Source organism: Erinaceus europaeus, chromosome 7 (assembly GCF_950295315.1).
Source record: "Erinaceus europaeus chromosome 7, mEriEur2.1, whole genome shotgun sequence".
NCBI classification, from domain to species: Eukaryota; Metazoa; Chordata; class Mammalia; order Eulipotyphla; family Erinaceidae; genus Erinaceus; species Erinaceus europaeus.
In genome coordinates, this window is record NC_080168.1 from 14676743 (window position 1) to 14810796 (window position 134054).

The 134054-nt window shown below is 45.5% G+C and overlaps 3 long non-coding RNA genes across 3 annotated transcripts; 1 reads left to right on the plus strand and 2 right to left on the minus strand.

Moving 5' to 3' along the window:
• Positions 1-46900: 46900 nt before the first annotated feature.
• Positions 46901-51013, minus strand: LOC132539257 (uncharacterized). Its single transcript, XR_009550520.1, has 4 exons — positions 50877-51013; positions 49490-49616; positions 49284-49400; positions 46901-47277 (listed from the first exon to the last, which is right to left on the minus strand). It is a non-coding gene; the product is annotated as an uncharacterized LOC132539257 (long non-coding RNA).
• Positions 51014-64402: 13389 nt separating this feature from the next.
• LOC132539382 (uncharacterized) lies at positions 64403-66632 on the minus strand. Its single transcript, XR_009550631.1, has 2 exons — positions 66217-66632; positions 64403-64646 (listed from the first exon to the last, which is right to left on the minus strand). It is a non-coding gene; the product is annotated as an uncharacterized LOC132539382 (long non-coding RNA).
• Positions 64448-113569, plus strand: LOC132539383 (uncharacterized). Its single transcript, XR_009550632.1, has 4 exons — positions 64448-64579; positions 67798-67895; positions 81481-81662; positions 112215-113569. It is a non-coding gene; the product is annotated as an uncharacterized LOC132539383 (long non-coding RNA).
• The last annotated feature ends 20485 nt before the right edge of the window (positions 113570-134054 follow it).

A 134054-nucleotide genomic window follows, 5' to 3' on the forward strand; every position in this document is an offset into this window, starting at 1 on the left:
CCCTCAATAAAGGGGAGGGGGGGAGAATAAGTTCCTCAGTTCAATCAATCCCTGGCGTCAAATGTACTGGTACTCTGCTTCTCCGCTCTCTCTTTCCCCCTCTCACCATTATCCCATTAATAATTTTTAAAAGAACATCTTGTGATGTGATTCTTGATGAAACGCCACTCCCCAGAGGGTGCTGGGTGGTATAGTTTGAAGAGTCATCTAATCTCCTTACTTTCAAGAAAATACTGGCTTGTAGGAAAAGTCATGACATACTTTTCTGTTTTTCAACCTAATATGTAGGAAGGTGGGTAAAAGGAAAACAATAGACAGCGACACAGCACTGCTAGAGTCTGAGTGGTCAAAGTAGATGAAGCACTTCCAAGCATTGGAGGAATTGGCCATTACACGAAGACTGTTTATAATCGTGAAGTGTAACATACACACACTCAGGAAACAGCATAGAAGGCAAACAGGTGATTTAGCAAATACTTCTAAGACCAAAACTCCTGTCTGAGGTTGAAAATGAGAATGTTCTAGACATTCCCAGCCCAGACTTCCAGACATGTCTTTCCTCACAGCTCCTACCTCCCCTCAGACACACCCACTGCCATCATCTCCTGGCACATCCCTTTCCTTGTTCTGATTTTTCTCTTGTTAGTCAGGTCGTCCTCTGCTGGAGCATTTGCTGCTATAGTTCTTCACTAACTGGGCAACCAGTGCTCCGCTGCTGATGCCGCCTTTATGTCCCAGGAGGGTGGCCATTGGCTGAGCTGCCCTCAGATCTCTTGCATGGTTCCAGAGAGTTCTCTAGCTAATGATCAGGGGCTCATCTGTTGGGCCATGTTGACAGTCTCCTCAAACGTTCTCTCTCTTTTTTAAAATTTATTTACTATTGGATAGAGACAGGGAGAAGTTGAGAGGGGAGGGGAGATTGGGCAAGAAAGAGACAGAGAGACACCTGCAACACTGCTTCACCACTCATGAAGCTTTTCCCCTGTAGGTGGGGACCAGGGGCTTGAACCTAGGTCCTTGCACACTGCAATGTGTGCATTTAACCAGATGTGCCACCACCTGACTTCTTAGAAGTTCTCTTTTCACAGTGCTGAGTATATTCCTGTTTCTTTTTTTCTTTCTTCTTTTTCTTTTCTTCTTTTACCTCAAGGGTGATCGATGGTGCTTAGTGTCTGTACCACGAATCCACTGCTCTTGGAGGATTTAAAAAAAATATATTTATTTATTCATTTTCCCTTTTGTTGCCCTTGTTGTTTTGTTGTTGTTGTTGTTGATGATGCCATTGCTGTTGGATAGGACAGAGAGAAATGGATAGAAGAGGGGAAGACAAAGAGGGGGAAAGAAAGATAGACACCTGCAGACCTGCTTCTACACTTATGAAGTGACCCCCCCCCCCCCCACAGGTGAGGAGCCGGGGCTCGAACAGGGATCCTTACTCCCATCCTTGTGCTTTATGCCATGTGCACTTAATCCTATTTCTTTCTGTCTCCTGGTGCTTCATAATGGGCTTCCATGTTGAGAACAGAGAAAGGACACTGCCCTCTCTGGCCCTGTCCTGAAAGGTCTGATTCCCTGCATCTCTTGGCACTTTCCCATCACTGATTCCCCTGGCACTGTATCACCAGCCTGTCCTGCAGACACATCAAGGGGGCCAGGGCAGAGATGGCAAAGACTTCCCAATCAGCGCACCTCAGATGGAGAGCATGGAGACTTTCGACTCCCTGAGGTTAAACTTCCGCAGGTGGCTGGAAACAGGTAGCGAATCCGGGATTCCACATGGCGGGCAACAGCCGCTCTGTGACTTTGTCTGCTGGCAGCCAACAGTGTGTGTTTTGATTTTCAAAGCCCTGAAATGACAGCTTCGCATCTTCTGGAAGAATGTACACATGATACCATGCTCAGATGAGTCTGACACAAGCATCACCGACAGCTCAGTCAAGGCCTAGAATACCACAGTGCTTTTAGAAGGTCCCCTCCTTTCTCTGTCTTCAGCTGGAGGTGAGCACAGCTCTGCTGTAGCATGTGGAGTACTGATGAATTCTCTAATTACACGTAAATATCTTTTCTATTTGGATTCAATCAGGTTTTGAATTTATTCTTTTTGTCTTATATATTCATATATATTTATATATTCATGTTTTTTCCTTATTTATAGTTAACTCATTGTATAAACACATCACATTTTCCCCCAGATTTTCCTCTTAATGGATATTTGAGTTCTATTTTTGTTTCAGCAGTTACAAGTTGAAGTGCCCTAATCATGATTGTACAAATCTTTTGTGAATCCGTGCTTTCACTTACTTTAGATAGATACCTAGGAAAACAAAAGGCCTCCTTAGAAAACTTGAAGAAGTTCTGTATTGAAGGAGGTTATTGATATTATACAACATGTGAACTGGAATTGATTTATTCGCTGCTAGGGCCTCTGCTCCTGGTGGAACTTTTCTTTTTAATTTCAGAGAGAGAGAAACTGTGGGTTTAAGCCCTGGTACCACAAGGATCGCCATGAATGACACCAGGAAAGCTCCATGAATGGTGTGGTTGGATGGATTATTTTCTTTGCATTGAAATCAATGAATGAATGAATGAACAATTAAATGAATTTTATTTAGGTGAAGTTGGTCCCCAAGGCTACAACACATTTCAGGACATAGCTGCCTCTCTGTCATCAGGCCTTATGTTCCTACACCACACAGTCACTCTCTCACTGCCCGTGGGTCCTTCCCTCCCACTAGTCTCCTTTTCTGCTGACCTCAGTTCTGTCCCAGAATCCCAGGATTGTTTCTTGTATGAGGTTACTTCTTCTGCCTGTGGTGAATTCATCTGGCATTCCTCCTTTAGCTTCTGGCTTCTTTCTCTCTCATATTAATAATACATAGATCTTATTTTAAATTTCTTTAATTAATGGTTTACAGTTGACAGTAAAGTACAATAATTTGTTCATGCCTAATATTTCGCAGTTTTCCACATAACAATTCAACCACCACTAGGTCCTCCTCTGCCATCATGTCCCAGGACCTGAACCCTCCCCCCACCCCAGAGTCTTTTACTTTGATGCAATACATCAACTCCAGTTCAAGTTCTGTTTAGTGTTTTCCCTTCTGATTTTGTTTTTCAACTTCTATGAGTGAGATCATCAAATATTCATCTTACATCGATCTTTAATAATAATGAGAATAAAGCTGTAATCCAGAGTTCTACTGATCTCAGTTTACTTAAATCTAAGATAAAACCAGTGCTGCTGTCTTTAGTATAGTTTTCCAGGGAGAATGCGACCAGGGGAAGAAATAACTCTGATCCAAGTGTATTCTAAGTGTATCCATCAGGACCCTTATTATTTAGCATATAAATCTGATATGGTAGCAAGTGGGATGGTTTCCAAGGCACAGCTCTTGGAATATCTCATTTTATTAATGAGATATTATAAAGTCCTTCGTTCACCAGATAGGCACTTAGTGCAGTTAATGACAAATAAAAATAAGTTATTTGCTGGCTCCCTGGGTATTTCTCCTGGAATTCCAGCTGGGTCTTCATTGCTGGTGTAAATTAATAATGGGAACAGAAAAGTCTGTGGTGATGTGTCTTTTCAAAGAAGGAAGGTTTGGGGCTGGCAAAATAGTTCACTTGGGTAGCGTGCTGCTTTGCCATGTGGGAGACCCAGCTCCACTGCACTGGATGTAGCTTTGGCGCTGCCTCTTTCTCTCTCTCTCTGTGTGTGTTTGTGTCTGTCTGTCTGTCTGTCTGTCTATCTGAAAAAGTCATCCCCAAGAGGTGAAGCCCCAGTGATGACAAAAAAAAGAAAAGAAAAAGAAAAAAGAAAAGGAAAGAAGAGAAGAGAAGAGAAGAGAAGAGAAGAGAAGAGAAGAGAAGAGAAGAGAAGAGAAGAAGGAAAAAAAGGGATGGGAAGGAGATGGGAAGAGAGGGGAGGGAAGAGGAGGGGAGGAGAAGGGAGGTAGTGGGTTTCAGATGGAGAGCCTTGTGGGTAACTCAGGAAATGCTGAGGTTTCAGGCTCTGTGCTGGTCTGGAAGTGGTTTATCTGTGAGTGTCCTGAGACACTTGTGCAGCCAGCACACCTGCACTCTGCCTCTTCAGTGACCCTCCCTCCTGGATGTCCCTATGGTCCTTGGCAGTGCTTTTCTTGCTTCTTTTTGTGCAAATTCTGGAATCTGGAGATCCTTTCAGATATGAGCAATATTCACGGCAGTGCTGTCTTTGCAGTTCTGAAGGATTTCACATCTCCTCTTTCTCTCTCCACATGTGAACAAAGACACAGTCATGTCACTCCCTATATAAGACTCATAGTACACACACACACACACACACACACACACACACACACACACAGGCAGATGTCACAAATGAGAGGTGTGATTCCATCCCTATCTTTTAAACAAGGACAGTGAATGTTGGACTTGCAAAGAGTGCTTTTTAAATTAAAAAAAAATGTTATTAATAGTTTATTACAAGAGTCTAAGACTACAATGTGTAGCTCCACACCACACCACCACTAAAGTTCTGTGTCCCCACCTTACAGCCTCCCAAAGAAACCACCACAGTTTGCTTGCTTCCGTTTTGTTTGGATTTTTTTTTCCCAGCAAGTTCATGTCAATCAGATCTCTAGATTCCACATATGAGTATAACCATATACTCATATACTGATAGTTGTCTGTCATCTCTTTACTTGTTTTTTAAAGCATTGTCACCTCCAGTTCTATCCATTTTGTCCCAAAGGACACAGTATCATCTTTGTTTTTTTAATTGCAGAGTAATATTCCATGGAATATATATCCCATAATTTATTTATCCAGTCATTTGTTGATGAGCATTTAGGCTGCTTCCACTCTTTGGCTGTTGTGAGTAATGCAGCTATGAACATAGGGGTGCATATGTCCCTTCAAATTAGTGCTTGAGTGTCAAGAATGTTTATTATTTTTTATTAAAATATTTACTGAGACTTAATTAAAGACAAGCTAAAAGATTCAGCTCTGTACAAATTGTCTCCACTTGAAGTTTCAAAAGTCACTAGTATGATAGGGAATTTCCAAAATTTTAGCCTCAGAATATGTGTTTATGATAGTGGTGTGTTTGTAAGAAGGCCTCAACACAGAATAGAATAACTGAGAATAAAAGGTTAAGAATGGGTAGAAGGACTGAATATGTGTCCGAAATTTCGAGACCGAGCAGGTGGTAGCGTAGAAGGTCAAGAGAGTGCAAAGTGGGGACGATGAAGGTCAGACTGGACCTTTACTGAGAAGGTAATAGCAGAGGGCCAAGAAAGTCAGATGTTTGCTAGAGAAGAAGCAAATGTGCCAACCTTTATCTATAGTCACCAAGGTTACTGTTATATTTTGCATGTCACGTCAGCTGCTGTAACCCTGATTAGCTTCTGCCCTCCTAAAAGCAACTGCCTCCTCTTCTCCCCGCCCCCCCCCCAACCCCCCAGTGGTGCATCTGATGCTGAGGCTAAACTTTCCCAGACACAGCTTTGCAGGAAAGAGAACAGTGACTGAGGCAACCAGACCCTGAGCAATGGGTCCAAGTCCCACCCCTTAACCTTGCAGCCTCTGCTTTGTTCTCAAGTCTGCACCCCCTATAGAAGCTTGTACCGTCCCTTTGTTCCAGGCTGGAGTTCTCAGAGATATCTGAACTCCTGGCTCATGCAAATAAAAAGTTACTTTCTTCTTTCACCCACCTCAGCTCTGGTCTTCTTGATTTACAGTGGAGTTCCTTAACAAGTAAAACTCAGCCTTTCAGTTTTAATAGATGATCTTGAATCTTAGTGGAGAAGCAGAATTTTCAAAATGCATGGACATCATTTTAGATTTTTCTTTCTTTAAAAGATTTTATTTATTATTTATTTATTTATTTATTTATTTATTTATTTATTTATGAGAAAGGAGGAGAGAGAAAGAACCAGACATCACTCTAGTACATGTGCTGCTGGGGATCAAACTCAGGACCTCATGCTTGAGAGTCCAATGCTGTATCCACTGCGCCACCTCCCGGACCCCTGGATTTTTCTTTTCTTCATTCAACTTACATGTTTTGAGGAAAACAATTCAAATCTTTTACTCTTGAGAATGGGATTCAATTCTAACTCCTAATCCTTAATTGGCTCCTTATGTGGAATGTTTAAAAAAAAAGTAGATTTTTTTTTTTTCTGCAGTGAAGGCAACAACATTTCTTCTATAGGTGCCCCATCTTTTATTAATTTTTTGTCTATCTGTGCTCAGCTGCAGAATACCCAGACGGGACAGGATCGTGACTAAATAGTTAAATTCCGGCTTTGAGATTTTTGCCAATTTCCCGTCTAGTAAAAACCATAGCTTTATGCAAATGTTTTGTTTTTGTTTGTGCTGTTATGGCAGTGTATTTGTCAAGTGAGGAGGATAGAACATATTTAATTTAGCAATCTGTGAGCCTGATGTATAGCTTCCAGCCTCATGCTAGGTGTGTGGTGCTTTGGGCATCATCATTCACTGGCAGCTCGGCTGTAAACCAGGCCCTGGGCACCTCTGGGGGTGGGGGGTGCCAGGCTGCTGAGCCTCCTCCATTTTGACCCTGATACTCTATAAGGCTTTTACTAGCATTCCTTCATGCAATTTTTATGACTTTGCTTTGTGCCGTGAGATCCTTGGTCCATCTGGGATTCATTTTGGCAGAAGATGAGATGCAGTGACTTATCAATAATTCTAGCTCCCAGATTCACAGTCAATTGTCCACATGTGGTTTTGTCGAAAGCTTCTCCCCCCTCCTCTCTCATTTGTGATCTTATTTTTACAATTAGCTTCATTTATTGATAACAAGAGGTGTGTCTTTTCAAGTGTATTTGATGGCTTCAATTTCTTTTTTTAAATTACTTTTTAATGAGAGAGATACAGAAAGATACAGGAAAATGAGAGCACCGCTCAGCTCTGGTTTATGGTGGTGCTGGGGATTGAACCTGGGACCTCAGAGCCTCAAGCATGAAAGCTGTTTACATAATCATTATGCTGTCTCCCCAGCCTGATAACTTCAATTTCTTGCATCCTTGCTGTTGTTCCATCTTCTTTTTGCCTTAGAAGATGCTTTAGGCTATGTCTTGTCTTGTTTATCAAAAATGTATTATATAATCTCAAGAATTTGTTTCCCAGATGAGCTTCTCAGTGTTTGACAAGGTAAAGAACGTTTTATACTCTGTTAAAACAAAAAGAAAACAGGTGTGAAATCTTGAAGACAAAAGAGAAAGGAGAGCCATTTCAGTAAGCTTGTGCTGTCACGACAACACTTGAAAAGTCTCCTTCAGACCCCGCAGACTACGGCGACACACTCTTGTGTGTTGATAAGTTCTGTCCGCTGTGTGAGGGGCCCTGCCCGTGGGCAGCCCAGGGACCTATGTCAAAACCAGGAGCAACGTTTTGACTCGGGGGCAGCTGCCGCCACCCCAGCAGAAAGGGTGAAGCGTGTGTCCTAGGGGTCTGCCTTGCGGGAATTCTTCTAGAACTTCTGCTCCCTTCTGTACACCCTGACTGCTGTCAATGTGAGCCTATGCTGTGTGAGAGTGTGTGAGCACATGTGTGGATGTGTTCATTCACTGCTTCCTTGAATGCTATCCCAGGCTCCAATGAGCACTTCCTGTATCCTGACTACAGTGAGGGGGAAAAATAGATAGATAGATAGATAGATAGATAGATAAGATAGATAGATAGATAAAATAGATAGATGATAGGAGAAACACCACAGCACCACATCACTCCATCATCCACAGAGTTCCCTTGGTGCTGTCCACAGTGCTCTAATGTGATGCTGGGGCTTGAACCCAGGACCTTATGTGTGGTTGATTTGCTGAGTAATTTCTGAACAAAGCACAGCTCAGCTCTGGCAGAAGGTGGTACTGGGACAGACTCTACAGCCTTTGGAGCTTCAGGCATGCAGATTGGTGCTCTAACAGGTTGAGCTATCTCCCTGGCCCTTATCTTGGGTCCATACTCCCAGAGGGATAAAGAATAGGAAAGCTATCAAGGGAGGGGAGGGGATACAGAGTTCTGATGGTGGGAATTGTGTGGAGTTGTGCCCCTCTTATCCTATGGTCTTGTCAATATTTCCATTTTACAAATAAAACTTAAAAAAAAAATAGTTGCTTATCTATTTTTTACAAGACAAATGGAGACCAAAGCATCACTCAGTTCTGGAACCTGGCAGTGTTGTGGATTGAACCTGGGACCTCAGGACCGCAGGCCCTTTCAGATCAGTGGGGTGTTTGTTTTGTTGATTTATCACTACCGCCAAGGTTATCGCTGGAGCTCAGTGCCAATACTTTGGAGCCACTGCTCCCACTAGCCATTTTTTTCCTTTTGCTTCCCTTCCTTCCTCCCTCCCTCCCTCCCTTCCTTCCTTCCTTCTTATTGGATAGGACAAAGTGAAATTCAGAGTCGGGGGGGGGGGGGGGGAGATAGATAGAGAGAGACCTTCAGCCCTGCTTCACCACTTGTGAAGGAGCAAGAAGTGAGGGCTCAGGAGTCAGGCAGTAGCGCAGCAGGTTAAGCGCACATGGTGCAAAGCCCAAGGACCAGCATAAGGATCCAGGTTCGAGCCCCTGGCTCCCCACCTGACGGTAGTCGCTTCACAGGTGGTGAAGCAGGTCTATAGGTGTCTATCTTTCTCTCCTCCTCTCTTTCTTTCCTCTCTCCATTTCTCTCTGTCCTATCTAACAACGACGACATCAATAACAACAACAACAATGAAAAACAACCAGGGCAACAAAGGGGAAAATAAAAACATTTTTTAAAAAAGTGAGGGCTCACACCCCATGCTGTCCTTGTGCGGGGCAATGTGTGCATTCCACGGGGTGCACCCCCCCATCCCCACAGCCCAGTGCTCTTTAAGGAGCCCATCCTGAGCTTAGAGGTGGGGACAGTAAGGAGGAAACCCTGGCCTCCCTGGGAAGCCATTGCTGGGTGAGCCAGCTCAGAGCCTGGGTTCACGGTGGCAGAAAGCAGTCTCCCCGCAGCCTCTGTGCTCAAGGCTGCTCGGAACCTTCTCATCCTGTCGGCTCTCTTCTCACTGGGCACAGTGGGTCGTGCTCTGCTGGGGCCATAATATGGCTCATTACGTAATGAACAAGCACTAGCTCGCTAGCAGGCGTCTCCTCAGCCACTGCACTGCCGGTGTGTTTTCCAGCTAAAAGATGATGTGACACGCACAGAAACTTGTAGTCCCTTTACACTGGGGTGTCTAGACCCCCCCCATTCAAGTTTGCCTAGTGGGATGTTAGTGTTTTTTTTTTTGGTGGGGGCAGGGTCTTCTCTTGGTAATCCTATTTATGTGTTCCAGTTGAGCTGTTTGAACTAAGGCAACATTTCATCTTGGTTATTTTTTTTTCAGTATCATATTATTCATTTTAATTTTTACTTATTTCTCTGTTAAGACAGGAAGAAATTGAGAGGAAAGGGAATAAAGAGAGAAAAAGAGACACCTGCAGCTCTGTTTCATCCCTCATGAACTTCCCCTCTGCAAGTAGGGACAGAGAGCTTGAACCTGGGTCCCTGAGCATGATAACATGTGCACCTAGTGAGAGAGGTACAAAGCAGGGGAGCTCTGCTCAGCTTTGGTTTATGGTGGTGCTGGGGACTGAGCCGGAGACCTCAGAGCCTCAAGTGTGGAAGTCTTTTGCAGAACCATTACACTATCTCCCTGGTCCACCATCTTGACTAATTGTTCTCATGATCTCAAAAATTTGTTTTTCAGGATTGATTAATTTACTTGTAAAGCATTTTACTTATTTATTTTTAATGAAGAAGAGATACAGAGGGCCAGGTGGTGGCATACCAGGTTAAGCGCACATAGTACGAAACTCAAGGACCCGAGTAAGGATCCTGGTTCCAGCACTCCCCCCCCCCCCCGCTCCCCACCTGCAGGGGGCTTGCTTCACAAGTGGAAGCCCCCCTCCACTCTCAATTTTTCTCTGCCTCATTAAAAATAAATAAATAAATAAATAAATAAATGCCACAGGAGCAGTGGATTTATAGTGCAGGCAACGAGCCACAGCAGTAACCCTAGAGGCAAAATAAAAAAGAGATAAAAAAAAAAAAAAAAACACAGAAAGAGAGAGTATGAGAGAGAGGGAGAGGGAGAGAGGGGGGAGGGAGAGGGAGAGGGAGAGGGAGAGGGAGAGGGAGAGGGAGAGGGAGAGGGAGAGAGAGAGAGAGAGAGAGTGACCAGAGCACTGCTCAGGACTGGCTAATAATAGTGGTTCTGAAGACTGAACCTGGGACCTTTGGTGCCTCAAGGCAAGAAAGTTTTTTGCAGGGTCATTATGCTGTCTCCCCAGCCCAGTCAATTTATTTTTCTGAGACAGAGAGAATGAGACAAAGGGAGGAGAAAGAGAAACCAGAACACCACTCAGTTCCATCGTGTGGTGGTGTCATGGGTTAAACATTAAAATGTGGTCAGAGATTGAACTTGGGGCTCCTAGGGCCTCAGGCTGGTAAGTCCTGGTGAGTTATTTCTCCAGCCTGAGATTTATTGATTTTAAAAATGAGAATGATACCACATATTTAAGAACGAAACTCTAGTGCTTTTTCTATCTTGTTAATAATATAAATAAAGAAACAAATAAACCTATCTTCAGCATGAGGCGGTGTACCTGATTGCGCATATACGCTACCATGCACAAGGTTCCCACCTAAAGAGAGCGAAGCGTCACAAGTAGAGAAGCAGTGCTTCAGGTGTCTCTCTTTCTCCCTTTCTATCTCCCTTTTCCTCTCAGTTTCTTTCTGTCTCTAGCCAATAAATAAAGAAATGAAATATTTAATAAATTTAAAAAATGAGAATGAGAGGATCACTCTGGCACATGCTGTGCTGGGGACTGAACTCTGGTCCTGCATGTAAGTCATGTCCTCTACCCACAGAGCAGCCACCCTGCCCACTCATGATCTCAAACCCTCACATTAGGTTCATGGTGATGTGGGAATCAGGGTGCAATCTGCCTGAGCATGGCCCCTCCCTCGAGGGAGTCGGGGGGTGCAGATTTCACAGTGAAATGTCACTTGTAAAAGAAAGATTTTTGTTGTTTTTGTTGTTTGTTTGTTTTGTTTTATTTATTACCTTTATTTATTGGATAGAGACAGACAGAAATCGAGAGGGAAGGAAGTGATAGGGAGAGAGACAGAGAGACATCTGCAACACTGCTTCACCAATTGCAAAGTTTTCCCACTGCAGGTGGGGACTGGGGCTTGAACCTGGGTCCTTATGTATTGTACCATGTGCACTAGACCAGGTGCATCACCACCCAGCCCTAGAAAAGATTGTTTGCACTTGCTTTATACCACTACCACCGCCACCACCACCACCACCCCCGCCCTCTCTGACCAGCCTTGCCAATCCCCAACTCTCACTGGACCCTTTCCAAAGGAGAAAACCACTCCAGGAGGTGGAATGAGTCAGTACATGAAATAAATGATCTACCCCAAGGACTGGAATATGTTTGAATGAAGAGCAGGGAAAGGCATTCATTTTGTCCAATTACAGCATCTGGAATCCGGGATAACTGATGCTTAGGCAGCTCTCTGGAGAGCTATGTGTCCTCCAGCTGGAGGAAGCTTCTGGTACTTTAGGATGGAGAAGACTTTTCCCCCTTCCCACACCCCTACCCCACTTGGGGAGAGGTTGCACCTGTGTCTAAGCTCCCCAGCTATACACATCTGCTACTGGCAGCCTCACCTGTGCCTGGGCACACCTGTGAGAGCCTAGTCTTGGAGCGAGGGCTTCCAGCTGGCTATGAACACCTTGCAAAGTTGACAGAAACACCCACAACTGTGTCACCTGGGGCTGAACTATGTGCCTAAATAGAAAGCACAAATATCAAGGATTATCCTTCCTAATTAATACGTTTATCCTAAAAAAAAAAAAAACAACAACAAACAAAAAATGTATTTCTATTCTGCCTGTGCCAGCATATTTTTATTTATGACTCCCTGAGAGGAATTTTTTTTGTATTTTAGTGTACTTGTCCTGGTTGTACAATATATGAAAATTTAGGCAATTCACCGCCCCCCCCCCCCCCCCGTGAATTCATTCAATTTTCTACAACACCCGAAACGTCCCAGTTCAGAGATGGTTTCCACAGATCCCTGGTGGTTTCCATCTCACTGAACACTGAGGATGAGAAGAGGATGCTCAGAAGCTCATTATGTTTAATGAAACCTTTCCCCAGCCGATGCCTGTGTAGGCTGAGTGCAGGCCCACCTCCGAGAAGCACGGCTGTGTGTGCTGGAGTGCTCTTCCCTTCCCGGATTATCAAACTGCCCAGATTCTGACAGCAAAGCCCAGCATTGTGGTACCGAGCTCTGTATAATCTCAGGGTTTTATTTTATTTATTTATTTTTATTTGATAAGACAGAGAGAAATTGAAAGAGGAGTTCGAGTCCAGGGCTCCCCACCTGTGGCGGGGGTGGGATGGGGATGCTACGTAAAAGTTGTGAAGCATGTCTGCAGATGTCTATCTTGCTCTCTTTCCCCTTCTCTATCTCCCCTCCTTTCTCAGTTTCTGTCCTTTCCAATTAAAAAAAAAAGGAAAATGTGGCCACCAGGAGCAGTGGATTCATAGTGCTGGCACAGTCCAGTGATAAGCCTGGAAGGAAGAAAGAAATTGAGAAGGGAAGAAGGAGATAGAGAGGGAGAAAGACTTGAGACTCCAGCCAACAGTGTTCTATAACTCAGGAAGCTTCCCCCCAACACAGGTGAGGAGTGGAGGCTCGAACTTGAGTCCTTGAGCATGGTAACGTGTGAGCTTAATCAGGTGCACCGCCTCCCAGCCCCTGATCTTGGTGTTTTTAAAGAACAGCTTCCCTATGCGATGCATCTCCGGCACATTATGGCCAGGTGTCTCTCTTCTGGGGGGTATGGGGAATCTCGCCATAGACTGTTGCTGCTGGTCAAACACGTGGAGGAAATGGACTTGGCCACACCTTCCTGCCTACCACTTCATTCCATACTCACTGCCATCACACTGTCCTGTTAACACATTTCAACTGCAGGGAGGGGTCCTTCAAGTCCCCCGCTTGTTCAGGGCTAGACTTGGCCTGCCACTGGGTGTCTCCTGTAGGGGTCAGCTCAATCTGATGTCAGCCTGAACTCTTCTCAGTTTCCTGCTCCTGCCTCCTTTAGGTCCTTCCTTATCTTGATGTGTATATACAGACACACTAAACACACACACACACACACACACACACACACACACACGTATACACACACACACACACACACACACGACAAACACATGCGGATGTGAGTCAATATAGAGTCAGCATTTATGTCTGCAGAACACAAATGGGAAACAGGTAGAAACATTGCTTTGCTCACCTAGGTTTAGTCTTTCTAGAATTTTCTACATAGGATATATAAGCAAATTGTCACTTTTCAAACAAAATGCATATAAAAGAAATACTTAAAAGAAACACATGGGCAAGATGATGACACGCCCAGCAGAGTGTATGTCTGTGTAACAGGCCTTAGTTTGAGCCCCAGCATCACATAGGGGCACCATGAACATCCCTTGGGGCCCCAGGGATGGTGGAGCAGTGCTGTAGTGTCTCTCCTCTCTCTGTTTCACACTCCCCTCCATGTATTCCCCTGTCCTCCTCTCTCTAAGAGATAATTTGAAAAAACATGAACTCAAGAGGGTGCTCAGTGGTGGTGTCAAATCTGAGTGAAGCCCTGTTGCACTCCCCAGCGCTACATACAAAATAAACTCAATGCTGTATAACTATAAGCATAGAAATGAGGTGGTCATACATGTCTGTGCAGAAATAGACTGAAATATATATAAGTTCTCATGAGTACATTTTTTTCCAAATAAAAAGTTGAATTTATCCCAAGTTGGGAGGGGAAGAATTTGAAATGCTTTCTCTCTATTAAGCCAGATTTTCATATGCACATGTATCTATTTCTGAATTCTTTTGTTTGTTCTATTAATACATGTCCTTTCTTACGCCAGCATCACACTCTTTTAATTATAGCTTTGTCATGTATTTTGATACTGGGTGGGAAAAGTTCCTTCTTATTCTTTATGTTATTAAAATTTTGCTGCTATTTTTTTTCTTATTTTTCATGTGAACTGAAAAATCAAGTTCCAATAAATAATTAGAATGGGGGTACAGGCTGTGGCACTTGGTAGAGCCATTACTGTATTCAAAGACCTAGGTTCAAGTCCCCAGTCCCCACCTGCATGAGGGAAACTTCACAAGCAGTGAAGCAGTGCTGCTGCTGTAGCTCTCTCTCTCTCTCTCTCTCTCTCTCTCTCACTGTGTCTTCCCCGTCTATCAAAAAAAGTAATTGGAGTGAAAAATTTCAATACTCTATTTATAGTCTATTTTTTAGTCAGTTCTTCAGTATTTATTCCTATAGGACCAGCACACTTCTGGTGTGACTTAATCTAATATGTTTTGTTATTATAAATAAGATACTTAAAAATATCTTTGGGAAAATTCAAAAGCACATACAAATTGAAAGACTTAAGAACCATTATGGACCCAAATCCAACTCCCAGAATTACTTTTTAATATACATAGAGAGCCACCTTTTAAATATATTTTGTTTTATTTTAGTGGTAGAGAAAAATATACAGAGAGAAAGATCAAGAGAGAGTGTCAAAGAGAGAAAGAAAGAAGTGTACTGCTCAGCTCTGGCTTATGATGGTGCTGAGGACTGAACCTGGAACCTCAGAGCCTCAGGCATGAAAATATATATTTTTTTTTGTTGGTTGCTAAGAGGCATGTTCTTTTTTTATTTTTTATTTTTTTTATTTATTTAAGAAAGGATTAATTAACAAAACCATAGGGTAGAAGGGGTACAACTCCACACAATTCCCACCACCCAATCTCCATATCCCACCCCTCCCCCGATAGCTTTCCCATTCTCTAGAGATAGAGAATGGGATAGAGAATGAAAATATTTTTTTTAATTTCTTTATTGGGGGATTAATGATTTACAGTTGACAGTATAATACAATATTCTGTACATACATAACATTTCCACATATTGGTACACCCCCACTAGGTCCTCCTCTGCCATCATGTTCCAGGACCTGAAGTCCCCCCCCCAAGAGTCTTTTACTTTGGTGCAATCCACCAACTCCAGTCCAAGTTCAGACATGAAAGTCTTAGCACAACCATTATGCTGTCTCCCCAGCCCAACCTCCTCAGAATTATTAACTCCACATTAAGCCCACTTCTTCTCGGCTCCACCAAACTCCAAACTCCCCTTCCCTGTCTGCCCAGGGTTCGGGAGGGAAACCCTGGAATTCATATCACTGCCACCACTGATTCACTTCGAGCTTGGCAGTGGATTTGACTGTTGCAGTAGTTTGCATAGTGTGGAGCTACTTAGCTTCCTTTGCTGGTGTGGTGTGTGTGTGTGTGTGTGTGTGTGTGTGTGTGTGTGTGTGTGTGTGTGTGTATGTGTACCCTTGTCACTCTCTCTGTCTTGAGGCCTCAGTCTGACATAAAAGACCCAGCTGGCTCTTAGGACTTGGTGAATGCAACAATAAATTCTGTGTCTCCTGTGGGTCATAATAGCATCTCCCTGCCAGCAGATCCCAGAGCCACATAACAGGGACAGCAGCTCTTTCCAAGCTCCGTGCTCTGGCCCAATATCCAGCAATTAGCCTCCACTGCATCCACACTCCTCAGACAAGCACTGCTTGACCTTGGGGTCAGACAGCCCATACTTGAGACCTACCTCTCCCTAACACCCCATGCCTGAACCCCAGCACCCCAGTTCTCCAAGCTCCAGTTGTATGCCCGGGCTTTATTCCTACAGAGCAGCAGCTGCACAAGTGGACCAAGCTTCACCTGAGTCTCAAAAATGCTCACTTAGGGAGCCTGTCTGCTGTTCAGACTGGAAGCCATTATTCAGCCTTAAAACGAGAATGGAATATGCAAATGCAGCAGGCAGAAGTGCAGAGACAGCAGGCTCCGGCCACAGCTCCAGCAAGCACAGGAGCCTGGGGGTTGGGGGGTGGGGGGTGGGAGGCTTCATTTCCTCTGTCTGCAGGTCTAGGGAGAGATGCCAAACTTAGCCCTGGGCTGCAGGCGCTTCCTGAAGAGTGCTCTCGGGGCTGTCCTGTGTCTTTAGCTTTGACCTTGGCAAACGCTAGAAGAAGAAGCTTTGACCTTGGGAGATTTCCCCAGAGTCATGGGCAGCACAGAAGAGAAATGGAGATGGCGGTGGACGGGTTGGGGGTTGGAGTGGGAGGGGGGTTCAGCCCTAGCTCATGGGGAGCCCCTGCCCAGGTGAACAGTGTTCTTGTGTGTTAATTTCAAATGCCACTCTCAATCTTATCTCCCTGCAGAATAACCTCTTAAGGCTGCCACCTATATATTGGTACAAATACCCTTGGAAATATATACATTCTGTTTGCTGTTTTGAGCTACCCGACTGAATAGAGCAGGTGTGTTCTGTTTCCTCAGAGGATAAGCTGTAGCAGGTGCTCCCTGAGGTGTGGCTTATGCTTCTCATCCTGACCCCCCCCCCATGATCTTAGGGCTCCAGTCACAATGCAGTCCCTGCACTCCTGAAAAGCTGCTCCTACATGACGTCCCTGTGACCTCCATCTCCATCTCCATTGCTAGACAGTCAGATGGGACCAGAGTCACCAGATTTCCTCAGTCAACACTCAGAGCCCAGTCCCTTGAAGCTGACATCACTGAGTTTGATGACGATGAAGCAAGAGGCTGTGGGTTTTATGATCCAGGGTGATAGCTCAACCCAGTAGAGCACAGGGCTTGCATACTTGAAGCCCTAGAGGTCACAGGTTCAATCCACCACCACCGTATGCTAGAGATGAACAATAATTTGGTATCTCTCTCTCGCACAATTAAAAAAAAAACAGTTTTAAATTTTCTTTTTTCTTTTTTATTGTCATCATTGGAATTTCACTGCTCCAGGTCAACTTTTTTTTTCTAATTTTTTTAGTGACTTAATATTGATTTACAAAGTTATAAGATAACATAATTCTGCATTGTTCCCACCACCAGAGTTCTGTGTCCCTATACCTTCCATTGGAAGCTACAATAGTTCTCCCAAGGTCACAGATATAAGTTGAATAATATTTCTATAACTGTCTGTCTATATTTACCTTTTTTTCCTATGGTCCTGCCTTCTCTTCCTTTCTAAGTCACACCCACACCTGTTACTACTTCTGAGTGTGCGTCCTTTTTTCTCTTCTCTCTCTAGGTCCTGACGGAGTTAAAGTTCAGAGCCCTTTGGTCATCTTCCTCTAATAATTAACCTCTGGGAGTATGGACCAAAATTTGTTTTGGGGTGCAGAAGACAGGAGTTCCTCCAAGTCAACTTTTAAAAAAATAGTTTTTGTTTATTTTTGGATAAAGACAGAGAGAAATTGAAATAAAGGAGGATCATAGAGAAGGAGAGAGATAGAGACACCTGCATCCCTGCTTCACCACTCCTGAAGCTTCCCCTCTGCAGATGGTGATCAGGGACTTGAATCTGGGCCCGTTGTGCACCGTAATGTGTGTGCTCAACCAACTGCACCACCACCATACAGTTCCAGTGTTGAAGGCAGGGTAGGGAGTGAAGAGGGGTGGGGTATGAGGCTAACTGGGACCTTTCCCAGGTCCTTGCCCTGTAGGTTTATCCCTGAATCCCAGAACCTCTTGAAGAATTACAAGAGAGCACTTGTGATCAATCGGTATGCACTTCCCAATCTCCCTTTATTAAGTTGTGAGCCAGAAATAGTGCAGAAGTGAAATTAAAGAGAAGAGATAGCTCAGGGATAGGGACTCGAGAGCCTAGAAAGATTCCATGAGAATGTATATGCCCTCTTAAACCTTAACATGTCACACCTGGGCCAGCCTCCTATTGGCCTGCTGAAATCACCAGGTGTGGCCACCTTACCAAAACTCTAGCGCAGTGCCCATCCTTAGTGCTCAAGTCCCTGCTTCCCATGTGAACAATATCCTTGGGCCCCAATTCCCTTGTGCAAGGGCAGTGCAGCCAAGTGTCTGTGCGCCCCAGCTTCTTCCTATTCATTCCCTGACCTCAACACTAGGTTGACTTTTTAATTTTTTCCACTGGTTATTGCTGGGGCTGAAGTGCTTGTACTGCAAATCCAATGCTCCAGGCAGCTATTCCCCTCCCCCCCTTTTCTTGTTTTATTTGACAGGACAGAGAGAAATTGAGAGGAGAAGGTGAGATAGAGGAGAGAGAAAGACACCTGCAGACCTGCCTCACTGCTCATGAAGTGTCCCCTGCAGGTGGGGAGTGGGGGCTCAAACCCTAGTCCTTCTGCATGGTAGTATGTGTGCTTAACCACTGCCTGGTCTCTACCAGGCTCACTTTTCCAATACATACAAAAAGGGAGAGAGAGAACGAGAACACAGCATCAGAATTTTCTCCAATACACTGGGGCCAGACCTGAACCTGGGTCACATGAGTGGTGAAGAGTATCCAGGCAAGTTGTTCTCTGGCCTAACCAACACCTTTCAAAAGGTGATGTGGGTTTCCTTTTTCCCTGAAGCTCCTCCTCCCCACACCTCACTCAGGCACCACCTGCCACTGACCTAGGATAAACAGATTAGAGAGACTTTGCCCTCTTCTTTTGTCCAGTTCTCTCTCCCCCACCCCCAAGCCCTCCCCCACCTCCACTCCCAGCACCTTGGCTCCTGAGTTTGGCTGCACTGAGCTTTGAGGGCATGAGCCTCAGTTGGGGGCCCCTAAGCTCCTCCATTTCCCACCAGTGCTCTAAGCATCTACTTATTCTCAACATTATTGACAGCTTAGCTTGGGAGCTAAAAATCCAGGAAGACAGGGATGAAAACAATATTGTCAACAATATTTTTGGCTGTATATGTAAACTCTTTTTTTCAGCCACCAGGTTCCAGATGCTAACATGATGCCAACTGGACTTCCTGGGCAGAAGACCCCACCAATGTTTCCTGGAGCCCCGCTTCCCCAGAACCTCGTCCCATGAGGGAAAGAGAGAGACAGGCTGAGAGTATGGATTGACCTGCCAATGCCCATGTTCAGCGGGGAAGCAATTACAGAGGCCAGACCTTCCACCTTCTGCATTCCACAATGACCCTGGGTCCATGCTCCCAGAGGGTTGAAGAATAGGAAAGCTAACAGGGGAGGGGAGGAGATAGGGAGTTCTGGTGGTGGGAATTGTGTGGAGTTGTACCCCTCTTATCCTATGGTGTTTAAAAAAAGAAAAGAAAAGAAAAGAAAATGGACTAGCTTTGTTGTGAATTCTCTCCCTCCTCTCGTCCCCCCTCCCGAAAGTATGAATTACTGCTTCTCCCTCTCGGGTTAAGATGGACGGCGCTAGAAACCCTGATCTGTTTATTCTGATAGAATACTTCATACAGCAGAAGACGGCTAAATTATGTGTTTTGGAAATTCCCTGAAGCTGCAATTCAAGCAATGTATAATTAAGCCCCGACATTCTCAAAGAGCAGAAAATATTTCTTCTTCCCACTTTCTGAGGACTTAACAACTGTTCAGGGTTTTGGGTTTTGGTAAGAGAAATGTAGACAACACATTAAGACCTGAAGACCAGTTCAGCTATGGAGGGAGGGAGGGAAGTCCATGAGTGTGGCTGTGCCCTGGACAAGTGAGGACTCTGGTCACTATCTGGGGGTGGGGACTGATGACCTGTGAGTGAAAAGATTTGGGTTCAGCTTTTTTTTTTTAATTTTTTTTTAAATTTATTTTAAAAAGGAGACATTAACAAAACCATAGGATAAGAGGGGTACAACTTCACACAATGGGTTCAGCTTTTTGTTGTTGTTGTTGTTAAAGATTTTATTTATTTATGAAAAAGATAGGAGGAGAGAGAAAGAACCAGACATCACTCTGGCACATGTGCTGCTGGGGATCGAACTCGTGACCTCATGCTTGAGAGTCCAAAGCTTTACCACTGCGCCACCTCCTACGGACCACACGGGTTTAGCTTTTTAATTTACTTTTTATTTTTATCAGAGTACTGTTCAGTTCTGGCTTATGGTGGTGCCGGAGATTGAACCTGAGACTTCAGAGCCTCAGGCATGAGAGTCTGTTTGCATAACCACTATGCTATCTTTTCTTGGGCTCAGCCTTTAGACCCCTTCCCAGGGGAGCTGAGACCTAAAGACCAGGACAGTCCCAAAGCTGGCTCTTGTGACATCCTATGACCTCATGAGGGTTATGTTTGCATCATTTTTCATAGGCCTTTCTCCCAAGACCACCAGGGAAGTTTAAAGCTCATAGCCAAGGAGGAGGGGCATCTCATGGAAGACAGCTAGAGCCTCTCACGCTGTAGGTGACATATCAGAAAAAGGAAGTGGTGCCTCGCGAAAAACCCACATCATACAGTTTGGAAAGAAGCAGATGGTGATGTCTCCCTCAAGGTCAAATTGTTGACCTAGCAATTGCTGCCAAGGGCGACCTGACTTCAGAGGCAGCCTCATGACCTTGTGTTTCACCGCTCAAGACGGCATCATTCACCATTACATAGTTATTAATTGGGTGTGGGGGTTAACTGGGAGGGTTTGGGAGGGCATCTGCGGCTCCAGACAGACTATGACCCACATAGTCAACGACTGCCACCTCTCCAGATTCAAAGGAGGTCTCGAAACTTGACATCAGGCTCAACCTGACGCTGTTGACTGGCTGCGGAAGAAGGGCAAATGCTAGAAGAAGGAGGAGGAGGGCATCTCTGGAGACTTGTACTGATTGTTTCTATCAAGTTTTAAAATGCACCTCAGGGAAGATAGCATAATGGTTATGCAAAAAAGTCTTTCATGCCCAAGGCACCAAGGTCCAGGACGCACTCTCCAGAACCACTCCAAGCCGGAGCAGAACAGTGCTCTGGTAACAAATAAAAGGAGCATCACAAAACAACACTAAAAGTTTAAATGCAAGAAGAGGAGACTAAGAAAGATTCTTACTCTTGTGCTGCTTAGAAATGCCATCTTCAATCCACTTACACAGATATATAAGTAAATAAAAATGTATGTTTGGGAGACAGCATAATGGTTATGTTAAATGATTTTTATGTCTGAGTAACCAAAGGTCCCAGGTTCTATCTCCAGCACCACCATAAGCCAGAGCTGTATAGTGCTCTGGGAGAAAAAAAGAAAAGGAAAGGAAAGGAAAGAAAAGAAAAGAAAAGAAAAGAAAAGAAAAGAAAAGAAAAGAAAAGAAAAGAAAAGAAAAACATCAGGGGATGGGTGGTGACACACCTGGTTAAGTGCACATGTTACCGTGTAAATGGACGTGAGTTCAAGGTCCCAGTTTCATGAATAGTAAAGTAGTGCTGCAGTTTTCTCTCCCTCTCTCCCTCTCTCTCTCCCTCTCTCTTCCTTTATCTCCCTGACTTTGCAGTTTATCTCTAAAATAAAATGAAATGAAATGAAAGCGAAACAACAAAAATAAATCTAAAAAAATTAATAAAATATGTGTTTGGAACTTCATTGGCAAGGTTAAGACAAGGTTAAAACAGATTTAGTCTGCTTAGCCTACTTCTTTCCCATCCCAATATTATAGTCATCTTGACGTGCACACTGCAAAGATTCTTTTCAAATCATACTGTTTGCTGCCTAAGAAATAACATCCACACAATAGAATCTTATTCTGCCTGTGCTATATCGTCAAACATTTAGGCTATTTGCATTTTTGTTATAAGTAACTCAGAAAGACCACCCTGATCAATGAGTCTAGCTATCGTCAATCTGTCATCCAGCCCTGCTCTCATCTAGTCTACCTTCATCTAGCCCGTTATTGATCTATCTATCCATTCATCTCTATGTTGGATAATTTAAGAGTTGCTGTTATACTTCTTTTTTTTAACTTTTTGTATTTTGTTTTTACTATTTACTTTTTAATGGCTTACAGATGATTTTTTTTAATGATTTACAAAATTATGAGATGACAGGGGCATAATTTCACACCATTCCCACCACCAGAGTCCTGTGTCCCCATTCCCTCCACTGGAAAATTGCAGTAGTTCTCTCAAAGTGACAGCTATGGGTTGACTATTATTTCTGTAACTATCTGTTTATACTTATATGTATGTGTCTATTTTTTTTTTCCTGTGGTCTTGCCTTCTTCTCCTTTCTAAGTCACACCTACACTGACTGCTACTTCCAAATGTCCTTCCTTTTTTCCCCTCTTCTCTCTCTGGGTCCTGAGAGCCCCCTGGTCATCTTCCCCCTAACATTTCTCTCCCTCTGGGAGTATAAACCAAAATTCTTTTTTTAAAAATATTTATTTTCCCGTTTGTTGCCCTTGTTTTTTTAATTGTTGTTGTAGCTATTATTGTTATTGATGTCATCATTGTTAGACAGGACAGAGAGAAATGGAGAGAGGAGGGGAAGATAGAGAGGGGGAAAGAAAGATAAGACACCTGCAGACCTGCTTTACTGCTTGTGAAGCGACTCCCCTGCAGGTGGGGAGCCAGGGGCTCAAACCAGGATCCTTATGCTGGTCCTTGTGCTTTGCATCATGTGCACTTAACCCACTACACTACCACCCGACTCCCGGGCCAAAATTCTTTATGGGGTGCAGAAGGTGGAAGGTCTGGCAATTCCATCCATACCCCCAGCCTGTTTCTATCTTTCCCTAGTGGGGAAAGGCTCTGGGGAGGTAGGGTTCCAGGACACAGTGGTGAGGTCATATGCTGGGGGAGGTCAGGTTAGGGAGTTGCTAATATTTTTCCATCCCCGTTTGCCAAAGAAGGAAGTTTGCTATTTAAGCAGGTGCCACCTTCCCTAACAGTTCTGGGGACATGGCCATTTCCGTTCTCAGGGTTCATTTATCCAAACTATGGCTGTCTCCCCTCATCATGTTTAAACAATTAAGGCTCCAAGAGCAACAATTTGCCTAATTGTTTATCAGGCCCTTGGCTCCTGGGAGTATAGAATTATTTAAATGAGCTGACTAATGAGAGATGCACTACAAGGACAAATGTGGTAATAAGTAAACTTTCCACCACAACTGCAGAGCTCATTTGAAATGCAGAGGCAGTGGTAGAATGCAGACCACACAGACAGAAATGAGAGAGGTCACCCAAAGCTCAGGAAAAGTCTAGAAGCCTCAGGACCTGAAGTTTATGCGTAACCTTCATGGGTGTTTTGTTGGTGGTTCAGACAGAATCTTCCTCTCTGTTGTTCCCGGCACCTTGTAATGAATGTTCCCCCTCAGTGTTAGATCGCTGTTGAAAGTCCCAACAGAGAGAATCAGGTTGGTGAAGCTAGTTCCTCTGATCCTTGGCACTGAGAGGAAGCACCCGCTTCGTGAGCAAGGTCACCTGTGCAGCCATCTTGAGCTTTGCACTCAGAGTGTGCTTTGCTACTCAGTTATTGTCAATGTTGTGTCTGAACTTGATCTTTGCTAGTGAGATATCGTGAGACAGTGGTGCACATGTGAGCAGAGGAGATGTGTCCAATTTATGTGTGATGTGTCCCTGTCCCACTCCACATGGAAAGTCCTTGTGATGTCTCATGTCACAGAACCCTAGTGGACCTATGTCACATGGGAGTTCAGAAAGACTTAAAGAGAAGAGTAAGGAAGTGGGTTTCTCACCACACCTGTGACTATGTAAGGACAAGGTGTGAACCTCCAAAGCTTTGCTTCTCATTAGATCCAGAACAATCAAGTGTGATGGCATTGTGAGTCATACCAATGACCAGAGGAATCCCACCTGCTCTTTTTCATTCACACTACTTCCCAGTGCTGGCCAACTGGTATAGGAAATGATAGTCCAGGGGGCCAGGAGGTGGCGCACCTGGTTGAGTGCATATGTTACCATGCACAAGGAGCCATTTCAAGCCCCCAGACCCCACCTGCAGGGGAAAGCTTTGCGAGTGGTGAAGCAGTATTGCAGGTGTCTCTCTGTCTCCCCCTTGCCTCTAAATTTCTGGCTGTCTCTATCCAATAAATATAGTAAAAAAAAAAATTTTTTTTAAATGATAGTCCAGAAGTGGAAGATATAAAAGGGAAGTTTAGTTATTTTTTTTTAAACCTTTCTAAGGCCTCTTCTTCTTGTTGTTGTTATTGTTGTTGTTGTTCTTCTCCTCCTCCTCCTCCTTCTTCTTCTTTAACAGACCATTACTCAGTTCTAGCTTATGGTGGTGTGGAGGATTGAACCTGGGACTTTGGAGCCTCAGGCACAAGAGTCAGTTTGCCTAATCATTATGCTGTCTACCCCTGCCCATAATCCATCTTTTTTTAACATTTAATTTTATAGAGTAATTGAGAAGGAAGGGGTAGATAGAGAGGAAGAGACAGAGAGACACCTGCAGCTCTGTTTCGCCACTTGTGAAGCCTTTCCCCTCTTCAGGTGGGGATTGGGGGCCTGAGCCTGGGTATTTTTGCACTGTAATGTGTGCACTCAACTGGGTGCATCACTGCCTGGTGTCTTCTAGCTCTTCTGCAATATTGAGGATCTGAGAGCAATCTGGCTGCGACATCTGTCACCCCATTGATCACCAGCATTGACTCCACTGATGGACTGGCTAGGCGGATGTCCCCTTCCTCCCTCACTGCTCCGTGTGTCCCTCCTGAAGCTGCGTGCTCGGTCGAAGAGGATGACCTTCCCTGAACAGAGACAAGCCCCGTCTAGCTCTTCTGCAATATTTGTGACTGATAAGAAATATATAGGTGGTCACTCAGATACCCAAAGCACATTTCTCTCATGTACCTGGTCCTTGTCTACTGTCCTGCCTTGTCCCTTCTCAAACCAGTGGCATTTCCTAACTTTTGAGAGTGGTAAATGTATATATTTTTTATATGACTGGGATGAGTATTTGCAAAACACACATGGGGGAGTCTGGTGGTCAGTGGATCCAGCCATGTAATCAGAAGGTTGGAAATTCCAGTCTCACCTCCTGACACCTGAGGAATGGGAAGGGGTGCGGAGATTGAACTCAATAGACAATAGACAATGATTTAATTGATCACGTTTATGTAGTGAAGTCTTTATCAAACCCCAGAGGATGAGGGCTTAGGTGAGTTGGTGATCAGAAGCAGATTTGGGGATAATAGTGTACCTGCAGAGGGCACAAAAATTATGAAACCCCTTCCCATACCTTCTCACCTTATGCATTCCTTCCACTGGGCATCCCTGGTAATCCACTGGTGATTAGTGAGCATACAGGTTCCCTGAGTTCTCTTCAAAAAATCAACCAAGAGTAAGGAGGGTCCTGGGATTCTTTGCTTTATAGCCACTTGGACAGACACAGAGATAATGGTATGAACTTGAGACTGATAGCAGAAGAGGACTTGGAGACCGAGGCCTCAATCTGTGGAATGTGATGCTCTCTAGGCAGACGCAGGCAAGGCAGAGGTGATTGTAGGACATCCAGTGGGTGTCAGAGATCTGTATGTTGTTGTGGAGAAACCTCTGTAAACTCATGCTGGAATTGGATCAGGCAACTTCTACTCATTGTTAACCATCAACAAGTCAAAGTCAAGAGTGTGTGCAGGAGCAGAGGGTTGATAGTGTAATGGTTATGCAAAGAGACTCTCCTGTCTGAGGCTCGAAAGTCCAAGGTTCAATCCCCTCACACCACTATATTCCAGAGCTGAGTAGTGCTCTTGTGAAAAAGGAGAAGGAAAAGAAGAAGGAGGAGGAGGAGGAGGAGGAGGAGGAGGAGGAGGAGGAGGAGGAGGAGAAGAAGTGTGTGCGCTAAAATGTGCAAACCAAGAAGTGAAATGAAAAACAGCCGAGGGGCTGTTTTGCAGCGTTTCCAATGTTCTGGCAAGGAGGAAATAGATACGTATCTGTAAGCTGCAATACAAAGTCACCTAATTTTGGCTATTGAGCAGAACATTTAAATGCTCTTGTTTTGCATTTAGACATTAAGAAAGTATTAAAATATGTGCATTTAAATATATGTGTTGAATGAATGCATAAATTGCATTTAATCAGGAATTGAATGGTGTGAGGAGGAATGATACAGCTCATGGCAGTCACTGAAATTTTTGATTTTTTCATTATTAAAAATGATGTTAAATAGCAAAGGGAAAACATCGTGATAAGTCGAGAGACTGTAGGAGGAAAGCAAAACCTTTATGTTTTACTACATTTAGTGGCTTTCTCCTCCACTTTTTCTTTCTCTTTCCTTCTCTCTCTTTCTTTCTTTCATTCACAAAATAACCTGCATCAGTTCAATCCCCACACCACTCACTATACGCCAGAGCTAAGCAGTACTCTGGTGAAAAAAATAAATTAAATAAAATAAAACAAAATAACCTGCATTTCCCGATGAAATGGCCTGGAGGTTACATCAGTGGCTTCTCATCAGCCCTGGGGGCGTGCTCTACTCTGGTCAGGGATCATGTGACAGAAAATATGTCTGCTTCTAAAAGATCCATGACAATGTCCCTGGGTAGTTTTTTGTTTGTTTTTGCTTCTTCTTTAAAAAAAAAAAAAATCAGTTAAATTCTGGAAACCTCCCTGACCTCACTTCCCTGAGAGGTACTTGTTTTAAAGCTCTTTTATATGGCACCATGAATTTTCCTCAATATATACATATATAGACAAACGGTCTTTAAAACTATTAAAATGGTGTTCCAGGAGGTGGCACAATGGATAAGATGGTGGGCTCTCCAGCATGCGGTCCTGTTTGATCCCTGGCAGCATACGTAACAGTGATGTCTGGTTCTTTCTCTCTCTTTCTCTCCCTCTCATTATTAAGTAAATAAAATATTTTCTAAAGTGAACTGTTAAAATGGGTGCTACTCCTTTCCCTTTATTGACCTCATCACACCTTTCACATACCAAGCTTCACATTCATAAAAAAAAAAAAATCGATCATTTGTTTTGAAGAGGCACAAGATAAAATGGTTTGCACTATTTAAACAGTTCAGAGCAAGCCCAGAACAAATGATTCCAACAACAGACTTTCTACTAAGTCTCTTTGTAGAAGAATGAAGCTTAATGAAAGTTTAAATCTACCACTTCTTTTGGGGCTCGCTTTTGCCTCTGTTTCCTTGGTATTGAAGTGTGCGGATCTGGGAAGTCACTCCTCTCTCATAAGCCGCATCTTCTAACGTTAGAACTTCCTGTGCCCAAAGAGTGAAGGATACAAAAATTTCCCCTTCCTGATTTCTTGGGAATGACCCGGAATGGGGCAGTCGGGATCATCCACAGCAAGGCGTTCATGTCTGTGCAGGGCCCAGGCACCCACCTCCATGCTCCTGCTGTCTACATATGCACTTCCCCTCCCCCACTGTCAGCCAGAATTGCAGTCTGGAAACTTTTGGTCCAATAGCAGATGCTAGTTTTAAACAAAATTGAAGGAGGACATGAAGATTTCCTTTCCACAAAATTCTTCTGAGACAGATATTCTGGAAGGTCCTTCTTCTTCTTCTTCTTCTTCTTCTTCTTCTTCTTCTTCTTCTTCTTCTTCTTCTTCTTCTTCTTTTTTGCTTGTTTGTTTTATTTTTTCTTATTTATTCCATTTTGTTGCCCTTGTTGTTTTATTGTGGTTATTATTGTTGTCATTGATGTCGTCATTGTAGGATAGGACAGAGAGAAATGGAGAGAGGAGGGGAAGCGAAAGGCAGATACCTGCAGACCTGCTTCACCATCTGTGAAGCGACTCCCCTGTAGTTGGGTAGCTGGGGCCTCGAACCCGGATCCTTTCTCCAGTCCTTGCGCTTTGTGCCACGTGCGCTTATCCCGCTGCGCTACCACTCGACTCCCCTCTGGAAGGTTCTTATCCTCAATGGCTATGCAGATTTTTATGACCCCTGTTTTTTTGGGGGTGAGTATAGGCCCATGTGGACCTGTAGGTCTCTCCCTCAACCTGCACAGAGGTGGGGTTGGTAGCCTGGCAAGGCTGAGGGAGTTGGAAAATTAGTTTCATCTGGTTCTTTATAACTTCTTCTCAGATCTTTGAACCGAATCCAAATACCTCACTCATGATGTCATAATTGCTTTCCCAGGACAAGGGCAGATTTCTGATTTCCTATTGTAGCGTGCAATACACCTGGGCACCACATAATAGCCCTCCAAAGATGTTACATCAGCTGGGACTCGTTGCTGATCTGATCCCAGGCCAGAATCTGATAACACAAACCGACTGCTTCAACTGCCAGAAGAGATTTAACTGCAAACCCAGCAAGCCTCTGCTTCTCCTCCTGCCTTTGGCCACAACCTTCTATGTCTGGCCTCCAAATGCTCCCTATGGCCCTCCCACAAAAGGCAAGACCTCAAGGGGGAAAGGGTCTAATGTGGACTTCTGATGCAGCACTTGGGTAAACTTCAGGGTCATTAAACATCTGTATCCAGGAGCAGATGAAATGGGCAAGATAAACTTAGAAGTATATTAACCAGGCGATCGTGAGTAAATGACCTCAGTTCTGTGTGTTGGGTTGTTTCTCGCTGAAATATAGTGGCAATGCCTCTCTCAAAGGATTGTCATGAGGCATAAATTAAATAATAAAAGCCTGTTCCCCCGTGTCTCATACACAATGTTGACCCACCAGATGCTTGTCGTTTGCTTCCTTCCAACCACAGATGATTCTGATATACACATGAGGTCACAGGTTCAATCCCGGATCCCACTGAGACCAGATCCGAGTGGTACTCTGGTCTCTTGTGTTTCCCATAAAAAAGTCATTTCTGGTGAGGTCCACAGTGTAATTTCAACTGTCTGGCTTCCTCTCACGTTGTGGCAACCACACTCCCTTGGGACTGGTTCTTCCACGTCTTTGGGGGCGTTGTCTTGATTGACATCAGCCAATGTCAGTGGCCTGTTTCTCTAAGGTCACAGCCAGACTCCCTTGGGATTGGTTCTTCCCTGTCTCTGGAGGGCGTGTCTTGATTGACCTCATAATCAGCCAGTGATGTTTCTCTTCCCTCCAGTGTGATAGGTTCTGGCAACTGTGGTCCTAAAGTCGATCTGCATAGGTCAGTCACCTGTCCATGAGATTGGTTCAGGGATAGACCAATCGGTGCAAAGCTCACCACTGATTTTTCTGGACTTGGATTGGGTACCCTGGTTCCTATGGAAGCCAACTTGTGATCCAAAAAAAGCAGCAGGTGGATCAAGTCACTGGCAGCAAAGAGGAGAGCACAGAGCATCCCTAAGAAAAGGTGAGAGTCTTGCTCCATCCCTGCCTCTTTCCCTCCAATACCATTCCCTCTTCTGAGAGCTCAAAGGAAGACCTGGTCATTGCTCACTTCTGGGTTTGGGCACAACCACAGCCAGGCAAGAATGCAGCGGTGTCAGATAGGGTGTTATCCAACACTGTCACCCATTGACTGTTTCCCCATGGACCTAAAAACCAAGCCCCAGCACTAGACCACCCCACTTTGGATGAAACTCAGCTTTCCACAGCTGCCTCTACTTCTCCCCGATGGTAGGAACCGTTTACAGAATGCTTCCCCTCTCAGACTTCCTTCCAGATTACAAAAACTGGCACCTCCAAGAGCGTTTCCTTAGTTCAGTAGTGCAACTCCTAGCGCCTCCCCTCGACCCCACCCCCACCCGAGACACCACCCGGAAGAAGAGACACTGTTTGTGAGGGCGCCATTGCAGCATTATTTATTTATGCACTCAATTAGAATGAGAAGCATTATACTTAAGAATAGAAAAGAGTATCAGGTGAGACACACTCGCACATTCCTGTCACGTGAGCCCTCTCGTTTCAAAGCAACCGCTAACAGCGTTATTTTAAGCATATTATGTACCCCAGTGGGCATGTTGGATGCATTTGTAAAAGCCCTAACTTGTGCTTTGAAGAGAAGGAAGGGGATATTGAAATAATCGGAATCATCCTGCAAGCAAAAAAAAAAAAAAAAAAAAAAAAGCCAAGCACCCTCTCAACGACTAATGATTCCTGGAGCAAGTTCAGCCCCCCCCCCCCCGCCCCCACAACACTGGACATATTGATTTGACATTATGAAACGGACGGCATGACCCCTGCATAAACTGAAAGCGAAACAGGTCTAAGAAAAGGCCTTCAGAGAAAAAAGCATGGGTCAAAATAGCAAGTGCAGGGTCCTCCCCTTCCTGGGACAGCGCTGCTCTGTCCTGCTTGTACTCGTTAACCTTGCATTCTGCAGCCTTGCTCAAACTGCTATTTAGTTCCAGGAGTGTTTTGATTGACTCAGATGTTCTATGTAGATAGTCTGTAACAAAGCCAGCTTTAAGTCTCCTTTCCCAACCTGCATACTTTTGTTTTCCTTTTCCTGTATCAGCAAGGACGTCTGTCTAGCTTGGTCTTGAAAGGACTGGCTAGGTAGGGTTCACTGGCTTTTCTTCATCATCCTTCTGGGAACACTTCAGATTTCCTCTGATTCAGTGAAAGGTTAGCTGTGGGATTTTATTTATTTGGTAGGACAGAGGGAAATTGAGAAGAGAAGGGGAGGCAGAGAGTGGGAGAGAGAGAGGGAGAGAGAGAGAGAGAGAGAGAGAGAGAGAGAGACCTGTAGCACTGCTTCACCAATGGTGGAGCTTCTGCTCTGCCAGTGGAGACTGGAGGCTTGAGCCCAGGCCATTCAACCAGGTGTGCCACTGCCCTGACCCTAGTTGTAGGATTTTACAGGCAGTCTTTACCAAGTTGAGAAAGCATTGTTCTTTCTCTTTTTCCTCCTTTCTCTCTTTCTTTCTCCTTTGGTGGAACTGGAACTTCACACATGCATGTTTCACAGATGCTGGGCTGCTTTTTAATTCAGAGAAAGAGAGAGAGTGCCTCCAAGACCAAGTCTTCCTCGTGTTCCATATCCCCCTGTACTTGAACCTAGGCTGCATGCATAGTAAGGCATGTGCCCTACCCACTGAGCTATCTCTGTAGCCCAAGGAAGTAGCTTTCTGTTCCCCAATGACTGCAAGTTCATTTGATTTTTTAAAAATATTTTTTATTATCTTTATTTATTGGATAGAAACAGCCATAAATTAAGAGGGAGGAAGTGACAGAGAGGGAGAGAGACAGAGAGACACCTGCAGCCCTGCTTCACCACTCGTAAAGCTTTCCCCCTGCAGATGGGGACTAGGGACTCGAACCCGGGTCCTTGCACATTGTAATACATGCGCTCAACCAGGTGCACCACCACCCGACCCATTCATTTGATTTTTATCAGTTTTTTTTCCTATGCTGGTGTGGTGGATTGTAGTATCATACTCACAGATTTATTTTCTTATGGCAGGTTATTTGAGCAAGAGCAGGTATGGTCTTGTATTAACTATGAGTGTCAGAAGGTGTGTGGGAAGAGTGTCTGTGGTACTGAAGTGATTAGTGTTCTGTGCAGTGACAGGCTCCTCCTGATTCTCCACTCAGTATTATATCTCTGACCTGCTACGCAGTCTCTGTTGAGGTTTCCAATTTTGTTGAATCCGGTGAGCCCAGAAGGTGTTCAAGTGGTGTGTGTCAGAACCCACACTGAGTCTTGATCATAAACAATCTGGGACCACCCTTCACACATATTTTTATAGAACTACAGCAACAGTCAGTGCCTTTATAAAGCAATGATGCAGGAAAAAAATCACTGCCCAATGCAGTAGAGCGCTTCCCAAGAAACCAGAGCAGAGGCTTCCCCATGAGGTAGAGTTCTGTCAGGAAAAGGAGAAACTGCCAGAAACTGTTTTCTGCTGTGAGTTCCTTAAATGTTCAGGAAGACTTGGCACCTGTGATGGGTAAGCAGGCAGAGAAAGAGTGGGGGAATCAAGCAAGAGTGGAGATGGGAAGCAGAGCGGAGGCCTTTGCAGTCCCAAGCAGAAGCAGCATGTCATAACTCAATGTCAAAGAAAAGCAAGCGGGCTAGTAGTCTGTATGAAGCAGAGTTCTCCTCATACCCAGCAGTGAAAGTCAAAGAGATGAGCAAGTCAAGGAAATGAAAACATGAAAAAGATCAAAGGGTCTCAGATGACAGTCCAAGAAGACCCCCACCTGACCCAATACATGTCAGAATGTGTGGACCAGGGAGAGGAGCATTCAGCAAACAGAAGCTCTGTGGGGCTGAAGAAAACTGAACCTTCAGGCTGAAATGGCTCCTTAAGGGGCAGAGCAGTGGCACACCTGGATGAGTGCATGTTAGCATGCGCAAGGATTCAGATTCCAGCCCCCAGTCCCTACCTGCAGGGGGAGAGCTCTATAAGTGGTGAAACAGTGCTGCAGATGTCTCTGTCTCTCTCCCTCTCTCCTTCCCCCTTCCTCCTTTCTCTCTGTCTCTATCTAATAAATAAAATATTAAAAAAGAAAGAAATGGCTCGTTAAGAACAGGACAAAACAAATTTAAGGGGTCTAGTGTGCAGACTAAGCATGGTGAGATTTTTCATATTTCAGGCATTGAGAAGGGACTTGTAACCAGGAGAAAAATACAGAAGTAGGAGGAGTAACCACACAGCAAAAGCCAAAACAAATCAGGCAACCCCCCAAAGAACCCTAAACTAGTGTAGCTTCAGACTTCTCCACAAATTAAAAATAATAATAATCAGAAGGCAATGAAAAATTTGAGGGAAAACGATTGTCCAACCAACCCAAACTCCATGCAGGAAATCGGGGTGGTTGTGTTTGCACAGCGACAGCAAGAATGCAGCCCAGCTTGGGAACTCGGAAGAGGAAAAACATTTCCATTCTATGCTTCTGGGGTGCCCATTTAGTTCAAGATAAATTACAAAGAGATGCATTTTTTTTTTTGTCACTACTGGGGCTTCATCACGCAGAGATAACTTTTTCAGAGAGATACAGAGGAAGAAAGTAAAAGAGACCACAGCCTCAAAGCTCGTTCGAGCAGTAGGGGCCAGGCTCAAACCTGCGTCTTGCACATGGCAAGACTGGTGCACCATCCAGGTGGGCGCTAGCTTGCCGCCCTCCCCCTCCAAGTAAATTCTCTTACATGGCAAGAGTAAAAAAAATAAAAGAGAAATCTGTAGCAGAAGGGAAGAGACAGTACTTCTGTGTTGGCCTGCAGAGAGAGAAGGGTTCTTTTTCATGCACTCAACCCAGGGAGGCCTCTTTCCAGCACCCTGAGAGCAACAGCAGTGGCTGACTTGCTGAAGGTTTGCCTCCTGGTCAGAAACAGTCTCAGGAAACCCCCCACGCACCCCTGCTCCCACTAACTCCTGACTTCCCAGGTGCCGAAGTGCTGCTGGGCTGAGTCTGCTCTTTGCACAGGGCTGATGAGTCAGCAAAAGCAATGGCTAATTGGGAGAAGTCTCCTTGGCAGAGAGCAGAGAGAGAATCCCACTCCACTCACTCATGTTTCACTCTCCCAAGGGTGCAGCTTCAACCACACCGGCAGCCCCTGCCCGCACCTACAGGCTGGAAAGGGTGTTTTCAGAACTGCCTCCAGTCCCACTGTACCCCGGCTCTCCCATCCTCCCCCAAGGACAGGCTGAGTAGGAGAGCCATCTGATCCACTGTCCCCCAACACTGTCACCTCCATTCCTGCTCTTTGCTTTCCAAACAGGGGACCCCCTCCACCCCTTGGTCTCATGTATCACTAATCTCCCCAGGCTGCAGGTCCCTGCTGTGTGGGTGGCTGGTGGCTGGGCGAAGCCACCCTGTGCCCTGTGTCCCTTCCCTCCTGTGCTGCTTCTTAGGAGACCATCTCAGGGAAGATAGGTCAGCATTCCAGGCACGTGTCTGCCACAGGCTCATCAACCCATGGCCTAATTACTCTGCAGGGCCGGCAGAGATCTGTAACTTTTCAGACACAGAGAGGTGTCAGTGTAGCCATAGTTCCAGGCCACAGCCAGCTTGACATTTGATGTGAGTGTGGGGGTACTTGACCTGCTGCCACAGCAGCCACACATCTTCTCAGATTCCCTTGGGGTGTTAGTTAAAACAAAAGAATGGGGACTGCGTGGTGGCACATCTGATTGAACTCAAATGTTACAATGTGCAAGTACCTAGCTTTAAATCCCCTGACTCCACCTGCAGGGCGGAAGTTTCATGAGTGGTAAAGCATTGCTGCAAGTTGCTCTCTTTCCCTCTCTATCTCCCCCTTCCCTCTCAATTTCTCTCTGTCTTTATCCTAAATCAATAAATGCAATAACATATATTAAAAACAAAGAATGTTAGTTAGAGAAGACTTAATGAGTATTGTCTTAAGCAGATTTTTCTATTTTATTTCTTCCTCTTAAACATCATTTATTCTCTTAAACCATTCTGCTTGTTGCTGATTAAAGCTGTTTTAAATTCCTTTGATGTAGCTTGTAACTAAGAGACCCTAGTGGTCAGCTGCACCACACACAGTGCTTTAGGCTGTAGGCTGGTGTCAGACATTCCAGGCCTCTTAAGATTATCCTGAGTAATTATCCTGTCCTGAGTAATCATTCATTACCCCTGTCTTGGACACCCTGAATCATTTACACACCCCTCATCATGTAACAGAGCTAGTGCTGGATCATCTTTGCCCAAAGAAAAAACATTCCACCTTCCTTCTCAGACCCCCAAGTCTTTGGTTTTAGCAGATAACAATTTCTTTTCAGCTTCCCCATCCCAGTAGAGGAAGGGTGCCCTTTGGGCCAGCTTTCAGTGCCTTCCCTTGTCCAGCTGGCACATCTTGCAAACCGAGTTGGTTCTTTTCTTGATGGTGGGACACTGTCAAGGCTTGAGAGGAGGCTGAGTCTACCAGTATGGCCCCTGGACAGTTCCTGCTTTGACACCTTAGATGAAACAGGTAACATATGCATGGGAGAGATGAGCAGTTAAAGCTACTCTCCTACAAAACCTTCTTGGCACAGTAACTTTTGTTTCTTCCTCGGTTATGACTGTGGCTTGGTGCCTGCATCATTCCACTCTTCCCAGTGGCTTTTCTTTTTTATTGTGGGTGAGAAACAAAGGGAAATAGAGAGATAGGGGGAGAGAGAGAGAGAGAGAGAGAGAGAGATACATCTGAAGCACTGCCCCACTTCTCATAAGCCTCCTCCCTGCAGGTGAGTGCTGGGGTCTTGAACCTGGGGCTTCACATGGTAACATGTACTGGGTGTACCACACAGCTCCTGCTTATAATTGAGAGAAAGAAAAAAAGAAAGACACCCAAATTCTAGATTAGGAAAAGGGTCAGATGCAATTCATTCAGATGAACTCTGGTCCAGGCAAATTTGGAAGTGCTTACCTTGAAATATCTTGAAATTTAATAAATTAACTTGATAAAACAGAGATAAATTGAGAGGGAAGGGGGAGACAGAATGGGAGAAAGAAAGACACCTGCAGACCTGCTTCAGGCCTCGTAAATCTGTTCCTGTAAGTGGGGACCAGAGGCTTGAACTCTGATCCCTGTGCTTGGCAACACGTGTGCTCTACCAAGTGTACCACCACTGGGCTCAATACCTCCTCACATCCATCAAGGCATCCCTGAATGACAGAGGACATAGCATTTGTTGTGACAAGATGGAGCTGCTGTAGCTGGAGGGATGCCTCAGCTAATGGAGCCCAGAACTTGCACACCTGGGGTTCCTGGTTCAAATCCTGATGCTGCATGTCCTGGCTTCTCTCCTATGCAACTCTCTCCCTCTCTCATATACAATGGTTAAAAATAAATCTTTGACAAAGAAAGTGCTTGGGCCAATAGATGTCTTAAGAGCATTTGCAATAGCCTGTGGACCGATTTAGACAGTTTGATGTGTCTTTATAGGAAAGGCTTCAGCTCATGGTCTCTGAAAAGTAATTTGTGATATAACTGGAAAGACTGAATTCCTTTCCAGCACGCCAGGCTCATAATCCTCGCAGCTCCTCAGGGGTTCACCTTGCTGCAGGTTGCACACCGGGCTAAGTGTCTTTGCCTTCACAGCTTGGCTTGAGTCTTTGTCCCACGTGACTATAAGTGTCCTTCACCTCTGAAGAATGTTCCAGCCAGGTCATAAATAGCTGAACCCTCTTATGAACTGAGGAAGAAAGACTTTTTAATGGGCAGAACATCTTTTCTAGAATTAAAAGGTAATGTCTCGTTTTGGGGTGATATTCTAAATACATCACACCTGATCCTTCTTTCCTTCCACCCTAGGGCCTTGTACACACATGATTCCACTTCTCCTAAGCTGATTTTAATTCATTAATAAGTTATAGAGGAAACAGATACAGAGACAGAGAGACACCAGAGCACTGTTTCATCATCCAGAGAGTTTCCCTGGGTGTTCTTGTGGGGCTAGGGCTCAAACTCAATGCTTTGTACAGGATAAGATGTTAGCCCCAGTGGGTGAGCTTTCTCCTGATCACAAAACTGATAATTTCTTAAGGGATCACCCAGAATGGTAGTAGCTAACATTGCCACCTTGCATGCATCTGGACTTGTTAGCATGATTGTGTTTTCAGTAGCAAATTCCTTATGCTCAAAACATGGCAGGATAAAAGGCACTGGAGAGGGAGTCAGGTGGTAGCACAGTGGGTTAAGCACACGTGTGCAAAGCAAAAGGACCGGCATAAGCATCCCGGTTCAAGCCCCCGGCTCCCACCTACAGGCGAGTTGCTTCACAGGTGGTGAAGCAGGCCTGCTAGTGTCTATCTTTCTCTCCCCCTCTCTGTCTTCCCCTCCTCTCCCCATTTCTCTCTGTCCTATCTAACAAAGACATCAATAACAACAACAATAACTACAACAACAATGAAAAAACAAAGGCAACAAAAGGGAAAATAAGTAAATAAATGTTTAAAAAATTAAAAGGCACTGGAGAAAAGATCTATTTCACACAGAGCTCTCTCACTCTCCTTCTTCTTCTTTTTGTAGTCAAGTTTTTTTCTGAACTTTTTTCCTGCCCTTCACATATTTGAACAGCACATGTGTAGTATATAGAATATAGTCCAATTATTCAGAGATTAATACACAGTTTTAAAGGAAGAAAATCAGGAAATGCAAACAGAAAATCGGCAATGAACTTAATTTTATCTCAAAACACACCTTGAAATGTATTTTATTTCAAGCAGAAGTGAAAGCTGATATATTTATTTATTATTTTTAGGATGTTGTTATTTTTTTAAATTATTTATAAAAAACTGACAAAAGCATAGGATAAGAGGGGTACAACTCCACACAATTCCCACCACCAGAACTCCATATCCCCTCCCCTCCCCCAATTATTATTATTTTTTACCAGAGCACTGCTCAGCCTTGGCTTATGGTGGAGTGGGGGATTGAATCTGGGACTCAGGCATGAGAGTCTCTTTGCATAACCATTATGCTATCTATCCCAAAGTTAATATTTTTTAAACCCTGTCTTCATAATATAATAATCACTGCATCTGATTTAAAAATGATTTATTTATTAACATGAAAGAAGAGAAGAGACAGATGACAAATACCTGTAGCACTGCTCCATCACTTGTGAAGCTTCTCCTTGCAGGTAGGGATTGGGGACTTGAACTTGGGTCCTTGTGCATGATAGCATGTATGTTTTACTTTTTTAATATAATTTTTAAAGATTATTTATTTATTTTCCTTTTTACTGCCCTGTTGTTATCATTGTTGTGGTTATTATTATAGTTGTCATTACTGTCATTGTTGGATAGGACAGAGAGAAATGGAGAGAGGAGGGAAAGACAGAGAGGAGGAGAGAAAGACAGACACCTGCAGACCTGCTTCACCACTTGTGAAGCGACCCCACTGCAGGTGGGGAGCCGGGGGCTCGAACCGGGATCCTTACACCAGTCCTAGAGTATCGCACCATGTGCACTTAACCCACTGCATTACAGCCTGACCCCCATATGTTGTACTTTTTAAAAACGTTTTTATTTTTTAATTTGTGATTAATAGGAGGCTACAGATTATAACAGTGTATAGTTACACATTATACCCACCACCAGAGTTCTGAATCTCTATCCTCCTACCTTCCAAAGATGACCAACATATTTCTCACAAGACTTGAAGTTTGCTGCTTCTGTTTCATCTGGATTTTTTCTGTCTGGTTCATGTGAATCAGGTCTCTAAGTTCTACATGTGAGTGAGACCGTCTGGTGGCCGTCTTTCATCTCTTTACTTATTTCGCTGAGCATCATCACCTCCAGTTCCGACCATTTTGTCCCAAAGGACACACTATCATCTTTTGATTGCAGAGCAGTATTCCATGGAATATATATCCCACAACGTCTTTATTTTTATTTTTTATTTTTCCTTTCAGGGTTATCATTGGGGTTTGCGACTGGCACTATGGATTCACTGCCCCTGGTGGCCACTTTTTCCTTTTCTTTCTTTCTTTTTTTAGGATAGGACAGAGAGAAATTGAGAGGGGAGGGGAAGATAGAGAGAGGGAGAGAAAGATAGACACCTGCCTGTGAAGCGACCTCCCTGCAGGTGGGGAGCCAGGGCTTAAACCGGGATCCTTGTGTGGGTCCTTGCATTTCGTACTACGTGTGACTAACCCAGTGTGCTACAGCCCAGCCCCCTCCCAAAACTTCCTTAGCCAGTCATCTGTTGACGGGCATTCAGGCTGCTTCCACTCCTTGGCTATTGTGAATAATGCAGCTATGAACACAGGGCTGCATATGTCCCTTCTAATTAGTGTTTGAGTGTCTTATATAAATAAATGTCTAAGAGTGGTATTGCTGGGTCATAAGGTTATTCCATTTTTATCTGTTTAAGAACTCTCCATACAGTCTTCCAAATGGGCTGCCCCAGTGTGCATTCCCACCAGCAGTGGAGCTCAGGTCCCTTTTCTCCACAGCCTCCCCAACATCTGTCATTTCCTGGTTTGTTGATGGAAGACATTGTCTCATGTGTAAGGTGGTTTCTCAGCTTAGTTTTAACTTGCATTATCTAATGGTAAGTGTGTTTTACAAGGTGCAGTACTGCCTGGCCCCCAGCACCTGGTGTTTCTATTCCTGCCTTTCACTTTGGGTTTCCCAGGCTAAGCTTTCACACACTCAGGGAACTCTGTCCTGATCATTCCATTATGTTGCTCCTCCAGTGAGGAGGCATCTACTGTTTGCAACTAAAGCTTTAGTTATAGAGCAACACTTTGATCTGATTAAAAACTTATTGAGGGGTGTACTTACAAACGTTAACTTTCAGAAACCGGAATGCCTCGTGGGATACATACCGCCCATCCTTGTCATCCACTGAGCCCATTTCCTACCTTGTCTTCAAACTGTGAGCACCTTTAGGCTCTCCACGCACACACCCCAGGAATACAGACAGAGTGAATTTTATTATTTACTGGATGGGTGGGAAAAAGAGAGCGGAAGAGAGATTGAGAGACATCTGCAGCTCTGCTCCACTGCTCATGAACCTTTCCTCCTGCAGGTGAGGGCTGAGGGTTTGAACCTAGGTCCTGGCACAAGGTAATATGTGCACTCTACCAAGTGTGCCACAGCCCAGCCCCTTAGAGCATGTTATTTGACTCCTTCTCTCTCCTTTACTTAGAAGATAGTATCCTATGCACGCTGATTTTTTTCACTCAGTAGATCTTGGCACTATTCCCGTGTCATACCTAGAGACTTTTATCATTCTTTCTTCCCTGCCTTCATTTATTTTCACTCCTATGTTTTTTTTTTTTTATAGTTAGCGGTGTCTCATAATAGGGACAGTCAATCTCCTATTGGCAGATGTCCCACTATTTCCAGCAGTTTGCTCTTCCAAACAGAGCTGTGATGCATCTGTGATTCCTTTCCTGGCAGGATTGTCAGCTAAACCCCCCAGCTAGGATGCATAGACCAAGGAGACAGATGGATTTCTCTCCTTCTTCTCTTTATTTTTTATTTGATAGTACAGAGAGAATTTGAGAGGGAGGAGGAGATAGAGAGGAAGAGAGAGAGACCTGCAGTACTGCTTCTCCACTCATGAAGCTTCCCCTACTGTGGAGGGCCTGGGGCTTGAACCCAGGTCCTTGTGCATGGTAACGTGTGTGCTCTCCCAGCTGCAGTGAATCCCTGGAGGGGTGGTGCACGTGTCTGCTCCCAGCAGCTGTGAGGGGGAGGGCAGCTCCCCAGGCCCTGGCAGCTTCAATGTGGCGGGAACCCCTTGCACTTCTGTGCCGTTTCCCCGTGTTTTTCTCCTGATGAGAGTGAAGTTCAGTGTTAATCTCAGTGCCTCCACAGCCATTTGAGTTTGCTTTCCCATGAAATATCTGTTCACCCCTTCATGCTTTCTGTCCTTGTTTCTGTTTCTTAAAAATGGTAATCTTGGGAGCCAGAAGATGCATACCCATTACCCAGGTTCACACCCCTGGCCTCCACTTTTTTATTCAGGGGAGGGGACATATCACTGGAGCTTCCTTCATTGCCACAGCACCTCCTTGTGGTGCCAGGACTTGAACCTGGTAGACATAATTCTACCTGCTGAACTATTTCTCCAGCCTTAGATCTGTAATGAATCCTTTCTTCCTTTTATCTTTCTTTCTTTTTCTTTTTTCTTTTGTTCTTCCTTCCCTCCTTCCATCCATTTTTTTAAATATGAAATCTTTCTCTGATTTTTCATTTTTTATGTGATCTGTTTTTAATGAGAGAGAGAGATTAGAGCACTGTTCAGCTCTGACTTATAGTGGACCTGGAGATTGAACCTGAGATCTCAGAGCCTCAGGCATGGAAGTCTTTTGAAGAACCATTATGCTGTCTCCCTACCCACACTAATAATAATAATGATGCACAGTGGGTTAAGCGCAGGTGGCACAAAGTGCAAGGACCGGTATAAGGATCCTGGTTTGAGTCCCCGGCTCCCCACCTGCAGGGGAGTCACTTCACAGGTGGTGAAGCAGGTCTGCAGGTGTCTTTCTTTCCCCCTTTCTGTTTCCCCCTCCTCTCTCCATGTCTCTCTGTCCTATCCAACAACAATGACATCAATAACAACAACAATAAAACAAGGGCAACAAAAGGGAATAAATAAATATTTTAAAATAATAATAATGATAATGATAATTTAGTACTAATAGTGATTAATGATCTTCCCCAGAGTCCTGCTCAATCTCTGGCCTATGGTGATGCTGAGGACTGAACCTGGGACCTCAGAGCCTCAGACATGAGAGTCTTTTGCAGAACCATCATGCTGTCTTCCCAGTCTTGTGATTTGCTTTAGGATGTCTTCAGTTTCCAGCTGGGACTCTACCCCATACCATCACCGCCAGTGGGTATGATGGGGCGAAACACTTGGTGAGACCCGCCCCAGAGGTGTGGCCTCCACAACAGTTAGGGAGCAAGTCCTCTTGAGCTAGCAGCCTTGGGGTAAGATGTCAGAGCGTGGGCAGGAAGCTGAGGCAGGTCTCATCACCTGCATTTGGGAGGTGTCCAGGGCGACTTAGAAAACCCAAGGGACATAACCAAGTCAACAGCGTTCACAGGCAAAAGTGCCAGCAGGCATTGGGCCCATAGTCCTTGTGACTTTGGAGTCAGGGCTGTTCACCCCAGGGAGAACAAACACCTCATCACAGACCCCTGCAACCCGGCTTTGCCCTAGCACGTTATGATTGGGCCCTCCTCAATCGCTATCGAACAGGCCATGGCCGGTGCGCCGCTATGTTCCATCGCTGGGGAGCCAGAGACGACCCGAACTGCCCCTGCGGCTCCAGACAGACTATGACCCACATAGTCAACGACTGCCACCTCTCCAGATTCAAAGGAGGTCTCGAAACTTTACATCAGGCTACCCTGACGCTGTTGACTGGCTACGGAAGAAGGGCAAACGCTAGAAGAAGAAGAACCCCAGGGAGCTGGTCCCGTCAGGCACTCCTTGACTCTTCGGAATTACATGTGACTGAAGTCAGAGTGATGGCTGCATCCCTGCTGGGGACATCGTGACATTGCCACTAGCCCTCGCCAGGAGTAATTCAATACACATGCAGGGTCAAAAAATAATAGAATTAGACTCCACGTTTTCTCCAATTACCAGAGCTACAGTGTAAATCATCCTGGCTGCTGGTCCCTGCTCAGAGGGAAGGGTATTCAGAAAGTGCTGAGCCAAGGGCCATGCATATGTATAAGGTGTCAGAGCTGCAGACTTGGCTGCTGAGCAAGACTTTCTGGGGCTGCAGGCTCTGCCCTGGCAACCGCATTATAAAGGAGAGGTGGTCCCGACTGAGCTTCTCTATTTTTCCAGATGCCACATGATAACTGAGATGTCCCAAGGCACCTCCACGCTCACCCTCGAGTCACTTTTTTTTTCCTCTTTCAAAGGCCCCTGGTGGAAATCTCACACTGGCGTTGCTGTCACTGTCCTTTGGACCAAGTGGCCCTGTTTGTGTTTCAGCCCAAGATGTGTGCAGCTTCCTGGAATAGCCTGGAGGAGCTGGGTCTCAGCAAGAGAGACCACACTTTGCCCAGTTTGGTGTTTTGTGCAGCCCTGCAGGTTCTGTTTCAAGAAAGTGATCCGGGGTGGTGAGGAGGTGTCTCACCCAGTACATCACCTCCTTTACCGCTTGGATACCACAGATGGCACTGGGGAACTTTTATATTTATTTATTTACTCTCTTTTGTTGCCCTTGTTGTTTTATTGTTGTAGTTATTATTGTTGTTATTGATGTCGTCATTGTTGGATAGGACAGAGAGAAATGGAGACAGGAGGGAAGACAGAGAAGGGGAGAGAAAGACAGACACCTGCAGACCTGCTTCACCGCCTGTGAAGAGACTCTCCTGCAGGTGGGGAGCCAGGGGCTCAAACCTGGATCCTTAAGCCGGTCCTTGTGTTTTGCGCCGACTGCGCTTTAACTCACTACGCTACCGCCTGACTCCCGGCACTGGGGAATTTTATGGATGGTGGTGTGGTCCTGGAGATTCTCTCCTCTGTCTGTCTCTCCTCTCCAAGGATATAGAATCTTTAAAAAATGGGCTGAAAGGCCGCTCCGTGTCATTGCACATGTGTGAATCTCCTTGTCTCTTATTGTTGGCTTTTAAGTAGGGAGCACTGCACATTAGTATTTAGGGACAAATGGGATGTCCCTCTTCTCGTAACCCAGCTGGGAAGGATCCCCACTCATCTGTCTGCACTTCACAATCCTATGTGACACTGGCCTTATAACAGTCATTCCCAGAAGCCGTGCATCATCCCCATGGCTTGGATGTCACAGGAAATGCCCCTGGTGTTCAGAGTGTGTGTGGGTGTGAGAAAGCCTCCCTTCCATCAGAACGGGGAGAATTTCTCCCCAAGACTCTCAGCCTCAGCCAGGCTAATCCAGTCTCTTCCAGGCCTTCCTGAGTTTAGACTTGGCTGACTATCCCCAAGTTACTCTAAGTTTCTGGAGAACAACAGATGCCATCTCCTCCTCCCTAACATCTGTTGCCCCTGAGGATGCCCAGCCAGCTCCGGCTGCAAGGTCACACCCCCACTGCCCAGAACTGGCAGGATTAGGGAAGAGAGAAATTAGACATACTTGGCTGTTAACTTACATATATATGTATTTTTTTTTCTTTCAGAGTACTGTTTAGATCTGGCTTATGGAGCTACAGGGCATTGAACCTGGAACTTGGGAACCTCAGGCATGAGAGTCTCTTTGCATAACCATTATACTATCTTCCCCACCCTTTTATTTTTTAAAGAAACTTTTACATCTTTTAAGGAACATTTATAGAGATAGCAAGAGAGAGAGAGAAAGGGAGGAGAGACACCGCAGCACAGCTCCATCATTCCATGATTCGTCCCCTGGCGCCACCCACGGTACTCCCAAGTGGTACGTGGATTCAACCCAGGTTTCATATCAGCTGAGCTATCTCTCAATCCCTAATCCCCCCCTGTTGTATGCTTTACATTGGGTTCTAGTTCTCCCCCACCAAGAGAATTAGATCAGTCCAGTTAGTTTCGCGGGCCAGAGGAACCCCGCCAGAGTTAGAGAGTTCCACAGTTGGGGGGTTCCTGAGTTCCAGAGTAAGAGAGAGTGCTTGCGCCGCCGCAAAGAGACAGCAGAGTTCTGTTTGGTGATTAGTTTGGTTTAGTTTATGAATCGTTGTTCCTGAATAAAGAAATGCAGCTTCCCTGCCCAGCCGTTGTCTCTGCGTCTCTGTTACCCGCCCGTGAAGCCAGCCAACCCGGCCGGCAAGAGCTTCCGAAAAATTTTAATAACAAATGGTGCCCACGTGGACCTGACCTGCGCATCTCTCAGATAAGTAAAGACAATTTGGCTACCTATGCACTATGGCCTTCTCTTCTGCTTGTGAAGAGATCTCCAAAGGCCTCTGCTCTTTCTTCACGAGACTGTTTTGCTGTTTCTGGAACATTTATCTCTGGACCACTCTGTATTTTCCACTCGCTCGGGCGAACTCAGAACAGCCAGCGGGAATAGCCAGCGGGCGGGAGGTGAGGCGCGGAGCTGCCGTTTCCACCTGGTTAAACAGCCAGCCAGCCGGCTGCGCCCAGACAACCCCGCGCACCGCGCCCGCAGCCCCGCAGCCCCAAAGCCCTCAGGAGCCCGATGCCACCACACAAGAGCCCGATGCCAACACGCTAGAGCCCGACGCCAACACGCTGGAGCCCGATGCCAACACGCTGGAGCTCGATGCTAACACGCTGGAGCCCGATGCCAACACGCTGGAGCCCGATGCCAACACGCAAGAGCCCGAGGCCAGCGCACAGGAGCCGGCTCTCCACCGCGTGGCGTAGGGCACTGGATGCATGATCCCTCCACACTGCTCGGCCACTGCGAGCAGGGCAGCAGACATGGCAGGGCCATGGGGCAGGGCCGCGGCGGCCTATCATGGCCACCACCCCTGGGCACCTAGGCCCACGCCTTCTACAATGCTGGCCCGCCTGCCCTCTTGCTATAAATTCTGGAACAATCCCAGGCCTCCCGGACCCTCGGGCTCCCTGCCGAAACTGGGCACATGAGATCTCCAGCTGCTGGTCCGGTCTGAAGGCAAACAAGCTGGAGTACGCAGAGATTTGTGCAGAGATCGCAACCTGCAATTCCTAGAAGTGAAGCTGCGCGGGAAACCCCCCCCCCAACAACTAAGACAGTACAGATTTAAATTCGTGTTCAAAATGACATGTCTTCGTAACAAAGGTTTCTCTCCTTGTGTATTAATGACCATGTTTATGTGTATGTTTAAAGTTTGGTAAACAGTAACTTTAAGGCTAAATTCTTACTAGACAAAGTTAAATGAAAAAGGTTTTCAACGTAATTCTCATAAAGATAAAATTAACTTACATTTAAAGTCTAAGGTAAAAATTAGTTAACAAGCAATATATTTTAACTAAGTTGGTCTAAACAAAAGGTTAAATAGACTTGTTGATATGTAAAACTCTCCATTACCTTCTCTATTAGAAATGGTAGATCGCACAATGGCTATGCTAATTATTCTCATGCCTGAGGTTTCCTCTCCTGCCCACAACTAGGGTGTGTCTCCATCTTGAATGGGTGTAACAAAAGGTTAAAAGATGTTGTTGATATGTAAAAGTCTCAAATTCCTTCTCTTTTAGAAATATGCTAATAACAAGTTTTGTTTCATAGTAAGTAAATTGCAGCCAGCTGCCTTTGGGACTCTAGGCCGTTCCCCGCCCCCATGCAAATGCCTGTCGAGGCAAGTAGCCCCCCAGAGGCAAGAAATGTTTTTTTAAGCTGATAAAGTTTAGCCCACAGAGGCAGATATGGCCCCCTCAGGCCTTCCCTTAGCAGTACACTGGTTCTTGTTACTTGCTTACATGTTTCTCCATGTTTGTGCCAGTTTCTTTTTTAAAAAGATTGCCTATATGATATATGTTTCTGTTCACCCCACACCCTTGATACTGTAGCCATTTAGTTAAAAAGAAAAGGGGGAATTGTTGTATGCTTTACATTGGGTTCTAGTTCTCCCCTGCCAAGAGAATTGGATCAGTCCAGCTAATTTCGCGGGCCCACTTGGCCCCGCCCCGAAGGAACCCTGCCAGAGTTCCTGAGTTCCTGAGTTCCAGAGTAAGAGAGAGTGCTTGTGCCACCGCAAAGAGACAGCAGAGTTCTGTTTGGTGAGTAGTTTGTCTTAGTTTATGAATCGTTGTTCCTGAATAAAGAAATATAGCTTCCCTGCCCAGCCGTTGTCTCCGCATCTCTGTTACCCGCCCGTGAAGCTAGCCCGGCCAGCCAGACCCACTGAAAATTTTAACAACACCCCCCTTTTTTTCCAACTCCAGTAACACTTTATTGAGGAAATATTGATTTACAGGATGATTGTTGTCTCAGGGTGGGGGGAGGATATTTCTACATTGCTCCAAGATTGGTATCAGTACATTATAGCCTTTACCAGACCATCATCCTGCTCCCCCATAGGGACTTATGACCCCAGCCTCCATTCACTGCTTCTCCCACCTCCTCCTGAGCCTCCAAGAATCAACTGCATGCTCTCTTTTATTACAACATGGACAAAACTAGAGGGAATCATGTTGAGTGAAATCAGGCAGACAGAGCACAAATACTAGATGACTTCACTCACAGATGGGCTCTGCTCAGCTCTGTTTTAAGGTGGTGTGGGGGATTAAGCCTGGGACTTTGATGCCCCAGGCATGAGAGTCTCTTTGCATAACCATTCTGCTCTCTCCTCCACCTGCTCTGCTCTTTTTATTCTTGAGTGTGGGATTAGTCCAAACCCCATGCTTCTTGGTTCTCCCTTCTCCCCCTATGAACCTGCATCTCTCTGCCTCCACTGCTATCACAGAGACTAATGCAATAACAGACTCTGCGTCCCCTGGCTGGGGACTGACCTCTGGTCCTTGCCTTCCTTCCTTGAAGGATGGCTGGAAGACAGGGACTGTTAGGAACAGCCAAATGCTAACCACATCTTCAACACCTGTCCTGCACATTTCAGTTGAATTCAGAGCTGTGTGTTTCTCATGAAAACTCTGACTCTGGCTTGTCCTGAGGAATTGGACAGTTGGCTGATGCTGCCTCACCCCACCCCAGGAGCTGTTGCTGGCTGCCTGTAGATTCACACAGCCTGCTTGGCCCCTTTCTCTCCATTTCCTGTCCAGACCCACAGTCCTGCCTTTAGAGTAAAGCTTTGGCAAGAGCTGGAGTTATTTATAGAGCTCCATTCATTTACTCTGGGCCACACACATTTGACCCAAGTGAGAGCAGTGTGCCCAGATATTCCAGAGGGAAAGGACTCTCTTTATTTATCATGATGAAGAGAATGAAAGGGCACACGGAGGTCCCCAAGTGCCTGCCCTCATCTCCTCCTTCCACGCTGATGGCTCGAGCCATGGGGAGGTTTTCATCATCGTGAATCTTTCTCCACGTGATGGAGGTGGCATGGAAGTGTCTTTCTTGGACCAAGAGCTGGCTATCCTTCCTGGACACCATTCTTGTTGCTTAGGTCACAGGGTTCGTGGTTGGTGTCACATGCCATCGGGAGTGACTGCCACCTCATCTTGGCACTAAGTTCAGCCACCTTGGCAAGTGTTGGTCAGCTGCTCTGCATCCGAGTCAGCCAGGCAGGGCCAGAAAGTGGGGAGCAAGGAGCTCAGCTTCCTGGGGTAGGAAGAGAGTGGCTCCTCAAGAGCGGCTCCTCAATACACATCAAGGGCAGTGGTAATGGTGACTGGCTCAAACCCCCTTAATGTCTTTATTGGTGGATTAATGGCTTACAGTTGATAGTAAAATACAATAGTTCATACATGCATAACATTTCCACATAACAATACAACCCCCACTAGGTTCTCCTCTGACATCATATTCCAGAACCTGAACCCTCCTCCTGAACCCTAAAGTCTTTTACTTTGGTGTAATACACCAACTCCAGTCCAAGCTCTGCTTAGTGCTTCCCTTATGATCTTGTTTTGCAACTTCTGCCTATGAGTGACATCATCCCATATTCATCCCTCTGTGTCTCACTTATCTCACTTAACACAATTTCTTCAAGCTCCATCCAAGATGGGTGAAAAAGGTGAAATCACTATTTTTAATAGCTGAGTAGTATTCCATTGTGTTTATAGGCCACAACTTACTCAGACACTCATCTGTTGTTGAACACCTGGGTAGCTTCCAGGTTTTGTCTATTACAAATTGTGCAGCTATAAACATAGGTATACACAAATCTTTTTGCATAGGTGTGTTTGGCTTCTCTCTTTCTCTCTCTTTTAAATGTTCTTTTGTTAAATATTATATTTATTTTGTTTTACTGAATAGAGATAGAGATAAATTGAGAGGGGGAAATAAAGAGGAAGAGAGATAGACACCTTCAGCACTGCTTTATCACTTATGAAGTTTTCCCCCTACAGGTGGGGACTAGAGACTTGAACCCAGGTTCCCTCTCTCTCTCTCTCTTTCCCTCTCTCATTTCAGGGGATGTATTCTTTTTAAAGATTTGTTTATTTTATTTTGTTATTGAAAGCATAAGGGGAAATTTTCAAGGAGAACTAGAGAGGAAAGAGAGTGAGAAAGTTAAAAGGGAGTGGGGGTAGACAGCATAATGGTTATGCAAAGAGACTGTCATATCTGAGACTCTAAAGTCCCAGGTTCAATTCACTGCACCACCATCAGCCAGAGCATAGCAGTGCTCTGGTTAAAAACAAAAATAAAGAAAGATAAAGGGAAGGAGGGACAGAAGGCAGATCACTACTCTAGCACTGGTGTCTCTGTTCTCAAACCTGGAGACTCAGGCATATAAATTCTGTGTTTTACCTGCTAAGATATTTTCCTCTCTGGCCACAGGAGATACATTCTGTGTAAAAGGAACCAAAATATTTCTGTGGTTTGGCCATGCCAATGGGATCAAATAATCTCTCATTAATTAAAATTTTCAAACCCTGTCACAGCTGCTCCCACCCCCCTCCTCAACCACAGAAGCTTCCATCAATTTACAGTGGCCTGCTTTTGTTTGGTTTGTTTTTTCTTCCAGATATTTATAGATTCACAGGAAATTGCAAAGAGACCACTACCTTGTGGTCTAAAGGACCTGCCCTCCAGCTCCCCAAAGTGGCAGCTGATGTGTATGAAGTGTGGAACCAAGACATCTACCCAGGTACACAATGCAGGGAGCTCACTCAGACTTCATCAGCTCTCCATAGGTGGGTGTGTGTGTGTGTGTGTGTGTGTGTGTGTGTGTGTGTGATAGCTCACCTGTGTGTGTGTGTGTGTGTGTGATAGCTCACCTGTGTGTGTGCTCGCTCACCTGTGTCTGTGTGCTCACTCACCTGTGTGTGTGTGTGTGTGTGCTCGCTCACCTGTGTCTGTGTGCTCACCTGTGTGTGTGTGTGTGTGTGCTCGCTCACCTGTGTCTGTGTGCTCACTCACCTGTGTGTGTGTGTGTGTGCTCGCTCACCTGTGTCTGTGTGCTCACTCACCTGTGTGTGTGTGTGTGTGCTCGCTCACCTGTGTGTGTGTCTGTGTGCTCGCTCACCTGTGTGTGTCTGTGTGTGTGTGCTCGCTCACGTGTGTGTGTGTGTGTGTGTGTGTGTGTGTGCTCGCTCACCTGTGTGTGTGATTCTGCATGGCTTCATCTAGGTTTGTACACCCACCCAAATCCAAATACAGACCTGGAATGGGAGAGGTAGCAACTCGTGGGAGTATCACTGGTGGAAGCTCCAGAGATGGCAGAGCCTTGCTGTGGTGTCTGTCTCTCTGTTTCTCCCTCTTTGTCTCTATCTCCATATCTAATATGAAAGAAAAATAAGAGAAAGACCTAGAAGTGGTGGAATCATGCACACGCAAAGTGCTTGTGTGACAGAAAAAGCAAACTCACCCATTCCTTTCATTCTGCTGAGTAGATCAGGGTGTGACTGTACTTCCCTCCTCACGCAGGCTTGGTGGATTCTTTCCAAGCCATCTCGTAGGCAGGTTCTGTGCGCTGGGCTGGGCATTTAAAGTGACTAAGAGTTTAAAGAGGGAACTTGCTGCAGGCGGCCTGTGTCATCTAAAACTCCCTTGGGGTCTGGGCTGCAGCCTGAAGTTAAACACGCTCTCCCTTGCACAGTGGAGCCTCCACGTTCAGGGCAAACACAGGCTCCAAACAGCCTCCTATGACCGAGGTCACAGCTGCCAATGGATCTGTGTCCCATGTTACAAAGAACTTTGGTTTGTGGGAGCTTGTTTGCATGGTGTGATTGTGGGGAACAACTTGCAGGCTCTTAGAACAGTTTTAGTACCAGGATCATTTGAAAGGAAAAAGAGCACTCCCTTTGAAACCACTCGTCTCCTCCCCTCCCCTCCCCTCCTCTCTTCTCTTCTCCCTCCCCTCCCCTCCCCTCCTCTCTCCTCTCTTCTCCCTTCCCTCCCCTTCCCTCCCCTCCCCTCCCTCCTCTCTTCTCTTCTCCCTCCCCTCCCCTCCTCTCTTCTCTTCTCCCTCCCCTCCTCTCCCCTCCCCTCTCTTCTCTTCTCCCTCCCTTTCCCTCCCCTTCCCTCCCCTCCTCTCCCCTCTCCTCTTCTCCTTCCCTCTCTCCCTTTTCCCATCTTCCCTCCCTCCCTCCCTTCCTTCCCCTGTCTCTGTCTCTATATGTCTCTCTCTCTCTTTCTCTCTCAGGGTTGTTGCTGGGGCTTGGTACCTGCACTATGAATCCACTATTTTCAGCAGCCATTTCCACACCCCCCTTTTTTTATTTGATAGGACAGAGAAAAATTGAGAGGCAAGGACAGAGAGAGATACCAGCAGCACTTGCTTCACGGCTTGTGAAGCTTCCACCCTGCAGGTGGGGAATGGGGGTTCAAACCTGGGTCCTTGAGCATGGTACTGTGTGTGCTCAACTGGGTGCACTACCCCCTCCCCAGCTTCTGAAATGATTTATTCATTCAACTCGAGGCTGAAGGATTCAAATAACTTTCCAAAATACTGACATGCCTCCCCCCCACCACTGCCATCGCACCCCACCCCCACCAAGGCTTGTTTCTTATTTCTTCTGGGACTGAAATGCCAGGATGTGGGAGAGGCTTTCAGCCAGAATCTCTACATGAGGCCCACATTCTAACTCCAGGGAGAAGGAGGGCCCTGTTGTCAGAGTAGCAGCTCCCACACCAGGAGGGCTGGGGAATTAAGTGCAGGGAGCTTGAAGGCCAGAGGGGCAGAGAGGGAGGGAGGGACGTTCATCCTGGGCCAGTGGCGGGAAGGCTGGGAGCAGATCATGCTGAGTCATTACCTTTGTCATTGCTGCTGCCTTCTAGATGTTTCCACAAAGAGGTCAAGAGAACAATTCCAACCATCCCAGCATCAGCTGCCATCTTCCCCACTCTGTGCAGCTCCCCCCAGTGGGTCCCCCACCTCATCTGATGTCACTCCACCCCTCTACCCTCCTCCACCAGGTCACTTTTGTCAGAACCTTCCAGGTCCCTTGCTTCCAGTTCCCCGAGTCAGGCTTTGGCTTCTTATCATCTTTGATAAGTGACCCTGTTTTGACAGAGAGTCTGAGCAGCTGTTGGAGGGGCAGAATCCACACATGCACCCAGAACTAAAAGCAAGATTGGGTCTCATCTCCCTGTATGGGTGGCTTGAAACTCTGTCCCTGGGGCCTGGGCTGACCTGTCACTTGCTCTGGTCACTAGAATATGGTGGAAACAAGTCAGGTCTTTGTAGGGAGAAGGTGCTTCCTCTCTGGCTTGGAAACATGGGCCCAGCCTGTGGGGGAGGGCACCCATGAAGGGGGGGAGGGCTAAGTGTTTCCAGACTGAGACCCACCAGTCACTGCTGACCCCCAGCTGACCACAAACATTGAGAACTGCTGCCTAGACAGTGTCTTAAGTGTCGGGAGGCCTAGCTGTGCAGCAGGAAATTGATAAAGCTCATCTACCTGAAATCCTTGAGTTCTGGACTGACCCCAAGTAAAGCCAGGTAGACACTGACTAGGCCTCTTTTTTATATGTATTTTTATTTATTTTATTTATTAGTATTTATTTATTCCACTTTTGTTGCCCTTGGTTTTTTATTGTTATAGTTATTGTTGTTGTTATTGATGTCGTCGTTGTTGGATAGGACAGAGAGAAATGGAGAGAGGAGGGGAAGACAGAGGGGGGAGAGAAAGATAGACACCTGCAGACCTGCTTCACTGCCTGTGAAGCAACCCCCCTGCAGGTGGGGAGTCGGGGGCTCGAACCGGGATCCTGATGCTGGTCCTTGCACTTTGCGCCACCTGTGCGTAACCCACTGTGCTACTGCCTGACTCCCCTAACTAGGCCTAACTTCTTTTCTCATTACTAGAAATAGAAGGGCCAGGTGGTGGTGCTCCTGGCTGAGCACAGGTTACCATATGCAGAACCCAGGCTCAAGCCCCAGGTTCCCACCTGCAGGGGGGGAGCTTCATGAGGTGTGCAGGAGACTCCTTATCTCTCTCCCTCTGTACTTCCCACTTTTTTCTCAATTTCTCTTTTTCTTCAATAATAAATAAATAAATAAATAAATAAATATTAAAAAGAAATAAACTATTTGAGATATATATATATACATGTATGTGTATACACACACATATCACATGGTAACACCCTCAGGAGAGTGTGTGCTTAACCATGTGCAGGATCCTGGATTTGAGTTCAGGTACCACATTAAAAATATATGTACATATGTATGTATGTATGTATACATGTATTTTTTAATAGCCTAGAAAAATTTCTTGGCTTTTAATAGGATTCTTCCCAAATTAACATTCTGCCTTAAAGCGTCCTTGTGGACTGGAGAGAGAGCTCAGCTGGTAGCGCATGTCTCTCTGTGCACAAGGCCCAGGAATTGAGCTCCAGAAGCACATGGGAGCATCATGCATAACACGGGGAGTTCCATGGATGGTGGAGCAGTGCTATGGGCTGGCGTGCTCACTGTCTCTCTCTCAGAATGAACACAAGCTTCCCAGGAGGCAGCTCAGTCCCACATGTGTGAGGGAGGTCCTGGATTGGTTCCTTTCCCAGCTACATGGGCTTCGTTCTCTAGAGCTGGGACAATGTATGGTTCCTTCATAGAATTAGAAGCTCAGCACAAGGAGCTGGAATTGGCTGCCTCCTTGCTTGGTGTTCTTGGGCTCCACCGGCCAAGGATCCTTCAACTTGATGTACTGTTGGCATCTGAGAGCAAAATTCAGAGGGAAGGAGGAAATAGAGAGGGAGACAGACAGAGAGACACCTGCAGCCCTGCTTCACCACTCATGAAGCTTTCCCCCTGCAGGTGGAGACCAGGGGCTTGAACCCAAGTCCTTGTGCGCTGTAATGTGTGCTCAACTGGATAAACCACTACCTGGTCCTTTTCCCTCTCCTTCCTTCCTTTTTTCCTTCCTTTCTGTCTTTTTAAAAAATTTTATTTATAAAATGGGAAATATTGACAAAACGCTAGGATAAGAGGGATACAATTGCACACAATTGCAACACCAGAACTCCGTATCCAATCTCCTTCCTTGATAGCGTTTCTATTCTTTATTCCTTTGGGAATATGGATCCAGGATCATTATGGGATGCAGTAAGTGGGAAGTCTTTTTGTAAAACTTGAATTGAGCTACAGCTAAAAGGATGTTGGATCATGCTGCATAGATTGGGGATGGGGGGGTCTGGGGGGTCTCAAATTTTATTCCAGGCATGATAATCTTTAGGTTTTGACTATTTTTCTGTTGGTTTTATTTATTATGCACTTCATGTATTTTTTTATTATTATTGATCATTGGAAGCAAGAGAGAAAATGTGCCCTGAGGCCTTTATATGGTCTAGCTAACTAAACTCAGATCTCCCTGGCAAGGGAGCAGGCTACTATTTCTGGGAAAAACATGGGACTGAAAACTCTGTACTAGTTTTATGAAGAGCACTTGAAGAAAATATGGCTGATTTTATGTTCAAAAGTGTCTGTTTTATCTAGAAATTGAGCTTTGGGGGTACTAGATGGAAGTAGACAGAGACAAAAGGAGAAGGGTTCAGGTCCCCTGTGAGAGAGAGAATCAGAACAGATGCTGTGCTCTCAAAAGACTGGGAGAAGCAGGACAAAGCATCTCATCTGTACTGAGCATGGGCACTCACTGACGAGTTTGGATACTGCCCACTGGGATATCTTAAAGCTGAAAGGTGCTGACCACAGGACACTATGGATCTTAAAATAAGGGCAAACCTGAAACCCCAACACTTCTAGTTTTCATGTCTGAATCTCAAAGAAAAAGGGATGCATGGTGTCATCTTTAAGGATTAAAGATAAGGAACAGGGAGTCAGGCAGTGCTGCACCAGGTTAAGCACACAAATCATCATGTGCAAGGGCCCGGGTTGGAACCCTGCTCCCCACCTGCAAAGGGGCCACTTCCTGGGCAATGAAACAGGTCTGCAGGTGTTTCTCTTTCTATTTCCCTCTTTACCTCCCCCTTCCCTCTCAATTTTTCTCTGTTCCGTCAAATAAAATAGAAAGAAATAGAAAAATGGCCACCAGGAACAGTGGATTCATAGTGCCAACACCAAGCCCCAGTGATAACTCTGGTGGAAATAAATAAATAAATAGCATTTAAAAATCAGAATAAAACCAAATTTCATCTAAGAAAAAACTCCTAGGCTAGGGAAACACTTCAGTGATGGTGTCCCAGACTGGCATACCTGGAGTCCTCGGGGTCCCAGGTTCAGTCCCCACCGTCTCCTTATGCCTGAGCTAAGCAGCGCTCTGGACTCTCTCACTCACTCTCTCTGCCTCACATGATAAATAAATCTTGAATGCAAATTAAACAAAACAAACAAGGAAAAGTCAGAGCAGCTTCCTTAGGGCTGTTGAGATATATATATTTAACAGAAACTCTAAATAAAGGCTAGAAAGAACAGGCTGACAGGAAATAGTCAAAGTTTTGGATGGAAAGACCTCCACCCAAGAATATTCTGTCTGGTTAGATTATCCACCAGGGTCTAAGGGAGGACGAAGGGTTTTCCAGAAGCACTTAAAGGGTTTTGTTACCACTAACCCTGCCCTAGTGGTAACAAAACAACCTTTAACTGTTTCTGTAGAAATGTTAAAAGAACTTTGATAAAAGGAGGATGCAGAATGACCTCATCCAGAAAAGAGTAAATAAGAAAATAAAGGAAAACAGACAAAGTCAAAGACAGTGTACAAAGCTTTAGACTTTGTGTTTAAAGCTTTAGACTTCACTAACTTTAGGTTAGTGAAGAGGAGAGAGCAGGGGGAGGGGAGGAGAGGGGCTAGGCTGCAAGGCTGAAGAGTGGATGGTGTGTGTTGGGGGGACATCGGCCCTTTGGCTGGGGTGTAACAGACATTGAAGATGTGTGGAATTGGACTTCTAAATGATTTATAGTTTTGTAGACTATGGTTACTTCAAAACAAATAGAATGGACAAAGAAAATATTCCTCAGGGAAAGTCAGTGGCTAAGACCCAGAAGCCTCCCACTAAGATGAAGAGAAGTAATTATTTGTTCAATAACAGAGAAATGAGCTTAAAAGACCCACACAGTGAGCAGGGGGACCAGAGGTTTTCAGAGAACACAGATGGGAAATTCTGGTGTTCAGGAAGATGGCTCCCTGATGGAAGTGCAAAACTGAGCCCCTCAGCCTGATGGTGTGTCAGGCCTTCCTGTAGCACATGCCTCAGACATGCCCATGCCAGGATCAGAGGGAAGGAGGAGCCTGTGGGAGGACCTGAGAGAGGACAGGAGGGTGGATAAGGCTGCAAGCTGGAGAGGGGCCCCAGTCTATACAGACAGAGCAAGTCTACAAGATCCCAGCAAAGGTCAGATCCAAGTCCTCAAGGGTCAGATGGTCAGCTCCTGGGGGGTGGCCAGTGGGAGGAGGGGAACTCAGGGCTAGAGCTTCTGTGATACACTTTGAATGATCCCTAAAAAGAAATGTGATTCGAGAAACTCAACTTTCAGATGGAGAAACTGGTTGTCAAGACAGTTGTGCAACAACCTGAGTCTGGAGAAGACAGAAGCTCCTGAATAGTAGGCTTGAGAGACCCTATGAGAGAGAGAGAGAGAGAGAGAGAGAGAGAGAGAGAGAGAGAGGAGAATGGAGCATTCTTTTTCTCAGCGGTTGGGAGGCAGCATAGAGATAGAGCACAGTACTTGCAATAATGAGGTCCTGAGATTGGTCTCTGGCCTCACTTCTGCCAGAGTGGTGTTCGGAGTCTATCTGTCTATCTCTCTCTCTTCTCTCCTCTCTTTTGATAGGACAGAGAGAAGTTGAGAGTAAAGAGAGGTAAAAAAGGGGGGGGAGAAAGAGAGAGACCTATAGCACTGCTTCATTGCTTATGAAACTTCCCTAGATGAAGACTGAGGGTTTGCACATTATAACATAAGCTCTCAACCAGTTATACCACCAGCCAGCCTCCTCTGGTTCCTTCTCTCTCTCATTGCACACAGTAGGCTGTTTCCCCCCAAATGTCCCTGTTTAAATAACACAAATATTCATCCAGAGGAGTGAAGTGCTTTTTTTTTTTTTTGCTTTTTTTGTGGAGCAGGTCATGAGCATGGCTGTACTGCACATTCTTGAGGTTTCAGGTAAAATTGACAATCCTTTACTGGAATCATCCAGAATGAAAAGGAAGGACTTAAATATATAAAACCAGAAATGGAAGCAGTGTTGCAGCTGGCAGCATGAGAATGCAAATGATCTTCAAAGAGATTATCCACAAGTTTGGTGTTTATTCTTAGAGAGCTAGAACATAAGGAAGAGAGAGGGAGACCACAGCACTGTTAAGATTTCATGTATACAGATGCCCAGGATTGAACCTAGGTATTCAAGGCTGTGAGCACGCAACAGAGGTATGTATTCTTAAACTAGAAGCCCAGAAGGCTGGGAAAATAGCATCATGGTTCTGCAAAAGACTTTCATGCCTGAAGCTTCAAAGTTCCAGGTCCCATCCCCAGCACCACTTGTTGTTAAAATTTCAGAAGGCTCTTGCCGGGCCGGCTTGCTTCACAGGCGGGTAACAGAGACGCGGAGACAACGGCTGGGCAGGGAAGCTGTATTTCTTTATTCAGGAACAACGATTCACAAACTAAGACAAACTAATCACCAAACAGAACTCGGCTGTCTCTTTGCGGCGGCACAAGCACTCTCCCTTACTCTCGAACTCAGGAACCGTCTCTTACTCTGGAACTCAGGAACCCAGGAACTCTGTCTCTCTGGCACTCTCTCTTACTCTGTAACCCTGAAACTCTTGAACTCAGGAACTCAGGAACTCTGGCTAACTCTGGCACTCTCGAACTCAGGAACTCAGGAACTCTGGCTAACTCTGGCACTCTTGAACTCAGGAACCCTCTCCCTTCCTCTTGAACTCAGAAACTCTCCAACTCATGAACTCAGGAACCCTCCCTCAGGGTTCCTTGGGGCGGGGCCAAGCAGGCCCGCGAAATTAATTGGACTGATCCAATTCTCTTGGTTTGGGGAGGGCTAGAACAAACCAATGTAACGCATACGACAACCACTGCAAGCCAGAGCTGAACATTGCTTGGTCTCTTGCTCATTAAAGATAGAATAAATTTTTAAAAATTTTTAAGCTGGGGAGAAAGGAATAGAAAATATGAACACAAACAAATATGGAGACTAAGAAAAAGCACTTAGCAATCTGGAATGAAGATCCAGGTTCTATCTTTGTTGTTGACCCCCAAGCCTTCCCTGGGGCCAGTCATGCTCTGTGAAATTTTGGGAACCTTTATATTTTATTGCTGCTCACAGCAAAAATAGCACAAAGCCAGGTATTTCTAAAGGGAGAAAGAGGCAGATTGTTGAAATGCATAAAGGTTGTGTTTCTTATGTCCCCAAAGAGGATGGCTGTCTGCTAAAAGAAAGAAGAAGGCAGCATAGCCAGGCAGAAAGAACCAAGAGGTCAGAGACAGAAGGGGGACTTTGCAGAGACAGGGCTGTCCAGGGCTGCCACCACCCTCACACCCCTTCCTGTCTCATGAATCTACTGTGAGAATTGGGGTTCAGGGCTCTAATTTTCCCCTGCTTAGCTCAAGTTCCTGGATGGCGTGAAGGCATGATGGCTACGCAAAGAGACCCTCATGTCTCAGGTTCCACCCCCAGCACCACCATAGCCAGAGTTGAGTGCTGCTCTGGTAAGGAAAGGAAAGGAAAGGAAAGAAAAGAAAAGAAAAGAAAAGAAAAGAAAAGAAAAAAGAAAGGAAAACCCCAATTTAAGTTCTTCCTGTGGAAGGAGAGGAGATCTTTGCCTACATGCAGTGTTAAGCTCCAGGGCCTAGGTTAGCGGCCCTGTGCCCCAATGGAGAAGTACGGGTGGCAGTGGGAGCTCCATGGATGGTGGGGTGGTGATGTGGTGGTGTCTCTCCTCTCACCCAAAGAAATAATGAACAAACTCAGCCAAGGAGGCTGCTCAGAGGTGTTGCCATACATATGTAAGGCCCTGGGCTCACGCCTTAGTAGCACAAAGAGAACTTTGGAACTCTATCTCGGTGGTTCCCAGCTTGGTGGGAATTTCCAGGTTATCTCCAGGGTACACACACAAGAACAGGACTAGGGAGGCACACCTCGAACTCACCAGGTCTAAGAATCATCGCCTTTGAACTGAAGTCCTGTTTACAAGGTTGTATGTATCAAGGGCACACTCCCACACCTCTTCTTGAAGTCTGACCACCCCACCCCACCAACCATGGGCCTGTCTCCCTCCCCCACAGCCCAAGGGCCCCCTGCACCCTTCCAACCCCTCCCCTTGCCTGACTCAGCTTTGTGGGCAGAGTCTAAGAGTTTCTTGCTTCGCTCTCTCTCCCTCTCCCTCCAGCACTCGAGTAAGCTCATGCAGTATTGGTCCTTCTCCCTCTGGCATTTCTCACTTAGCACTACCCTCTCTAGCTCATTCCTTGTTGGAGCAGAAGACCAGTTTGCATCTTTTCTCAGGGCTCACTAGTATTCTAGAGTGTACCCAGGCCGTGGCTTCCTTTTCCATCCGTCTGTCAGTGGTTCTATGTACTCACCATGTCTAAATATATATATATATATATATATATATATATATATATATATATTAAAGGGATTATATATTATATGTCTAAATATATAATATATATATATATATTAAAGGGACATTTATTTACTTGTTTATTAATGAGAGGAGGGGACAGAATGGGTGGAGCTGGTGGTGATCATGCTGCAAGGGTTAAGCAAGCAGGTGAAACTAGACGGCTTCAAGATCACATGTGGAATGTAGACACCTGAAACGCATGAACTTTGAAAAGAAGCCAACCCATGTCTAAGTCCTTGGGAGAATTACGGTGGTTATCATTGAGGGTGGAGGGGACAGAAGTTTGGGTATGGGACTGGTGTAGAAATATACCCCTATTATCTTATGATCTTACATCACTAATAAAGATAAATAAGATTTTTTACTCTCAGTGGAATATTTAGAGGCTCTGCCAGACAGTGCATGGGGAGGGGGAAGAATTCTGGGGAAAGTCCACTGTGCCCAGGTAGGTGTGGCTCTGCAAACTCAGTGTTTAGTGAGTATCTACTATGTGCCAGGCACAAGGTGAGATACTCCCAGGTCCCCTTGTGGCTCCCGTATCCATAAGCTGGGGGAAAGCATACACCTTAAAATAAAGTGCACAATAGGTAGAAAGACCTAAAAAGATGCCATAAAGTCCTCAATCAAATAGTTTCTACTTAAACTTAGATAACCTCCTCGCCTACTTCCTATTTCACTTCCTTTGATCACTCTAAGTCTAACCCTGTCAAATAAAGTAAGGACTACAAAAGCTGGATAAGGGCAAGAGACCAGCACACTTTAATGATGGCTCTTTTGGTCACTACCAGGCTGTCCCATCAGCCAGGGCCCTAGTCAGGGAATCCTGGGATTCCCACATAAATCTGATGGGCCTAGACCTCTCACAGATCCCTCTCTCCACCCTCACTGGTCATCTCCATCAGGAACAACATCATAAACCCTCTTATGAGCCTCTATAGGATCTTGCCCTCAATGTGGAGCAACAGTGGTAGAAACTGCCTCTCTCTCCAGAGGGAGGCTGGGTCAACATACTCTGTCACTCTAGGAAGACTGGTCCTGAAATGAGTGCAGCCTAGAATGTTCCCAGCTATGACTGTGGACTGTGAGCTCAGACCTACAGGGATGCAGAGGTTGCACAGGCTCCCGAATATGGATAGACACGGGCCCTAGGTCAGATCAGTGGGGTTTATAGTTAATGGTATTTATATACTTTCCCCATATTTTGGAGCTTCTCCATGCCCTGACCCAGCTTTCTAGCCCTATTCTCAACTCTGACACCATCTTCCCAAACAATACTCCTAGCCTACCTTCATGTTAGCTGTCAGGCTCAGGCAAAAATTCATGGGCCACTTTGAATATACCTAAAATAGACTCCCTAGCTTCTCCCAACATGAAATTATTGTAAATTTTACCTGTTATACTCTTTTTATTTTTTAATTATTTGGGGAATTAATGGTTTACAGGCAACAGTAAAATATAATCATTTTTACATGTTTGACATTTCTCAGTTTTCCACATTTCCACTCACCCCCTGTTAGGTCCTCCTCTGCCATCATGTTCCAAGACCTGAGCACCCACCCCACCCCAGAGTTTTTTACTTTGGTGCAATACACCAACAACTGCTATACTCTTACCTTTAGGTTCCTGATTGTTAAACAACTTGTTCTGCTTTATATCTTAATGCATTTTAGCCACCAAGTTGAAGATGCTACCATGAAGCCAACCTCACGTCCCTGGGCAGATGATCTCACCAATATGTCCTGGAACCCCATCTCTCTAGAGCTCTGCCCCAGTAGGGAAAGATAGAAATGGGCTGGAGGCACACGTGGCGCAAAGCGCAGGGACCGGCGTAAGGATCCCGGTTCGAGCCCCTGGCTCCCCACCTGCAGGGGAGTCGCTTCACAGGCGGTGAAGCAGGTCTGCAGGTGTCTATCTTTCTCTTCCCCTCTCTCTCTGTCTTCCCCTCCTCTCTCCGTTTCTCTCTGTCCTATCCAACAACAAAGCAATGTCAACAATGGCAATAATAACCGCAACAAGGCTGCAACAACTAGGGCAACAAAAAGGGGGGAAAATGGCCTCCAGGAGTGGTGGATTCATGGTGCAGGCACCGAGCCCAACAATAACCCTGGAGGAACAAAAAAAAAAAAAAAAGAAATGGGCTGGAGGGCTGGAGGTATGGATTGACCTGTCAATGTCCATGTCCAGCAGAGAAGCAATTACAAAAGCCAGACCTTCTTGCCATGCTAGCATTGCTGGAGAGAGAAGAGACCAGGAACTCGTGGTGGAGGAGGAACACAATGCAATGTCTTTATTGATCAGAGACAACACCTTTATACATACATACATATATATATTTAACCGGAAGTGGTAAGTGGGAAATGGAAATGGCTAGGAGAGGGGGTGGAGAAAAGAGCACGAAGGTAGAAAGCTTTCATAGCAGCTGTTGAGCAGTTTCTAACCAGTGGGATCAACCAATACCCTGCAGGCAGGGCAGGTCTCAGGCAAAACAACAATTATGTAAATAGACCACACTATCAGCAATGCAGCATGGAGCAGGGGGGAGCTGGTTTAATGTCCAACACTTCCACTTTCTGCTCCCCATAAAGAATTTTGGTCCATACTCCCAGAGGGATAAAGAATATAGAAACTTCTGGGGGGGGGGGGAGGGGGAATATGGAACTCTGCTGGTGGGAACCACCGTTCTTATCCCACAATCTTGTCTATCATCATTTAATCACTAATGAAAGAAATAAAAACTGTGGCCTCGCTGCCAGGCTCTGTCACTGCCCAGATAGAGGCTGCCAGCCCCCTGGTCAGTGCCAGGACTCTGTTGCTGGCCTTCACACCAAGGCCTGCTCCTGCCTGAATGTGCTGACTGATCCCTTTTCCTCCCACATCTAGCCCACTCCTCCCAGGACCTGCTCACCTCTCCCCACTTGATCCCTGTCGCCTCTGCATCTGTTAGCTGTAGAAGGTTTTGGATGCCACATCGTTGACTGTGAAGCTTCCCAGGGGTGTTTGTGTGAGTCTTCCCCTCCCTCGCCCAGCCTGGACTCTACTCTGTAGGGTCTCTAAGCCCATAAGTATCTCTGCAAGTAGATGAGAGAGTCCCAGCCCTGAGAGAACTTGTAGACACCATAGGTTGGTTTCTGTGGCCTTTGTCACACCAAGGCTAGAAAGGGACCCAGGACTCACAAAGTTGACTAGCACTGTGTAACCTCCAAGCCTACTACTGACTGGGGTCCCATGTCCTTCTCATCTGGAAGTCATGTTGGGGCAACAGCCTTCAGGGAACTGGGGACCACACAGCTATAGCTTTCATCCTGGTCTTCTGGGAGAAGCCAGGTGGGCTGAATCTTTAATTAAATCATTACTTTCCAGATGAAATCATTATACCTGTGAGTTTCTTCTGCCTGATTTCTTGTAGATTCCACCTGAGTGTCATAAAAGATCCTGGCAAGCTTCTCAATAAGCTTTTGTGTGACTTTAAAGAATTATTGATGGGGCTGAAGTTGGCGTACCTGGTAGAGTGCGCATGCTACCATGTGCAAAGACCTGGGTTCAAGGCCCTGGCCCCCACATGCAGGAGTGATGGAGTAGTGCCATGGAGCTTTCTTTTTTTTTTAAAAAATATTTATTTTATTTATTTATTCCCTTTTGTTGCCCTTGTTGTTTTATTGTTGTAGTTATTATTGTTGTCGTCGCTGTTGGATAGGACAGAGAGAAATGGAGAGAGGAGGGGAAGACAGAGAGGGGGAGAGAAAGATAGACACCTGCAGACCTGCTTCACCGCCTGTGAAGCGACTCCCCTGCAGGTGGGGAGCCGGGGTTCGAACCGGGATCCTTATGCCGGTCCTTGCGCTTTGCGCCACCGCCCGACTCCCGCCATGGAGCTTTCTATCTCTCTCCCTTTCCTTATCAATTTCTATCTAAATAAATATTTTTTAATTACTCTAAAAAATAGCCATTGATTTGTCTTCTAGAAGTCAATATTTTGGTACCCTGGCTTTGTAAATAATAAACTAATACAAGGTGACTTCTTGGATCAGTTAGAACAAGTGTCTTTTATTGTCTTTATGCAGCACTGGGAATGAACCCACCACCTAGTGCAAATGTGTATTACAGAGTGGCCTCCTGACCCGATTTAAGATTATATGTCCTTAGAGAGAAAGGAGCGGGAGAAAGAAGTCATGGAAAAACAGAAAGAGGAGAGAGAGGAGAGGGAGAGACACAACACCATCCCACGATCCTTGGAGCTTCCTCAGTTGTTGTCCATGGTGCTCCCATGTGGTGCCAGGGCTCTAACCCTGGGTCTTGCGCAAGTAAGACATGTGCTTTGTCATCTGAGCTACCTCTGCCCCTCCCCCTGTGCCAGGGCATGCTATGGTGTGTGGGGGGGAGGGTGGGGAGGTGCAGGGGGGGGACTGAGAACAAAATCAGAGCTAGCAATGATTTCACTCACTCGCTGTTGGCAACTCCTTCTAGCTTGGTGTCAGAACTAGTTTTGGGGGTTTGTTTGCATCATGCAGGCTCACCCGTTTTGACGTATGTGCATAAGGACCCATAGGGACCCGCTTTTAAGTTCCTGGGGTGGGAGAGTGGCTTGAGGCTACTCCTGTTCAGTCCTTGACACTGCATGTCCCAGAGAGGTACTCTGGCTTCCCTCCATTAACCATTTATCTCAGATGAAATGAATTCTTTAAAATGAATCCTCCCTTGAAGGTAGAGAGCAGAGACTCCCAGCGTGTGTGTGGGGGAGGAGGTGAGCAACACCAAGGCCAGGTTTCTAGAACACTCTATGCTAGTTTTTTATTTGTTGGATATGAGGGAGAGAATCACAGTCTTTGATGTTCTTAGATATTCAGCTATTATATTCACAGCATTTCTTTTCCCATCTACACTCAGTTAGCAACCAACTGAAATTTTACCAAGAAGCAGGGAAATGGGGCTGGGCAGTGGCACGGCTGATTGAGCACACACATACTACCACACCCAAGGACCTGTGTTCAAGTCCCAGTCCCCACTTTGTTCCCCTCCCCCAAGTGCTACAAGCATCTCCCAATTCTCTCTGCCCCTCTATTTCTTGCTACCCCTCCCCCTCTATCATGCAGGAAGGAAAATCAAGAAGAATGCCACAGGGAACAGGGGAGTGGTACAGGCATATTCCCAGTGATAAGCCTGGTGAAAAGATGAGGCAAAAGGATGGGTGTGGGGGAGAGGGACCAAGCCTTCGGGACTGGAGCCTGCTGCCCAGCTCTTGTGTGAATGGCTCTTTACTCAGCCCCAGAACCTGGTGTTGATTACATTTTGCTCTCACCCAGCTTGTGCAGGATAAAGAACAACTCCAGGAAACAGACCCTGCCTGCAGCTCTGGGATAGAGTAACATTCCTTCAAGCCCTCTGAGAGCCCTGCCATGCCCCAGAAGGACGCCAGATGCGAGGGAGTTTCCTCACTTTGCTTTGGTGGGTCTGGGGGGGTGGGGGGGGAGAATTCCTGAGGCCTGAGTCATCTCATCCACCCAAATCCTCCAGACTGTTCTGCCAAGACCTCCAGGGTGAGACTGGAGGCCTGGCTCCAGACTGAGAACCCTCCTCCTAGCAGCCGCCCCCTTCCTCCCTGACCCTCGCCCTCTCCCCCATGTGGGAACTGTGTTCTCCCAAGTCATATGAATGGACCCCCTTCACACACGTGAAAACAGATACCAAAGAACCCTAGTGTATCCATGACGCAATGAATAAAGCACACAAGACAAAAAGATTTTCTGCAGAGGGAAGTGTTTGGTCAAAGGATAACTCTTACTCTGAACCAAGGCCTTCTTCTCTGAGCTGGCTGAGCAGCTGGGAGTTTCTAGTTCTGGAATCTTCTTTCTTCCAGCATCAGCCATGCAGGAAGGGCAGGAGGAGGTGAGGCCCACAGTCCCAGCCCGGGAGTAAGGTGAGGTGGGGAAGTTGTGAGACAGCCTAGAGCGGTTTGCTCACAGGATAGTCATACCTGAGTGCTCCTATTAAGAAAACAAATCCATTAAGTTCTAGTAAACTGGGGCTAGAAATCTGGGCCTGGGACATGGGGGACACTGAGAGAAGGACATGGGACTGAAGCCAAGAGGGGGACTGCTACCCAGTGCCTCAGGAAAGCACACTCTGCCATGCCAGCTTCTCCAGTGGGAAAAATTATTCTAGCCTGCACTCACAAGTTGGTGAATTATTCCATTTTATTTTATTTTATTTTATTTGCCACCAGGGTTATCTCTGGGGCTCAATGCTTGTGTGATAAATCCACTACTCCCAGTGGCCATTTCTCCCCTCTTTCTTTATATATTTGATAGGACAGATAGAAATTGAGAGGGGGGAGGAGATAGAGAGGGCTTCACTGCTTGTGAAGCTTTCCTGCTACAGGTGGGGATCAAGGGCTTGAACCCAGGTTCTTGCACATGATAGTTTGTACACTCAACCAGGTGTGCCACTACCTGGCTCACAAAAGTTGGGGAATATTACCTCACATCAACCTCACACCCTCCATAGAGAGTCAGCTTGCATTCAATTATAAGTGTGTGTGTGTGTGTGTGTGTGTGTGTGTGTGTGTGTGTGTGTGTGTGTGTGTGTGAGAGAGAGAGAGAGAGAGAGAGAGAGAGAGACTAGGGGTGGGGAGTAGTGGGATAGTACAGGAAAGCCAGGAGCTGGATTTGAGGACAGTCAGGGTTCCAGGCCCCCAGATTTCCCCACCTCCTGGGACTTGGCTCCACAGACTTCCTCCTAAAACAAAGCCCACAGCAGGTCTTAACTAGTCTTCCTTGTTTCAGCAGGAAAAAGCCAAGGGAAGGGCCAGTCTCAGCCTGTTATTTATTTATTTGTTTCTCTCTTACTTTCTTTTTCTTCTTCTTATTTTTTTTTTACTTATTTATTGGATAGAGTCAGAGAGAAACTGATAAGGATGAGGAGAATAGGGGAGAAAGAAAAAGAGAGACACCTGCAGTGCTACTTCACTGCTTGTAAAGCTTTTTCCTTGCAGGTGGGAACTGGGGACTTGAACCTGTGTCCTTGCACCTTGTGATCTACCACTCTCCCACTCCCTATTAATTAGAGGCAGAGTCTCCACATGTATCACCCACCTCTGGTCACTCCCTTCCTCATCACAGGACCATCTCAGACAGCCAGTCCCTTTGGGCCCTGGTTTCAGGACTCCACAGAGCCCAGGCCTCAGGAAACTGGAGAGAGGACAGTGGTGTGTGCACAGCGTCTGACAGAGGACACCCGTCCAGCTCTGACCAAAGTGCAAAGAGCAACACCTGTCCCTCTCCTCCTCCAGAGCCCAGAGCAGACATTAAAGTCAGCTTTCTAAGATTCAACTTTTTTTTTCATTTTATTGGGGTGGTGGTCGTGGGTGATTAATGATTTACAGCACAGTTGTCTACACGTGGACGCCATTTTCAGCTCTGCCACATGATGGGTGTCTGCAAAACTCTCTCACCCCCAAGCTAGGAACCCCACCCCCCTGCCTAAACCTTACTCTCCAGAACCCTCTGCAGAGTCCTTTGCTTGGGTGCAGTGCCCCACCTGCAGTCCAAGTCTTACCCTGTGTTCTTCCTTTTTGACGCTGTGTCCTGAGTTTCACTGATACGTGGGGTGATCCAGCATTCTCTCCTCTCTTCCTGACTCATCTCACCTAACACTTTTCCTTCAGGGTCCATCCAAGATGAGGCACAGATTGGGAAGTTAGAATTTCTCCTCTAACATCTAGATCTTTGATGGCTGGCCTTGGTTCATCAGCATTGGTTCACTCTGCCCATGGGAGACTGTGGCCCTCTGTCTGATGCCGCAGAAAGATTCCAAGGAAGAGATCATTAACTCAGATAAATCCCCCTCTTCCCAGGAGTGCCAGCCTTTTATCCAGGAGGCAGAGGTGGAGTGGGGGTACTGGGCATGGGGTGGGGAGTGCTGGGAAGAGTCAGGGGCTGGATTCTAAGACAATCAGGGAAGAATAGAAAGCCCCCCAGATCTTTCTGCCTCGTGGACCAGGTATCCCCAAACTTCCACCTAGAACAAAGCCCCTAATCGGTTCTGATGGTCCTCTGTTGTTTCAAGAGATCAAGCCAGAAGAATATCGGAGTGCCCAAGGCTGTCTTTGGGTTCCCCGACTCAGGCTCTAGCTAGAGTGAAGCTCGACACCATCTGTCAGCCTCTGGTCCTCTCCTCCTTCCAGTATCCCACTAGGCCAGTTCTTTGGGGCCTTGGTTTTAAGAATGAGGAAATTCTGGCCCCACTCCCTGAATGCAAAATTTCCCCACTGACACAAAGAGTCCCTTAACGGTCCCCAGCAGCCAGCAGCCAGCAGCCTAGATTTTAGAGCAAAGTACACGATCTAGGAGGTGAGCGTGTATTTTACCTAAAGGACCCCTCACTTTTCAGAGAGATGATTGAAGTAGACTTGCACAGAGCTTCTACATGCTTGCCCCAAGCTCATGAACCACTGGACTAACAAGGACAGCCCACAAGGCCAAAGCCATCACCACCTGAAAGTCTGATCGGGCAGGAAGGGACAGGTCCCCAGATCTGGCCACCCAGGTTTTCCACTTGGAGTGCCCCTGCCAAGCTCCGTCCTGCAGACCCCGAAGCCCAGGAGGACAGTGCAGGTTTCTTTGTTACCTGACTTGAAAATGGTTAAAAGCGTGCTTCTTCTCTGCAGATCTTCCCAGGTGTTTGCTTAAGCACATTAGCTCAGGGAATCCCGAGGTGTTCAGATTCCAGCCACTGGTCTCATCTGACTGCTGATTCAACTATTCAAGAGTAGATGGATGTGCATCTACTCTTGCTCACCCTGTCCTGAGAGAAACAGAGAGTGAGCTGGAGCTCATCTCTCCTGCCTGCTCCACAGACCCAGCTGGCATCTCAGGCAGGAAGGCAGCACTGTTTATTTGCATAACAGCTTTATCGAGGAAGCCTCAGGCATCTGCTGAAAGCTTCTAAAGGCCTGGCTGGTAGCCCCAAAGACAGCCAAGGGTCCCTTTATCTCCTCAGTCCTGCTTCTCACCCTGCCTCCCACCCTCCCCAGGAGCTGGGCCAGAGTGAAACTGGCACCTGCCCAGGGCTCTCAGTCACATCCAGGCTCACTCCCCACACAAGACACAAGGAGACTTATTTTTCCCCTTTCTTCAGAATCCTGTTGCTGTGTGAGCCTGCATTTATCAAACAAAGACCGAAGCAGAATAGCAGCTGTGCTGTGAACACTAGAACCTGAGGCAGAGATGAGCCTGGTGTGTCTCTGTTTGTGGGTGTCTGGGGTTCGTTTCCAGGAAGCTCTTAGTGGAAGATCAGTGATTGAGGTGCTGCTCAGATCAGTTTGTGAGAAGCCTGGCATCCTTGTCTTCATGTGTCTTTCTGTCACCTAGCTCCTGACAGGGTGGACAGTATGCCTGGTGGCTTAGCTGCTACGCTTGCTTTCAAACACTCTTCCCCACGAGGGTCCTGGGACACAGGTTGTGATTCAGAACAGCAGACTAGTGGCCTTTCTATGCAAAGTCTGTGGCCAGTAGTTTCCAGAACAGTTTTCCAAAAATGGATTTAACACACAGCTCTGGCTTCTGAGGCCACTGGCATTTTCAGTCCTGCTGGAGTCCCAGAAATGAGCATGAAGCCAAGCAAACATGAGAAAATGTTATTCAAATGGTTTCCCCCAGCTTGTCTGGTGTCAGACAAAGCACGTCGTGCAGGGCGGAATGCCCAATTTCACTCTTTTATCATCAACATTCGGCGCGAATGTGCAGGCTTGTCTGTATGTGCTGAGGAGAGAGCAGCACAAGACACATCTTCGTATTTTCAGGGTGTGGGGGAGGGGGAGGGGTATCTTAAAGGCTGACTTTGAATCGTTAGGTTTGGAATTGACTGAAATACAAGTGTCTCTGCTAAACACAGTGGACTTGCACACTATGCAATTTTATTTTATTTTTATCTTTATTCATTAGATATGGACAATCAGAAAATGAGAGGAAAGGGGGAGGTAGAGAGGGAGAGAGACAGAGAGACACCTGCTTTACCACTTGCCAAGCTTTCCCCCCTGCGGGTGGGGACCAGGGACTAGAACCTAAGTCCTTGAACATTGTAACATGTGCACTCAACTAGGTGCTCCATAAGCTCCTTTGAATTTTTTTTATTTTAATTTTATTTATTTATTTATATGTATTTTTTAAACATTTTCCCCTTTATTGGGGGATTAATGTTTTACAGTCGACAGTAAATACAATATGTATATTGTATATGTATAACATTTCTCAGTTTCCCATATAACAATACATTTTTTATTTTAAAATAATTTTATGTGAGAGAGGAAGAGAGAGAGGGTGAGAGAGAGTGATAAAGAGAGGTAACAACTAGAGTATCACTTTGGCACACATGATGGCAGGGGATGAACCTGGGACCTTATGCTTCAGAGTCCAAAGCTTTATCCCTGTGCCACTTCCCGGGGAAGCACACTGTGTATTCTTAATTCTCTGTTGCAACTGAAAGATGACTCTCTCCCTTCATGAGTGATGGTAGGTGTTGTGGGGTCCCAGGTCACCAGGAGCAGTGGAGTCATGTGGGAACGAAGGCCCAGTGATAACCCTGGTGAGGAAAAAAAAAAGTGTAGTAATGGAAAATTCCAAAGAAGTAGCCCAGGAGAGAAATGTGTGATGACAGCTTAGGAGAGCTCTCAGGAGTGTTCACTAAGGCACAGCAATGGAGAACAGAGAAGGGGAGAGTGTGATGGAGCAGATGCCTGAGAAAGGCAGGGCTGTGCTCTACCAAATAAGCTGTTTCTCACCCCACAATTCCCATAAAATTTCTTGTTCACTTGCTGTTAGGGACAGCACAGGGACAGGAGGCCTGGAGACCCAAAACTGCTGGGGCAAGGATACTTTCTTGCTTGTTACCACATGTTCCCTATGCCAGTGGGGAAGAAGTTCAAAGTAACACCAGGAACAAGAAGTGGGACAGTTTTTATGGAAGCACCCTGTAGACTGTAGGAGAAGTTTTAATAAGGTAGCCACACCTGGTGACCTCAATGGACCAATGGGAAGCTAGTCCAAGATTAAATAAAGCTGATATGCATTCACACAGGGCACCCCACTAGATACCTCTGTCCTTTCATATCACTTCTGCACCATTTCCACCTCATATCTTTGTAAGTCAGAAGTCTCAACTTCACACACCTGATCTCTCTTGTAATTTTTTCAAGGAATCCCATGACAACCCCCCACAGAGTGAACTGGTGGTTGTGGGACTTCCACAAACCTAACCAGGACCCCCCCCCACACACACACACACACTGCCCTGTACTGCACTCTGCAGCCAAATCTGCTAAAACACCAGTATTGACACCTGAGAATCCGCCCCTTGGGATATATGTTTTGCTTCTATTTACACTTACACTGAATTAGATCGCTAAGTTCAGCATTTTTTTTTTCAGCTGACAAGCCATTACTCTCTAACCTGGGTATATTTTTTGCATAAAGAACCCTGCATTCCCATGGTCACTCCATCATCCCACCCTCAAGAGACTTGGAGGCACTTCAGACAGTGCCAGCTCTCTCAGAAGAAGTCAGGTAGTGGGGATATTGCTCCTCCACAGGAAATGGGCAGGCTGGACTCTACAGGGCAGTGCTAGGCATTCTCAGAACCACATGCATGAAGCCAGGGGTCCCATAAGGCCCCCCCTGAAAGGAGGACCAGATGGCAGAGGTTAGTGTGACTACTTTGACCAGGGAACTTCTTTCTGGGCTGGGAAAGAGAGGTTTGATGATACTCAGAATGGAAGAAGAAGGAAGAGAAGCAAAGAAAGAGAATAAATGCTGAAGGAATGAGGCAAGTTTTGACCTTGGTTTGTTTTGCTGGTCTAGACTCTGTTTAGCTGCAACTGAAACCGACAGAAATGCCCTCAGACACTCTCAGGCAAAACAAGGCAAAGCAAGACCTTGCCCCGACCCCCAGCATAATTGGCTCCTCACGTCCAGGAGAGCACATTGCAGACACAGCTGGAGGCAGGACCCCTGGATTCTTGAGATCAGCTGTTCTCAGCAATATGGGAGGGGCTGGGGAGATAGCAAAGTGGTTATGAAAAACAAAACAAAACAAAAAACCTCTCAATTCTTAGGTTTGAACTCCAGCACCACCATAAGCCAGGGCTAAGCAGTGCTTTTTTCTTTCTCTTTCATTAAAAAAAAAGTAAATAAAATGTACATTTTATTTATTTATTATTTACATTTTATTTCTTTATTTTATTTTAATATATTTATTTGTCTTTATTAGAGAGAGAGCACACACTGCTTAGCAGTGCAGTGGTGTAGGGGATTGAACCTGGGACTTTGGAGCCTCAAGCATGAAAGTCTTTTTGAAGGACCATTATGCTGTTTCCCCACCCTAAAATGAACATTTTAAAGGAAACACAGTGGTGAAATCTGACCCCTGGCTCCCAGAGTCTCTTTTTAGAGAAGCCTGCAGGAGACCTTCTACCCCCACTCCAACTTCCATGCAGGATTCTTACTGAATCTGCTGAGTCATGCATCCACTCATGGAGGCAAGGGAATGATGAATCTTTGAAGATCTTTGAATGATGATCTTTGAAGCAGAATGAGCAAGACAGCCCAAGACATGGAAACTTCTAGAAAAAAAAGGAGGAGACATTTTTCCCCTCAGAAGAAGTGATTGGGGGGGGGGGGTCATCTTTGTATTCCATTTTGCCAGCAAAGAGACTGTGAACTAGGGGCTGGGCAGCGGCTGACCTGGTCAAGTGTACAGATTACCTTGCCACAAAGACCTGGGGTAGAGCCCCCACTCCCTGCCTGCGTGGGGAGGGAAGCTTCATGAGCAGTGAAGCAAGTACTGCAGGTGTCTCTGTCTCTCCCTCTTTATCTCCCCTTTCTCTCTCAATCTCCCCTTCCCCTCTCAATTGCTCTCTTTCCAATCAAATAAAGAGAAATAAAATAATGGTCGCTGGGAGTGGTAGATTCATCATGTAGGCACTGAGCCCCAGTGATAAAACCCTGGTGGTATTAAAAAAATTAAAAGTATGTGAATTCAATTTGTACACACACATGTATCTCCTGGAACTGGAGCTGGCATGGGCGCTGGGCTGGGGCCAGAAGGAGAGTGATCTCAACATTCCTCAGCGTTCACAGCAGCAAAGATGCTGCTGGAACTCCCTAAAGCTCTCGCCTTATCTCTTGGGTATTTAAGGGAGAAGCTGGAGGCAGGAGTACAAGTTGCTGTTTAATATACTATGTTCTTGAAACTTCAAGACACATTTCACCCAGTGGCACAGGATTAAATTTGAAGTGGTAGAGAGAAAAAAATCACTAAGCACACTTAACTTGTGAGTGGAAAGAAGGGTTATCAGACAGCTTACTAAAGGACTAGAAGTCAGTAATTGCTCAAAAGACACATTCTGCACATTCGGTTTGAGATGTTTGCTCTTTTCTGGGGGCTAAGGGGTTCTCGAGGCAGGTGTGGCCATGCTGAGGCCTGAGGAGGCACTCACTACCAGGCCCTTGGATCACAGGAACTCCACCTCAGAGAGGTGCCTATTACCTGCTCCTGCCTGAACATCTCTCCCTTTAAGACTCAGCCTGGAGAAGGGGGTGGGGCGGGGTGAGGCAGGAAGTGACACACCTGGCTGAGTGCACATATTACTCTGTGAAAGGACCCAGGTTCGAGCTCCGGCTCCTCAGGAGGGACACTTCATGAGCAGTGAAACAGGTTCACAAGTGTCTATTTCTCTCTCCCACTCTATTTCCCCCCTCCCCTCTCAATTTCTCTCCATCCTGTCAAAATAAAATAGAAAGAAAAAATGGCCACTGGAAACAGTGGATTTGTAGTGCTGGCACCCAGCAGTAAACGTGGTGTCAATTAAAAAAAAAAAAGTGAGGGCTCCTTGAATGTTGTCTCAGATCCTTTCTGGTCTCCCTCTAACACTGGTGAGCAGGGTTGGGGTGAGTGGTGGTGGCTTTATGCCAAGCCAAGATGGGATTGATTTTCAAACAATCTAGAAAGGGAAACCAAATTCAAATATTCATCATCTGCAAAGCCAAGTGTTTCTGCCCCAAAGCGGAGAGAGCAGAGTATAGACACAAAATGAGGCACTTTGCAAGAGAGTCGAAATGGGTCCGAGAAAGTGAGGCCGAGTGGCGGTGCCTTCAGTGGAGCAGACGTGCTGCCATGCGCAAGGATCCGGGATTCAGGCCCCAGTTCCCACCTGCAGGGGAGGAGGCATCACAAGCAGCGGGACAGTGCTGCAGATGTCTCTCTCTCTCTCTCTCCCTCTCTCTCTCTCTCACTGTCTCTCTCTCTCTCTCACTGTCTCTCTCTCCCTCTCTCTCTCACTGTCTCTCTCTCCCTCTCTCTCTCTCACTGTCTCTCTCTCTCCCTCTCTCCCTCTCTCTCACTGTCTCTCTCTCTCCCTCTCTCTCTCTCCCTCTCTCTCTCTCACTATCTCTCTCACTGTCTTTCTCTCACTCTCTCTCTCTCACTCTCTCTCTCTCACTCTCTCTCTCTCACTGTCTCTCTCTCTCACTGTCTCTCTCTCCCTCTCTCTCTCACTGTCTCTCTCTCTCTCCCTCTCTCTCTCTCTCCCTCTCTCTCACTGTCTCTCTCTCACTGTCTCTCTCTCTCCCTCTCTCACTGTTTCTCTCACACTGTCTCTCTCTCTTTCTCTTTGTCTCTCTCTTTTTGTCTCTCTCTCTTTCTCTCTCTCTCACTCTCTCTCTCTCTTTCTCTTTGTCTCTCTCACTGACTCTTAAAAGAAATGACTGGCCACCAAGAGTGGTGGAGTTGTGCAGGCACTGAGGTGCAGCAGGAATCCTGGTGGCCAAAAAGGAAAAAACAAAGTAAGAAAAAGAAAATTAAAAAGAGAGAGAGAGGTAAAGAAAGAAAAAAAAGAAAGAAAGAATGGGGAAAAAAGAGGGAAAAGGGCAGAGAAAGTATGGAAACTAGAAGTCAGAGAGGAATGGGGTATAATCAGATCCAAGCAAGTGGACATGGGATGTGTGTAGACAGGATTGTCACAATTAACTGGTTTTTTTTTTTAAAGGAACACGACTTATTTATTTTAGTTTCTCTTTTTTTATATTTATGTATTTACTGTGGATAGAGACACAGAAATTTAGGTGTGAGGGGGGAGACAGAGAAAGAGAGACACCTGGACTCCTATTTCACTATTCATAAACTTTGCCCCCCGCAGGTGGGGACCAGGGACTCGAACCCAGGTCCTTATGTGCTGTGATATGCTCATTCTACTAGGTGCACCACCCCCTGGTCCCCACAACCATGATTTTTATTTGCCATCAGCATGGTTATTTTTAGTGACAGGTTTTGCTTTGTTCTGTTTCTGCTGCTGGAACTTTGCACCTGCATGACTCTCCTGCTCCCTGCAGGTACTTTTATATATTTTTTTCCAGTGATAAGAGGTAAAGAGAGAGAGGAGACACCACAGCGACTTTGCTGCTCCTGAAGCTTCGCCTTTGCCTAATACTCCCATGCGATGCCAGGAGATTTATACCCAGGTCATGGCACTTTTGCACATGAGCTGCCTTCTGCACCCAGCCCGTTGTCTTGTCCCAACATGGACAGGATACTAGGCAGAGACGACAAATGTCCCCGAAGTTTGAATGAACGAACCTGGGCTCTGAGCATGGCAAGGCACGCATCACACATTCTACTAGTAGAGCTGTCTCTAGGCCTCGCTGCTTTCTTTTCCTTTTTCTTTCTTTCTTTTTTAATTATCTTTATTTACTTATTGGATAGAGACAGCCAGAAATCGAGAAGGAAGGGAGTGATAGGGAGGAGAGAGACAGAGAGACGCCTGCAGCCCTGCTTCACCACTTAAGAAGCTTTCCCTCTGCAGGTGGGAACAGGGGCTCGAACCCCGGTCCTTGCGCGCTGTAACATGTGTGCTTAGCCAGGTGCGCCACCGCCCGGCCCCAGCTGTTTTCTTTTTCTTCTCTCTCTTTCTTTTTCTCTTCCCTATTATACCAGGGCTTTGCTGAGGCTTTCTACCTGTAGCATTTCACCATGCCCAGTGGGATTGGTCTCAGTCTCTTGCTCTCTTCCTTTCTCTCTCTCCCCCTTCTTCCCTCTTTTCTTTTACTTTTTTTTTCCGGATAGAGATGAAGAAATAAGCAGAGAGAAAGTAAGTCTTCACAACACCCCTTCACTTCTTGTGAAGCTTCCCTTTTGCAAAGAGTTCCCATGTAGTTACTGAGGACTTGAACTCACACGCCTGCCCAAGGTGAAGTGTGAACTATCTCCTAGTCTCTTTCTTGGTGGAGATCTCCCAATGTGTTTACTGCTCCCTTCCCTCCGCTAGAATTTTGGACTCTTTCTGTGGCCCAGTGTGATGACTTTGATTTAAATAATGTCAATAGCAATCATTTTTAAGGAAGTTATTCATAGAAGAAATGCTTATGACATCATTTTGAAAAGCCAAGTGGATTAATGCCATACAAATTCAGCTGGTATCTGGGAGTCAACTGCATATGGAGACAGATAACAGAGGGGACTGGGTAGTGAGTGCACACGTTACAGGTTCAAGCCCCCTAGCCCCCACCTGCAGGGGAAAAGCTTCACTAGCTGTGAAATAGTGCTGTAGGTTTCTCTCTCTGTCTCTTTTTTCCCCCTTTTGTTGCCCTTGTTGTTTTTATTGTTGTTGTAGTTATAGTTATTGTTGTTACCGATGTCATCATTGTTAGATAGGACAGAGAGAAATGGAGAGAGGAGAGGAAGACAGAGAGGGGGAGAGAAAGACACCTGCAGACCTGCTTCACTGCCTGTGAAGTGACTCCCCTGCAGGTGGGGAGCCGGGGGCACGAACAGGGACCCTCATGACAGTCCTTGTGCTTTGCACCATGTGCGCTTAACTTGCTGAGCTACTGCCCTACTCCCCTCTCTCTCTATCTCTATCGCCACCTCCCTCTCGATTTCTCTCTGTCTCTATCCAGCGGATAATAAGTAAACAAAGTATTTTTAAAAGATCAGAAAGGGAGCTAGGCACTATCACACCGGCTTGAGTGCATTTATTACCATGCACAGGGACCTAGGATCTAGCCCCTGCTCCCTACTTTCGGGGAGAATCTTCACAAGTAGTGAAGAAAATACTGCAGGTGTCTCTTTGTCTCTCCTCCTCTCTATATGTCTCCCCTTCCCCTCTCCACTTCTCTCTGTCCTATCAAATGAAGAAAGAAAAGAAAAAAAATTATAAAAGGAAGAAATGACCACTAGGAGAGGTCGATTTGTTGTGTAGGCACTGAGTCCCAGCAATAACCCTGGTGGCAATAAAAAGTAAAAATTAAATAAAAAAAATAAACATATTTTAAGAAGGCAGAGAACAGAGTTAAGGAGACAGAGAGGAGAGAGAAAAGAGACACGGAAACTCTGCTCCCCGTCCATCATGGTGCTCTCAGGACTCAAACCCAGGGCCTTGCTCTTGGCAAGGCTGCACTCTACCCGATGGACTATCTCCAGTCTCCATCTACAGACCGCCTCCCCACTCCCACTCCCACTCCCCTGTGCAGTGCTGGCATTAATCCTTCCTGTGTGGTATCGGGGATGTTCTGGGACTCTCTACACACCCCCAAAGTCAACACACAGGCATTTATGCCTTCAGTTGTCTAGCTGAGCCATTTCCTCCTCTTTGAGAATTATCAGTTCCATCTGGGTTGGACTTAGAGCTGTGCTCACACAAGCATCTGTGGAATGAGCCTCAACACTGCTCAGCAGGTGACTTAAAGCAGGGGAGGGAAAGGAGAGAAAGGGCTACTCCTCACATCCCGGGGGCATTGCTGGCTGAGAAGAGCCAGCAGGCTGAGGGGTGGCTCCAGTTCTGACTCACAGAGATGGAGGGACCCTGTGGTCTGACCAGAAGGAGCCACATGCCGTGGGTGACTTCTTTGTCTCCTCTCAGAGTTTAGCTTTGAGAGGAGATTCTGCCTTTGCCAAAAAGCTAAATTTCATTAAACACGCTCATTGTTATCCCAGAATGGCGCTCAGAACTTCCTCCTGGCCACTGGTCTAAAGGGAAGAGGATTCTTGAAAATCAGTTTTTCTCTTACCGTGCCCAAGCTCAGCCAGGCATGGGGGAAATGGAGCCTGTGGTCAGGGTCAGGGTCTGAGAGCCCGCTGGGCCATGAAGCAGGCACCAGGGTGAGCTCCCCCTTTGGCAGGAGGAAAGAGAAGACAAAGCATTCACCTGCTAACATTTTTATTAGTGATTTAATATTGATTAAAAATTATGAGATAACAGAGGTATAATCCCACACGGTTCCCACCACCAGAATTCTGTGTGCCCATTTCTTCCACTGGAAACTGCAGGAGTTCTCCCAAGGTCCCAGATATGGGTTGACACTTATTTCTATAACTATCTGTCACCTTTACATTTATTTGCCCATTTTTCTCTACGGTCCTGCCTTCCCTTCCTTTCTAAGTCACACCTACACCTGTTACTACATCCAAATGTCCTCCCTTTTTCCCTCTTCTCTCTCTGGATCCTGATGGAATTAGAGTTCACAGTCCTCTGGTCATCTTCCCCTAACATGTCTCCTCCTCTGGGAGTACAGACCAGAATTCTTTATACAAATGCCGAGTCAGCAGGGCCACTCTCACCACCTGGTTGAGGGCACATGTTACCAACGTGCAAGGACAAGGCTTCAAGCCCCTGGCCTCTCCTGCATGGGGAGCTTCACGAGTGGTGAAACACTGCTGCAGATGTCTGTCTGTCTGTCTCTCTCTCTCCCACTTTCATTTTAGTTTCTCTCTGTCTCTAATAAATGAATAGTTTTTAAAATACTTTCAAAATGAAATAAAACAAAAGGCTAAACCAGAAGGCATCTATATTCAAGACCTCTATCCTATACACCAGGTGTTCAGCTGGGCTGTGGATGAGGACATCTTTGAGATGGAAATCCCTCCCTGATTATCTTCCCTCTGGTGAGAGAGCCAGACACCCCCAGAGGATCCTGCAACAGCTCCATTCCACTCCCCATGGGGACATAAGATACCACTGATTGCAGCCACATGGACCAGCACAGAGCTGAGAGACTTCCAAGCTGACATATAAAAATCAGTGAGCCAGGTATAAAAAGCAGTGAACCAGGTAGAAAGGGAAGCTATTTTTACCTGGGAACGTCCAAGCAGAATGTCACAGAAATGACACTACCTATGGGAAAGTCATGGAGGGCTGTGGGAAACTTCCTAAGTCCGCTGAAGTGGTGTCACCAAATACCAGACTGGAGAGAGACTAGACACTGTCTCCTTCTCCCAGGACTGCTCCCTCACCTGCTCAGCTGTCTGAAGCTTTGTGGTGAAGAATGCCCTCCTTCACTGCATGGCTGAGCGAGGAACCAGTCATGTTGGAGAAGGAACAAGTGAGAATGAGACCCCCAGCCCCACTGGAGAGACATGGGGGGTGTCCTGCAGAGGGGGCTGAGTACTAGTCTCAGAGTTCTGTGGGAGCAGGCCTCCATGACCTGGTGACTATGCTCTGGGGACTCATCACATTACTGAAGCCAGCTGGAAAGCTGGGGGACTGGGCACCCTTTCCTCCCCCTCACTGTTCCACTCTTATTCCTTCCCTGAAGAGACCCCAAACCCTGAACTGAGGGCAGGATGTTGTCCTCAGATGTGAGTATGCCACCTGCTCGAACCGCTGGCACCTGACAATCAGCTGTATCCCTCCCGTCAGCCCTGCCTGTGGATGGGTGTGGGTTCTGAGCAGTGAGCACTGGCCCTTGGCATTCTGTAATTGTCTCCCTACACACAGGAGCTCTCCAGTCTGATTTTAGCACTGGACTCCTGGACATATTTCCCGGGATATGGTTCAGGGGGCTGAAAACTCTCAGTTTAGATGAATTAGATGTTTAATAGGTACGTCACCACCCAGCCCCTGAACTGAGCTTTCTAAGATCAGCAGTTAGTCAGGAGTGAAATTGTTTGGCAAGAGATCATTGAGAAAGGAGAGATCATTGTGACCCCCGGGGCATGCACATGAACAACAAGGTTTCCATAGCAAGAAATCCAGAAGTTGGACTGTTCCAGGACTGAGCATGGACTCAGCACAGCTATCAAGGTGCCCATCACTCTGCTGTTGGGACTGGTCTTCCTCACTGCTGAGCTAGCCTGTCTCCAGGTCCCTGGTTCCCAGAACAATCATAGTAGCAGCTCTGGTGTTATACTATGTGTGTGTGTGTGGGGGGGGGGGGCAAGGTGGTTTGGGGGATTTTTTTCCCCCAGCATTTAAAAGTTGGTCACATATAATCTCAACAAAGAATTGAGGAGAGAAGATAGTGGAGTCCATATGTAGCTAACCTACAGTGAAAAACTGGAAGCAGTTCAGGGCTGCCCACTGTCACCATTACTATTCAACATAGTGTTGGAAGTTCTTGCCATAGCAATCAGGCAGGAGCAAGGAATTAAAGGCATACAGATTGGAAGAGAAAGTGTCAAACTCTCCCTATTTGCAGATGACATGATAGTAAACATAGAAAACCTAAGGAATGCAGGAAGAAGCTTTTGGAAATTACCAGGCAATATAGTGAGATGTCAGGCTACAAAATTAACATCAGATAGTCAGCAGCATTCCTTTACATGTCATCTCATGGGAGGCCCACCTCAGCAGGGGAGTGAGACAAAGACAGGAAGAGAGAGAAGCCCCCAGAGCTCTTTTACTCACATGCTGACCCACCCCGTGAAGCCACGCCTACAGGTCTAGCTTGTAACACCCAAGCCCTGCCTTCACCTTTCCAAGCCACACCTGTCAGCGCTCCCACTTCCTGGGCAGTGCCCTCCAGGTACTTCCTGTCCCTCAACAGTGGTGCAGGAGGCAGAGAAAAACACCTTCTCTTCTTCCATTCTCTCCCTCCCCTCCTCTTCCTCTACTCTTCCTTTCCCTCTCCCTCTCCCTCTACACTCTCCCTCTCCCTCTCCCTCTCTCTCTCTCTCCATTTCAATTGCAATCAAATACAAAGGACATAAATGTCGCCACTGTGCATTTCACTTTGAAAGGTGTGACTTAGGGAGCAGGTGGTGGTGCACATGGTTGAGCACCCACGTACCATGCACAAGGACCCAGGTTCAAGCCCCTGTTCTCCACCTGCAGAGTGGAGGAGTTTCACAGGCAGTGAAGGGGCTCTATAGGTGTCTCTCAGTGCCTCTATCTCTCTCCCTTTATGTCTCCCCCTCTCAATTTCTCTCTGTCCTATCAAATAAAGAAGAACAAAAGGCAAGAATGGCTGCTAGAAATAGTAGGTATGTCATACAGGTGCCGAGTTGCAGTGACAACCTGGGTGGCAATAAACAAATGATAATAAAAAGTAAAACGTGTGATTTAGTAGCACCTAGCTCATCCACTATGAGGTGTGGCCACCACCACCTCATTCCAGACTTTTCTCTCACCCGAATGGAACTCTGACCTACTGGTCACTTCTATCCCTTCCACTCCTGCCCAGGTCACCACGCACCTCCCATCACAGTTGAATTGCTTTCTCTGCACATTTCATGCACACAGGGCCCTGCAGCCTGTGGCTTTGGATCCTGACTCTCTTCACTTAGTGCACTGCCTTCAAAATCCCCACACTACAGCACTAGAATAAATGCCATTTCTTCCATTTCTTCTTCAGGCCAAAGCAGAGGCCACTGGGGGGTGGGGGTGGGAGGGAGACAGCAGGCTCTTTATCTGTGTTGTCTCATTTGAAGAGTATGGACTGTCTGTCCTGGCAGATTTCTCCTCTAGGGGCCCCTGGGGAGATTGGGTTCTGGGGTTCTCTTTACATGAAAATACCCCTTTCCTGGGATCTTGGTTGCTTTGAGGTAGGCCCCTGAAGACAGTGACAACCCTCTAAGAAGAATAAGCATACCTCGAGGTAGCTCACCTGGGAGAGCAAGACATTGCTATTCAAGAAGCCCTGGGTTTGAGCACCACACTAGAGCGCCATGGATGGAACGTGGAGGGGCTTTATGCAGATGATGAAGTGGTACTGTAGTGTCTATCTTCTGCCTATCTTTCTGTCTCTCTTCCTGTAAATAAATAATTGGGGGGAGGGTGAAAGGCCCCAGGAGGCCACTCAGAGGTGGCACTGTACATGCACAAGGCCCAGGGTTCACTCCTGACACTGACTAGAACAGAAAAGAGGCCACGTTGTACAGCCAGAGGGTAGAACCACCGGAGGCACCACAGCTGCTCATCAGCTGGCCTTCAGCACGGAGACAATCTTGAGTTTTCCCCAGCATCTCAGTGTAATCTCAGGACCCTTAGAAGTGAGAGAGGGAGGGGCCAGGCAGTGACACACCTGCTTAAGTACACACATTACAGTGCTTAAGGACTCGGGTTCAAGCCCCTGGTCCCAGCCTGAAAGGGGAAAGCTTCACAAGTGGTGAAGCAGGGCTGCAGGTGTCTCTCTGTCTGCTGGATGGTGGCACACCTGATTGAATGCACAGGTTACAGTGCACAAGGACCTGGGTTCAAGCTTCCAGTCCCCACCTGCAGGAGGAAAGTTTTGCAAGTGGTAAAGCAGAGCTGCAGGTGTATTTCTGTCTCTCTCCCTCTATCTCCCCATTCCCTCTTGACTTATGGTTGTTTCTATCCAATAAATGAAATAAAGATAATTTAAAAAAATAAAAAGGGAAAGAAGGAAAGGGGACCTTTTCTCTGACCTCTCATCCATGACTCCAGCCAGGATCTGACAGAAGGAGGTGCTAGGCTGCCACTCAGGCCTGGAAGTGGAGACAGGATCTCTCAGAATTCCTGAGAGCTGGGGGAGGGAAGAGCAAGGCCATTGCCTTACACCATGCATATCCCCTTCCCCTCATACACAGATCCCACAGGGACAACCAGCTGTCTCCCGGGCTGTCTCCGGGATGACGCTCCCTGGAATGCCTGCACGTGTTTCCATTCCTTGGCTGCACCCAGCTCTGAAGAAATCCTGTTACATTCTTGAACTTGAGCCAGGCTAAAGGGCTCAGCTGATCTTGAGGTCAAGAAGGGGCTTGTCTTTGGGCTTCAACAGGTCTGTATGCCATCTTTCCGGGAAGACTTTCTGATCCCCTGACTTACTTCCAGGGGCGTTGTCTCTTCTGGTCACACCATGGGATGCCCTGAGTCACTTTCTCACAGGCCCACACACACTGACTTGAGTGATGCTTCAGAGCTTTGAGGCCATCTCCAGAGTGGTCCTTCCGGGAGGTGGGGCCGAGCCATCCACTTACATCCCAACCCTACAGGTGGATGTACATTTCTGAAGCATTAGATCACCATTCTTACAGTGATGCCAGGATGCATTGGATCGACCTTCTCGTGGTGCATCCCGTGAGTACCCATTCATTGGGGAAACTGACGATCCTTCCTAGCCGACTGAATCCACATGGATCCCAGTCACTTTCAAAGCCAGCAACAAGCAGCTCCTGACAGCTTTCAACCTTCCTGTTGACTGGCTACGGAAGAAGGGCAAACGCTAGAAGAAGAACAGTGATGCCGGCAACCTGCCACCAGGAAACCTCAGTGGACACAACATCCAATTCTGAGTTTTGTACAGGAGTCTGTTAGTGGGCAGGGCTGTTGTGTTTACGTGAGTCGAGCTGAACCAGACTGAACTGGGTGACTCTACTCAGCAGGGATGGGCTTTCCCACATCTTGGTCTTGACAGGGAAGACAAGGGTGGTTTGAACCCTGTGTGAGGTCCCTCACTACCTCCCAGCAGATCAGCCTAGACTATCCGACATCACAAGGGAAGGAATTTCAGGGAGGGAGACAAAGAACAGGGTCACACAGGACCTTCTGTATTGACTAGAGCTAGTAGTGACCAGGCTAGCCCAGATTCCAGACAAGGGCAACAGGCCTACTTCCTGCTGAGAAGAGCTGCGAAGTCATATCTCAAATGGTATGGATGCAGGGACCCAATTGCAATAAATGAATCATAGTCTGTGATCTATAGTTAGTGTTTATGATGTGTAGGCTTGAGCCTGTTGTTTAAATGAATGAACACATTTACTCAATGGGCAGTGGATAGAACCACATGTTTCAAGGACTCCAAGACAAAGCCTGAACCCATTACAGTCCAGATTCCATCAAGTGGAAAAATCTTTGCATACAGAACTATTTTGTGACATTATCTCCTTTTAAACCAAAGACCAGATGCTTGATTTCAGTGAATTTCAAAGTACATTATTTTTTTATCATTTTATTGGGGGGTTAATGGTTTATAGTGCAGCTATTGACACATGGGTACAATTTCTCATCTCTCCATGACAACAAAAATGAAAAGATGAACACCAGATGATCTCTCTCATGGGCAGAACTTAAACAAGAACAGCAAGGGAAAACACAAAGTGACTCTTATTCAAGCAATGTTCAGTAAAGTAGGATCCCAGCAAACAACAAGATGATTGTGAAAGTCATTTGGAGTCTGCGTTTGTGTAAAACTCTGTTGCTTACAAACATCAGAATACTTTCATCTCTGGCTTGTCTAGGCCTGGAGCTGTGGGTATGGCAGAACTCTGAAAGGGGAGGCCAGTAGTTCTATCTCTGGAGCTGGAAGAAAGAGACCCAGAGGGCCTGCTGCTTCTGGTTCCCCAGAGAAGGAGACCCTAATAGAGCGGCATCTCTGTATTGGCAATCTAACTGTGCTGGCAGCCCAGAAGTTGGCTGGACCTGGTGATTTCCAGAACATGCAAACTCCTCCATCTGGCAGAGGAGGGAGAGCTTTGCAGAAGTAGAGATTCATGGGGCAGGATGACAAGACTATTCCAAAACTAGGAAGCCATGGAGTACAGCCTAAACTGGCAATGCTATCATCTGACAGGAAACCTGCTGGGTCACTTACCTGCTCCTCCCCCTGTCCTTCTTCTCAAAGTCAACCACAGTCTTAGCTCAGGAGCCTGAAGCACATAATTGAGTGTTTTTCTTGCCCCAGAGGGCAATGATAAATGCTTTCAAATTAAAGAGTAAATTAGCAGCAAACAATCTCCTCCCCAACACAAACAAACAAGTAAAAAAAAAAAATCCCTTTGCATGGGCAGGAAGTAAAACAAAGCATATTTCTAATTCTGGGTTGATGAGAGCCATTCTTAGCAAGCTATAATTATGAATAGATGACAAGCTTAAGAAAGACACCCAACCCAAATGCACCAAACCCATCACAAAGATGATGAGAGATGCTGAAGATTGAGCAGGTGCATAAAAATTGGAGAAAAGGTTGGAATTACACCTGAGAGATAGGTCAATAACAATAATAATAATAATAATAATTTCCCTAAAGGCAAACTGGGAAAGGTCTCAAAGATGAAATTCACTAATGATCTTCCAGTGGATTATAGACTTAAGAAAAATATCAGCTGTTACAGAAACGCAAAGACACAGAACATTTCAGAAGTGAGACACTCTTACACCAAGATTAGCCAGATCTCTTTGGGGAGACAGGGTTTGGAGTAGAAGACAGGAAGCATCTTGGGAAGATGATTAATGTCAGACAAGACTAAAAAGTCTGAGGTTTGTGCCCCTGATAAGCAGTTGAAGTCAATGCAGAAAACCTGTATTTGAGGGTATGGGTCAGGACTGACTGAGAATAAGAGAAGGACCAGGCAGTGGCACACTTGGCTGAATACACATGTTATCATGTACAAGGTCCCAGGTTCAAGTCCCTAGTCTCCACCTACAGGGTGGGGATGTTTCATCAGCAGTGACACATTAAAGGTCTCTTTCTCTCTCCCTCTCTCTCTCCGTCTCTCTCTCCCTCCTCTCTCTCTCTCTCTCTCCCTCCTCTCTCTCTCTCTCACTCTCTCCCTATCTATATATCTCTCTTCTCTCAATTTCTCCCTGCCCTGTTTAAAAAAAATTAGGCATTGGCCAAGTGGTGGCTCATCTGGTTAAGCACACACATTACCATGCACAAGAACCTGGGTTTGAGCCCCCACTGCCCACCTGCACAGGGGATGCTTCATGAGCAGCGAAGCAGGTCTATATGTGTCTATCTTTCTCTTTCCCTCTGTATCTCCCCCTCTCTCTTAATTTCTCTCTATTGTATTAAACAAAATAGAAAGGGGGGAAATGATCTCTAGGGGCAGTGGATTTGCTGAGCCCCAGTGATGACCCTGGTAGCAATAAAAGTAAAGAAAAGGGAGTCAGGCTATAGCACAGTGGGTTAAGTGCAGGTGGTGCTAAGCACAAGGACTGACATGAGGATCCTGGTTCAAGCCCCTGGTTCCCCACCTGTAGGGGAGTCACTTCACAAGTGGTGAAGCAGGTGTGCAGGTGTCTATCTTTCTCCACCCCCCGGCTCTGTCTTCCCTTCTCTCTCCATTTCTCTCTATCCTATCCAAGAAGAACAACATCAATAATAACTACTACAACAAAATAACAAGGGAAACAAAAGGGAATAAATAAATGCATATTTTATTAATTATTTTAATTATTTATTTTTATTATTTTACTTTACTTTTTAAAAAAATTAAAGTAAAATAAAATAAATTGAACCTGGGACTTCAGAGCCTCAGACATTTGAGTCTTAAAAAATTTTTAATAAAGTGTTTAAAAAAAGAGAGTGAATGGTAGCACAAAGTCTCTGATCTGTTGTCCCTCAAAGGCAGGCTTTTTTTTTTTTTTTTAAGGATGGGGGAAGGAGGAGGAGCCTCAGGGAAGGAGGAAAGAAATCTCTACTCTTTTCATCATCAGATTCCTTGAGATCAGACAGGGTGTGAGCAGCTGAGTGTGAGAATCATCCAGAAAAGCCTGGGGACTCTGCTCCCATCTAACAGGAAAGAAAAGAAGGCTGTAAGCTGCCCTCTCCCTCCTTCTGCCCCAACCTTGTGCCCTTCAACTCCAGTCACAGATGCCTTTGGTGACTCAGCTGCCCTCAGGCTGGGGTGGCGTTAAAAGCTGGCTAGGGATGCTTTGTGATGACAGAGCATGCTGTCACTGCTGACCTGGATGGAGGGAGACTTCTCTATCTCATTCCCTGTGACCTCAATCTCAAGCACCAAGTGGCTGCCAGCTGAGTGTTAGATGCAGGCAGGGCATTGATGGGGGCTCACGCTCTGTTTCCTAAACAGCATTTCCGTCAGCCACCTTCTGCTGTGCTTTCTGAGGCCTTTTGTCTGTAACTTTCACAGCTGGTGTTCTCCCAGCAAACACCACTTCCCCTCACTCTGATCTCCTCGCTCCACTAATTTTCTTGTTGCAAAATGTGTCTGGTGGTCTATGGGGTGGGGCGTTTGCGGCTATCACTTTTGCTGTGCTTAGATTTCTAGACTTTCAGAGATTTTAAATCTGCCCCTCCCAGCCCCAAAGGGGTCTGTGAATGAGGTATGATGTCCACACTACAACAGGTCTTGGGCAAGGGTCTGGGACATGGTGTGTCTGGTTGCATGCACACATTACTAAGTGCAAGGGTCTGGGTTCAATTCCCCACTCCATACCTGCAGAGGGGAGCTTCACAAGTAGGGAAGCAGAACTGCAGGTGTCTTTTTCTCTCTCTCCCTCTGTAGTCCCCTTCCCCTCTCAATTTCTCTCTGTCCTATCAAATAAAGTTTTTTTTTAATTTATTTTATTTATTTATCCCCTTTTGTTGCCCTTGTTGTTTTATTGTTGTAGTTATTATTGTTGTTGTCGTTGTTGAATAGGACAGAGAGAAATGGAGAGAGGAGGGGAAGACAGAGAGGAGGAGAGAAAGCTAGACACCTGCAGACCTGCTTCACCACCTGTGAAGCGACTCCCCTGCAGGTGGGGAGCTGGGGTTCGAACCGAGATCCTTATGCCGGTCCTTGTGCTTTGCGCCACCTACGCTTAACCCGCTGCGCTACAGCCCGACTCCCCAAATAAAATTTTTTTAAAAGTAAGTAACTTTTTAAAAGTCTTAAGTGGGCTGGAATCTTAAAAGTTGCTTCCTTGCTATGAATGCCAGAGTTGTAAGTAGTTATGACTGGGGGTCCTGCTTGCCAAGGGGCCATGTGTCAACACATGGTGGGCTCCTTAGGGGAGCTGCTCTTCTATAGGTGCTCTGTTACGTTGAATTAAGGGCTAGCAAAATAGCTCACTTGGATTGTGCACTTCTTTGCCATGTGCACAACTCAGGTTTGAGCCCAGTTTCTCAGCATACTGAAGGAAGCTTTGGTGTTCTCCCCCCTTCTCTGACTGTCTTTCTTTCTTTTTTTTTTTTTGCTTCCAGGGTTATTGCTGGGGGGCTCAGTGCCTGCACCATGAATCCACTGCTCCTGGAGACCATTTTTCCCCTTTTGTTGCCCTTGTGGTTTTATCATTGTTGTGGTTATTATTATTGTTGTTGTTGTTTTCATTGGATAGGACAGAGAGAAATGGAGAGAGGAGGGGAAGACAGAGAGGGGGAGAGAAAGACAGACACCTGCAGACCTGCTTCCCCGCCTGCAGGTGGGGAGCCGGGGCCCGAACCCGGATCCTTACGCTGATCCTTGCACTTTGCGCCAAGTGCGCTTAACCCTCTGAGCTACTGCCTGATTCCCTCTGACTATCTGTCTGAAGAAGAAAGGAAGGAAGGAAGGAAGAGAGAGAAAGAGAAGAAAGGAAGGAAGAAAAGAGAGAGAAAGAAAAGAAGAGAAAGAAAGGAAGGAAAAGAAAGAAACGGAAGAGAAAAGAAAAGGCGGGGCCGGGTGGTGGCGCACCTGGCTGAGCGCCCATGTTCCAGTGCGCAAGGACCCAGGTTCAAATCCCAGGTCCCCACCTGCAGGGGGAAAGCTTCACGAGTGGTGGAGCAGTGCCGCTGGTGTCTCTCTGTCTCTCTTCCTCTCTATCCCCCCTTCCCTCTTGATTTCTAGTTGTCTCTAGCCAATAAATAAAGATAATTTTTTAAAAAGTATTTTTTAAAAAACAGAGAGAAGAAAAAAGAAAAGGAGAGAAATGGGGGGGCGGGCAGTTGAACAGCTGGTAAGGTGCACAGGGAGCAAAGCACAAGGACCGTCATAAGGACCCTGGTTCGAGCCCCCAGCTTGCCACCTGCAAGGAGGTCGTTTCACAAGTGGTGATGCAGGTCTGCGGGTGTCTGTCTGTCTCTACCCCTCTCTGTCTTCCCCCTCATCTCTTAATTTCTCTCTGTTTTACCCAATAAAATGGAAAAAAGGGCCTCCAGGAGCTGTGGATGCATAGTGCCAGCACCAAGACCCAGCGATAACCCTGGAGGCAAAATAAAAAAGGAGAAGAAGGAGGAGGAGGAGGAGGAAGAGGAGGAGGAGGAGGAGGAGGAGAAGGAGAAGAGGGAAAAAGAAAGAAAGAAAGAAAGAAAGAAAGAAAGAAAGAAAGGAAGGAAGGAAGGAAGGAAGGAAAGGAGAGAAAGAAGATAAAAGAAACTATGCTCTGGTTATGGCATTATCACTCAGTACAATCATCTATAGCACAGGGGAGACTATTTCCTGGGTCCCACTTCCTCCTCACAAGTGGCGATGTGTTACCCATTATCTATTCAATATATTGTCTCTGTGCCCACCCAGCTAGCCTTCCCTCCCACTTCTGCTGATTCTCTCTATCCATCCCCTTGGCCGTACTCCATAGAGACCATGCTAAGAATATAGAGCTATTTTTACAAAACTCCTTGGAGCTGGTTGGGAATCATTTGTCACCGAGGCTCTGGGGCTTTTGTTCCAAATTCACTTTAAGCTGAAGTCCATCCACCGCTGGGGGTGGGGGGCGGTGAGAGGGGCTCCCAACAATAAAACAACAAGGGCAACAAAAGGGAAAATAAAGAAAGAAAGAAAAAATTGAAAAAAAAAAAAAAAACCTTCTGTGCATATGCTCTCATGCGACTGCTGGGAAGTTGAACACTGATCATATTTGGTTTTACTTTTTAATATTTATTTATTTTCTCTTCTGCTGCCCTTGTTTTTATTGTTACTGTAGTTATTATTGTTGTTGTTATTGCTGTCATCGTTGTTGGATAGGACAGAGAGAAATGGAGAGAGGAGGGGAAGACAGAGAGGGGGAGAGAAAGACAGACACCTGCAGACCTGCTTCACCACCTGTGAAGTGGTTCCCCACAGGTGGGGAACCGGGGGCTCAAACCGGGATCCTTATGCCGGTCCTTGCACTATCATATATTTTAAAAGAAAAAATATTAGTGAGAAGCAGGAGTTGATCACATTTTCTGTGGAGGCCAGAAGATGATACAATTTGAGAATAAGTGCAGGAATGACTTACTTAGGCAACGCCCAAAGGAGCACATGTACTGGAAGGGTCTGTGCAGTGAGGCACCCTTGAACTTGAGTCTTCACAACACACCCTGCCCTAATGGACAGCAGTGTCCCATTTTTCTCTGGGCTGCTGTGTATAATGAGCCTTTGCACCCCTGGGGTCCTGCCTCTTCCTCCTCCTCCTCCTCCTCCTCCTCCTCCTCCTCCTCCTCCTCTTCTTCTCCTCCATCTTTTTCTTTTCTTTTCTTTTTCTTTCTATTTTACTTGATAGAACAGAATGAAATTGAGAGGGGAAAGGGAGAGAGAGAGAGAGAGAAAGGGAAAGAGAAGCATCGGCAGACCTGCATTACAACTTGTGAAGCATCCCCCTTGCAAGTGGAGAGTGAAGGCTCAAGCCCAGGTCCTTGAATGTGTGTGTATCACTTCCAGGCCTTCTGTGGGGTCCTGCCTTCTTATGAGGGTCCATCGTTTTGTCCTGTTTTGCTTCTTAACTTCATCTCCTTCATCCCCCAGTGGGTATCTCAGTATTACGGAGCCAGGCTAGAGGTGGGGTGTGGATTACTGGTCATCAAACTGAGTTAACTGAAGCCCAGCCCCTGATGTGGGGACAGAAAGACACCCTGAAAATCAAATCCTTTTCTTCCAAATTCTCATTGGAAGAGAGAGGGGTTGACCACAGCATCTTAATGTCTCCCATGTGGAATCTACTGAAAGCCAGGCTGCATGCATGGCCAGTGTGCCCTCTACCATGTGAGCTATCTTTCTAGCTCAAGGACTTAGTATGCAAAAAGCTTAGCGGGGGAAGGTGTTCCAGATTCCCTTCCCCCATACCTCCCTCTCTCCTGGTTGTTCTCCTCCTTTCTCTTGCCTTCTCTTACATGCTCATGGTCTGGGCCTCTCTGCTGGGGGATATGGGAGGGGTTCAGTAGTAACCAACCCCGGAGTAGACAGAGTTCAAACTCAACCCCTGGGAAGTTTTTTGGTTTGTTTGTGTCACCAGGGCACAGATCAGCTCTGGCTTCTGGTGGCACTGGGGACTGAACCTAGGACTTGAAAGCTACAGGTATGAAAGTCTTTTTGCAAAAACATTATGATGTCTCCCCAGTACCAATAATGATTGATGATGATGATGATGATGATAGTTAATCAATTGATTTCCCCCAATCCCTGCTCAGCTCTGGGGACTGAACCTGGGGCCTCAGAGCTTCAGGTGTGAAAGTCTTTTTGCATTACGCTGTCCTACTTGCCCCTCCTTTAAACCCATGAGATGTTGGTGCTGGCAACACACCGTGGGCCAATTTGAGAGGTGAACTGACTTTGGAGCACCTGAGTCACGGAACCCCAGGGGTTCATTTCAACAGTGGCATTGCTGGAGATCTGGAACTCCAGCACCAGCCTCTCTCACTTCATTTCTGGGTTGTGCCCTCACTTCCCTGGGCACCTGAGGGTTGAGCCTCCCAAGGCAGGAATGACCCCCACCCACCCACCCACGTACAGACCCTGCTCCCTCATAAACAGAGAAGCCACAGCACTAGGCAGTAGCTAATGAGTCACTTTGTAAGCAATCAGATCTGCTGGGAAGCAGACTTGAGTGATTTAAAGGAATAATTAGGTTAGAAAAAGTCCCCATGAGCAGGAGAGGAAGTCAGCCAGCTGACAACTCCAATTGTGGGGGGTGGGGGGTGGTGGAGAAAGACAAAGCTAGGGAAACAGTGGGCTGTCCCTTGTCTCTGGCTCCTATGATGGTGCTGAGGTCACCTTGGCAATAGTGAGTCCTTGGTCCAAAGGCACAGGGGGACCTGACAAGGTCCCTAAGGGACCAGGAGACCTGAAGGTGATAAATTGGGAGAGAAAATAGATAATAACTCTTAAAGCTGGGTTTGCAGAGACTGCTTGCAAATAAAGGTTAAAATATGTTAAAGCTGAATTTGCAAAGAAAGAACTCTGAGCAGAAACTCATAGCCTTTTGTTCCTGCTTATCTGCATCTAACAGATAGGAAGAACAGGACAGCTTCAGATCTGTGGAAAGGAGGGATAACTGGAAAACGCATCAGCAGTGGGAGGGCTGATGGCCAGGGAACCTCAAGGCTCCATCCTGTTTGTCCTGAGCTCTTCTCGTTTTCTTTCCTGCCTCCATTGTATTCAGAATGGCAATCAAGAGCCTTTCCCTCCTGTAAAAAAGTGATGGAACAGTGCATGGCTTTCTGTGCACAAGCGGGGGGTGGGGGGAAGCGGGAGAGAGAGATTGAGATTATGGCAGCTGATGTCTGATCCTTAGCCTCCACAAGTTCTTAGAATCACAGCTGACTTTTGACTTTGGTGCTTTGGTGACTTCATCCATCCCAGAAAACAAGAGCTTGGGGCTAAAAATTGTCAGGGTCAGAGATGCAGGCTACCCAAAGATTACTCAGACAGATGTGAGAGTTCTAAGTCTTTATTGAGAGCCTGAAGGTGGAGGCGCTCTTTCACTGACACATAGCCTCATAAAGCCAGAGCTGGCCAGCAAAAAGGCGCTCTTTTCTGGCCCAGGGCCCTTTAATAAACAAGGTTTACAAAACATCAGGAATTTCAGATACAGAGGCAAGTTTGGGTGGAATCAGAACAAACAGTTGGGGAAATGTTTAAAATGTGCTGGGGTCCGGCACGTTTTCCCCCCGGAAATGAATTTCAAGAGAGCACATGTGACGGGTGTGCAGTTTCTAAGTTTGTCTCTTGTTAAAATCCAAAACGAGTTACATGTGTGCAAAAGTGAAGTCAGAGTTAAAGCTTGGGGTACAGACTCCCAAGTTTCTCTGGAGCTAGTCCAAAAAGCCCTTTCTCCAAGTAAGCACCCTCTTATTAGATCTTTCTTACGTCACGCCGGGGCCTACTTTTCATTGGCCCAATGAAACAAACTCCTCCCACTTCATCCAGTACAATGTAAAAGCCTTTCACCAGCGTCTCAGTTCCACGAACTCCCCTACTTCCACTCATACAAATGCCAACCCATCACTTGCTTTTGTAGTTTTCTGATGTTGAACCATTTTGATGTGTTTTGCCTACTTTTGAAACCATTTCGAGGTCTTGGATGGGGGAGGAAGCTGCCTTGGACAGAGGAATTATTCCAGCCTTCCAGGGTGTCTGGCTCAGGGATCAGTTCATGCAGGCAGTTAGAAGACAGCTGGGCACAAAGCTGGCACCCAGAGCACACAGTGTGGACCAGTCAATACAAACTGAGCCTCAGCGGGACCTTCCCATCACTCAGCTCAGGCTGTCTCAGGATGCCCCAGGGGCTGGGTTCTAGTATATTATTGTTATTATTATTATTATTATTATTATTATTATTATTATTATTATATTTGCTCAGTATTAATTTATTTGAATAGAAAAAGAAATAAATTGAGAGGGAAGGAAGGCGAGGGAGAAAGGGGGAGAGAGAGAGAGAGCCCTGCAGCACTGCTTCACCACTTGTAAAGACTCTCTCTGCAGGTGGAGACTGAGAGCTTGAACCTGGGTTCTTGCATATTATACACTGCAGCCATACTAAGTGCACCAGCCTCCACTCTTCTTCTCCATTATTATTATTATTGTCATTATTAGCTATCAGGGTTATTGCTGTGGCTTGTGGCTACACAGTTCCACCCGCCCCCAATAATCATGTATTTTTTAAATTTATTAAATTTATTTAAAAGAGACATTAACAAAACCATATGGTAAGAGTGGTACAACTCCACACAATTCCTACCACCAGGTCTCCGTATCCCCTCCCCTCCCCAATAGCTTTCCTATTCTTTAGCCCTCTGGGAGTATGGACCCAAGGTCATTGTGGGATGCAGAAGGTGGAAAGTTTGGCCTCTGTAACTGCTTCCCTGCTGAACATGGGCATTGACAGGTCGATCCATACTCCCAACCTGCCTCTCTCTTTCCCTAGTGGGGTGGGGCTCTGGGGAAGCAGAGCTCCAGGACAAATTGGTGGGGTCATCTGTCCAGGGAAGTCTGGCTGGCATCATACTAACACCTGGAACCTGGTGGCTGAAAAGAGAGTTAACATAAAAAGCCAGACAAATTGTTGAACAATCATGGACCTAAAGGCTGGAATAGTGCAGATAAAGTGTTGGGGGGGGGTCTTCCATTTTGTAGATAGCTAGTAGGCATATTTTAGTTATATTTCAAAGGGCCTGTAGCTATACTAGTTTTTTTTTTTTTCCTCTGAGCCTGAAATCTGATATGCAGGTGGATCCAAGTTATTGTCTGGGGAGATGATGTCATGGCTGAAAAAGAGGCAGAAAGCTGGATCAGGGAAGAGAGTAGCTCCCTAATATGGGGAAGGGGTATAAATATTGTTGACTATAAACCCCATCAATTTGATTTGGTCTGGGGCCCATATTCAGTTTAGGAGCCTATGTGACCTCTGCATCCCTGTAGACCTGAGCTCACATTCTGTGATCATAAGTAGGAACATTCCAAGCTGCCCCAAAATCAGGACCCGTCTTCCTCAGGTGTAGCATAGAATATGTTATCCATCCTCCCTTCGGAGGAAGGAACATTCTCTACCATAGTTGATCCGAGTTGAGGGCAAGGTCCTATGGGGGGCCCACAAAGGGATCTATTTTGTTGTTCCTGATAGAGATGACCTGTAACAATGGAGAGAGATATTTATTTGAGGTCTAGGCCCATCATGTCTGTTTGGGAATCTCAGGACTCCCCAAATAGGGCCCCAGCTAATGGGGTGGCCTGATAGTGACTAAAGAGTCATCATTAAAGTATGCCAGTCTCTTGCCCTTATTCAGCTTTTGCAGTCCTTGCTTTTGCTAGCTTTGGAGTGAGAGAACTGTAATAGGAAGTAGGTGAGGAGGGTATCTAAGTCTAATTAGATATTATTTCATTAGGAACTTTATACTGACTCACTGCAGACTATTGTGTACTTTTGCTTTCAGGTATATATTTTGCCCTAGTTTATGGATACGTGTGAACTTATGCTCTATCTCATGGGACCTGGTCTATATCTAGGTTTTGGGACTTTGTTAGGAAGTGAACCACCTGGAATGGAATTAGAGAATACTATGAAAGGAAAGGTCTCACCCAAGGAATGAAGCTGAAGGGTTATCATTCCACACCTGAAGTCTCTAGACACAGTCTGAAGTGAAGCATGCTGAGGTAGTACTCGTTGCATTGATTAGGTTGGGATAATCATGTGTTTTTTATTCCCGCTAGATAAAGTGGTGAGAGAGAGAGCAAGAGAGGGAGAGAGAGAGGCAGAGCAAAAAGGAGAGACACCGTATCTCAGCTTGTAGCACACCCCCTGCAGGGCTCTCAGGTGGTGCAAGGCTCAAACCTGCACCCTTTAGCATGGTGACGTCTGCTCTCCCCCAGTCGAGCCGCTCTTCACCCCATTCTGGAGGCCCATTCTGGAGGCAGGTTTCTCAGTCTCAGCTGGATGGATATTGGGGCTGCTGGTTCTGAGTAATTTATTTGTGGGGTGGCGGGCTTTTTTCTGTACATTCAGCACACCTAGCCTTCACCCACCAGCTATGAGTGACAGTTGCCCTTCCCCCTAATCTGACTCTGGCAAAGCCCCTCCAGTGTCCACAGACCCCTTTCCTATTTCCCTTTTGTCCATGATATAAAGATAACAGGTAAACTGAGCCTCCTTTCAGATCCTGGACTCCCATGCTCCAATCAGTACAAAAAAGAACAATGCACCTTATGACCTTAGTCCACACAGAATGTGTCATGGCTACAAAGCTCAACCTTCCAGCCTTTGAAACCCTTGCAGTGATGTTTTCCACTCTGTTAGCTGCCACAACTACAGTGCTAAAAGTGGTCTACACAAGCTTACAGAATAAATTCAATTCCAGCAAGCTCTCCATATTCCCTAGAGACCCGTTTCCTCGAAGGGCCAACAGCAGCACTGCACAGTAAGTGACACTCAGCCCTACAGGGGCACCCTGGGTGGCAGAGTGATGGCCCAGTGGCCCATCTGGGAACCTAGTGGCGCTTCCCGGGACTGCACGAAGGACACAGGGTGCACAGACCTGGCCGTGACCTTGATCTCTGCAACAGGGCCAGCTGTGGCTTCCTCATGCAGAGTGACATCATATCCAGGAGCCTGGGGGAGTGGGCACTCTGTGGTGTGTGCTTGAGGGGCTGTCATTTTACAGTTTCCATACTGACACCTCTGTCTACTCTGGCTGCAGACAAGCAGAGCAGGCAGACAGAGGGGGCTTGTCTGCTCCCCCACCCCTGGGAGGGGATGTCCCACAAATGTCCCAGCTGGGTCTCTGGTGCTCTGGGTGTTCACAAGACCAGTCTATCCTGCAGTGGAGGCAGCTGGTCAGGCTCAGGGGCTGTAGAAGGGTCACAGGGACGACTGCTCCCTCTTTCTTTTCACAGGCCTGGATTCCACCAGCTGGGCACTCTTGCACCTTCCCCCATGACCTCATTCTCCTCCAGGCTGAGAAAAGGCAGAGGTTGGAGGGAAGAAGAAGAGAGGGAGGCAGAGAAAGGTTTAAACACCAGAAAGAGCAGCTGAGTCTCCTGAAAGATCCTTTCAAAGCATTGCACCCAGGTCCTCAGCCAGGCTGGAAGAGCGCCCAGTGAGGGGTCTGCCTGGCATGGAAGGCAGCTCCAGGGAAGGGCATCTTGGCAGACTTTCAAAGAGAAAACAAAGAAAGGAGGCTTGTTGGGTCCTCTACCGGTTTATAAAAACTAAAGCCACAGATTACCTAATTAGTTAACTGAACTCTAAGGAGACTTTGGAAGACTGTATGGAGAGTCCTTAAACAAATGAAAGTAGAATTACCTTGTGATCCAGCAATATCACTCGTAGGCATTTATCCAAACACTAATTCCAAGGGACACATGCAGCCCTATGTTCATTGCTGCATTATTCATAATAGGCAGAGTGGAAGCAGCTTAGACTCCCATCCGCAGAGGACTAGAGAAAGAAAGTTATGGGATACAGACTCCATGGAATAGTACTGTGCAATCAAATAATCTGATGTTGTGTCCTTTGGGTCAAAATGATGGAACTGGAGGTACTTATGCTTAGTGAAATAAGAGAAGAAAAACAATTACGAGTGGTTTCATTCTTAAATAGAATCTAGAGAACTGATACACATGAACTTACAAAAATAATTAAAGAATGAATTTGAAGGAGGCAGTCAAAGCTTGTGAAATTAATTAATTTTATTATCTTTATATATTGGATAGAGACAGCTAGAAATCAAGAGGAAAGGGGGTGATAGGGAGAGAGACAGAGACACCTGCAGCCCAGTTCACCGCTCGTGGGGAATGGGGGCTCAAACCTGGGCCCTTATACACAGTAACATGTGCATTCAACCAGCTGTACTACCACCCAGTCCATGAAATTAATTCTAAACTGAGGGCCCAAAGGAAAACACACCTGGTAAGGTGTAGGCTTTGTCATGAGCAAAAATTTGGGTCCACAGCCCAGCACCCTTGAGAGCACCATGAACAGCACCAGAGGGAGCAGAATTGTGGGGTCTCTGTGTGTATCTCTTTCTCTCTGAAGTAAGAAGAATGAAAAAAAAAATCCACCAATCAGCAATGCCAGTGGGCAGTCATGAGGCCCCAGCACTGCAAATAAATAAATCGATGTTGCCTTCTCATCCTAGGGCATTTGCCACACCTGTGCTCCTTGGACCAGTGAGCCCAGAGCAGGGACCCTCAGGGCAGGTAATGCCTGGGTGGGAGGAAAGCATGTGGACAGGTGTGACTGCATGTAGCTGCTGGAGCAGGTCCCTGCTCTAGGTGTGGTCTCTCCCTCTCATCCTCTCTCTCTCTAAATAAGTCTTCAGAATCATCATGAATGATGGGAGTTAATCATCCCCCTCTTGGCAGGAAAGCTATGGGTGGTGGCAGGACCAAGACCATCAGCTATGGAGGAGGTTGGGAAGCACCTGGGCCTGTGGGCCTGACACATGTGGGAAAGAGAGGCACAGATGCAGGTGAATTTGCTTTGGGGCTGTGCTCCACTGTGTGACGAGCATGCTTGCTGGAGACCCTGTGACTCCTGACACCTGTTACTTATGGAGATGGGTTTATAATTCAGGTTTCCTGCTGACCCATTTCTCTAAAACTGTTTGATTAGCCATGTCAAAAATTGTTTGTCTCCAGTTGCTGTTCCTGTGTCCAGCCTCCAGGAATGTTTGGCCAACATCAGGGTAAACCCAGATAAGAGGTCAAAGTCTCCACGGGCAACATGAACCTTATCAAGTAGCCCTGGATTCTGCCTGTATATTCTGGGAACATGGTCAGAAGTTCCAGAGTGAACACAGAATGTGATGGAATCACTAGAATTGGATTAACCAGACTTGTTACTTATATAAAGTGGTTTGCATGCTAGGAGAGAGATTATTCAAAATCCTAATAAGTTTATGTACCCCCCCTAAGATGTTTGCACTTGACATAGCTGTTTTGATGTATGTACTCGGTGAAAAGGAGTATGAGGTTTGTACTTGAGATATTCAGTAAAATCCCATCACAGAATATAAACAGACAACTACTGCTCCAGACTCTTCTCTCACTGTCAGTGGTGTATGAAGTAAATCATTCTCTCCAAGCTTCATAGCAAAAACCTTGGAAGCCAGCACACTCTGGCTCCCCCAGAGCCTGCAGTCCTGGGGCTTGTGTCAGGAGCCTGGCCACTGAGATTTGCTGCCCTGTGGAGCATAAGAACATCTAGGAGGACGTGTCCTAATTGCAGCTTTGGAATCCCATCCTCCACACTTGGATGCAGAGAGAGAGGCTGAGGATCTGCATAAACAGAGGCTCTCCTAGGGAGGGCTATGTTGTGTTGTGCAGATGTGTGGGTCCCATAGAGAACAGAGCTCAGCCTTGCTTCTGCCCAAGAAACCACAGCTCCCAGGTGGTGTGCTCTGGGTGGATCTCAACCTGCTGTGGGCTATTTCTGGCATCCTCTGACTGCATGCTCATGCATTTATAATCATTACTTTGGTATTTCGTAGATCTGGCTTCCTTTCTTGTTTCTTTCATTCCATTCTCTCCCTCTCTCTCTCCTTCTCTCCTCCTTTCTTTTTTCTTCTTTCTTATTTGTGATTAATAGTGGGTCGCAAGATTATAAGATGACAGGATCTAATTCCACACCACACTCACCTCCAAAGTTCTTTGTCCTCAACTCCCCACCTCCCCACCTCCCCATCTCCCAAAGATAACCACCAGAGTTCTCACAAAGTCTTAGAATCTTAGAAACAGTTTGTTGGCTTCGGTTATTTTTGTTTGTTTTTTGTTTTGTAATTTCATGTGTATCAGTTTGATAGATTCCATATGTGAGTAGAACCATCTGGTAGTTGTTTTTCATCTCTTTATTTATCTCTCTAAGCATAATCACCTCCAGTTCCATTCATTCTGTCCCCCAAAACATCATCTTTTTGATTGCAGAGTAGTATTCCATGGAGTATTTTCGGGGTGTCTCTCTCCTTCTCCAGCAGGGTGTCCTCTAGGGGAAACGTAACGGGCTGGTTCTTTCTTGCTCACGACAGGGGTGACACGAAGTAAAAGACACCAGGGGACTCTTAGCGTGAATCTAGAATCTGAGTCCTTGAGTCCCAGAATCCTAGAGTCCGTTTATTAGCAAAGTGGACATGAGTTAAATAGAAAATCAATGAAGTTAATTATTGTTGAAATATGACAGAAATTACAGGTTTCTTAACTGTCAGCATGCCCCTAAGGTAGGGGGCTGGTATGACAGGAATTGATGAGATACAAGACAGTTATTCTCCATAACACAAGCAACTTAATTATCCAAAGGTATTTGAGAGAAGCATAGGGGTTAAACCCATAGGGTGAGACAGGGAGAAGATGGATATCAAAAGGCCATATAGTTTGGAATTTCTCTTGTCTGGGGTCTGAGGTGGGCGATGAAGTGTGTGATAAGATGTGTTCTTCTGTGATCAGAAGGTGACTTTGAATGAGTGAATCTGCGGCCATGTGGCCTGCAGTTAATGGAGGGAAGTACTGTGGTATCTGTGGGCCTGAGAGTCAAGAAGGAAAGAACCAAGTCTGAGTTACCCCCCTTATGCTCACCTCTGTTGAGAGAGACTTACCAAGAGGTTATCTTCTCAGACCTCCATCCAAAGATGGGGGTGGTTCTCCCTAAGCTCTATCAGGCTTACACATGTTCCCAACAGAGTATATATCCCCAAACTTTTTAGTCAGTCATCTGTCGATGGGTGTTTAGGATGCTTCTACTCATTAGCTATTGTGAACAGTTTTCTAGGAAGGCTACTGGAAAGTGACTTTCAGATGCCTTGAAAGACAGAGGGCACAGAGCAGATGGTGGCTATCATTACCTGTATGCTAGAAAGACCAAGGCCAAAAGAAGGGGCACAGTGTGGAGCATGCTTTGGAAAGCCTGTATAGTGTGGCAGTCCAGGGAGAAAACCCAACCTGTATGGACTCAGGACACACATGCCTGAGGTCTGACTCCTGGTGCTGTCATAAGCCAGAGCTGAGCAGTGCTGGGTTTCTCCCCCTTCTCATAAAATTAAGTGAAAGCAGAGGGGATAATCTGTGTTGTTTTCAGTTATGTTTTGGTGCTAATGTGAGTTTTCTGAGATGTGTGTTTGAGGAAAGGTAGAGCAACTTGGAGTTATTCTGGAATGTTCTGATTCTCTCCGTGTGTGTGTGTGTGTGTTTTAGAAAATATGGATTCTTGGTAAGATAGACTATATGAGTTTAATATAAAAGAGATTAAGTCAAGTCTTTTAGTCCTGAATTAGAATTTTAAATATTAATATGAACTTGAAGTATTTTATGCACATATGTTCATATTCCCACACATAAGACCCTCCAAGCCTAAAGTGCTAAAGTCTTCCTTAGGAAGTCAGGCACTGCTTCACTTATCTGAGAGAGCAGAGGAAAAACAAAAAACACCTAGAAGTAGTAATAGATGTAGGTGTGACTTAGAAAGGAAATGAAAGCAGGACTGCAAAAGTGAATTTAAAAATGGGCAAAAATAGACAGATATAGATATAGAGCCAACCTCTAACTGTGACATTGGGGAACTACTGCAGTTCTGCTGGAGGGGCCTGGGGACACAGAACTCTGGTGGTGAGAGAGGTGTGGAATTATACTCCCATTATCTTATAATTTTGTAAAACATTATTAAATCACTAATAAAATAAAGTAATTAAAAAATAAACTTTTCTTTAGATATATTTGGAAAAAGATCAAGAATGACAGAGAAAATTGTTGATTCAATGATTGAATTTTTTTTTCTCTTTTGCTAACACCACAGGGGAGAAAATGAACCCAAGACCTTGTGTATATGGAAGGTCACTAAGGAGCTTCCCAGAGTCTGCTTATTCTTTGAGAGAGAGGGAGAGACATAGAAAGAGGAGATCAGAGAGACACAGAGAGAGGAGAGACACCACAGCACCACTCCACCATCCTTGGAGCTCCCCCTGTGGTGTCCATGGTTCAGGGACTCAAGCCCAGGACCTTGCATGTGGAGTGGCCTGTGCTCTCCCAGGTGAGCTATCCCCCAGTCGCCAAAGATATGAAGGCTTAAAAAAATAGGCAAAGGGAGCTGGGTGATACTAAATTTACCCAGTAGAGTTCACACCACACCACACAAAGGGGACACTTCACAAGCTATGAAGCAATGCAGTGGTATCTCTCCTCCCCTCATTCTGTCTCTCTTCCTCTCTGTCTCTCAGTCTCTATCTGGGAAAGAGTCCTCTAGGAGTGGTTGAAACATGTAGGTACAAAATCTCAGCTAAGCCCTGACTAGTAGACAGATAAATAAATAAGCTAGGCAGACAGAAACTGCCATGTCCACATTGTACATCTGGGTGGGAAACCGTAAACACACAGGCAAGGCCTCCAGCAGACGCCAGGTTCGCCTCATTCTGGCTGGAGGGTGGAGCAACAGGGATACTGGGGAGTGGGCATGGGGGCTCCTGGGGGGCTGCAAGGTTCTGCTTCTTTCTTTGGGAGGTGAACTGTGGGGCTCCCCGTGTGGTAATTACTCCCAGGGTGTGTCTGCTGCATCTGCCTTTCTGCCTCTGGGTTTCCTTGTGCTGCGAACTACTGAGAATCAGCAAGTAACAGCAAATGTTCCCCCAAATGGGTAATCCAGTGTGTACACACACACACACACACACACACACACACACACCTTGTTTCCCCCAAATGAGTAATCCAGTGTACACACACACACACACACACACACACACCTTGTTCCCCACAAATGGGTAATCCAGTGTACACACACACACACACACACACACACACACACACACATACACACACACACCTTGTTTCTGCCAGGCTGAAAGGGGCCAGTCCTGTCCATTTTCTCTGATGGTGGAAGAGTTTGGACCTCTCCTAGTGTTCACTTGATCGCCAGTGAAGAGTATCTAGCCCCAGAGTTCAATTCAGTGAGTAATTCCTTTACTGGGGGATTAATGTTTACAGCTGACAGTGAAATACAATAGTCTGTACATGCATGACATGTCCAAGTTTTCCACATAACACTATAACCCCCACTAGGTTCTCCTCTATGAAGCATTTACTTTTTTTAAACCACAGCACTGCTCAGTTCTGCCTTATGATGGTGCTGGGATGGAACCTGGGGCCTTGGAGCCTCAGGCATGAAAGTCTATTGCAGAATCATTTGTCTCCCCAGCCTCCAATGAGCAAAGCAATGTAGGCATTCTTTCTAAGCAGCTACACACCTAGCAAGCACATAAGGGAAACTGGTTCTCATGAGGTCAGTAAAAGAGGATCAGGGAGACTCCCACCTCCAGCAATGATTTTTCTAGCTCCCAGTTTTGGCTGGGCTGGCCCCCAACCCCAACTTCAGCACCTGTTCTTTTTATTATTATTATTGGCTGATTTAAATGAGAGCAATACAGAGCTAACAATACAGGAAGACAGACCAGAACACTGCTCAGTTCTGGCTTACAGTGGTGCTAGGGATGGAACCTGAGACGTCTTTTCTTTAACCATTATGCTGTTCCCCAGCCATGCTGCTTTTCATCTTCCTTGATTGTTACTATTTTAGTGATCAAACAGTAACTCTTCAAAATCTGTCATTCCTCCTGCATTTGTTAGCTAGTATTCTACTGTAATATTCCCCTTCCATTTCACTGTGTAATGCAGATAATTACTTATGTTACTCAAAGTCTTGTCATCCATTGTAGTCATTCTTTGTCCCTTTCAGATTGCTCCAGATGTGGGGCCAGCAAGTGTCTCCCCCTTCCATATATATATATATATATATATATTAACCAGAGCACTGCTCAGTTCTGGCTTATGGTGGTGCGGGCCAGGGTGAAATAGGGGCTGGGGTCTGAATCTGAGACCTTGACACCTCAGTCACGGGTCTCTTTGCATAACCATTACACTGTCTCCCCCATCCCTTGTCATCTTTTGACATGGCCCCATTAGTCCCAGGACACTTCCATGTTTTTTGGCACAATAAGCCATGTAAGTCTCACACTATATTTTCCCCGGCTATAGTCCCAGAGCAAAGCATCACTTCTTAGTCCACAGGAGTGCAACAGCATATCTCCCCAAGATGTTCTCTTTGTTTTACTCTTGATTAAAATTTTTTTCTCTGCCATTGATTAGTATGATCTCAAGCAGCATCTAACAGTCCTGTGGCTTAGTATTTATTAGTTAACTGGAACAACTGTACTTATCCCACAGGCTCAAAGGGACCCTGGTCTATATCTAGGTTTTGAGGTGTTTTTTTAATATTTATTTATTTATTCCTTTTTGTTGCCCTTGTTGTTTTATTGTTGTAGTGATTATCGTCATTAATATTGATGTCAACATTGTTGGAGAGGACAGAGAGAAATGGAGAGAGGAGGATAAGACAGAGAAGGAGAAGGAGAGAGAAAGATAGACACCTGCAGACCTGCTTCACCACCTGTGAAGCGACTCCCTTGCAGGTGGGGAGCCCGAGGCTCGAACCAGGATTCTTATGCCGGTCCTTGCGCTTCGAGCTGCGTGCGCTTAACCCGCTGCGCTACCGCCCGACTCCCAGGTTTTGAGATTTGTTAAGAAGTGTATCAATCTGTCATGGCCAACGTGGCAACTGATGCAGCAAATCCAGAGCCATGACTTCCCGCCGGAAGTGGAGGAGCAGGACATCAGCGTTCTGTCTGTGTCCTGTGCTTAGGAGAGTGGGATGAAGCGACACCCAGCAGCCTGTGCTTCTGCTAGTATTAATGTGTAGAGACCATTCTTGTAGCTGTGAACTGCGAGTTTAGCTTGAATTAAGGGATTTGGGGGGACCGTTTAACTTAATTATTGCTAGTGTTGAAAAAAATCTTCGTAAGTAGGGTTGGCACACATGCAACAGTATGAAAGACTAGAAGAGGGGGTCACACCTGTGTTCCTATGGAAACTATTTGAATATTTTTTATATGGATTTTTATTCACTTTTCAAACATGCTACTACAGCATGTCCCTCAGCTGCCAAGCAAGCATTTGTAGCTTGTGCATGGGCAGATTGGGCCAAAAGCTTAGTGCTGTGACCTGTTTTAAAAATAAAGTATCTTGAAATAATTAGGCATTGGGAAATTTTTATAGCGTGTCTATTCCAAATGGTTCACCTTGAATGTGCTTAATATGAATGGGAATTGACATTTATTCCTGTAGGCTGAGAAAATTCTTCCAGAGACTTGGGCTAATATGGTTTTCAATATTTTGAAAATCCATAGAAATGCCTTCTTTCCGGTTGACACCTTTTTTGTTTTGAGTACATGAATTCCACCTAGTTTGCTGTGAGTTCTCACAAAGAGTAGTGGCATTTTGAATGAGACAAAAGCTGTACTGTCTGCTGCTGACAGTGACCTCAGCCCCCTTCATGCCCAGAGTAGCTGTGAATCTGGAGTTCTTAGAGCCACTTGTTAACTAGCTGACCCGTCATGGCCAGCACCCAGGGAAGGTGCATGAGGCTTCATGCTTACAGGGACTAAAGGCATCCCCTGTACACCCTGATGTTACTCCCAGGCTAAATTGATTATTTAAACAAGGAATGTGGTACAACATTTGGCAATCAACTTAACTTGAATAAATTTGGCAACAATTTAAAAAAAAAAAAAGTGTATCACTCGAAATGAATTTAAGGAGTCCTATGAGCTAGGAAATGTCTCACCAGAGTAATGAAGCTGGTGAGTTCACATTCCATGCCTGACATCTCTAGATATGGTGAAACATGCCGAGGTGGTACTGGTAGCATTGATTCGGTTGGGGTCGGCAGGTGCAGTATCAGTTGGTATGAATTGGGAGAAGCATGCAGGAAAATGAGCCTCACCGTAGAAGTTTCAGGACTGAGAGAAATACAGGCTTTATAGAGAAAGGGAAATGTTCCTGTTATCTTAGGGTTTAAGAAAGCAATGGATAGTTATAGCTATAACCAAATCATTAGATCTTTAGTGATCTCAACCGATCTTCTAGTTTTATATATTAACATTAGCTCAAGCAACTCTATTTTTCCTCAAGACTTAGCTTACCTTATAGCGACTATGTCTCCTTGATTAATCTTTGTAATATTAAAGGTGCTATTTTTAATTTAAATCTGATAGATCCAGCTTCCTTTTTAAAGCAGTAGTAGCTACTGCATTCAAATCATTTCCTAACATCTTCCTTGTGCTTCCTTATTATTTGTTTCTCTTCTTTGAGGTTCCACCATTGAGATGTGCTTATTCCATTTCTCCCTCTGTGCTAACTTGTTATTTAGACATCTTGTTTCTCTTCCACTTGTGTTCACTCTAGAAATCTTTTTGAATATAAATGCTTGTTTCAAAGTATTAACTTTATAAGGGCAGTGGACTAGTTCAACATGAGTTATTCTTCTAAATGACGAATCATGCGTGATCTCACTAATCCCCAAGAAACTATTATTCTGCACAGGCAATTTTGTTTATGCGTTTCCCTGCATCTGCTTGCTAGTTTCCATCTCAAACCACTCGTGTGCAGCCTCCTTCCCACCTGAAGGATGTTCACTCTAGTTTCCACTACTCAAGTTCTGCTTGAGTCAACTTTCTCAGTGTTTCAGGATCCAAAAATGACCTCATTTCATCCTCCTTCTTGAAAGTTATCTTTTCTCTCCTGAAGGACACACAATTTGCTCAGCAGCTATCTTCTCCTGGCTTATGGAAGATATTGTTCTATAGCTTTCTAGCTTATGTTTTTATTACTATGAAGAAATTTGTTGTCACTCTGATTTGTCACTCTTTTGAAGGCAATTGACTTATATTTCTTTGTCTTTGGTGCACTGAAAATTGTATTCTGATTCAGTGAGGACTGCTTTTTTCCTCCCCCTCCCCTTCTTTTTATCTCTCCTGTCTGGAAAATCCTCTAGCTATTATCTTTTCAAATATTATAGACATCTCTTCTTCTTCCCTACAGAATTGTGATTGCCTCGACTTTGAACCTCTTCACTCTATCCTTCCACGCTTCCTAAACTTTCTTTTTCTGATCCTGATTGCCTCTGTCCTCCAGATTCCTCTGCATCCTTTAACTTAATGATTCTCTGGTAAGCTGTGTCTATTTGAGTCTTTAATGTGCATTACTACATTTTGTTGTCTCAGTCTCCTTGTTTATATTTATAGACTCTCATAGCCAATCATATTGTTTTCGCTCTAATGTAGGTAGTCATGTTTATTGTGCTGGCAGACCCAGCCAGACCCACATCCACAAAAGACTGGGCCCCTGAGAACAATGGCCCTTTTATCAACTTCCCCGTAGTAACTCATAGCAGCATGCTTAACAGGTTTCCTTTTCTTTTCTTTTTTGTATACAGAGAGTACAACTTACTTGTGTTATGAGCAGACCCTGGGGCACAATTAGCAGATTCTAAGACCACCCACCAAGGCCACTTTGATGCCAGCAGTAGAGAGCCTGCTTATTCTGAGAGGAGGAAGAGGAAGATGACTGGCAATGACAATTTTCTTCAACTAAGAAGTTAACCCTTGTTTTTCTCTCCAGAAGTTAGCCCTTGCTTGCCTCAATATCTTTCACTTTTCTTTTATTTCCTTGAATTTATTGTACCATAACCTTGACTCCTCTAAGTTTGACACATTGATGGTTAAAGCCTTGAGATGTGACTCAGCTGGTGGAGAATTCTGCTGCCTGGAGGTCTGGTTGCCTTGCTTTTTTTTTCTCTGTGATATTTGCAAGTGACTGCTTTTGGGGGCCTTTATTCACTGGGGCACATCCTTGGCACCTGGCAGGTGGGTGAGCAGCAGAGTAATCTGCAGACACATCAGAGCATCACTCACCTCAGCTCACATTGGCCTGGATTCTCACTCAGCCTCAGGATCTTCAGACCATCCAGGTGTTGCCACTTCAACTTCTAACCATGAGGGCTGGGTTATGACTAGACATTTTCAAAGTGGATTTCCCCCTACCCCCCTCCCAGCTTCAGTTTTGGAGACAATTTTCTTTTTGTACCTGTTTTAGATGGGGTTTGATCTCAAGTATGCTAACTACTACTTCTAGGTGGGTAGGTCCCACTTTTACCAATCAGGTTAAGTGAGTGCCATTACAATAGGCTTCTATAGGGCAGGGGAGGTCATATGACAACAGCACCAGCCCAGAATTCAGTGAGGGGTGGGGAGGTTTGTGCACTACTCCATAGATGCTCAGGAGACAAGTGTGCTGCAGGTGGAGGCAGACAGTGGCTGAGGGTCCCTGTGGCTTATGCTGGCCAAGAGGGTGAGGGACATTCTCACTGGAGAAAGCTTTTGGGTCACAGGTGACTAGTTTGGGTCAACATTGATGCCCAGTTTCATGCTGTAAATGAGAGTTGTGCCATCAGGACCACCTGTGGACTCAGTTTGGGCTGAGCCTCTCTCCCAGCTGGCCAGGTGTTCGTCATTCTTGCTTCCTCAGTAGATCTGCTTATCAACATCCTCATAGGCAAGTGATTGCTTTAAAAAAAAAAAAAAAAAGACTTACTGGGCCATCAGGCAGTGGTGCACATGGTTAAGTGCATTTGTTACCATGCTCAAGGAGCTGGGTCTGAGCCCCCACTTCGCAGCTGCAGGGGGGATGCTTCATAAGCGGTAAGGCAAGTGCTGCAGCTGTCTCTCTGTCTCCCTCTCTGTGTTCCCCTCCTCTCTCAAATTCTCTCTGTCCTATCAAATAAAAGAAAAGAATTACTTGGGAGTCATGCGGTAGCACAGCGGGTTAAGCACAGGTGGTGCAAAGTGCAAGGATCGGCGTAAGGATCCCGGTTCGAGCCCCCAGCTCCCAACCTGCAGGGGAGTCACTTCGCAGGCGGTGAGGCAGGTCTGCAGGTGTCTGTCTTTCTCTCCTCCTGTCTTCCCCTCCTCTCTCCATTTCTCTCTGTCCTATCCAACAACAATGACATCAATAACAACAATAACCACAACAATAAAACAACAAGGGCAACAAAAGGGAATAAATAAATAATAAAATATTTTAAAAAGAAAGCTATTGCAAAAAAAAGAAAAGAATTACTTAGAAATGGGGGAATAGCACTAGGCTGTACACAACTGACTTTCATGCCTGAGGTTCTGAGTTGCCAGGTTCAATCCCTGCCACCACCATACATCTGAGGTAAGCAGTGCTCTGGGGGAAAAAAAGATTTGTTTATTTTTATGAGAGACCAGAGCACTGCATAGATCTAGCATATAGCAGTGTTTGGTATCAAACATGAGAACTTTGGGGTCTCTAACGTAAAAGTACTTTGCTCTAATATTGAGCTGCCTCCCCTGTCTTTACTTTGATGGCTAAGCCTCCCCCCCCACCCCTTCCCTCCATCATGCATCAGTGGGAGCAAGAGAGAGAGAGAGTGGACCCTAACAGAGTGCCCTCCACTTTTCACCAGTTGGGGTTGTTCCAGTGTCAATACACAGAGAATTGTGATTTGTCAGGGCTGCACTAAGGCTTCACACACATGACAGTACCCTTTGGCAGGTGCAGCCTTAGTGCTAGTTGATCCACACACTTAGAAGGCCGGCCTATCGGGGTGTCTTTCAGGTACTTGTCTTTGGTTGTTTTCAAGTGGATAGTACAGGTATTATTTGGTCATACTCCAGAATTAAAGGTTTCTGTTCCTTCTTTCCCCTCCCTTCCTCCCTTCTTTCCTTCCTCCCCTCCTTCCTTCCTTCCCTACCTCCTTCCTTCCTTCTAGAATGAGAAACATCACAAGGACAAGGACAAAGTTCACCCCACTAAACTTTGTCTTTTCAAGTCCTTGTTCAGTGCTAGGGAAAGGAGTGTGAAAAGTGATAAATATTAGGGGAAATCACTGAAGAGATCGATCAATAAGTTACTTTAATATGTTTTTTCTCATAATATAGCTACAACTTGGTCTTAATCTCATTTCTTATCTTTGATGACTTTGTTTTAATTTTTTTATTATTTTTTATATTTTATTGGGTAGGACAGAGAAATATCGAGAGGACAAGGGGAGAGAGAGAGAGAGAGAGAGAGAGATACCTGCAAACCTCCTTCATTGCTTGTGAAGTATCCCCCCTGCAGGTGTGGATCCAGGGCCTAGGACCTGCATCCTTGCACAGGTCCCTGCACTTAGTTCTATGTGTGCTTAACTGGGTATAGCACCACCCAGCCCTCTTTGATGGCTTTACATCTAAAAAAAAAAAAAAAGCAAAAACAAAACAAATCCCAGTTGTTTACTATATCAAATCAAAACCCTTTGGATATTGGATTTAATCCCATCACAGCCCTGATTCCATTTCTCTGTGTGTCTCTGTGTCAGAAGACACTCTCCTCAGGCTCAGTGCTGCCTAGTCCATGACCTGCCTTGTGACTGCTCCTGCCTTCCAACTGGACTGTTAGTCTGTTCACTCGTCTTCCAGCCAGGGCATGGGAGGTCGAGTCAGGTGTGAAACTCCACTGTGGTTTAGGATCCTTTGATAAGAAGGAGCAGGTCTTGGGGCCAGATGGTGGCACGCCTGGTTGAGCACACAGGTTACAGTGCACAAGGACCCAAGTTCAAGCCCCTGGTCCCCACATACAGGGGGAAAGCTTTGAGAGTGGTGAAGCAGTGCTGTAGGTGTCTTTCTGTCTCTCTCCCTCTCTGTCACTGCCTTCCCTCTCGATTTCTGGCTGTCTCTATCCAAGAAATAAATTAAGATAATAGAAATTTAAAAACAGGAAGAAAAAAATAATGAAGGAGCAGATGTTGGGAAGTCACATTCCCCTCTATCAAGGGGACAGTTTCCCGACTGCTTGGTAGAGGGTCTCACCCTGACTCGCCCCTTGACACCACTTTTCCTGCCAGCAGTCACCTTCACCACTCTTGCTGCTGACACCCACAGGTAACTTTTCTCAAGACCTCCAAGATTCCAAGCCGAAGTTTAACCAGAGAACGAGAATGACAATGAGCGTGAGAATGAGAATGAGAGTGAGAAAATTCAAGTTAGAGAGCGAGGCAGAATAACAAAGAAGCAAGGTTGTGACTACAGCTAAGAGAAGGCTGTATTCTGTACTGGCCTCTGTTTTGGGTGGGGCTGGTGGGGAGAGATGGCTCATGAAAGAGGACCTGGGTTAGAGGCCCTGCTCACCACAGAAAGTCACATACATAGGGAAGTTTCATGAGCCGTAGAGCAGTGCTGTAGGGTTTCTACTTCGCTCTCCGCTTCTCTCTCCTCTTTGTCTCTTACCCTTTAGCTGAAAAAAATAAAAAAGCGCCCAGTGGGAGTGGTGGGATTATATAGATGCAAAACCTTGTAACAACAATAAAACATGCGTTGGTTCATTAAAGGGGGTAAAATATCCCTGAAATAAGTTAGCACAGCTAACTCTGGTTTGCTTTCACAGCTCATTATCAGGTGCATCGGATCGACCTTCTCGTGGTGCGTCCCGTGAGTACCCATTCATTGGGGAAACTGACGATCCTTCCTAGCCGACTGAATCCACATGGACCCCAGTCACTTTCAAAGCCAGCAACAAGCAGCTCCTGACAGCTTTCAACCTGACGCTGTTGACTGGCTACGGAAGAAGGGCCAACGCTAGAAGAAGAATGGAGTGAAAAAAAGACAGCTACATATTATTCCTGAAGAAGCAGACAAAAAATCAAACTAAACAAATAAGACAAACATAGAGCAACTTCTCTTGACCTTAGACCTGCCTGAATCCTTCCTTGTCGAAACTTGATGAAACAATAGCTCTTACCTCTCACTTGAGTCCCCTGGTTATCAGAACTTTGCCTAAACTTTGACTTGTAATCCCCAGAAGTCCAGGAACCAGATAACAAATGCTGCAGTCCTATTTGGTCGAGGTGAGTCAGTCAGATTATTTTCTACACTGAAAACATAAAATTTCATCTTAAAAGATGAGGCCTGGCTTGGAAGTTTATAAAAGAAAAGAGAACACCAACTGTAGAAAGCTTGGACACATTTTGCCAACACAAAAGAAAGGGAAAAAACATATCTGAGGCTGTTCAAACAAGATTAGGTACTATGTGGAATCATTTCAAGCCTCCGTAGGTGTGACTAATGCAATCCAGTTATGGGTGATGGGAAAAAAGTTAGGTGCAATTTGATTTCAAGGAACTAAATGCTGCTATATCTACTGTGAAACAAGTACTTTAGAATGTTGAGAAGTACAGAAGTTTTACTTATGAAAAATAAATTCCGTGCTCGCTTCAGCAGCACATATACTGAAAAATAAATTCCACATATTAGAGAATATATATATCCATGCCTCTCCTCTTCAGTCAACTAGACCCATCCTCCCCAAAGCCTAAGAACTTAATAATGAGAGCAGGTGGATCCGAGTTTGTGTTGACCCTGGTACCATGGTATCTATGCAGGTGTTTTTTTCAGCAGGGGAACATGTTGATCACAGTCGATGAAGGGTTGGGAAGGCTGGGATATAGTCCAAGTCTTGTGGCCTTCATCAACCTAGTAACTAAATAATTAGTAATAATGCAATGAACCAAAGCCTGGTGAAATCCACTAAGATCATTTTAACACTAAGGATCTGCCTGGATATTTTGGATTTAGATGGTAGTGACAGTGATGGTGGTGGTAGAGGTATTGGAGGTAATGGTGATGATGGTGAGTTGATGGTTCTGGCGTTGGTGATGATGGAGGTAGTGGTGGTGATGGTGGTGCTAGTATTTGTATATGTTAATTACATTGGAAAGTAAAATCCCAGGGGGCATACAACAGGGAGAATAAAAGCTTCCACCCTGAGAAGGGCTCTTTCACATTTCTAGAAAATATCTATAGATTTCAGCAGCTACCTCTGAAGGATTGTTACGGTCCTACATCACAGCTGGAGCTTACTGTGAAGTTAGAGCTCTTTGCTGGAACCAGGTATAATAACATCACTGTGCTCAGAATCATCCTCAAGCCTCTGCTCATGACTTGGAGAACAAGGCTGTTGGAGGGCTGGGTGGTAGCACACCTGGTTGAGCACACATGTTGCTGTGTGCAAGGACCCAGGTTTGAACCCCCAGACTCCACCTGCAGGGAGAAAGCTTTGTGAATAGTGAGGCAGGGCTGCAGGTGTCTCTCTCCCTCTCTATCACCCCCTTCCCTCTGATTTCCAGCTACCTCTATCCAATATATTAATAATGATAATAAATTAAAAAAAAAGAAAACTGATGGTAAAAAATGTTACTGGTCTTGGTTGTTGAGACTGACTGTCTTGTCTTTGATGTTGGAATCTTTCATGTCTGATCTTCACGTAAGAAAATCCACTTGGACAAAGATTTCCACAGTTTAATAATCTACCAACTCCTTGCAGAGCTCAAGAGCTAGAAAGACAAGAAGGATCTGTCTGTTACTTTTTATTAATTTAAAATATATATTTATTTATTCCCTTTTGTTGCCCTTGTTGTTTTATTGTTGTAGTTATCAATGTCATAATAATTGTTGACTAGGATAGAGAGAAATGGAGAGAGGAGGGGAAGACAGAGAGGGAGAGAAAAAGACAGACACCTACAGACCTGCTTTATCACCTGTAAAGCTACTCCCCTGCAGGTGGGGAGCCAGGGGCTTGAACCGGGATCCTTACACCAGTCCTTGCGCTTTGAGGCACCTAGACATAACCTGCTGTGCTACCTACCGCCTGGCTCCCATTGTCTGTTACTTCTACACTCTCCTTTTACTCTCCTCAACCATGGATAAGATCAAGCCCATAGAAGCCCAGGAGTTGGCACAGTGGACAGAAGACTGGACTCTCAATCTTGAGGTCCCAAGTACTATCCCACATTGCATATGTCAGAGTGATAACCTGGTTCTCTCTCTCTCTCTCTCATTGATCAACAAGTAAATAAATCTTACAATAAAGATCAAATCCATCATACTCAGATTTCTTGTGTACATTCATCCTCAACTTGAAGAATGACATGTTCTCTTAACCACTGGCCTCTGTTGACTAGGTTCATCAAAATGGCAGGCTTGGTAACCCTTGATTCATGGTTCTTTAAGGCACTCTGCCCCTATGCCCAAGATGAGAAGCCTGCACAGGACTTTTCAATGGCAAGACCAGGCTGCAACTTCAATGATGGCATCTCTCTAGACCGTCATCTTATCTGGGACAGGTATGAAAGCATTCCATTTACAATGGAAGATCTGCTCTTTAGAGCAGACATCTCTGGTGGAATCCTAACTGGCCCCATGTGGTGCCACCAAGCAGTACAGGTTTCCACCTCTTGTCATGCCAGCTTGTGCATTCCCTCAGGATTGTGACAGTGAGCAAGGCCTGCAAATGTACCTCATACCCAGTGGGTCAAACATCCAAAGAACAGAATTCACTGCTATCTCTGTACAGTAACACTGCTTTTAGTTGTTGTGTAAGTTCTTTTAGTTTTTGTATGAGTTCTTAGGCAGCCTGATACTTACCCAGAATAAGAAACACAGTCTTTTCCCTTCTTTCCATAAATAAATATGGGGCTGTGGGGCCCCATAGGACCTTGCCCTCAAGCTGGATCAACAATGGTAGAGAATGTTCCATCCTCCAAAGGGAGGATGGACAACATCCTCTATGCTACACCTGAGGAAGATGGGTCGATACTGGGGCAGCTTGGAATGTTCCTGCTCATGACCACAGAATGTGAGCTCAGATCTAGAGGGATGTAGAGGTTACACAGGCTCCTAAGCTAATTATGGATCCCAGGTCACATCAAATTGATGGGGTTTACAATAATATTTATACCCCTTCCTCATATTAGGGTGCTACTCTCTTCCCTGATCCAGCTTTCTGGTCCTTTTCCCAGCCATGACATCATCTCCCCAGACAATAATTAGCATCCACCTGCATATCAGATTTCAGGCTCAGGAAAAAAAAAAAAAAAACTAGTATAGCTACAGGCCCTTTGAAATATAACTAAAATATGCCTATTAGCTATCTACAAAATGGGGGACCCCCCCCTGAAACACTTCACATGCACTATTCCAGTCTTTAGGTCCATGATTGTCCAAAAATTTGTTTGGCTTTGTATATTAACTCTTTTTTCAGCCACCAGGTTCCAGATGCTATCAGGATGCGACCAGACCTCCCTGGACAGACAACCCCACCAATATGCCTTGGAGCTCTGCTTCCCCAGAGCCCTTCCCCACTAGGGAAAGAGAGAGACAGGCTGGGAGTATGGATCGACCTGTCAACGCCCATGTTCAGCGGGGAAGCAATTACAGAAGCCAGACCTTCCACCTTCTGCATCCACAATGATCTAGGGTCCATACTCCCAGAGGGTTAAAGAATAGGAAAGCTATCAGGGGAGGCGATGGGATACAGAGGTCTGGTGGTGGGAATTGTGCAAAGCTGTACCCCTCTTATCCTATGGTTTTGTCAATGTTTCCTTTTTATAAATAAAAAATTAAAAAATATATGGGACTGCATTTTATGTCCTTGGGAATAACTATCTATTTAAAATCAGCACCTTATGTGATGAAGAGCACTGGTGTTGAATATAGTGAGTAGTATACACACACACACACACACACACACACACACACATATATATATATATAATTTATTTATTTATTTGTTTATTCTTAACCAGAGCACTGCTCAGCTCTGGCTTATGGTGATGCAGAGGATTGAATCTGGGACTTTGAAGCCTCAGGTATAAGAGTCTTTTTGCAAAGCCATATGCTATCTACCCTACCCTTATATACACACACACATTCACTCACATGAGTGAGACTATACTCATTAATAAAGCAAAAGTAATAATTATATTAGATCTTTTGTTTATTAATGAGAGGAGGAGGGAGGAATTAGTATATAACTCTGCTGTATGTAGTACCAGCCTTCAAATTTGGAAGAAAATCATTATTTTAGGTAAGGAAGACATTGCTCTCACTCCATCCCCTAAATTATCATTTCTAAAGCACAAAGAGTATCTCTCAGTCTTCAGGTGGCCTGGTCAGCACTCCACCTGGGGCAGACACAGACTTGTAGCCCTGGCCCTTAGGCAGAAGAACAGTCCCACAATCCTCATTGCATTGCCTGATGCAGTTTCTTTAGAAGACTGACTTGAGGGGAGGGAGGTATTCAATTCAGAAAGAAATCTGTCTTGTGACTCCTTCTGAACGGAACATTAATTAAGTTAATGACTGATGTCTTTGTGAGGTTTCAGAGAAAATTTAGAAGTGTTTTCTTGGGATTGGCTCTTAAAGGAAACTTTGAGAAAAATCACAGGAAACGTATTCAAAGAGGACCAGATCGCTTTAAATCAAGCCTACTGAAATTCTTTGAGAAGCTACCAGATACCCATCTTGTGCCAGGCTCTGTCACTGCATTGGGCAATGCCTCTACTTGGTCTATAAGACTTCACATTTGTATTATAACCTCCAAGTTCACATGAAAGATGCAAAGCAGATTGGCAGCCATAAAAACGATTCATCTATTTATCTTTATAAAATTGAAGTTCTTAGGGCTGGGTGGGGGTGCACCTGGCTGATCACAGTCATTACAATGTGCAAAGACTTGTGTTCTCAAGCCCCCGGTGTCCACCTGCTGGGGGAAATCTTCATGAGCAGTGAAGCGGTGCTGCAAGTGTCTCTCTTTCTCTCTATATACCCTTTCTTTTTCAGTTTCTTTCATTGTTTTGGTGGCAGAGAGCCAATCAGATCCCAGTTTCTCCATGACCACACCTCCCGGAAGTCCCCCTCAATTTCTCTCCACCCAATAAATAATAAAAATATTTCTTAAACACTGAAGTTCTTGTTTATTTGGGGAATAGCAATAGTGATCTTCATTTTGAGCTTTCTACTAGTGGGTTCAGGGAGGAGAGTTCCTCTCTAGAATCTGGTGGCTGGCGCCCTTTGGTCGTCCGTCCTGTGGAGTCCTAGTTTATTCTAATCCACCCTTTGCCCTTTAGCCCTTCTTTCAACTCCCACCACTCTCTTTTTGGCTCCGGGTGGCTATGGTGAGTTAAGGAGGAAAAGCTAAACTCCAAGGCACAGAAGAAGCACAGAGAGATGCCCTGGGGTCTCTGTTCCTAGACCTGAGTGGAGAGTCACCTGCAGGGAGCACATGGAGACTCTGGGTGACAGAGAGCAGGCACCGGTGCCACTCCCTAGATGGGCAGAGGACCAGGCAGGGGAACAGTGGGGGAAGGTTGAGATGCAGCCTCTGAATTCCAGCCTGAGAGCCGGGACCCCCCTGAGGGAGGGGAAGCGGTGTGCAGAGGAGAAAGAAGGGAATCGTTTTCAGAAAAGGAGCCAGGGGGAAACAGATGTCCACGGTCTGCTATTGCCATCCTGGCATCTGCTCTGCATAACGTAGCCTCCAAGATGTCTGAAACACCTGCGGGTAAATGTTTCAACATCTCTTGACTGGGGATGAGTGGGTAGTAAGGAGGCGGCAAGGCAACTTGTTCTGGAGATGTTATTTTATTTCTTAAAGATGGAGCAAGAGAGACAGAAAGAGAAGCTTCCCTCAAAGTGGTGGGGATTGGACTTGAACTTGGGTCATGCACTATCTAAGTGAGCTATTGTATTGAGAGAAAGTATAAAATATGGACAGGAGGATACTTGGGGTAGACAGATCACTGCCATCTACTCATCCATTCATTCACTCACTCACTCACTCACTCACTCATAGACTCATTAAACATGCTTGGGGGCTGCACCCTCCACCTCACCACACAAGTGAACCCTGTGTCCAGAGGTAGGAGAACAGCCCTGAGGGAGGCTGATTCCTCGTAAAGATGACAACTTGAGACGGAAAGAAGATATTCAGAAGAAAAGGAAGCAGGTGCCACTCCTAATTTGGATGCATAAAATAGTTAAGCTCCAAGATCCTGGAGCACAAACAGAAGCTGTGAAATTGGAAAGACACAAGCCAGAACACCATGCGGCACAATACTGAAGTTTTTTTGAGCATATGATATGTTTAGATGGTTTAAATCTCCAAACAGGGAGTCGGGTGGTAGTTCAGTGGGTTAAGCGCAGGCAGTGAGAAGCACAAGAACCGGTGTAAGGATCCTGGTTCGAGCCCCGGCTCCCCACCTGTGGGGGGGAGGTCACTTCACAGGTGATGAAACAGGTCTGCAGGTGTCTATCTTTCTCTCCCCCTCTCTGTCTTCCCCTCCTCTCTCCATTTCTCTCTGTCCTATCCAACAACGACATCAATAACTACAACAACAATAAAAAACAACAAGGGCAACAAAAGGGAAAATAAATAAAATAAAATAAAATAAGAAAATCTTTAAAAAGAGAGAGAGAGAATCTCCAAACAGCACCAAATGTCATGATCTGAAGAAGCTAGAACTCAGCTATGTCTCCCTTGACCCTCTGTAATCATTTTGACTGCTTTGCCATTTGGACTGCTCCTTTATCAAAGTCTATCTGCACATGCATATCTATTGTGTCCTTTCACCCTGCCATGCTCTGTTGGTTAAGTCAGATGCTGAGTGTTGTGCAGATGTCCCCTCAGGCTAGTGTCAGTTTCCCCAGAGAGTTAATACAATATTCTCCAAGTGCCCTTCCCAACCAATCCTGTCCAGGCTCGTCATTTCCGGTTTTTGCCCTATAAAGCCCTTCTTCTTCCGCCCTTCTGTCTCTTGCCAGCTTTTCACCTAGGTGAACGGAGGTCTGCTGCGCTTAGCTGGAGGCGGCCATTTTTGCTACCTCCACGTGGCCGGAACCACTGCTCTCACCCAACTCTGAGGTGCCCCAGCGAATAAAGAATTGTGTTCCCTGTCCACTCCCGATCTCCTCTCTCTCACCTCCGTGGCGCAGCACGACAGCTGAGCACACAGGAGAGCATATTCAACAAAGTCAGGACTCATCGTGTCTGTCTGTTTCATCAGGTACTGCAAGTTACACACCATGGGCCAAATCCAGCCAGGAAGCTGCCCATGTCAATAAAGTTTTATTAGGACCCAGGCAAGTCCTTGAGTTTGCACCTGGTATATGCTTTCTAGCTACCATCCTGGGGTTGAGTGGTAGCACAGAGTATGCACAGACTCTCAGGCCAATGTTGTTGCTATCTGACCCTTCACAGAATAGCACTTCACACCCCTCACCGTGCCTTTCCCTCGTCGTTAAACCACAGTGGTCTCTCTGGGCTGATGCACGTGGATCTTTGTCCTTCCTGATAGTTTTTGTACTTTCTTATTTCACCAGTCCGGATAAACAAGCTCCTCCGCCAGCCCTGTCAGAGACAGTGGTTCCTAATCTACTGCTAGACCTGAACTTGGAAGGAAGAAATAAATACCAGGGTATATATATAAATAAATATAGGGTATAAATATCAGAGTAAAAATACCCTGATGTAAGGAATCCATATGTGCTTGTCTCTTATGCTTTAAGTAGAGCTCTGTTTGGTATCAAAATATTGATTTGGGGGTAGGGGAGATAAATCAGGGGTAGAGTACAAGACTTGTGTGTCTGAAGGCCCTGTTTCAACCCTTGGTGGGTGCCACAGATGCCAGAGCTGCGCAGTGCTCTAATCTCTCTTTCTCCCACCTAATACCAAAAGTAAGTCATTTATTGATAACAGTTTTTTTCATGATTATAAATACAATGCAAAACTCAGGGACTGGATGGTGCATACCAGGTAAAGTGCACATAGAACTAAGTGCAAGGACTGCACAAGATTGGGGTTCGAGCTCCTGGCTTCCCACCTGCAGGGGGGATGCTTCACAAGTAGCAAAGTAGCTCTGCAGGTGTCTATCTTTCTCTCTTCCTCTCTGTCTCCCCATCCTCTCTCAATTTCTCTGTCCTGTCAAGTAAAATAGAAAAAGACGGCTGCCAGGAGCAGTGGATTCATAATGCTGGCACCAATCCCCAGTGATAACCCTGGAGGCAAAAATAAAAAATTAAAAACTTTAAGATGGAAAAGTGTGTGGCATTTATGGGAGCATGATGTTGAAAAAAGTGATCTCCCCCCCTCAAGCTTTTTCTTTTCTTTTTTTTTTTAATATTTATGTATTTATTCCCTTTTGTTGCTCTTGTTGTTGTATTGTTGTAGTTATTATTGATGTCGTTGTTGTTGGATAGGCCAGAGAGAAATAGGGAGAGGAGGAGAAGACAGAGAGGAGGAGAGAAAGATAGACACCTGCAGACCTGCTTCACCACCTGTGAAGCGACTCCCCTGCAGGTGGAGAGCCGGGGGCTTGAACCGGGATCCTGACGCAGGTCCTTGCTCTTTGCGCCACCTGCGCTTAACCCACTGCGCCACCGCCCGACTCCCCTCAAGCTTTTTCTTATGCTCTCTGAATGCAGTGATCATTCAGATAGAGATAGACAGAGACAGAAGAGAGAAGAGAGACGCCACAGCACTTAAGCTTACTCCATTGCTACAGCACCTGCCACAGGCTCAGGGCAATGCAGGCGACCCACCCAGTGAGCTATCTCCCCAGCCTAGCTTCGTTATTAAAAGCTCTACAAAAAAAAAAGTGTGTGTGATCAGAGTGTAGGGAGGTCAGTTTCTAGAGTGAGGTCACACCCATACAGTCAGTACAGACCAGATTACAGAAGGACACCAGCTGCCCAGAGGCCCCCCGGGCCTCCTTCCAGGCACACAGCTCCAACAGCAACCACTGCATTCCCTGTCTCACTTGAGGTGGTTTTGCTTGTCAGTGCATTTTATGCAAGTGGAGTCCTCTGTGTGCAGTCTTTCGAATCTGATTTATTAATTTTTGCTTTCATACTTCCAGGCTCCATCCAGTCGCTGCCTTCACAGAACTCATCTGTATGGATCACAGCACAGAATTTTATTCTGCAAAAAAGTCACAATTCCTTTATCTACTCTATTCCTGATGGCTACTTGAATCGCCTCTGGCGTGAAGTTATTATGAATGATTTGCTCTGAATGTTTTTGTAGATCTATTTTGGGGCATATGTGTGCAGAATCCATTGTTTGCCTCCCCCAACAGAAGAAGGACTAGGCCATGCATATACTCAGTTTTCGTTGGTGATCCAAGCAATTTCCAAAGGCCACACTCCCACTGACCATATATGAGAGCTTTAGTTGCTACCTACTTTTGTCCATTTTTCATCTCTGGCGTTTTGATGGTGTACAGTACCACTGTGCTGTTTAGTTTGCATTCTCCCTTATGCAGGAGGGTGCTGAACACCTTGATATGTCTTTACTGGGCACTTCTTATCTCCTATGACGTTAAATTCAGCCTTCTGCTCTGCTATGAAGTTATCTGCTTTTTCCTTTTTCTCAGTCATTTTTAGACTTCTCTGACCTAAATTTGAGTTCTCTCTGAGACTTGTATATTATAAGTGCTTGCTCCACTCAGTGGCCTGCCTTTCTATTCTTGTACTGTTCCCTTTGTAGTCCAGGAATTACTGGTTTTACTGTAGTCTCATTTTTATTATTTTTTCCTAGTATGTTTGTGTGCTGTGTCCCAAGAAACAAAATTTTTGCTACCCAAGATTATAAAAGTATCACCTCTCATCCTTTTCAGTTCCCTTCTAGGGACTATTTGTGTGTCAGTGGAATTGATTTCTCTTTAAGATATAAAGCAAGAGTCAAGATTCACTTTTTTTTTAATTTTTTATTTAAGAAAGGATTAATGAACAAAAACATAAGGTAGGAGGGGTACAACTCCACACAATTCCCACCACCCAATCTCCATAACCCATCCCCTCCCCTGATAGCTTTCCCATTCTCTAGCCCTCTGGGAGCATGGACCCAGGGTCGTTGAGGGTTGCAGAAGGCAGAAGGTCTGGCTTATGTAATTGCTTCCCCGCTGAACATGGGTGTTGACTGGTCGGTCCATACTCCCAGTCTGCCTCTCTCTTTCCCTAGTAAGGTGTGTCTCTGGGGAAGCAGAGCTCCATGACACATTGGTGGGGTCTTCAATCCAGGGAAGCCTGGTCAGCATCCTGGTGGCATCTGGAACCTGGTGATTGAAAAGAGAGTTAACATACGAAGCCAAACAATTTGTTGAGTAATCATGGATCCCAAGCTTGGAATAGTGGAGAGGAAGTGTTAGGGAGGTACTCACTGCAAACTCTAGTGTACTACTGCTTTCAGGTATATATTTTGCAGTAGTTTATGGATACGTGTGAACATAAGCTCTCTCTCTCTCACAGAAACTGGTGTATATCTAGGTTATGGGACTTTGTTAGAAAGTGAACTACCTGAGATGAAATTAGAGTGTACTATAAAAGGAAAGGTCTCACCCGAGTAATGAAGCTGAAGGGTTGTCATTCCACATGTGAAGTCTCTGGACACAGTCTGAGGTGAAGCATGTTGAGGTGGCAATCGTTGCGTTGGTTAGGTTGTGATCGGCGGATGCAATATTATTTGGTTTGGATTGGGAGAGGCATACGGGAAAGTGGGCCCTATCCAAGGGTTCCAGGACTGGGGGAAGTAGGGGCTCTATAGTGGAGATGTGAGGTTCCTGCTGTCTTAGGGTTCAAAAAGACAATCGATAGTTAATGTTATCATTACATTATTTGTTAATTGGGTTAACTTTGAAAAGTCCTTTTGTTATGGTTTGTTGTGCAGTATCCAGTATCTTGTATATAGCTGTGCTATTGGATGCTTCTAATCTACTTGGTCTAGGCTTTTGAGAGAGTCCGCGTATCAAATACACAGCCTATATATTAAAAGGATTCAGTTTGTGTTTTGAGAAACTTTGAGACATACAATTGATTTTCCCCCTCTCATATTAATTAACTACTGATTTATATGTCTACATTTTGCTAGGAGTGTACATAAACACCATTCCCACCACCAAAGGACTGTGACCCATCCCTCCCGCCCAATCCCACCCCCCCACTGGCCCAGGAAGCTGCATGTCTACCCCTTACCACAGGGTTTTTACTTTGGTGCCCTACTTACAATTTGATCAGGTCCTGCTTTTAGTTTCCCTTTCAGATCTTCTTAATCAACTTCTGTTAGTGAGTGGGATCATCCCATACTCATCTTTATCTTTCTGACTTAGTTCACTTAACATAATTCCTTCTAGCTCTGTCCAAGATTGGTCAGAGAAGGTGGGTTCATTGTTTTTGATAGCTGCATAGTATTCCATTGTGTATATATACCACAGCTTTCTCAGCCACTCATCTGTTGTTGGGCACCTGGGTTGCTTCCAGGTTTTAGCTATTATGAATTGTGCTGCTATGAACATAGGAGTACACACCTCTTTTTGGTTGGGTGTTATGGAGTCCTTGGGGTATAACTCCAGGGGAGGAATTACTGGATCATATGGAAGGTCCATGTCTAGCCTTCTGAGAGTTTTCCAGACTGCTTTCCACAGAGGCTGTACCAATTTACATTCCCACCAGCAATGTAAAATGTCCCCACATCCTCTCCAGCATTTGTTGCTGCTATCCTTTTTGATGTATGCCATTCTTACAGGAGTGAGGTGGTATCTTAGTGTTGTCTTAATTTGCATTTCTCTGACAATCAGTGACCTAGAGCAGTTTTTCATATGTTAGCCTTTTGTATCTCCTCTGAGGTGAATGTTTTGTTCATATCCTCTGCCCATTTTTGGATGAGGTCATTTGCTTTTTTGGTGCTAAGTTTGCTGAGCTCTTTATATATTTTGGTGATTAGTTTGTCTGATGTCTGGCATGTGAAGATCTTCTCCCATTCTGTGAGGGGTCTCTCTGTTTGTTTAATAGTTTCTTTGGATGTGCAGAAGCTTTTCAATTTGATGTAGTCCTATTGGTTTGTTTCTGCTTTAGTCTTCCTTGCAATTGGGTTTGATTCATCAAAGATGTCCTTGAGGTATAGGTGGGAAAGTGTTTTACCAATGTTTTCCTCTAAGTATTTGATTGTTTCTGGTCTGACATCTAGGTCTTTGATCCATTTGGAGTTGATTTTTGTTTCTGGTGAGATAAAGTGGTTCAATTTCATTCTTCTGCATGTTTCAACCCAGTTTTCCCAGCACCATTTATTGAAGAGAGCCTCCTTTTTCCATTTAATCCTTTGAGCCCCCTTATCAAAGATTAGATGCCCATAGGTGTTGGAAGATTCACTTTTTAAAAAGTGCAGGTATAAAACTGACCACATGTTGAAAGAATCACCCTTCTCCTACTGATTTTTTAACCTGACCTTTCTCAGAAACAAATGACATGGTGGGATCTGTTTTGGAATTCTTATTCTGTTCTATTCAACTGTTTGTGTCTCTCTGTGTTTAGTTTCCAGAACCTCTTAGTAAGTCTTGATGTCTGGTCATTTATATTAGCCACCATTATTCATCACAGCTCTTGGACCTGCATTTTATAAAACTATTAACACCATGGTCTTTCCTTAGTATTCCTAGGAAAGGAAGCTTCCTGGAATTCTAGTCAGAATTATGAATCTATATAACTGCCTCAAGAGAATAAACATCAACAATCTTACAATCTGGGAGTAGGGGAGTGTCCTCATTTATGTATTTATTTTTCTCAATATTATTTTGTGGTTTTCTAGTTGGAGGACTTAGGATCTTTTGCTTTATTGAATCTTAGGTATATGATGCTTTTCTGGTTACTGCCACACAGTATTGTTATTTTATCTATTTATTTACTTATTTTGACCAGAGCATGGCTCAGCTCTGGCTTATGATGGTATGGTATGAACCTGGGACCTCAGAGCCTCAGGCAGGAGAGGCTCTTTGCCATGATGCTATCTACCCCCACCAGGTATTGTTATTATACAGCATTTTTTATTATTTATTATTTATTTCTTTATTGGGGAATCAATGTTTTACATTCGACAGTAAATACAATAGTTCATACATGCATAACATTTCCTAGTTTTCCATATAACAATACAACCCCCACTAAGTCCTCTGTTATCCTTCTTGGATCTGTATTCTCCCCACCCACCCAGCCCAGAGTCTTCTAATTTGTTGTAACACGCCAATTCCACTTCAGGTTCTACTTGTGTTTTCTCTTCTGATCCTGTTTTTCAGCTTCTGCCTGAGACTGAGATCATCCCATAGTCATCCTTCTGTTTCTGACTTATTTCACTTAACATGAATTTTTCAAGGTCCATCCAAGATCGGCTGAAAATGGTGAAGTCACTGTTTTTTATAGCTGAGTAGTATTCCATTGTATACAGCATGTTTTATAAGTGTACCCATTTCATGGTCTTGAATAGTTCGCACCTTCCATTTCATCCTTTGCTATCTCTTCATTTTAGTTCTGAAGGTTTCTGGTGACACATCTTCGTGTTCACTGATCTGTTCCTTGTTTGGGCCCAGTCTGCTGGAGTCTACCAAAGTCTCTCTTCTTTTTGTATTTTTGACATCTAGAAGCCTCCATTTTTTATTCTTTTTCTCTTAGAGTTTCCACCTCTCTGCTTACATTCTCTCTCTGTTCTTGCATTTTATTTCCTATCAGAACACACAGCATATGAACCACAGTTTTATTTTCAATTTCTCATTGGATAATTTTCAAATCTCTGCCACAACTATTGAGGTTCATTTTTGTTTCCTTCTGATTGTTTATTTACATATAGCAACAACTGTATACAAATTACACACACACACACATATATATATATAATTTTTTTCTGTCTTATCTGGTAAGCCTCCCATGATTCTTCTTCTTCTAGCGTCTGCCCGGCTAGGAAGGATCGTCAGTTTCCCCAATGAATGGGTACTCATGAGATGCACCACGGGAAGGTCGATCCAATGCATCCCAGCCATGATGTGTTTGGACAAAAGGCAGCTAAACCCTAATGTGAGATTTACACTGACCTGGCTAGGTGGTGGGCCATGCTTACTCTGTGCCACAGCTGTGATGTCAGAGGCTAAAAGTCCCTCCAGTGTCCTTGTTTGTGTCCCCTCTACCTGAAGACTTTCTTGTGGGGCTCTCTTAGTAGGATGTAAAGCCTGCAGTTCTTTCAGTGTTCATCCTCATCTCACAAGGAAGGAGCACAAGGGAAAGCCTTCCACAGGTATGCGGTGAGGCCTCAGGTTTTTGGTTTTTTTCAACTGTCTTTTTTTTTTTTTAATTCATTGGATAGTGAGAGCCAGAAATTGAGAGGGAGAGAGACACCTGCAGACCTGCTTCACCACTTGTGAAGCTTTCCCCCTGCAGGTGGGAATCAGGAGCTTGAACCCTGGTCCTTGAACACTGTAACATGTGCATTCCACCAGGTGCACCACCATCTGGGTCCAGATCATTTGGTGTTGTTGTTGTTGCTGAAGCCATTTTTTCTTTCTTTCTTTCTTTCTTTCTTTCTTTCTTTCTTTCTTTCTTTTTGGATAGGATAGGGAAGTTGAGAGGGGGAGGGAAGACAGAAAGGGGGAGAGAAAGGAAAGGAGAAAGATAGACACCTGCATGCCTGCAAAGCAACCTGTATGCAGGTGGGGAGCCAGAGGCTCGAACTGGGATACTTAAGCTTCCTACTATGTGCACTTAGCCTGGTGTGCTACTGCCCAGCCCCTTTTCTAACTTTCTTTAATAGAATAAAAACATGTATTTGAGGGATAGAAAACACCATCTCAGGGAGAAGCTGGTGGCACACCCAGCTGAGCTCACATGTCATCCACCATACACAAGGACCTGGGTACCAGCCCCTGCTCCCCACCTGCGGGGTGGGGGAGTGGGCACTTCACAAGCGCAGGTCTGAAGGTGTCCGTCTGTCTGTCTCTCTCCCTGTCTATACTCTCTTCTCAATTTCTCTCTGTCCTGTCAAATATAAAAGTAGGAAGAAAAAAAAAAAGGAAAAAATGGCTCCCTGGAGCAGTAAGTTCTTCATGCTAGAAGAATAAAAACACCATCTCCTCAATATATTTGTATCTTTCTTGTCAATATAACATTTTTCTCACACAACATCCCAAAGAATATTTGAACCTACCGCGTAATTTTCCAGAACTGTCCGTGGGTAGAGAAAGTGTGCTTCACTGCGCCCGAGATGGGGGGTTTGATCCCCAGCACCACACTGGAGCACCAGAGACACGGCTAAAAAGAGCTCCATGTTACTGGATGCCTTCGTCTCTGGGTCTCTTCCTTCACTCCCTCTGTCTCTCCCCATCTGGGGAGGCAGTTCAGTAGTGTTCCACACACTCGAGATCTTTAATTCCTTCCCCAGTACGACATAAAAAGAAAAATCATTCTGGGAGTTGGGGATAGCGGGTTAAGCACACGTGGTGCGAAGCGCAAGGACCAGCATTTGGATCTCGGTTCGAGCCCCCGGCTCCCCACCTGCAGGGGAGTTGCTTCACAGGCGATGAAGCAGGTCTGCAGGTGTCTCTCATTCTCTCCCCCCTCTGTCTTCCCCTCCACTCTCCATTTCTCTCTGTTCTACCCAACAATGACGACATCATCATCAACAACAACATTTACAACAACAAGGGCGACAAAAGGGAAAATAAGTAAATAAATATAAAAAAAAAATTTTAAAGCATTCTGTAACAACTTGTAATCATCAAAGTCCCCATTACCATTCGATTAGTGTTTCGCTGGATTGCTTTTCCTCTGCTAACAACACCCATTCCCTGCTTAGACTCCCAGAAGAACAAGAATGTGTGACTTTACAAAGCAAATCATGCTCAGTGTTTTCTGAGCAGGTTGTCCTTGTTACACAAGTTAAAAAGAGAAATTAATAAGTACGCAGGTTTCTAAATCCAGGCGCTTCACTTGACTTGTTTTATGATTACTGTTTAGTGGAGCGGGAAAGAGGCTGAAATGGCTTTCCCCCAAGCTGGTAGATTCATCATAAGTCAACCCAACAAAGAATTTGAGAGAAAAAGCATGATTTTCAGGAAAATTTTAAGCTTTTATTCAGGAAAAATAAAAACACAGGTGCAAGATGATACACAAGTGAAAAATCCCCAAACGACAACAGAGTTGGGGTTTTATGAACTCCTAGGAACCAGCTTTCACTTCCTTTGTAAGCCACGACCACCCCTATTAGAAATCACAGGTGTCCATCCTATTCCATTTCCTTGATGCTACCTTCATGTTGGTGCTACTTCTTCTTTTTTTTAATTTATTTATTTTCCCTTTTGTTGCCCTTGTTTTCATTGTTGTTGTACTTATTATTGTTGTCGTCGTTGTTGGATAGGACAGAGGGAAATGGAGAGAGGAGGGGAAGACAGAGAGGGGGAGAGAAAGATAGACACCTGCAGACTTGCTTCACCGCCTGTGAAGCGACTCCCCCGCAGGTGGAGAGCTGGGGGCTCGAACCGGGATCCCTATGCCAGTCCTTGAGCTTTGTGCCACGTGTGCTTAACCCACTCAGCTACTGCCCAACTCCCGGTGCTACTTCTGAATTGCTACTACCTTCAAGTTCTCCCCCACTCAAATGGGGAGGGTTCAATCTCCCATTGAGCTGTGAATGGGCATTGCCTTTCCCCGAGTCCAGTTATCCCTTAAATTCTGGTAAATAGTCATCCCTGAAGGCTTTATTAAGGAGTGTGGGAGAATGCCATGGGCAGATAACTCAGCATGCCAAGTTTGTACTGGCTATAGGCTTTACAATCTATGGCCTGATTACTCTACAAGGCCAGCAAAGAGCTGAGACTCCCCAAACACCGACAGGTGTCAATGAAGCCAAAGCTCCGGATGCCAGAGCACCAGGCCACAGCCTATTTGATACTTGATGTGAATGAGAGGTACGTAATTTGCTCATTGTCGCAGCCATAAAATCTATTGAGATCCCTTTAAAAGGACTACTTAGAAGAAACGTTGAACATTAATTAAAAGAGAGACTTCTGGCTTCATCTCCCCTTTTCCATGTTGCCACCCAAAGGCATCAAGCTGTTTTGCTGATATAAACTATCGTAAAATTTTTTTGGTTGATCTTGAACTAATAAAAGGTGAGAGACCCAATGTCAGGACTACTTTACCCACCACTTTGAGAAGCCTGAGTTGGTGTGAGCCATGCTGGGCCTAAGATTAAGCTAGTCTCTTAAGTAATTACTTATCGATCTTGCATCAGAGACGGTGAGTCACCGTCTCTTCACCAAGGAGAACAGAATGCTGTGACATGTGTTCAGGTGGTGACTTTGCACCTCTGCCTGCTGGGAGCAGAGGAGATCTTCCTAGGAAGAACCATTTAGACATTTCCAGGCAAGTCCCGGCAAGTGGAACCCTCCCTCTACAACTGCCCCCGCACCAGAGCCTGCAGCCCTTAAGCCTGTCCAGCCTGCACCTCCAGCAATTCTGCAGTTCAGTGTGAAGAGTTTTGTCCACCCAGGCCCCAGCTGCCAGCTTCTGTTCCGTGCAGACATGTGACCTGCCCTCCCTGTCTTGCTCCAGCCTTTAGGCAACTCTCTGCTCAGTGACCTCTGTTCTCAGACGGATGCTTGAATTGTTGAGTGGAGGTCTCTAAATTCTCTGTCGGACTGGAAGCTGACATCTCTCTGTAGAGTAGTCCCTGTGTGTGGTGTGTACATTTCACTGAGTTTTTTTTTTCATGCTTGACAACCTGGGTTTTCATTGCTAAGATGAACATGATTTGTTGTGATGTTTTATATGTACTGTAGCTTAACCTGCTAATATTTTGTTCAGGTTTCTTCATCCATATAAATACAGTGAATATTCAAGAAAAAAACTGAAAGGTAATTTTTTCTTTCTTGTGATGTCCTTGTCAGATTTCCATATTAAAGTTATACTGCTTCATTGAGTAAATTGAAATGGTGTCCATATCCTGTGGGGAAGATGTTTAAGATAACTGTTGTTTCCCATAACATATTTCAATAAACTTGGGTCTAGCAGTTTCCTTATACTGATGCTTTGGTTTCTAGATTCAACTTCTTTACTACATATAGAGCTATTTATATTATCTTTTCCTTTCAGTTTGATAAATTGTAACTTTCTAATATTTACTTTTTATAATGTCAAGCTTGATTAAATAATGACATTTTAAAAATAATGACAGTTTTTATTCTTGCTTTAGGGGGAAAAGATTCTTGCTTTTCATATGGGCATTTTAAGACTCTATAAATCTGATTAGATTTTTCAAAGACTTAGCTTTCATTCTGTTGATTTCTCCATTGAATATCTATGTCTGAAATCACTATTTTTGACTTAATTAGCAACTCTTCTGCTTTTGTGAAGCTTAATTTACTTTTTTTGTTCTTTTGGAATAGTTAACTTATTTTTTACCTCTTATTTTTTAAAATTTGTATATGTAGTAATTTTTTTCTGTCATTAAACCATTACTTACTTATTGTTGCTTTTTTTTTTTTTTATCAGAGCACTGTTCAGGTGTGGCTTGTGGTGTTGCTGGGAATTGGACCTGGAGCCTTGGAGCTTCAGGCATGAGAGTGTATTGTGTAAATCACTGTATGATTATTTAGATCCCATAATTGTCAGTATTTTTATTGTAATACACTTTAAATATTTCCTAAACTCTATTGGTATTTCTCCTTGATATATAGGGTACTTAGAAGTGAATTAATTTTCAAATATTGAGGATTTTCTAGTTGTTCGAGAGACATTATTCCTGGGAATGTTGGTGTTTTACTGATTGTAAACAAAAGGAATTGTGAACTATGTACATAATTAGCACATGGTTGACATCATGAGAATACATAGACCTAGAGCATAGGACAGAAACTGGAGAGGGATTATGGGTATGAGAGATGAATTAAGCATGTGTCTGGCAGAAATCTGCCCCTTCCACCTCTTTCTGCACCTCCCTTTTGACTGTAGCTGTTCTGGTCTCATCATCTCCTGGGACCACGTGTAGCTGAACAGTCGTGAACAAAGTTGAAGAACTCATGGCCCCTGCCACATGTCTCGCTAGCCCTTTGCTCTCCTATTTTCCCAGAGAGGTTTTTATATACCTAATAAACCTGCCATTTTTATAAGCCCCAGCAAATGCCCTTGTAGTTTTTACTACAGATTATAGTCAAAACTGCATGGTTTTGGAACAATAGAATAGAATTAAGTTGAGAGACCAGTGGAATAATATCTAGTGCCCAAAAATAAGCCCCCCACACCTATGACAACTAATTTACGACAAGGAATATGAGAACATTAAGTGGAAAAGGCAAGGTCTCCTCAGTAAATGGTGCTAGTTACATTGTCACATGTAGAAGAATGCAATAGAACCACTACGTACATCCTGCACAAACCGAGAAACTGTACAACAATTCTTAATTACTTAGAATAGTAGTTTTGAAAACTATTCTTATTGCAATATACTTTAAAATATTTCCTAAATTCTATTGGTATTTCTCCTTGACATATAGGGTACTTAAAATTGAATTAATTAATTTCTAAATATTGTCTAAATATTGGGAGACTATTCAAATATTTTGAAAACTGTTCTCTGCATAAATATAACACAGTGTCACAGAATGTCTCTCTGTTTTCCAACAAAAACATTTAGTGATAAGATTGACAATGGTTTTGCATTTTTCCCCAAATCTCTTTGATGTCGGCCTTAATGAAAGGCAGTGGAATTCTTTGATCTACTTCAGCATTCAGTCAGTTTCAGTGCATTGTTCTGAACAAAGGGCATGAAGAAAGATCTCGTTTCACACAGAAATGTGTTTGGTAAAGAAAGGAGTAATTTACATCCTTACATAGTTAGTGTGGTGTGTTTTCTCTAGTACTGCTCCAGAGCAGAACACTGTGGATAGTTTCTTTCTTATAAATTACTTGCAGGGAGTCTGGTGAGGGCCCACCTGGTGGTGAAGCATATGCTTTAATAAGCGTGAGGACCAGGGTTCAACCCCCCCCACACACACACACCACACAGAAGCACCATGTGATGGGGGAAGCTTCAAAGGTGGTGAAGCAGAGTTGTGATGGCTCTCTTCTCTCTCACCTAATCAGAAAAGGGGGAAGAGAAAAAAAAGGTCTATTGGGAAGGGTAGAACCATACAGGTGTGGACCCTAAGTGAAACCCTGGTAGCAAACCAAAAACAAATCACTTGCAGTGGGAAATCTGAAACTTTCTCAGTGCATTTTTAAATGTTTTTTTTTAATTTTTATAACAGAGAGAGAGAGAGAGAGAGAGAGAGAGAGAGACCAGAGCATTGTTTACCTCTATTATCATCATGGGATGCTAGGGACTGAATCTGGGACCTCAGCTTTGCAAGTCTTGTGTCCTACCACTGTGCTATCTCCCCATTCAGTGAACTGTTCCTACTGTGTGGCGCTAGACGCCACCATGCTCTCTTGCACGTTGAGTGGCTTGTGCATAAATTTATAACGACACACCTCAATCCTTTGAATAATATCATAGGTCATTTGACCTACACAATTTTCCAAGAGTTGAGATGTTTTATGACACACAGTCAAAACATCATCTTCACGGGAATCACTCATTTGATCAAAAAAAGTCTTTGAGGCTTGGGCAGTAGCACAGCGGGTTAAGCGAGGACAAGTGTAAGGATCCCGGTTCGAGCCCCCAGCTCCCCACCTGCAGGGGAGTTGCTTCACAAGTGATGAAGCAGGTCTGCAAGTGTCTGTCTTTCCTGTCTGTCTTCCCCTCCTCTCTCAATTTCTCTCTGTCCTATCCAACAACAACAGCAGCTATAACAACAACAACAAGGGCAACAAAATGGGGAAAATGGCCTCCAGTAGCAGTGGGTTCATAGTGCAGGCACTGAGCCCCAATGATAACCCTGGAGGCAAAAAAAGAAAAAGATTTTAAAAAAGTCTTTAAGTGTTATGTAACCACCAAGCCCATGGTGAGAAATGCAAGCTTTTGAAAACAAGCATTTTTCACTTACAACTCAAATTTGATTGTGGACTAATATGGTGTCCATGTTTGTCCTTAGAAAGAATGTCTCAAAAGGAAAGGTAAATTTGGAATATAACTAAAATATGCCTACTAGCTATCTACAGAACAGAGACCCCCTCCCCGCCCCAACTCTTCATCTGCACTACTCCAGCCTTTAGGTTCATGATTAGTCAACAACTTGTTTGGCTTTATATGTTAACTATCTTTTCAGCCACCAGGTTCCAGATGCTAGCATGATGCCAACCTGATTTCACTGGGCAGAGGACCCCACCATGTGTCCTGGAGCCCCATCTTCCCAGATTCCTGCCCTACTGGGGAAAGAGAGAGGCAGGCTGGGAATATGGATCGACCTTTCAGCACCCATGTTCAGCAGGGAAGCAATTACAGAAGCCAGACCTTCCACCTTCTGCACCCCATAATGATCCTCGGTCCATACTCCCAGAGGGATAGAGAAAAGGAAAGTTGTCAGGGAAGGGGATGGGATACGGAGTTCTGGCGGTGGGAACTGTGTGGAGTTGTACCTCTCTTATCCTATGGTTTTGTCAGTGTTTCCTTTTAATAAAGGGGGGAGAGAGAGAGAGGAGAGGAGAGGAGAGGAGAGGAGAAGAGAAGAGAAGAGAAGAGAAGAGAAGAGAAGAGAAGAGAAGAGAAGAGAAGAGAAGAGAAGAGAAGATCTCCCCTAAGCTGTTTCATTTCCCAGAAGGCAGATGCAGCAATTACACCTTCCTGACTGGAAGCCCCCTTCCCTCTGCCCACTGCGTCCGCACAGAGCTGCTTTATATTATACTCTTGCCAGTTGGCCAGGTGCTGTTTACCTGTGGAGGTCACAAGATCTTCAGGGTTGAATACGAAGACATTTTTATTAAAGAAAGAAAACTGCCACCCTTCCTTGTCCACCTGCCCCCTCCTTCCCCTCCTCTTCCCCTCAGGTAATCTGAGTTCTGTTGTTGGCATCTACCGGTTTATTTTTATCATGTTTATTCTGTTCATCAATTTTATGTCCTTTACTGCACACAGGGGGGAGATCATTGAAATGCCTGTCTTTTCCTTCTGAGAGAAAGAGTAGCTTTTAGTCTCACGTTCCTATACTCTGGCATGGCATTTGAAACATTCAGCAAATGCCCTGTGAATAAATAAATGTTTAGACACTTGTTCTTGGTAGCTCCTAGGAACTATCAATCTCAATGAAATCAGCTTTAGCAGCGGGCTCGTGTCACTGCAGGAAGGAGAAGGAAGGGCATGTGTTATGGCTGACAGAGGCTGTAAGGCCCTCCCAGATTGAACTGGGGGTTCATCTGGTAAACTGAGGCTGGAGGCTGTGGAGACAGGTGGTGGAACCAAGTAACCACTTTGGCTAAGCTCTCAGCAAAGAAGTCCATCATGGTTTTCCATCCCACTGCTTGCTCTGGCACTAGGGTCATTTTTTTTCTAGCATCAAATTATGGAGACATGGTGGGGGATGGGCTGTGGTACACCCAGTTGAGTATGCATGTCACCATACACAAGGGCCTGGGTTCAAGCCCCCAGAATGCACCGACAGCAGGGAAGCTTTACAAGTGGTGAAACCACGCTGCAGGTGTCTCTCTGTGCTCTGTCCCTTTCCCTCTCTACTTATCCCTCCCCTCTCAATTTCTCTTCGACTTATCAGATTCAAGAAGAAAAATTTTTAAAAAGAAAAAAGTGGCTGTCTGTTGGGTTTCAAGATTTCCAGGCTGAACCCTGGACCCAGTGAATTACTTCAAATATCAGCAGCAGCACCCAATCTGGTTTGCCCTGAAGATAATAAAGAATGAAAGAACAGAGCTCGTGTGATCAGAATGCAAGCAAACAGGCAAAATTAATTTCAAGAAAGTATTTCGTTGGAACCGCGGCCTCCAAAAATGTATCAATTCAGTAGTTACTGAATGGAAGCCGTTATTCACGAGGAGTCACGCCTGTGCTTTCTGTGCCTCCTAGACTTGGCTGTTCACACTCAGCAGTCTCCTTCAAGACTGGGGTAAGGCACCATTCTGGGGTCTGGACAGTGACACACCTGGCTAAGCACACATTATCATGTACAATGACCGGGGTTCAAACCGAAGCCCCCAACTGCAGGATGGAAGCCACACAAGCAGTTAACCAGTGCTAAAAGTATTTCTCTCTCTCCATCTGTCTCAGTCCTTCCCTTCTATTCTGTCTCTCCCTTTCCACTCTCAATTTCAGTCTATATTAAAAAGAGAAATAAAGGGAGTCGGGCAGTAGCACAACGGGTTAAGTGCAGGTGAGGCAAAGTGCAAGGACTGGCGTAAGGATCCTGGTTCTAGCCCCTGGCTCCCTACCTGCAGTGGGGGTCGCTTCACAGGCAGTGAAGCAGGTCTGCAGGTGTCTGTCTTTCTCTCCCCCTCTCTGTCTTCCCCACCTCTCTCCATTTCTCTCTGTCCTATCCAACAACAATGACATCAGTAACAACAACAATAACTACAACAACAATGAAAAAAAACAAGGGCAACAAAAGGGAAAATAAATAAATAAGAGATAAAAATAAAAATGGTCACCAGAAATGTGGATTCATCACGCAGGCACAAAGCCTCAGTGATAACCATGGTAGCAATTACAGAAGGGGGAAATAAAAAGAAAAACTTGGACTGATTGGTATATCGCACAAAAGCAAAGGATCCTGAGAGAGAGTGTTGGGAGTCAGGGGTTGTGGGAACCAGGTGCAGGTGGTGGAAAAGCACCTTAAGTCAAGGGTGAGAGTGTTCAGCAGACACCTGTCATGGGGGTGAGAGTGTTCAGCAGACACCTGTCATGGGGGTGAGAGTGTTCAGCAGACTCCTGTAATGGGGGTGAGAGTGTTCAGCAGACACCTGTCATGGGGGTGAGAGTGTTCAGCAGACTCCTATCACGGGGGGTGAGAGTGTTCAGCAGACACCTGTCATGGGGGTGAGAGTGTTCAGCAGACACCTGTCATGGGGGTGAGAGTGTTCAGCAGACTCCTGTAATGGGGGTGAGAGTGTTCAGCAGACACCTGTCATGGGAGTGAGAGTGTTCAGCGGACTCCTGTAATGGGGGTGAGAGTGTTCAGCAGACTCCTGTCACGGGGGGTGAGAGTGCTCAGCAGACTCCTGTCACGGGGGGTGAGAGTGTTCAGCAGACACCTGTCAAGGGGGTGAGAGTGTTCAGCAGACACCTGTCACGGGGGATGAGAGTGTTCAGCAGACACCTGTGAT